General features: G+C 54.5%; 1 protein-coding gene across 1 annotated transcript; it reads left to right on the top strand.

The window, feature by feature from the left end:
* Positions 1-28303: 28303 nt before the first annotated feature.
* On the top strand, positions 28304-121358 carry ANOS1 (anosmin 1; the record flags this gene model as incomplete). The annotated part of the gene is made up of 14 exons (XM_084258341.1): positions 28304-28489; positions 53518-53565; positions 83937-83999; positions 91750-91972; positions 98959-99143; positions 102750-102879; positions 106631-106836; positions 110020-110164; positions 116027-116173; positions 117620-117714; positions 118583-118754; positions 119648-119868; positions 120083-120224; positions 121300-121358. The coding sequence occupies 14 exons, from the start codon at positions 28304-28306 to the stop codon at positions 121356-121358; spliced, it is 2022 nt and encodes a 673-aa protein (XP_084114467.1).
* Positions 121359-141864: the final 20506 nt, after the last annotated feature.

The following is a 141864-nucleotide window of genomic DNA, read 5'->3' as shown; positions in this document are numbered from 1 at the left end:
GGAGTATGAAATTTAATCCTTCTGCCACCATTTTTCGAAGCATCTAAGAAAAACCAGTGGTTTCTCTGGGAAGACTTTTCTTGCTACGGCGCATTCACTTCTTGGCTCACTTTGACCTACGCTTTTGGCAAGCGTGGGTAGCGTACACCGAGTCCAGCTGCGTTCAGATGCGTATTCCTTAGAAAAGCAACTAAAGTAAAGTGTCACCAGCTCAGGTAGCAGCTGACCTTCCACGGCCTGCTGTACAGGCTTGACTGAGGAAGACGTGGTCGATGGCCACTCTGGCTGGACACGGCAGGTGCACGCACCACAGACTGTGTCTTCTGAGATGCGTCGTGCAGTGAAGAAGACCCGTCTTACTCACCACCCTGTCGCTTGGAAAACCCCTTCTAGTCACCAGAGGACGGTTGCTCCCCATAAACCTGACATTCCTTAGCATGTGTCAACTCTGCCTTCAGCCACCAGTGTTGTCCCCGCGTGTCGGGAATTTACAACAGGCCGAGCTGAGCAGTAATAACCATTTAACAACGTGCACGGCGGGGAGGGAGCCAGCGTCCGTCTCTTTCTTATCGGAAACGAAGGATCCCGAATCTGTCGTGAAGCCAGAAACAGGAAGGTGCTTCTGAAAAGCAATCCACCCCGCAAACAACCGTTTAATTCTTCCATCCTCCAGCCCCATAACATCCGAGACGTCTGCTGAAAACGAGGCTGTCAAATCAATTAAGAGAAGTGCTCTCCCCTCTCCGGCGCTGGGTTCCATGAATAAAGGATGTTTTCCGTCGCAAGGAAAGCAGCCTACAGAATGGATCCAGGTCGCTGACGGTGACGTGTGCAGCGAGCAGGACCGGCTTGCCCAGGCTTGGCTGTGATCCCCACAGGGGGTTCATGGTCCCCCTGTCCCCCTTCATTTCCCCAGAAAGCCACAGACCGTCGCCTCTGTGGTGTTCAGTGAACGCAGAGGGAATCTGAGCCATCGACTTGGCAGATTCTTCCAAACTATCCTAAGCGATTACTCAGACATTCTCTTCGATCAGCTGACGCTTAAGCCCTTGAAGCTTGAAAATTCGTTGTCCAGAGTCATAGTCTTGTGCAACCCCCACGTACCTTGCTGGGTCGCACCGAGGAATCACGATGGAGTCTGTGGCCAAATGGGACGGCGGCTGGGGACCCTCAGGTGCACCGCCCCAGGCCGCTCACGCCAGATAATCCCCCTGGAGGCGCGTCTGTTTCTGCCACGTTCTCCACCGGTTCAGCTGCCTGTGTTCATCCAGGCCAAGAAAGCATCGCGTAGTGCAAAGGTCTTGGTGTGCAGAGGGAGGCAGGGCCAGAAAGTCCTCCCCCGCCGTCAGCAGAGACATTTGACGGGTAAGTGGCGTGCTGAGCCGCTGCGTGTGGAGCACCTCTCTTGCGTTAAAGGGCTGTGTGTGTGTGTGTGTTTCCCCAGCGGAGAGGCGCGGCGAAGGCGGTCCTGCTCTGAGGCGTGTGCGTGTTCCAGGTGCACGTGGTAGAATGAACCACCTTTGATTCAGGGATCGATGAGATTGGCTCATCGCATGAGTGGAAGAGTGATTTCTTCGTCTGGTCGTCACGTGGCCGAGCATTACGGCCAATGAGACGCCCTCCAAGTCCTTGACTCTAGAGCAGGCGTCCCGAGAGCTCATCATCCTCACCCTCCTCTGCCCAGCAGCCAGCCAGCCCTGACCCTGCTGGCTGCAGCACCTCCGTGCTGGCAGACCGCGTGAGGCAGCGGCGACGACATTGCTTGTTTCCATCCTCGCTTCTTGGACGTTGCGCTCCATCGCCAGTGTTTGAAGAAGGCGGGAAAGATGGCACCAGTGGACGCAGTCCGTGTCTCCTGCAGCAGGAGGAAGCGGAGCAATAAAACATCGCAGCGTTCTCAGCAGCACAAACAGCTCCCAAGGCACAAGGAAGCTGTAAGAAAATGAGAAACAGAACGTGCAGCTTGTTAGAGTTTGGAAAAGGATGGAGGGATGTTAAGATCATCAAGGGGCGGAGAGCGGGTGTGTGTCTTGAGGCGGGCACATCAGATTTCTCAAAAGGAGGTTCTTTAGCACAGGCACACACACACGTGTGCACATAGCTGTCGATGTGACTTGAGCATATGTAGGTTGAAACGTCTCGGTTTTTAGCGTTTTAAATGACATTAAACAAGAGCCACGACGCGTGTTCTCTTGTATTTCTTTTTCCTTGAACTGCTCGAGGAACCTGGCACAAGCTTGGGTAGTAACTGGCACCGCAGATAAACACAACATCTTATTACCTCGTAGCGGTAATAATCAGTCCGGAGCCCGCGGGCCCCGTGGTCGCGGAGAAGACAATGCCAGGGTCTGTTCCTGTGCGGGGCAGTATTTGTCCACGTGGCATTAAGACTTGAGAAATTGGGCCTCCCTGGTGGCGCCCGGGGTTAAGATGCAACCTATGAAGCTGTCTGCAGACCCCGCAGCACGAGTTCCATCCCCGGCCAGGGAGCTACCCACATGGCACAGCAGACCTCTCCTGGCTCACCCGCAGCTCTCCTTGGCAGTGCATTTCAGTAGATCTGCCAGTTCTGCTCCCCACTCTGCCTCTGGTGAATCCTCTCACCCCCCACACCTCTGGCCTGCACCCCAGCTCTTATCCGCATCAATAAATAAATCTTTTTTAAAAAAGACTTTAGAAGTTGTTAAATTCTGATATCTTGTGCAATTTGCACATGATCAACTGATGAAAAAAACATATGGAAAAAAATATGCCCAAACATTTTGAAGATATTAAATTACAAGTGAAGATTATAGTGGCAGACGGGTGCAGGAAACTATAGTTTTCATATAGGTTCTTAACAAACACCTTCAAAGAGATGTAGGACACTTGAGAGGCACCTTTTCCCAGAAGTCTGGAATTTCTGAAAGCTTGACTCTGTCGTCCACGTCGACGGGAAAATGGCGCCGTGGAAAGCCACATAAATTGACTTTACAGCACCACTTTATAAGGTGCAGATTAATTTTTAGAAAATCGAGAGTAGAGTGATTACCCCATAAAAACATGAGACAAAGTTCCCCTCGTCCTGACGAAGCTCTGTCTGCAAGGCTCTGCTCTTCCTCCCGGCTGGGGAAGGGTCTCCGCTTGCATTTGACCCCTTTAAATCATATGCAAATATTTGCGTGAGTGTTTGAGGGAAGAATTCCGCCTCCACGTTGTAAAAGACTCCATTCAGTATCTGTTTCCTCCCTGGCTCTGCCTCTTCCCCTCGCTGTGCTCCGACGATACTAGAATTCAATAATGCTCTTGTTGCATTAACGGATGGAATGCTAAGCTGGGAACTACAGAACTTATAGAAATAGAGCCCGAGTGTATAACTGCAGAGAGAGGATTCTGTCATCCATGGAAGGGGAGATCTAGCCACAGGGACTGGAAGATTCGCAGGAAACCAGAGTAAAACTCAGGCATCAGCGTGTCTTGGGGATGCACTTACTATGTTTGCCATTGGATGAGATTTTGCTGCTCTGAGCTTGCCGGGGGAACCCCTGCTCTCACAAGCTGCCATGTCCCCCCTCCGGAGGCTGCCCCAGGGTGGCTGACCACCTCCCTCCCCACAGGGCAGCACGGAGGGAACCCACATGGGACGTTCGTCCACTTTCCCTGCACACGGTCTTTGCCCCTGGAGCCTTCTTTCACGGGGGCGAAGTGTGTGCGATTCCTGCTTGCGTGTCCTTGGCCACCACGTCCTTGACTTTCGCTGCGTGTCATAGGTGCGTTGTTGGAGCCGTGGCGCCCTTTCTCATCCTTCCCGGGGCAGTCAGGCGTTCGGGTTATTCCCTGTGTTTCTCTCTCACAAATGGTGCCGCTGTCCACACGCCTTTTCAACTTTATTTCCTCTCTATTGAAACGAGATTCCCACCGCATGAAACTAGCCACGTGCAAGTGCAGGAGTCAGCGACTCTTGTACATGTGTCCCGGCGGCAGCCGACCCTCCCTTTAACTCTAAAACCACCTCCTCAGCCCCGAACGCTCTGACTGTCCGTGTGTCCTGCTGTGGGTGTTCATGCAAGTGTGACGTGCAGGCCATAGTTCTTGAGTCTATAAAAATAACTACTATTAAACTGCCACGTGTTAAGTTACTTTATAGGATAATTCTGTTGCGGTGTGAAAAATAATATTGTTTGCAACGTTCCTAATGAGTAAAATTCTTTTTTTTTTTTTTTTTTTTTCATGTTTTTTTTTTTTAATTTATTTATTTGTTTGTTTGTTCGTTCGTTTTGTTTATACATGCACTGGGTACAGTCAGAAGTGCGGGAGGGTGAGAGAATTCACCAGAGCCAGAGCGGGGAGCAGAGCAGGCAGAAGGACCAAAGTACACTGCTGAGGGGAGCAGCGGGCGGCAGGAGAGGTCTGCGCGCCATGTGGGACCCTCCTCCGGTGGCCGGGGAGCAGCCGGGGATCGAACCGGCGCCGCAGAGGTCGCCAGCAGCTTTGCAACCCAGCGCTCAACCGCTGCGCCACCGGGGAGGCCCATGAGTAAAATTCTTGTGCCGTGCTCACATGCGGAGGGACTGGCTCTGGTAAATTTAAACTCATTTTTTGTGTGATCACATTTCCCTTACTGTTTTGCAAGCATTTTGTTTTGATTCCATCGTGAATTTTGCTTTATAGCTATTCCTTCAGAAGCTATTTGGATGGTTGAGTAGTTATGCCATTACACATCCCTATCACGCTTTATTGTCCTATTTTTAGACGTCAAAATCTTTTCTTAGTTTTCAGTGTTTAAATATGAATGATGTGAATCAACGTTCGTTCTTGGGGCTTTGTCTCTTTCCTTAGAATTACCTCACGAATGTGGAATTGCTAGGACGAAGGGTACAAGCAGTTTTAAAGTTTAGGGGTGTCTTTCTGCATTGACCCCTAGAAGGGTCTGTTTGCATCTCAGATTAGCAGTGGTAGAGCCTCCGACCCACCCTTACTGCATCTCCTGACTCGTACTGATGCTCTAATCAAAAGTGCGTGACGATTTGGCTCGCATAGGTCATACTGGGAGTTCCCTGAAATATGGTTCATGTTACAGATCCACCTCCATAAAGGGAGCACCGTGTTCCCCGCCTCCTCTTACAGGCAGCCCTCTTGGACTACCATTCCCAGTGTGCCATGAGCCCGACTTTCCGAGCTGGGGACTGCTGGGAACTAGAGGCAGAGCCGAGCAGATGCTGTAACACGGGAGGGAGACCTGCCTGCTTTCTTGCTTTGCTGATTTCAACTCGCTCCCAGGGACTTGGCAAAGAGTCATGTAGGGACTCTTGGAAGAGACATGTGGGCGAGACACACATGGGGAGGACGCTTCCCGGCAGCCATCATCCTGCCTTCATGGGGGATTCTCTGGTTCATTCTGAATTCTGAATGTCTCCTTCAGTCCCAGCTCTCCGAGACCTGCTTAGCCTCTTCCTTGTTCCCCGCCAGAAGTTACCTTAGACCGGCAGAATTTCAGGCCTCAGTGGCCCTACTTTGGATGGGCATTTGCCCATGAGGAGTTGGGTCATTCCAGAAGTTTCCTTGGTAAACTAACGTCCTTTCTTCTCTTCTCTCTCTCTGCAAACTAATCTGTTAAGCGTCTTTCATGTTACGAGCCGATGTGTGGCCGATGGCTGTCCCCCTTGCACTTTTGGGGTCCCTGGATGCCCCTGGACCACACACACTAACAGTAGCAATTGGGATTCAAGCAAATTTTTTGCAGAAAGTCAAGAAAAAATGAACATGGCTGCTGTTAAACGATACTAGGCATAGTTGTTCATTCGTTGAGGGGATGCTGGTATTGTGGTTACCTTGTTAAAACTGCTGCTCATCAGAGATATTTAGTGAAGAAATCACAGGGGAAAAGTCAGGGCTTGACTCAGAGGCTGGCCATCCGTTTTGATTTTCTCAGTACTGGATTCCTGTATCAAGATTGGGAGGGTCAGGGCGGACAGGGACAGAGGTCAGTTTATGTTTGAAATTTGCTTTGAAATGCTGCACCAAAGGAAAAATAGATGCGACCTATTAAAAAAAGGTTTCGGTGAGTGGGCCTGGGCAATGCAGCCGCCTGGCAAAGGGAGCCTGAGGGCCTTGGAGCCTGCTCCCTGCCTCAGACGCCCAAGAGCAGCGTGGAAGATTAGCCAGTGCACAGGAATCTGCTGGAACCCTCGCTTTTCCCCTTTACTTCCTCTGGAGCCCACGTCATAAAGCTGTCAACTCCTCCGTTCTGCGTCCAGACATGAGCCAGTAAAATAAAATTTGCAGGTTCGCCTTTTAGACTAAGTGAGATTCAGCGAGCGTCAGCCTCGTTCAGTAGATATTTAATAATAATGTGCAGAATCTAGCCATGAGGGACCATCATGGGTAGGAAACCGTCAACTGAAAAAGCTGTCACTGGCCTGATGCTCTATTTTATGGAGCAGCAAAGCGTGGAAATTGGAGAGTCAGAAGCTAGAAACTCCCAGTTTTTTTTAAAGGGTCAGTCTCTTGTCGGAGGGCTTGTATTCTGCACCTTCATCGTGAACAGGGTCCTCATGAACAAGCAATACAAACCGTGTAACCGATGAGGAACATGGTTTTAATGAGCGACTGCCATGTAAGGGATTTTACCCTGGCTGAGTCTTCTATTCTTGAGACGCGGGCGGGTGAAGTCATACCTGTTTTGGGAGGAGAAGCAGTTGAATGAGGTCTTTTTTTTTTTTTTTTTAAATGTCCACAGCACTCACACAACTTGGGGGAGCAGGCTGTGAGGAGCAGGCTGTGAGTTGGGACAGGCTTCACAAATACCAACCTGTTCAGGCGGAATTTGACACAGTATTTTTTGCAGTGAGTTATGGAATCTGTGTAAACACAGCATTACGGTCCTTTCTTACATGCCTGTGTACATTTTCAAGAAACATAAATATTCATTTATATACCGGCCAGCTGTGTAAGCATATGAGGCACAGGTACAGTTACACGGTCTGTTATTTAAAGCCTCCAAACCTTGGCAGTGGGCCCTAATTTAATGCTTGAAAATATTTGATTGCTCTCATATTTTACTCACAGCTACGGTCCGAATAGATCCTCCTCAACATCCATGTGTTGACTTAGCTTTGAATTTTTAGTATTTTTTTTTTGTCCTTTTAACTTGGCGTATTAAACTGGAAACCTCAGCTAGAGAAAGGTGCTTTAATAAATTAAAAAAAAAAAACCACACACAACAATAACTGAACTTTCTTTCAGTGGGCTATTTGTGAAAAAGTGAATTTATCCAAAGAATTTCCTGACGGAAACATCAGTAATGAGGCCAGTGCTGATGTTGGTATTTTGGTTGCTGTAGAAAGCCGGCCTCGCTCTCCACGGAGTGCTGGTTGCGCGTAGCAGATGGAGACACTGCCATCTTGTGTGGCTTTTCTTCACTGTCATTCACCTGCCCTTGGAATGGAAATGCATCTTCAGACGTCAGCCCTGAGGTCACTAAGTAGGAAGATTCAGTCCCAGAGAAACCCCTTTTCTTCCCACAAGGAAGAGGATTATAAGTATATTTCAAATTCACCTAAGGACTCTTTCAAATAAAAATCCAACAGATCATCTGCAACATCCTTTCTCGTCCACGAAGAGTCCCTCTTTATGCCTCGTGGCATCCTCGTAGTAGAGGGCGACCCCATCCCTTGGGGATTCCTCGCCCAAAGCTCTCTGTGCCATGGTGACTGGTTTTGGGATTTGAAGAGTTGCTATTCCAAATGCTTTTGGTTACAAGACTAGAAAAGCTGCAGTGCCTTTGGAAGAGCAGGGATTGGCGTCTGCCTGTCTGTCTGCAGCCCTCTTCAACCAAAAGAATTGATAGGAAAGACGGGATTTCCTGCCTGGATTACATGTTAGCATCCAACACTGAACTGTCATGTCACCCTTTGAAACACACCCATTGTGATGTGCCACAGCAATTTGATGTCTGTTATGTTAATTATGACTAATTAAAATCAATTAATGAATTAAAAGCCCTAAAAAAGCTCTCCCGTCGTGGGGCAAATGCTGGAGCACTTGCTTTCCTCCTGGAAGCGTCCTTGTGAGAAACGAATTTCTGCTGTTGTCAGCTACCCAGCCTGGGGGACTTTGTTAAAGTTGTCCCACAAGTCTAAGATACTGATTTGAAACAGAACCAGACAGCCTCCTAAATGTTACTTTTTCAAACGTCCCCGGCAGTCTAAGACATTGAGACCTCACAGCGCTTCCGCTGGCTTGTTTCTGTGATGATGGTTATCACGCGGTGATCAAAACGATGTCAAGAGATCGGCCTGGGAAAGTGGCAGGCTTGCAAAATCAGGATGCAAAGAGTTTATTGCGCTTTTGCATACACACAGCACCCCAGGCCTCTTCCACTAGATGTCAGTAGCACCTCCCCAGTTGCGATAGCCTCCGTCTCTTCCAGACTTTGCCTGATCTCCCCGGGAGAGCACCTTTTACAAAACCCTCCTACCCCTCCCTATGCTCAAGAACCACTGCTGAATATCAATCAGGTCACCCCTTCATTCATGTGAAAACAAAACTCAGAACACTGACTTTCCATGGGATTTATTCCCCATCACTGTGGTCATGCATGGTCCCAAATTGTCATAGTTAAGCCCCAGATAGTTATAAAACAATTATAAATGTTCTATTTTCCCCTTAAAAGTGCTCTTTCCAATAAAGAGTTGAGAACAATCTAAATATGTTTGCCCTACAGTAAGCTTTTTCCAAGACTAGTGTTTAAAATAAAAGATGTGCCTTAGAGACATTTCTTTCCCAAACCTTAGGTGTGTGTATGAGGCTTCTGAGTGAGCGGTTTCCGCCGTGTAACCTCATGAGCAAATGACCCCCTTCAAAGGAACCAACCGCATCTGATGTCCTTTCTGTCCAAACAGTCAGATGAAATAATTCAAGGCAAATAAATGGAGTTACTGTGGGTTCCAAAGAACATCATGAGGCCTACTGAGGAATCAATTACACTAGACATCTGTAAGAGTGATTGCCCAAAGCAGAAAAGAGCTAATATAATGAAAATATTCCTTTTTATTACAGGGTCTATACGCAAGAACAAATCTATATCCTGTTACTCGTTATTTAATTTGCAGTAATGCAACGAGATGTGTTGTATAAGATCACCAGTTCCCAATAAGCAAGGGACGTGATGAATGACCTTCTTTCCGTAAATACGAGCGCTGGCATTAGGCCTGTGGGAATAATCAATTGAGAATCGTGTATAAAAACGCAGACATAATTCCATTAATTCTGCTCGACATCATGATTTTACTTTCCCTGTTCAGTGAAAAAGAAAGAACACAAGGCTAAAATTAATCACTCCAGCCGCCTGTATGTTTTATATGTTCCTAATAGGAAGTACAATCGCAAGCGTTTCATGAAACTCGGTGAAGTCGGGCTCGCTGGCGTTGAGGGAATGCAGTCTGACTTGTTTGGGGAAATTAGGTTTTCCCTGCTGCCGGACACCATAACAAATGCCAAAGAAATCACCTATATATTTTTCTCTGTGGGTTTTAACCCAAAGAAACATGGAGAGTTGGTAGATGTCTACACCGTCGGTTGTGTTAACAAAATAAGCATCAGTGCCCTGCTCTGGGGCCGCTGCTGGGAGATGATTTTTCTTTCCGGCTAACGGCACCAACGAGTTCTGTGTTAAGACTCTTAAAAGAATTGCTTGCATGGCGATACAGAGGGAAAAAATAACTCTTCTCGTTCAATGTATCTACGTAGCGTCCTTTGGTCTTGAAACCACACACCGCACAAGCCAAGTGGAGAATACGATGGGCTTGAGGTGGAGCGGGGAACCAATCCAGATGCTTGTCACACTGTGCGCCATCGCGAGCGTCCCAGGCACAGCCTGCATTTTTCCTCTGTGGCCTCGCTCCTGGGAAGGGAATTGAGCATGAAGCAGGGTGTGCAAATCTCACTGCCTTCCTACTCAGTGTGCATTGTGCACTCACGTCCCACCGCGCTGTCACAAGGCCTTCTTACATCGATTCAATGCCACTATCGTCAGCTTCGGGAAGGAGAGAGAGACCTGTGGTTCCTTCACCGTGGTGTAAGGAAACCTCCTCATCTTTCCAGTCTTCAAAATTTAGGCCCCATTTAACAAGCCAGTTGATTTCATGAAGACCTCCCTCTTTAACTGCACTTACAGGGGGAGAGTTTGAGTTTTTACACCACCACTCGCCAACCTGAGCTTCTTATGCTTCCTGAGTGCCCCATTGGGGCAGACTGACAGCAGTTAATAGTTCCTCCCACTGCGTCTTCTTTCTCTTGGTTAAAAGCTCACCAGGGCATATGGTGTAACCAGGCCCCTGTGAACTTGCGTTGGGTCCCTGGAGCACCTGTGTCTGTAAATAAAGTTTTATTGGCACACAGGCCCTCCCTTCCTTTCGGTACTGTCCGTGGCTGCTGTAGGGCTGGAGTCTGGTGCTTGCACTTGAGACAGGGTGAAACCAAAGCTGAAAATCTTCCCTGTCTGCCTCTTCCCAGAACCCGTTTGCTGGCCGCTGCCTGTGCCTTGTACATGGTGAGGATCATCCCACTCACTGCTGTTGGCTCAGCCTGCAGAGCTGGATTAACTATCTGTAGATTTCAGATGCCACGATGATCACTGTGGAGGATCTTTCTGGCTCTGATAGACGTGCCAGGTCTTATTCGAACCACACACATTTTCACATATGTCTGGCACATGGGACGTAGTCTTTCGTTTTGCAACTTGATCAAAGGTTTGCTTTGATCAAGGGGATTTTCCACCCGTGTCTTCCTTGAGTCACAACCGACAACATCATTGACTTGGGTCTGAGCTTTGTTTTGTTTTGTTGTTAGTAGCACTCATGAGCGGAAACAAATATTCCTTCTCTTCTTCTAATATTGGCTGTTTGGTCAACCTGTAAGATTTGCATTTCTGATTAGTCTAGCCAGCTTTAGCTAATAAAAATGCAGGATGCATCATAAAAGTTGAATTTCAAATAGACAAGAGGTCTTTTTTTTTTTTTTTTTTTAGTAGAAGAATGTCCCAAGAAAGCAGAATTCAAATATTGCAGGCTGTCCGGTGTCTTATCGGGTGGCCTTATTTATGATTGACATTTATACAATTCATGTTTTCTGACTAGCAGAGCTCTAGTATCACACTCCAGAGATGACGAGGAGACTTGAAGTAAAGCATTGATGATGCCCCTTTACAAAGGCATGCCGTTGAGGGGCTTCATGCCACCCGTTGAGGAGAAGGACTTAGGCAGACGGTAGCTAGTTCCCTGCTGGAAAGGAATTATGCTGTGGCCTCGTTGGTTAACCGTTACACACACTTAGACAAGATGAGGACACCGCTCTCAGGCAGGAAATTCGCCTATTCCTGCGTCGGGGGGGCGTGCCTTCCGTATTTGTTGAGTGAGTCTGCGTGGTTGATACTGAAGCTAAAACCTAGATTTTGTGCTGAAGTTGCCACAAAGGGGCGGGAACTGTTGGGGTGCACGCTTGCGCTGCTACAACTGGGGTTCACATCAACCGAGTTTTGTTTATTCCTGACCCCGGGTGCTGAGCATAGCGTGTACCATACCAGGTCACTCTCCAAGAGACACTAAGGGGAGAAACTCCCAGATACTACCATGAAAGTCTCTAAGCACGTGACTTTGTAGGGCAGGAGTGTAAATTAATTCCGTTGGGCTAATGAGGAACACGGAGTTACTATTACTAGTTACTTCAGTGTGTTGGAGGCGGGTAAGGTTTGGGTTCTGGGCCCCACGACCTGGACTCAGGCCCCAGCTCAGACCCAATGCAGAGAGAATGCAGCAGAGAAAGCGCAAGCGTTCGAGCTGGAAGAGAAATCCCAATCGAACCAGAACCTGGTTATAGAAGAAATACCGATTGGGGGAACCCAGGTGCTCCTTCTGTGTGAGGAGGGCCCTAAGTTTGCAGTCGGACAAAACTGGGGAACTTACCCACACGGAGGAGCAAAGGTTTGACGGAAATGTCCCACGGGGAGTGGCGTCTGCAGAAAGCTTCCCGCTAAAGGAACCCCGGGACAGATGTCGCGACAGTGCAGCACAAAGAATGACATTTCCCAGGTGACCCCACTTGGAAGAGCTTGACAGTTTGCAAAGGCGTGAAGAAGATGCTCACCCTATACACACGTTCCTCATGAAGAGTGACTCGCTGGCCTCTGTCCAGGCGGGCGCGTCATCTCCGGGAAGAGGGTCCTCGCGGAAATCTCTTCTCCCCGGCACGCAATCTGCCAAACACTGGGTTTCAATTTGATGTTAATAAAAGTTTCTTTGAAAGTGTATTTTATTTCTCATGCTTGAATGACCGCCTCGGCGGTGGCCCATTCCTGAGGATGACTTACTATCCGCCCTCTCTGGAGTACGTTGCGTGCATGGTGCTCTGCTGAGCAAGGCGAGGGCAGGATTCCACCTGCGGGTGTTCGCCGTGGTGAGCCTCTCGCTGCACTTGCAAGTGCGGAGCAAGCAAGACCGCCCTTGAGCCCCTGCTCTGAGATCGGCACCGATTTTTAAATAACACCGCTCACAAGCAGGCCTGGACTTGAGGTTGTCCCTGAAGGAGGAGGTAGCTGGCGAGACCGAGAAAGTGCAGGAAGGAAGAATTATTGAGGTGACGCAGAGCAGCAAACATTTCGTACCAGCTACCCTTTCCGGCTCTTTGTCCTCCTCGCGGCAAGCTGCTCCCCAGCAGGCAGGATCTCGCTACTTTCCTGAGCTGCATGAGGCACCTTCCTTTTCACACCGATTCGCTTAGGTTCACAAATGACAGGGTTTCCTTTTATTATGTTGTTCTTCGACTCAACATAAGTGATTGTGGATTTTTGCCATCACAGCTGGGCGGGGCCTCAGCGCCACACTCCAGGCCCGAGTTGGTTTTGTGGCACTTCTGCTTTATTTATTTACGTTGGCGTGATTTTACGCGCACAAGAGTCTATCAAGAAGGATGCTCCAGAGGGTGGTTCCGGGGAGCTCAGGCCAAGAGCCCTCCCGAGGGTTTCATACAGTTTTAATAATATTCCACTAAACACACAATCAGATGTTTCTCATATATTTTCAAAAGCCCCATATGGTCCGAAAGCCCTGCCAAACCTCTCTGTTTGGATAAACAGAATGACATTTATTTAAACAGCTCTGAAAACCATCTTCCGTCTCTCCTTTACGCTTAGTTCACCAACGCCCAGGTCCTGGCGGGGCAAAGCCTCACGGCCTGGGCCCACCCTGTGGCTCATTCCCGTTGTCTCCCTTGGGTGCCGTTCCAGGCAGCCCGCACGCACCAGCCTTCAAGAGTCAAGGGCACGGAACCCCGGGTCGGCCACAGGTGGCGTCTGACGGGGGTGAAGTGGTTGGCGCTGCTTTTTTTGAAAGTGACGTGTTGTTTGTTGTCGAGGGAACGAGGCTCGGCCTCGGAGCGCTCGCCTTTACCGGCGACGTTCCGTCTCTTAGAAACGCCATGTAACAGAAATCCAGACGGAACGGGGGAAGCAAATTGAGCAGAAAAATGACAAAACCCAGGTGTTGGGCCATCGCAAATCTGTTTCCACGCTGAATTTCAACGGCCCTGGGTGTCTCCCAGGTTTCCTAAGTGGGTTCTTTATTCTTTTTGGTTTTACTTTTGCACAGTTGGGTTCCTGCAGCTTGGTTCAGGATTCACGTCCATCTCCCCTTTGCCTGAATCTTTTCATTGAAGAATGAAGTTGAACCAAGGCTGCTGAGTCCTTACGAGGAACTTCATAATAATGATAATCCTCATGCATGGGGTCGGTTCAGACCAACACCAAGAGCCTGTGTTCGGTAAATACTAAGATGACGTCCGCCTCATCGAGGGGAGCCGTGTGTTCAGACGACAGAGCAAGTTTCCATCATGGACAGCCAAAAGGACTTTCAGATAACTATGAGGCAAGCTTGTCTGCTAAGAGAGATGGAAGTTTTCTAGTTTTAAACCGCAGAATAAAATGTCATTTTGATTTGAAAAGGCGCTTGAGGAGAGGAAGGGATGGCTGGTTTTGCACCAGGGAACTGCCTCGAAGTTTTTAACGGGAAGGTTTGGTCTGTGACCCAACCACAAAGGAATGAGGCACATCTGGTACCTGCTGGGGCAGCTTTTTGCCTGAGTCATTTGCCTTGGATTTCCCGCTGCTGAAGGACTGTAATGTTGGGGAGAAATGGTCATAAATAATTCGGCTTACACATGAGCTAAGAGAGATGATCATCAAGGTTTTGTAGAATTAAAAGATGTTGCCGTAGGAAATACCACATCTGTAGAAAAGGGAATTTTATGATGAAAACAACTCTCAGGAACAAGGGGAAGAGGAACAATGTGAAATTTCAGTTGGAGAAAGAGCGCTTTTTTTAAAAAAAAAGTAGTAAATCATCTGACAACTGTTGCGTATTCAAAATATCTGCATGTGTTTCGCGAAAATTGCTTTGAGAGCTTTAAGAAAATAAATAGCCAGATAGAATTTTCTGTTTACAATCATTCCAGACTTATCCTCATAATGAATTTGGGGGTTTTGTACCACGAATCACAGACATTGCTCATCTTGTTGAAGGTAATTGATTTTTAAAAACATCTTCCCAAGACCGATTGGCTTTTGATGCACTTGCACCGTTCACGCATGTGAACAACATTCACTAGTAACACTTCTAGAAGGCCCCAATAAATCTTTCTAAACCAACCAACCCCCTTCAGAGCAGGTTTGCATTTTACAAACACAAAGGACACATCAGTGAAAACACGTGGACATTGTATTTCTCTCCAAGTAGTAGTATTTGAAAGGACCGACACTGTGTCCAGGACCCTGAAGTGAATGTGAACCGGCCCCGCTCCCTTCCCATGAGCAAATCAGACTTTATGTCCACAAGAAGGAAGACCCGGGGTTCCCCTTAAGTGCACCTGCAGGGACCCTTGGACTTTTTTGGAAGAAGAAATAGCAGAGGTCGTGCTCAGTGCCCACCTCCTAGTCCTTGATACCTGGAGACAACTACAGGCCGTCCACTTGGGAGCAGGGAATGAAGCCGGGGTACACTGCGTGGGTGCGCTGGGCCATCGTCACGTGGCGCAACCAGTCCCTAGACCGCGACAGCTTTGTGTTGGGCACCATTTTGGTCAAGTAAGGACTCTCAAGATGAGTTTGACTTTCTGGGCTAAATTAAAATGAACGAGCATGTTCTATAAATTAATGGGCTCTTTTGCATGTGAACTTTTCTTGTCGCAGTCCCTCAAAGAGTAAGAACTTGAGAAGAATGATAATTCTGTCTCTCTGCAGCTAAAAGGATTTTAATGGCATTTGTTGACATTTCGTTGGCGTCTGAGTGGACCCCGTCACAGGATGCAGCGTGTTCAGGGACTTTTATTTGTGATTGCGTCTCTGACAAGTGAAATTCTCCTGTTAGACTCTAAATAAAAACAGCTGTGCAATCTCAGACACGTTACATAAACCCAAGATGGGTTGAATTTAAAAATGAAGCCGTTATTGAGGAGTCAGACTCCTCCAGCTTTGAAAGATCATTACCGACAACTTCACAATGCCTTTGAGATGAACTGTGGTTTTCCAAAAACAAACCAGAGGCTTCCAACTTTAATCTAGAAAATTGTTGTGCTTGTAGGTCCTAGCCTATTGTTCTGAAACCATAGCTACCCTATTACCTTGCTGCCATCACTCGAGGGGGCATTTGAGAATGGAGTCACCAGTCTGGAGCCCCCTTCTGGGAACAGAGGCTCCCGAGTCACCCAGACACTAAACCCGAATGCTGCCTCCCATCTTCACAGGACAGGGCGGCTTTCAGAGATTTCTAGTCCGTGGCGAGGATATTCTGACGTCCTTTTGTTCTTTATGACGGAATTAAAGGCCAGGAAAGCAGGCTTCCCGACCTGATGCTGTTCACCCGCTTACGGGTCTTTACCCACTTATGGGTCTTTACCCGCTTATGGGTCTTTACCCTCCGCTCAGACAAAATGACTTGGCATGGCTAAAAGCTATGCTTTCCCCGAGGGGCGCTTCCAAGGGTCGGGGCCTGGCCTGAGGGTATCCTGCTTCACAATGGTGTGCAGATTTCTGTGCAAAAAACATAAAGTGTCATGCCCACTTGGAGAGAAAAACAGAAGCGAAGCGAAGGTTTTCTCTTCATTTTTGCATAAAAGCTAAACTGTGGACGTGATCGGGCCGATGGCGCACTTTAGCCTTTCGGCGTTCGAAGCAGAGAAGCTGCTCAGACGAGAGTGAAGAAACGGGCTTCTCTGCCACCGTCTGCTCAGAGCGTTCTAGGAACGGGTGTCAGTTTGGTCTTTATTACTGTTGTGCCCAAGATCAGCAGACTCGGCGAGCATAGCCTCCAAGAATCCAAAGACAGCTGATGCAAATGCAAAAGGGAGTTTATTACGGGCTCGAGACCGGGCCCTCGACACGCACCGATGCAACGGCAGAGGTCGAGAGCCCCGAATAGAGGAAGCAGGGGTATCTTATAGGGTCGCGAGTGGCGCGAACTCTGAAAGAAGCTGGCAATTACTCATTGGCTACTACAAAGGCATTTTGGCGCGCGCGGTTACAGTTTCAAACTGACTGGACGGTTAGAGATGCTGTCCCATGTATGGACAGGACTGCCCTCATTGGCGGCTGGGGTGGTCTGCTTTTTCGCCACCAAGTGGAGTGAGGGTTGTGACTGCTGAAACTATCTCTGGAATGCGGCTGGACAAGGACTAACATATCAAGGTGGAGGATATACAAAATGGCGAAACCTTGGCTAAACTTGGTTCCACAATTACCAGGATTGATTGTAATCAAAGCCTTCAGGTAGGTCAAATGGATGTCGTTATTTCAACCCTGTTTTCCATTTTTGCTCGTGGCTGTGGCCGGTCCCGAGGACATGCAGAGATGAACGTCTTGCGTGTATTTAGTGAGGACCAGGGAGCCACCGGTGAGCTGCTGATGTCTCTTACCCCTGAAAGGTGACGGATTCCTCTCGGAGCATTGTCAGATCAGTCTGTGCTAGTAAATGAGACACACCATGGGTTTTTTTAAATTTTTAATTTTATTTTGTGGTTACATTTGTCATCTTCCATATGCTCATATTTCACTCACCCTCCAGGAAGCCACCTGTGCCAATAGCCCCTTCCTTCCTCCCCGCGCGCCCTTTGATAACTGTAAAATTCTTTTACTGAGTGCAGGATAGATCCCTGCTATGTTTTGTCTATTATTACTATTATTTTTAGTTATTTATATTCCACAGATAAGTGAAACCAGCTGTTATCTGCTTTTCACTTTCTGACTTTTTCACTTAACATAATCACCTCAAAGTCTATCCACTGGGTGCCCCCCCCAAAAAAAAAAATCACTATTTCATCTTTTTCACTGCTGTGTAGTATTCCACTTGAGTTGTATTCCATAATTTCTTTATCCATTTTTTCTGTCGAAGTGCATTAGGTGGATCCATCACTTGGCTGCTCTGAACAGAGGCGTACATGATTCTTTTCATAATAGAGTTTCATATGCAGGATAAAGAGGTATTGCTGGATCATACAGCATTTCCATTTCATTTTTAAAGAATTTTCCAAAGAGCTGGCATGAACTTGCATCCCTACCACTAGTGGATGAGAGTTTCTTTTTCAACATGCCAATGTTGTGGTTCCACCCTTTATGCTACCGGCCGTCCTCACAGGGGTGACGTGAGATCTCACTGTGGTTTTGATTTGTATATCCCTTATGAGAAGGGATGTTGAACAATTTTTCATATGTCTGCAGGTCATCTGACTGTCTCCTTTAGAAGTGTCTATGAAAGGTCCAGGCAGCAGGTCGGAATGCAAAAGCCTACCCGGAAGCCCACCTGGGGGGCAGGAATGCGGATACCTGCCTGGAGGATTCAGGCAAGGAGCCTCCCCCCTCCCCCTACGAGTCTCTTCTCAGACAAAGAACCTCTACCTGCCCTACAAACTTTTCCTGCCATATGAGCCCAACTACCCACCTGACCTCTCCTCACCCTATAAAACCCTGCTTCCCCCTAACTGAAAGGTCCATGCAGGAGGCCTGAATGCAGGAGCCAACCAGAAAGCCCACCTGGGGGGCAGGAATGCGGATACCTGCCTGGAGGACTCAGAAAATGAGCCTCCCCGCTCCCCCTAGGAGTCTCATCTCAGACAAAGAACCTCTACCTGCCCTACAAACTTTTCCCGCTGTATGAGCCCAACTACCCACCTGACCTCTCCTCGCCCTATAAAACCCTGCTTCCCCCTAACAACGTGCGCGACTCCACTGACCCCCCGCCTTGGGTCTGTGAGGTCCGCCCGGGGCGCAATAAAATTTCCCTCCCTTTGAGAAATATAGCCTGGCTCTCCTTTTCTTTACCGCGCCGAACCTTTCAGTCTACTTAGGTCTTTTGGGCATTTTTTGGATCCAGCTGACTCTATTGTTGATGGATTGTATAAGAACTTTGTATATTTTGGAAATCAGCCCCTGTAGACAAACATTTTTGTCACCAAACCCAAATCATGGGCTTAGGCCCGAGCAGGGAAAATTGGCAGCCATTGCTGTCACCCCAAAACTCCCTAGTCCCTGCCCTTCCGCACGCCTTCCAGCATTTGCGACCCACAGGAGGGTGCATTGTGCACCTGCCCTGCGGCCTGCGTTTCTTTTTCCCAAGCGGGTACAGCAAAAATCAGTGCCATGTGGACTGTTGTGCAATGCCCTGCCCAGTGGTGAGAAAGAGGAAAGCAGTTAAGCCATGTTTCTGGGCTGAATTCTCACATAAGGAAAGGGTCATCTAGTGCTCGTTTGCATTTAGGGTTTTTATTCCAAATTTCAGGTCAAAGTTGGTGTTTCGCCATTGAACACGGTCTCCTGGGTTCCCGCTTCCTGGGCGTGTCGGTGGGCTGCCCCTCTCCCTGTCCTACAACAGTTCTTGAAGGTTCTGGAGCATCAGCAGTTTTGGTTTTTATCAAGAATTATGAGGTCTCATCAAGAAATGAGTGAGTGCATTAAAAGAATGAGTCTAAAGATGTGTCCTTAAATATTTTAGAGGCTGCTTTGTCCTGCACTTTAAGGAAAGTGCCCTTTTTAAGTTTCTTTCTGCGGAAACCCACGCCCTACCTCCAGGCATGAGAAAGCATTTAAAGCTCATTCTAAAAGGGGAAAAAAAAAAAATCCAATCTGATGCGATTAAGGAAATTCGGGGTGGTGTGGTGTGGATTTGTCTTTGCTTATTTTTTTTAAATCATTGTTTTTCTTCCTGAAACGAGAGGGGTCTCCAGCCCTGCTGGGCGGCCAAGGCCGGTGATAATTAAGCAGCTCTGAGAGGCTTTTCTTCTTGCTACAAGTTGACATTTACACAAGTGTGGAAGGTCAATCTTCGCCCTGGGCCAGGAGACAGCACATTAATGTCCCGATTTAATTAAATCAACTCCAAAGGAACAAATCATCAGAATGATAGCCCAAACGATCACCAGCGGGAGGAGTGCAGTAAACAAGAGAACAGTATTTTTGAAGTAATAAGAAGGTGACGCTTCTGCACCCCTCCAAGTCATTACCCATCGAAACCCTACGAGTCCTGGCCTCTCCACCTCCAGCAAGCGGCGTCTGCTGAGTCCAGAGACTGCCTAGGAGGGCCCCTTCGTGGTCTTCATCTTGTGCTTTTACAACATCCTCTTTATGTCTGAAGGGAAATGCAGATTTCCCCAAGACCTCAGTGCTCTTTGGAAATTGTATTCTATTGGTTGAAGGACCAGATGATAGTTTTAGAACTTCTTTCCCATCATCAAATGAACTAGATATCCTTTCCTGGTTATGTAAGCCGCATTTGAGACAACGTGTGTGTGTGTGATTTATTTGTGACAGCACATCTGAAATGTTGTCCAACTGGACAACAAATGTTTTAATTGCACGCTGTGTAGCATGGACCAAAACTCCGGAGTTCCAGAAGGAATCCAGGTGGATGTGCATCATAAACCATAGTGTTTGCACAAACAGTGGAGGCAAGAGTGAGCTTTTCTTGTCAGGTCAGCCGTGTCCACACTTGTCCGCACCGCCACATGCCCTGTGACTGGCCCCCGTGTATTCTTCCGCCCCATCTCTGGAGACTTCTCCACCCCGGGGACGACTTCATTTTCTGAGCCTCGGGCCTTCTCTGTCATCCACTGCCATTTCCTCCTTGCGATGCGTGGGGGGTAGTTAGACCGGGGAGGCCTATCACAGCTGTGCCGTTGACATTTCTTTTTGAAAAGTGTCTTAAAATTTGTTTCATTTTCTTCGAATCATCCTCTTAACAGGATGAATTGAAATGTAGGTACCTAATACCCAGTTATTGCTGATAAAATATTAATTTTATAATTTTCTCTGATTCATGAAGGACATTTATACTCCCTGAATTGCTGCAACCTTTATTTCCCCCCTTATGATCTGAAATTCAAAAATTAGATCATTTTCATCCTTTGTAGAATAGTCATCATCACCCCTCAGGGCTCAATTTCCTTGCACAACAGACAAGTGTGGGTGATGATGGAAAGAATTTAGAGTCTTCAAACACCGCTGGTGAGAATGTCAAGTGATGTAGCCACTTTGGAAAACACTTTTCCTCAAAAAGTTCAACGTATAATTACCATGTGACCCCTCAGTACTGCTCACAGGGCCAGACCCAAGAGAGGTGAAACCATATGTTCACAAAGAAGCTTGAAAATGAATGTTTGTAGCAGCCAAAAGATCGAAACAACCCAAATGGCCCCCAGGTGATGATTAGAGACACAGAATGTGGTACACAACCATCGTGGCATATTATGCAGCCCTAAAAAAGGAGTGAAATACTGGATGATGCTACTACATGACTTAACCTAGAAAGTTTTATGCTAAGTGAAAGCAGCCAAACATAAGGCCTGAGAGTGTATTTCACTCTTGTGCCACTTGGTAAAATGCCACCAACTGTCACCAATAATGAGGGAGCAGGTGGAAGACCCTGGTTTTGAGGGGACAACTCTAGGATAAATTAAATGTCCAGGAATGATGACGCCTTTTAAGGGACCCTTTTATTTTTGGTTTCTGTCTTTATTAGCATATTATAAAATTTGGCTTGCTCTTACAGAGAGTGAGAATAATTTCTATTCACTGACTTAAGGAACATTGTTAAGTGTCAGCCAGCTGTTGGGCCCAGGGAATGGGAGATGAAGAAGCACCAAAGGGCGATACTTGTGTTGAGTGGACAGGTTTCTCCAAGCAGATCCCCAGGGTCCTCTGCTCACCTTCTTTCTACAACTCCAGACCCAACAGCCACACTCAAGCCCAAGAGTGGAGCCACGAGTGAGTGGCAGGAATTTCTGGGAATGGTAAAGACTCTAGTGATTATTTGGCCCATGTTTACTCATTATAATCCCACAGGATCACAAATCAGTGGCCGAGGATCAGAGGAAGATGGAAGGTTGGCTTTCCCTCCTCCACCACTGATGGCTCGGGAAGGCGCCAAAGCCAGACAGAGTGAAATGTTCAACAGGATGAGCATTTAATGGCCTCACGCTACTTGGTTAAGATCAGTTATTTCATTGGGCCCTTTGAACAGCAGGTGTGATGCGTATCTCTATTTGTGTCAACTAGAGAGATTACTACATATTTTGCCCAGGAATAGCTAGTGATGGGTCCAGTGGCTATAGGACGTATTCACCGACCATTGCTGGTTTATTCTCTGCTTTGCTCTCCTGGCAGACGCCTCCTGATTCATTTAAGGATTGGGTCAAAGACCTCTTTGACCAAATGAATGACCCATGGCCAGGACAGATGCTGAATCCACAGTGATTCTCATTCTCGGTGTTTATACAAACACCAGAACGAATTTTATCCAGTAGAGACATTGACATTTATTGGAACTTTCTGTTTCTGTTTATTGGAACTTTCTGTATAGTTCCTAATGAACTGTACACCTGATCCTGAAAGTGTAGTCTTGGAGCTTTGCATTTTCTGTGAATACACAGAAACACCTTTCTTTTCAGAGCCTCGCTCATGAGCAAGTTAAATCTCCTTGGCCCTCCATCCCTTAAAAATATCAAGGGAACAGAACCGGACAGTTCTGATAGTGAACCTCTCACCTCCCTATTGGAAGGGTGGAGGCTGGCGCAGCCCTCTGCCGGCCCAGCTCAGCAACCTCACGGCCCTGGCATGCACGCCTGTTCACGCCTGTTCACGCACGCTCCCTGCCCCTGTGTGCCGAAGTCTCCCGGCAACAGCCAACAACTGCTTGCTATTAATGGTGTCCTACCCAGGATAAGCTTAAAATGTGTACCAGAGAGAGAAAGACGTCTTATAGGTTCTTGGGGGGAGGGGGATGGGCTAGTTATACATAAACAAATAAATTTCCAGAGCAAATGGTCCTACCTTTTAGAAAGACAAGATTTGTTATCGGGCTGGAGATGGAAGAAAATTGATTCTTGTTGAACTGATAAATGTCCCTTCTGGGTCGTGTACGTTACCATTAAAGCATAAAGTTGCCATTTTTCTTTATCTGTCAGCTACTTATTTCCTGCATGAGCTGCTCAGGCTTTCTAAATCATCAGGGTTGGTCACTTGCCAACCGCTTGGCTTTGGGTGCATATGGGATAAATTATCCAATGAAAAACATCTCGATCCCAGGGCTTTGCCCAAGTGCACCTGTAAATCTTGAAACGCTATAACGAAATGTCTAGCACACGGGACAGGAGATACGAAAGTAACTAAAGTGCTGAATGTTAACTTACGAAATTTCCATCTTTAGGGGGAAAAGCCCCCAGAGCCAGGCTTGCGACTCGAATTGGCGGTAACCGCTATGCTCGTGCTTATGCTGCTCGTCATAGTCAGGGAACTGATGGCCTTTGTGTCCTTTGGAGGGCAGAAGGGACAACTCCCCAATAACAGAAGGGAAGAAAAGCCCAGGAAGACAATCAAACACTTTCTGAAATCCCCAGCTCCCCACCACGAGGAAGGCTCCAGGCGGGGACACCCAGCCTCTCAGACGCGTCCACGAGATGCTGACTGACTAGTGCATTTCACGGCCGCTTGGTGCCTCTGCACCTCTGTCTACACCATGGTCTTCTCCTCCTCGCCCCTCTGCCCGCACCTGCGGCGTCCTGCTCATTATCCGTGGGGAAGAATGTTTTCTTCCCTGAAGCAAGCTCTCTGAGCCTCCTTGCAGCCACCGCTGGGGAGAGTGCTCCACCTTTTCTTTGTTCTACAAGGTACGTGTTGCAAACTTTCCCTGAAGCCCTGTTCCACTGCCCTTTGTACTGCAGCACGAGTTTCTTCCGTGAAGAGTGTTTGCTTGCATTCCTGGGGTGCAGCCCATAGTTTTGTTCAATAAATATCAAAGGCGTGAGAGGGTAAATGAAGATAAGATGTCCTCGATTGCCTTTTCTCAGGGACGTAGGCCCTGGGGAATGCAAGCTTGCTCGGAAAGGGTTGCCAGATTTAGCAAAAGAAAACATCCTCTTACCTTGTGATCCAGTCCCCCACCTCCTTGGTATTTACCTAAATGAATGGAAACATTATATCCACCCCAAACATGTAGGCAAATGTTTGAGCAGCTTTATTGATCCATGATCAACACTTGGAAGTGGCAAAGATATCCTTTAATGGATAGGCAAACTGGGGTCCCCCACAGGTTGGACTATTACTCAGCCGGGGAAAAGCGGAATATTACTCAACCAGGAAAAGTGGAATATTACTCAACCAGGAAAAAGATGAGCTATAGTGGCTGAGGGACCATGGCACAACCGAACATGCACTGCGCACTAGTGGGTGAAAGAAGCTCATGTCAGAAGGTGACACACTGAGAAATTCCTATTGTAGGATGTGCTGGAAAAAGCAAAACCATGATAATAATAATCAGATGGTACTTATCAGCTTTTGCCAGAGATTTGTGAGGAGGAGAGGTGACGGGTGCACAGGTGGAGCCCAGAGATTAAGACAGTGAGAGTCTCGCATGATTCTCTGATGGGGGATGCATGTTCTTGTACATTCGTCCAGACCATCGGCTGCACAAGAGTCAGCCCTGTCATAAACCGTACACTTAGGAGAGGGGACGGCGCTGCCGTGGTCACTTCAATAGGGACATTCCGAAGGCCCGTCTCTCCAGCCAGTGTTCCCGGCAGAGCCCTCTCCACGGGCTGGGGGATCCCTTTCCACCCCAAGGACCTCTCTTTGACTGCATCCCCTCCCCTGCCCGCGTTGCGTTCTATTCCAGTGCCCCCGCAGTGTATGCACTCTTGAGCAGCGAGCAGCGTGAGCCCCCAGGACGGGTCTGAACAGAAGCTTCTTGAAATATAATCCCAAGCAGCCTGCCTTTGCCATTTCGTCTTGCACTGAAGCCTCAGAGTGTCCGAAAACCAGGCATTATCGGAAGACCACCCTGTTCTTTTCCCTAATCTCGCTCAGTGCCCCGCCTTCACCCCGGAGGCCTCCGATGCTGAGGCGCCCTGCACCCAGCCTCGCTGGCATGAGCTCAGGACTCCGCACAACGACCCGAGTCAGGTGTGTGCTGGGAGCTGGCAGTCTCCTCCTCAACGTGCGGCCCTCCCGGGTGCACAACCCTCCAACCTGAGGAGGACCAGTTAGCTTGTCCAGTTCTCTCCATGGCCGGCATGTGGCGCTGTTTCCTGCTAAAAGCCGCCTTTTGATTCTCAGAAGCGTTTCTCCAAATCCCTGCACTCAGGTAACTCAGGATCCATTTCCCCGGCTTGTCAGCACCAAGGCGGACAATCCACTTGAGTCTTTGAACAGAAGAGTGTCGCCGTTTCCCCAGTTCCTCTCGTGCTGGGGAATCCAAATCAGAATAAGAGTTGGAGGGTGTGAGTTTTGTCTAAAAGAAACTTGAAAAAGTCTCCCTTGACAGCCTGGGAGCTGTGACGTTTACAGAGAAACTCACGATGCATGTCCCTGGAGAAGTAGCCGCTCCCAAGTGCGAAATGCCGTGTTGAAAGTGGTGAGATTTAAGAGGCAGCCAAAATGGTGGAATTTGAATTTCTTTGCATTTGCCTCGGCTCCTCGAGCTGTGCGTCTGGGGCCCGGCCAGTCGTATTTCGGTCCTGCCACCGACTAGAAAGTCACAACTGACTTTTTATATTTTACAGCGTTTGCATTTGGCTTTGACGTAGCTTGTGTTTTGCTGCTGTTTGTTTCCTTTTCAATATTTGCAGGGCATCTATAGAATCAGGTGTGGGGAGCCTGATGGGTGCACGTGGTTTGCAAATATTTTCCCCCATTCCGTGGAGGCCGGCGGAGGCACCCTCCAGTGAACAGTCAGAGAAGGTGGCGCCGGGCCCGGAGGGAAGACGACAGAGACCAACTCTTGGGAAGTGCTCGCAGCCTCCGGTTGTGCTGATGGACAATCCTTTGTGTTGCCCAAAACAGGTAGAACATGCACCAAAACGGTCTTCAGCACAGCCATGCCAAGACACACACTTCCGGTACTGCTCAGTAACATGGAGCTTGATAAAAAATAGCATCTAAGCCTGCATGTCCCGTCGCTACGTGTAAACCCCCTCCTGAAGACGGGAGCGGGCTCTAGACAACGTCAGGTCTGCATCGCCCGTGGATAAAAGGAGGTCGAGGAGTGAAAATGCAGCATATTCGCTCCGGAAATCAAGAGGAGACGGCGATGCTGCTGCTGCAAAAGCTGAAGTTCTCTCTCGGGAAACAATTAAGCTGGCGCGGGGCGCTGGCTGGGGAGGGCGAGGAGCCCCCGGGGTCCCTACCAGGTAACAGCTCACCCTGTGCCATCCCGAGCAGAAGCGAATTAAGTCTGGAGGAGGCGGCGCCGGAGGAGGTGAAGAGGTGGTCCCAGCAGAGCGCGGCCCCCCAGCCCCCAGAGCGCAGATGGACACGCACAGGTGGGTGAGGGCCGAGGCCATCGGACCCAGCTGTGCCTTTCCCCAACCGTGAGAGCGACTTCTCCGCGCTGGTTCTGACAGAGGCCCATCCGAGCTGAGCCGCCTCTTTGGTGGTGTAAACCCTGTGGGACGGAGCTGGTGCCGGCCCTGAGCTTGCAGCCCCTGCCCCGGGCAGGCTCACCCGGACCCCTGGACCGGGGCCCCTGCCGTCTACTGTGCCAGGTGTCCGGGCAGACCATGCCCTCCGCCAGAAGGCGCTGACGGGGTGCGGGGGGGGGGGCAGGAAACTCTGGCCTCAGTGAGCCGGGTGGAAGAGCACGGCCGAGCCGTCGACACGGAAGGCCTCTCGCGCGTCTCTCCGCGGCGGCCTGACCCAGACGCGCCACGGACTGAGTCAGAGCCGGTAGAGACCCTTTTCTCCCTTGCCTTTGGGTCTGCGTCAAACTGGACTCCGAGAAGCAGTGAGCGCGAGGTTCAGGCGTGGGGCGAGCTGACCACCTTCTCAGCAGCCTCCCTCCCCCAGGACCCCGCCGTCCCTTTATCCCTCGTCCTTCACTCTCCGCGCCTGGCTGGGGCCGGGCACGCTGCGCTGCGGGCCTGCCCAGAGCTGACCGGTCACCAAAAGAGGGTGCGTGAGAACCCCAACATGTGTGTGAGAACCCCGCTGTGCGCCTGCGACCTCGGGCGTCCTGTGCCCCCAACTCCGCGCTCTCTGTTATGGTTTGTTACCAAACGCACTTCTTGGCGCAGAGCAAGCGGCCGGGGGAGCCACAGCTACGGCGCACACCTGCTTTCCAAGACAAGCAAACCAAACCCAGGATCCCTTTGACCACGTAAACGTTCCTTCCAGCACAATGCACTTTCTAGAACATCATGTCCCTGTCAGAGGCCTGCGGGGTCACCTTGGCCTCACCCTCACCCGGTGGGCTCTGGCACGCCGGCATTTTTCCTCACGCAAGGTCTGCCACCCCAGACGAGACTCTGTTCCCGCGCCACCCTCTGCGCCTGGCTGCTCGGGGTCGCCAGGGTGAGCCGTCCGCGTGAGGCGTGTTAGACGTTCAACACGGGGCACGCGCTTGCAGTCCTGAGCATCACGTGCAGCAGCGCTGGGCTGTGCGCAGTTTCCAGTTCCCAGCCCAAGCGTGCAGGGTCGAGCGAGCCTGCAGGGGGGCCGGGGGCATCTTTGGAAGCCTGTTCAGAATGAACGAGGAGGAGATGAAGACAGGAAGACGCCGGCCAGCGGGGAACCTTCCAGAACGGGCCCCAGAAGCCCGTTTTGCACTGGAACCAGAGCACCTTGAGGAAACAGCAGGGACGAACTCTTGCCGGAGAGGAGGCAGGTGCGAGCCCGATGGAGACCGCGGGTGTCTCCGGGTCCCTGCAGACGGCTGCCACCGCCCTGTGAGACGTCCAGGCTGCCCCGGGCAATATGCAGAGGCGGAGGAAGGGACTCCACGGAAGCGGCTCTGCAGAAGGCCGGGCCCGTGGCTCTCAGCGGAGGGAGGCACTGGAGTCGGGCAGGGCGGCGCAGGCCCCCAGGTGTGTGTGCTTCTGCCCCGGAGTCCTGAGCTGGCTGCAGCAGGTACCAGGCAGCTCCACACCCGTGGCAGGCGGGCCACCGTCTTCCCACTGGACAGTGCTGACCGCAGGCCCGAGGCCCCTCCAGGGTCACCGCCCAGCTCTGTGAAGGCTGCAGAGCGTTGTCCTGCCCTGCGGTGCCCGGTGCCCGGGGGACAATCGCGCGTTGACAGCTGCCTGGCCCTGCCTGGGGTGGGGTGCGGGTGACAGGGCCTGGGAGAAGCTCCCAGGCGCCCCCAAGCCTGCATTTTCACAGCTGCAGGAGCTGATGCGCGGACACGGGCGAGGGCTTTTGCTTGGAAGCCCCGGCCGCAGTGCAAACAGGTGCCAAGAGGGTAGTTGAGGGGTGCGCGGCTGTCTGACTCCTCAGCTCCTTGCTTAGGTGAGGATGGGGGGCAGGTGGAGGGGGAGCGGGTGGCAGGGGGGACGCGCAGGGGTGAGGGCTCCTGGCAGGACGGGGGCTGTGCCACGGGGCCTGCTCTGCTGTTAAAGGCACCAGGTGTGCGCCGCCTGCCTCCCAGCGCGCGGGGCAGGAGCCTCCGACGTGCCCAGGGAAGCTCGGGCGGGCGAGGGACCTGGCGAGGCGCGCGCGCGCGACTTGGGGCGCCCTGGATCGACGCCCCCGGGGGTGCCAGTGCCGCCGGCGCCCACCTGGCGCCCACCTGGCCGGGGCAGGCCGGGCAGCGGGGGGCGCGGCGTGGAGACGCCCCGGGGGGCCGCGCGCGGGGGGCGCGGGGGGCGCCGCCCGCGGCACCTCGGCCCGGCGCCGGCCTCCTGCCACTCACGGCGCGCGCAGCCAATGCGCGGCGCCCGTGTCCCCCTCTGCCCTCCCCTCGCGGGGCGGGCCGCGGCTGGACTTGGGGAACTTCGGGCGCGGCGCGGAGCGGTGGCCGGCAGCATGGAGCCCGCGGCGCCCGGCGCGGCGCTCGCCCTGTGCGTGTGGCTGGCGGCCTGCGGGGGCGGCCTGGGCGCGCGGCGGCCGGACGAGGCGCCGGCGGCCGTGGGGGTGCGGAGCGCGCGCTGCGCCTCGCGCTGCCTCCGCCTGCAGCTCACGCGCCTGCCCGCCTTCCTGCGGCGGCTCCAGGTACGGCGCCCGCGGGGGCGCGGGGCGCGGGGCGCGGGGCGCGCGGGGCTGCGGGGCGCGCGGGGCTGCGGGGCGCACCGGGGCGCGCGCCTCCCCGCGCCGCGGCGCAGACTTCCCGCCCGGCCCGGCGCGGAGCCGCCCTCGGGGCGCGATCCCCCTCTGCCGCGTCCCGGCCCGGGGGACAGGCTGGCCCGGAGGACAGCGCGGGCGGCGACCGCGGCCGGGGTCCGAGCTGCGCGCGGCCGGGCCGGCTCCGGGGCGCGGCCCCAGCGGGGCGGGAGGCGCGTCGGCCCCGCGCTGCGCCCCAAACGCAGGTGCCCGCGTCGGGCGCTTCGGTCTCCGCGGGGCGCTGACCCCCTCGCCGGCCGGGACCGCGCGCCCCGGGGCCCGCAGGCTGCGCGCGGGGGCCGGCGATGTGGGGGGTGTCGCGGCGCTGGGAGGTGCGGTGGCTGCGCGCCCCGACTCCGAGCCCCAAGCCTGCAGGCTCGCCGGGGACGGCGAAGAACTCGGGGACCCGCCTGTGGAGCCCCGGGACCTCCCCCGGCGGCCCTGGGAAGTTCTCAGCTCGGGGCGAGCAGGACCGCGCGCGGGGTGACGTGACGAGGGGTGCAGAAGCCCCGGGCGCCGGGTCGGGGTGCACCGCTCCCGGGGGCGCGCGCTCTCCGGCCTCCCCGAGGCGCTCCCCGCGCCGACTGGGCCCGCGGGCGCCCCAGCGCCCTGGAATCCCGGTCTCGCCCCCTCGCCTGTGTCCTCGCTGCTCCCCTGCGCTGGGACCCCCGCTGCTCGCCCCAGGGAAGGCGCCGGGGCCGGCGGGGCGGCTGGGGGGGGCGCGCCCTGGTGAAGGGTCCTGCCGGTGGGTGGCAGCGTCGGGGCGCTTCTGCGAGGCTCTGGGGGTGTTCATGCCGCCTGCAAAGGCGCCAGGGCAGACGGATGCCCCAGCTGGGGCCTCTGGACCTGCAGGCTCGGGGGTCCGCGTGCGCCTCAGCCTGTGCCTCTGGCTTCTCGTGGAAGCAACATCTAGGGGCTCACAGGCTTGGGGGTCCCGCCTTCAAGGGCTTCGCCAGGGCAGCGGTGAGAGGACCCCGCCGCCTGGAGGGGCCTCCTCTGGCCACCGGCCCCACCCGCAGGCCTGGCCCTGAGAGTCACTTCTGAGAAGAGGCCCCAGTTACAGCAGGACAGCGGGGCCTGGGGAGACGGTCTCCTGCCCTGCCTTCTCCTCCTGCCTCCCCGCGCCTCCCTCCGGCAGGACCTGTGATTTATCTCCTACAGTCTCGCGGCTAAAGAAGCCGTCTCCATCCCGCCAGCCCCTGGGAACGGCTTTTCTTGCGGGCTCCTGGCACGATTTCTCTCCCGGAGAAAACCCGCTGACAGAACACGCCCCGTCACCCGGTCCTGAGCACGTTTTAATTAGCTGGGGCGGGAAGAGGCTGCCAGCGGCTCCGGCTCCGGCTCCGCGCGCACGCAGTGGCCGCTGCCTTTGCAGTGAGCTCCAGCGGGCGCTGAGGGCGGGTCCCCTGCTCTCCTGGGCCTGCAGCTGACTCGGGGACACCCCTACAGACCTGCGGCTCCCGCCCCCACCAGCCCCAGCGCCCCGGGTCGGGGCCTCTCCGCCGCTCACCAGTGCCTGCCACCGCCCAGCGGAGAGGCTTCCAACTAGCCCCTTCCATGCAGGGCGCCCTGCACCCCACGCCCCCGGGCGCCCCACGCCCAGGGGCGAGCTGTCTCTGCAGCCACTCCCCGGCCCCGCCCCTGCCCAGTCCAGGAGGACAGAGGCCCTGCCTGTGGGTGAGCGCAGGACGGCCACGCGGGTTCTCTTGGGCGCTGTGGCCAGAGGCGCCCTGTCTCGGCCCTCGTGTAGACGGCCCGGGTCCGCCGGCAGCCGTGCAGCTGGGAGCCGCCGCGACGCAGGCGCCTCTTCCAGACATTCCTGCCTCTGCTTGTCCTGTGGGCCCTGGCAGGCCAGCGGCCACGCTGCTGTGCGGCCTGCGGTCCTGTTCCATGATTCCTCCCAGCAGCCGGGGTCTAGTTGGTCTCCGCCTGTAGCGGAGCAGGACGCAGAGGTGCTGAGAAGTGGGGAGACCCCCGGCGGGTGCCCATGAGGGCCGCCGCCCATTTGGTGTTTGGGATCACGTTGTGGGGTTTCTGGACCCGCCCCCGCTGTGGCCGCCAGCACGCAGGGGCCGGGAGAGAAGTTGGGGTCCGGGTGCAGGTGAGCAGCTGAGGATGGAGGTGCGACCCGGCCGAGGCAAGCAGCCAGGGAGGGCCCTGCCCTAACCCTACTGCTCCGGCTGTTCCTCAGCCTAACAGTGGGGTTATCAGGAGGGTGTCGCTGGAGGCGCCGTGGGGGTTCCTGGCTTCATGCCCGGGGGGCTGCGAGGTGGCTGCAGGGTCAGTCAAGGTCAGGAAGGTGGGAGGGACGCAGGGCAGACCCCTCCCAGCTGTGTGGGGTGTGCGGGATGGGGCCTCTTTCATGGACCCTCAACCCGGCCCCTCTCACAGGGGCTGGCTGGCTCAGCCCAGCACCCCCACCTGCCTGCTACCCCCACTTGGTTCCCGACGCCCCCCTTAGGAAGCTGAGCCAGGGCTCTCCCTCCTGCTGCTCAGCCCACAGCGGACGGCTTCCCAGTCCCTGCAGCCTCCTGGCAGGACGCACGTAGCACCTGCCTCCGGCCAGCTCGCCCTGCGCGACACTCAGCAAGTCCTTGAGAATTTCAGCGTGGCGGCTGCAGCGGGGAGACCCCGGAGGCCAGTCCCGCTCGGGGCTGCGAAGTCAGCAGACGCTGGTTCGTGCCGACGCCGCAGTTTCTGGGAGGGGCGCGGGGCACTGGCGGCCAGCTCTCCTTAGGGCTGCGCGGCACTGCCCGGCCGGCGGACGCGGGCCTGCCCGGGGGGTGACCTCTGCTCTGGCCAGGCCACAGCGCCGGAGGAGGCCGGGCCGGAAGGAGCCGTGACCTCTTAGCTGACTCACGCCAGGTCGACTCTCGGGCCACACAGCCGTCCTGCCCACCCGGCCCCGGTCCTGGCGGCGGCCACAGCGCGGGGCCAAAGCGGGGTCTGCGGAATCGGCCCCCAGAATCGGCCCGCACTTCAGCAGACCTGGACCCTGCCTGCGTCTCCTCAAAGGAGGCTTGAGGGAAGGGCCGTGGCGTCCGCCTGGAGGCAGGCGCGTCCTGCAAGCGGTGCTGGCAGGCCGGGCCCCAGGGTTCGAGTCTTTTGTCCCTGTTGGGTCAGCGTGGGCTCACTGGCCTGGGAGGTGGCGCTAGGGCTGGCCCGTCAGGTGGCGGAGACCAGAGGCCGTCCGGGCTGCGCCGGGAGCTGTTTGTGTTGGCAGAGACGGAACTAAGCTGGCGATTGTGTTGGCAGAGACAGAACGAAGCTGGCGATGAGCTCATCCTTGCTCTCCGCACAGAGGAAGCAAACAGGACCCTCCTCTGCCCCTCGCGGGGAGCCGGGGGAGGGTCTGCAGGTGAATCTGGGGCCGTGGGCCGGTCTGTGGTGAGATTTCGGGAGGCCTGGGTCCCCGGCTGGCCCTGGCACTGGGTGTGCCTCCGGGCATTCTGCAGCAGACCCAAACTAAACACGAGCTACTTATGGCAGATTTTTGTGTTCCTAGTACAGCGCTCTTCCTAGAATAGGATTTAAAAGCCTCTTACTGTGATGATTGTAGGACAACTAAAAAAAGCAGTTAGAAAATAGGGTTATTGGCTGGCTGCTTTCCTTGTGTGCCATCAGCGGATAAAGTTTTAAAAACATACCTGTTTATACATTTTAACATGTATTTTATGCAATAGGTTTATGCACCTGCATTTCATATTTATTTATTATGCAGTTTTATATTATATGAATTTCTAGACTTACTCATAAATACATTTCATATATACTTATATATAAATCTATTTATAAATAATATATACAGTTTTTAAAGATGTATTTATTGATGCATACAAGAACTGGGGTGCAGGCCAGAGGTGTCGGGGGTGAGAGGATTCCCCAGAGACAGAGTGGGGAGCAGAACAGGCGGATCTTCTGAAATACATCTCTGAGGGGAGCAGCGGGGAGACAGAGAGGTCTGCCGCGCCCTGTGGGTAGCTCCCTGCTCGGGGGATCAGACTCGTGAAGCAGAGGCTGTGGATAGCGTCACAGGGCTGTGCTTAACCCCTATAGCAACTATACACTTACATCTTTGTATTTACTATTTATATGTGTAAATATAAGTGTCCATCATGGAGATGTTCTGTAAAGCTTATGTAAGTGTCCACATAATGTATATGTGATAGATAAATAAATATGTGACATATATGTATAAAATAGATGTAAATTATCACTACACAGCTGATACAGGTTGCTCACTGTATCATATAAATAGAATATTTGTATGTCGTATATAAATACATCATGCATAATATTTGTGTATCCTAAATATGTAGTCCATGACATCTACATAGCATAGAAATGTGCACTGTATGCTATTTATAGATCATATGTAACTATGTATATGTCACATACGTGTGTGTGTGCACATGTCCATCATACCAGGGGGGTCCGTCTCTCTCTGACAGTCTCCCCAGGCCCCCCTGAACCCCCAGCCTGGCACGTTTCAGCGTGCGCGAGTCCACGTTAGGGTTAGGCCGAGGCTGCTGCTCCTGTGAACCAGAATCTGGGGAGTTCCAGCGCTGATGCACCCCGCGTTTTGAAAGCCCGGGGTCTCTCCCCGTGTGCCGTTTATTAAGCACGACCTAGTTTCTCTTTGCAGTCATCAAAGCCACCGAAACGCAGCTTCAGGTCAGCATGAGGTCGCCCCATTTCCAGAGAAAACTGATCAAGCGAACGCCCGTGACATCGTCGTGATCTCTGTGCTCTTGTCTTGGGCGAAAGGACACGCCTCGAGGAGTCTCTGAGCTGCTGGAAATAGGTCCTGGCCGCCCAGTGCTTCTCGGGGCCTTGGTTGCCGACCTCTGCCCCTGCTCCTTTGCCCCCAGCTCCCGTGTCCGCACTAATGGCTTCCAGCTGCTCTTCTTCCCCTTCGCCGCCCCTGGGCCAGGGGGGCAGCACCCTGCTGGGCCCAACACTGGGGTGCAGTTTGGGCTCCAGCGTGTTGCAGACACGGGGAGCTGCAAGTGTCCAGCTGAGATGCAGACCCACTGGGGCCTTCTGCTTCCTCAGCCCCTTCCCTGAGAATCCCCCCAGTTTAGCGTGTGCACGGGAGGCCAAGCCAATCTCAGAGACACCCGCTCTGATTCCCCAGCTCTGTTTCTTGGGTGAGACAACGTGATGTTTCTGTAGACGACGCCAGCACACGAGGGGCAGAAATGCCAGCAGCTCCCAGGTCGCCGTGGTCCGCGGAGGCATTTCCAAGCGCTTCCATTCAGCTCCGGCCACCACAAGTGGCCCTGGCAGCTGCTGGTAGGGGACACTCGGGTGCCAGGGAGCAGGACAGCGGCCTCTGTGGCTCATCCTCATGTCAATCGCAGAGCGCGGGTGCTGGAGCTGTTTCTGCCCTAAGGAAAGGAAAAGCAGTTGTGTCGCCCCGGTTCTTGACTTGGCTAGCAGGGCCCACGGCTGCCATTTCAGCAGGAGCCCAGGCGCTGCTCGGAGGGGTCTAGACGGTCGCGGGGGCTGAGACAAGCGGGCAGATGGCTTCAGCCCACAGCGGTCGGCTAGTTGGGTTATTCGTTGCGGGGGGCGGACGGGAGTGGGGGAGGCTGACCTCTGCAGGAAAATGTCCTCAGGGAGGTGACCCTTGAGCAGGACCTCAAAAGCCGGGTCCGTCCACCCTCACACAAACCCACCAGTGAATGCAGAGTCTTGGGACGGTCCCAGGAGGACCCCAGTTCTGCCGTCACGGGGTGGACCCAGTTCAGAACCCCGCGCCGCAGCGGGGGGAGGCATTTCACGCCTGCGTTGGGGAATATCTGCGTGTCGACGAAGTGTCTGTTGCTTCTACAGACGCCGCGGGGCGCGCGTGAGATACACAACACTTCCGAGCAGACTCCTGAGCGCTGACTGTCGCGCTCCCGGATATTTACACTAAACGACCCTGTTCTCGGGGTGTTAACACAGTGGAATCATGGGCTGTTAGCAGGATCGGGGGTCTCTCGTGGCTGGGGGAGCGGGCCGGCGTGTGTCCTTGGTTCCTGGGGTGCTCCGGCTTCAGGGAGCAGCCCCGTCGAGGGTGTGAGAGCTGCTGCTGTGCTAGAGGTCTCCAGGCTCTCGGCCCCACCCCGTGCGTGAACCCCGCTCTGCCTGCATTCACGGCCTCTCCCAGCTCGGTTAGCTTCTGGGGATCAGCCCCAGTGGGGTGTCATCCTGCCCCGGAGTACTTGTTTTCTGCTAGAGAGACAGATATTTAAGCCAATAGTTGCAAAGACTCGCTGGAGAAGAGGCCGTGGAGCCGTGACTCATCTGCTCTACAATCGCCCGACACGTCATCGTCGTTTCTTCCAGGAAACGTCTTTCTTTCCTCTCACTTGCCCGTGGCTCCGTCCCGACGTATTGTGTCTCCTTTCAAGTATGTGATTCTACCAGTTCTTTCCATGCGAAGGAATTCTCCTTATTTAAACAAGAAGAAGGGAGGGGGTGGGGAACACCAAAAAGTGGACTTGGTTTCGGTCCGCCAGAATTTCCACTTGTTTATCAAGCTGTCGGGGGTGAGTGAGACGCTGGCAGGAAGGCCCCGGGGACGGCCGCGCGCCGTGAGGTGTGGGGCCGAGCCGGGCTGTGCCGGGGGAAGGACAGGGGTCTGGTGTGGCCTGGACCTCAGCCTTGGCGGCTGTTGCTGTCGTCGTCGGGACGGAGGTGGGACCCACGTGGCGTGTCTAGTCCGACAGCAGCAAGGGGTGGGGGAGGCTTCTCTGTAAGAGAAAAACGCTGGGGGATGAGGGATTCTGAGAAAAGGTAAATTGAGAAAATTCTCCAAGTTGCACATGCAAAGAAGATGCTGAGAAACTGGTGGATTCTTTAATCCCCGAAGCACTAAAACCTGTCCTCAGGGGACTCTAAGAATCAGCAACCATTGAGAGGGGCAAAGTGTGAGCTACAGCTCTCAGTTCCCGTCTGCTCACCCCTGTAAGCCGTAGCGCTGGTCACTGCATCAGCGCTTTGCCCTTCAGACTGTTCCTTTCCTGCCAGCTCAGGAAGACAATACTCGTCAGGCTGACCCCAGACACGTGCAGGTTGTTTTCTCAAGGCATCCTGGATGTCTCTCCCTCTCCCCGGTGCAAATGGCTGCTTACCTAGAGGTAAACCAGGGGACTTAGGAGGATGCAAACACCGTCTCTGAAATAAAGTCTGAGACAGTTGAGAAAGTCGAAATGCAACAAAAACAAGGTGATCTCACCCTGGCACGGTGTCCCCGTTGGGTTAGTTGAACGGTTCATCTGCATTGTCCACGCTTGTTTGATCCTCCAGTAACACATAACTGAGGGGACAGCTCTTGTGGCCTTCAGTGTCTCACTCACTGTTCTTGGAAACTGACCTTAGGTGAACAAATGTGTAATGAAACGAGGCCCTCGAGGTTGTCATCTCATTCAATTCAATTAAAACCCTACTGAATGAGAAATGCCATTCAGGGGCCTTATGCACTTTGTGGATTGGAAAGAAAGTTGAGCAAGGCTTGCCAACCGAAAGGACCGAGAGAGATTTTGAAGAGGGTGAGCACCCTTGAAAGATGTCTCATCCCGTGTTGTGCACAGGTTCCCAAGGACGTCTCCCAGATGTGCCGGGGAGACTGGCCTGTCAAGGTCAATGGCTTCTTTCCGGCTGAGGAGGAGATGCCTGCAGGAGGAAGTTGTAAATGTTTTCCTATTTATATAATTATCATCCCGCAGCACCGTCGTCACCAACACCATCATCACCATCTTCACCTTTGGAAGTGTGAACCTTAGAAATCTCTGTGCAAACACCTCTGCTTGAATTATCATCTTCCATATCCTTCTTGATAATCTGTTGATTTTTGGCCCCCCTTACTCATGTCTTCTTCCTCACCTGATGGCCCTTCCCACCTCCTCCAGTGCACGGCTCTCTGCTCACTGTAGAGGAGCACCCTGATAGGATACAAGGAGCAGAGACCACCAAACCACATGGACCTCAGATGGCGTCCCCTTCAGATGGCATTCCCCTCAGATGGCGTCCCCTCAGATGGGGTTGACCCCTTCTTGCCCAAGGGCCCTAGGCAAGTCTTATCCAGAAAGGGCTGGTCAAGCAAAGGCTGATCAAAGACTGTGTGATGGATTATGAGGATAATAACATGGATGAGGATGATGGTGATGATGATGGTGGTGATGATGTTGGTGGTGATGATGATGATGAAGATGGTGGTGGTGATGATGGTGGTGCTGGTGATGATGATAGTGATGATGGTGATGATGGTGGTGATGATGGTGGTGGTGATGATGATGATGATGATGATGATAATGGTGGTGATAATGGTGCTAAAGATGGTGGTGATAATGGTGATGATGATGTGATGATGGTGGTGATGATGGTGGTGAAGATGATGATGATGATGAAGATGGTGGTGGTGATGATGGTGGTGCTGGTGATGATGATAGTGATGATGATGATAATGGTGGTGATGATGGTGGTGGTGATGGTGCTGAAGATGGTGGTGATAATGGTGATGATGGTGGTGAAGATGGTGATGATGATGAGGTGCTGATGATATTGACAACGGTGATGATGATGGTAGTGATGATGATGGTGATGGGGATGGTGATGATGGTGGTGATGGTGGTGAAGATGGTGGTGATGATGAGGTGCTGATGATATTGATGATGATGGTGATGATGATGGTAGTGATGATGATGGTGATAGTGATGGGGTGGTGATGATGGTGGTGATGGTGGTGATGATGGTGGTGAAGATGGTGGTGATGATGAGGTGCTGATGATATTGATGATGGTGATAATGATGGTAGTGATGTTGATGGTGATGGGGATGGTGATGATGGTGATGATGGTGATGATGATGAGGTGCTGATATTGATGATGGTGATGATGATGGGGATGGGGATGGTGAAGATGGTGGTGATGATGAGGTGCTAATGATATTGATGATGATGGTGATGATGGTAGTGGTGATGCTGGTGATGGGGATGGTGATGATGGTGATGATGGTGATGATGATGAGGTGCTGATGGTGATGATGATGGTGATGATGATGGTGATGGGGATGGTGAAGATGGTGATGATGATGGTGATGATGACGGGGATGGGGATGGTGAAGATGGTGGTGATGATGATGGTGGTGCTGCTGCTGCTGGTGGTGTTTACGTGGGGCTTGCCTCCTCAAATTGAAACAAGGACCAGTCACAAGGCCAACGTCTTGTCACAAGGACAATCCCAAATTTGTGCTCAAGCTCCTGATTGCTTTCAGAAAAGACCAGGGGATAGGAAATCGGAAGCTGTTGCTGCAAAAACGCTGGGGTCACTGACTCTTTTCCATTTCCTCAGTGGCGAGGAAGCAGAGAGAAATAACTAAGGTTCCACTGAAACTGCGGTTGTTCAAAGGCGGACACTTCCCGTTTCTGTTGCTTGCTTTGGGCGCTTGGAGCCCTTCAGGGGGAGCTTTAAAACCTAGACCATGTCCCTGCACTTCCTTTATGCCTTCTTCAGACGCCGTAGTCCCTCAGCAGAGTTTGCTTGTTATCCCCAAAGTAGCTTTGAACAGAAATGCTTTCTCTTCCCTTCCTGTCACCCTGTCCCTCTCTCACACCCTCCCCGCTTTGCCCTCTCATCTCCCTCCCCCCCCACCCCTACACCCCACTCGGCTGCCTCATTAGTGAAAGCAGCACAGCCCAGCCCGTTTGCTGACCTTTCCAGAAATGACCTACACCTGGAGAGTTGTTTTCCCATTGGGCCGCGATCTGAGAGGAAAAAAGGGAACATCTTCTGGTGGTGGTTGCTTCCAGTTTTTCTATCCAGCTTATGAGACAATATCCTCACAGCTGCAAGGAAATTAAAAAAAAAATCTGGACAGAAAGTGCTCGCTTGTGAAGGGTCACGCCGGCCCCAGGAAAGCACGTTCGAGGTGAGTGCTGGGAACACGCATGTGGAGGCTGCTCCCTCTTCCCACCGCGCCGCAGCCGTGAGCAAAACATCTGTGTAGTGTTGTTAACTTATTTTTACAGGGAAAGATGTGCATACTCTATTCCTGTTCATTGCTCCGCACTTTGGGGAAAAGAATGGCTTCCGGAGCGGCCGCGTGGGGTTCGCACTAATTCTCTGTGTCTCTGTTTTATGTCCATCTGTGTGTCTGCCCGTGTGTGACCCCCGGTGACATTCTGGCCACAAGGTTCTGTGCACCGGGGCCGGCCCAGACGCTGTGGGGTGCTCAGCACCCTCACTTTAGATGCTAGGAGCATCCCTGCCGCCCTGGATGGTGACCCCAGACACCTCCAGACGTTGCTGTCTGTGCCTTAGTCAGAGTCACCCGTTGGAATTCACTGCTCTGGTCCCAGCTCTCTGTCCTTTATGACTCGAAGTTGTGCGTCTGCATTTGGAGTCTGTGTTTACACTCGTGTACCTGAAGCTGCGTCCGCACCCGGTATCCCCCCCACAGATGCTTTTCTTATTTCCTGCTCAGGCTTCTCCCGGAAAGGGTAGCTCTGGCCTCCCGGGCCCATACATGGATGCATTAAGTATGTTCTCGTCATGCAGGGCTTTGGAGCGGGGTCTCTCCTGTCTCCGTGTGAGCATTTTGGAGAAGAGGTGCCGGCCATTCCTGGCTTCCTTTGGTGGCTGGTGCCGGGTGGGGTGTGGCCACAGCCCGCGAGAGTGTGCACGCACACCCCTCAGCCACGGCACTGCTGTCCACCAGCACGACCCGGAGCAAAATGATACAAGTGAGAAAATGAAATAGCACCGCGGCAAGCTGTTGCGCCAACGAAAATGACACAATGAAGGGGAAAATGCCAAGATCCGTGTGAGTCACCGAGCACTCTGTGGCACCTATTTGTCTTAAAGACAACGAAAATCAGACGCAGCGAGCTCGCTCCTGCAAGCATCTCCCGGGCAGAAACAGCTGCCTGTCACGTCTGCAGCAGCGCGGGGTCCGAGCTGTCTGTGGCTGTGATACCCAGAAAACGTGGCTGGCTAGTTGAGGGAATCTTAACACCCCGATTACAAGATGGGCCGAGAGGTCAGCAGACACCGCCTCCAAGAACAGGTGTCCGCCTCTGTGTGGTCGGCACAGTGCCCGCAGACGGCAGGAGACGGCAGCTCCAAGCACCCAGGTGCGGCCGCGGGCGCTGCCGTCAGTGCTGCTGGGGTGCGCGGGAGGGCACGCGGGTGGCTGGCGTGCATGGCTGAGGCCGCGTGGACAAGTGCTTCCCCACGCAAGCAAACGCTCTCGCCGTCCGTCTGGCGGCTGCAGGCCTTGCACGGTTCCCCCAGTGAGCCGGACACTTGTGTCCACGCAGACGCCTGCCACGGGGGTTCGCAGCGGCGCCAGTTGTCACCGTCAGAAGCCGCCCAGCGGATAAATCACCTGTGGTGCGTCAGCCCCTCAGCTTTACTCAGCGCCCGGAGAACGGAGCTCTCGAGCCGTGAAGGACACTCGTGAGCTACAGAGGACAGTCTGAGAAGGCCACGTCCTCTGTGATTTTAACTGTTTAACACTCCGGGAAAGGCAAGGGCTGGAGCCAGGGAAGCGATCGGTGGCTGCCGGGGCGGGGGCGGGAGGCGGGGTGCAGAGAGGTGGATGGGTCAGCACGGGATTTTCTGAGGGTGCTGAAACTGTTTTGTGGGTACATGGAAGTGCCTGCATTTCCTCTGCATGTGGCCGAGCAGCTGCACTGCTCTGAAGTTATTTTAAAAGATAATTTTCGAAACGCTGACTTTTTCATCGAAAAGCTTCCCCTTTGAAGATTCCCGACAAGTGCTTCGTTGTATACCTAGAGAGGGAAATTCAGGCCTCGGGGATATTTTTGTGCATCCTCATTTCTGTTTCCACCTGAGGATGCACAGGGATGGATGAAACAGAGTAAGCAGAACTTCTCATTGAAATGGGAAGGCCGGACAGACCCCGTGTCAGGAGAAAACGCCAGCGAGCCCAGGTCATCTCCTCCGCGGTGACATCATAGCTGACTTGCCAGATGCTTATAATTCTGCGGAAAACACATTTTTCTTGGACTTGATTTTTTTTTTGCAAAGCAAAGTCTTTTCAGGGGTTACTGCTGTTTCCCTGGCATCGCGTTTAATTCATCTTGTTTTCTCAAGTGGCCGCTCATTAAAACATGCTGTCTTTTGACGTTCACTTGAAGTCACCCGAATCCAGTGGTGAATGCGCTGGGGTACCACAGAATTCGGGGCATCCCTGGCGATGTGTTGCTCTCTTTCAGTGTGATTAATTACGCTGCCCTCTCTAATGAGTAACACATAAATTAGCACCATGAGAAGCAGCGTTCAGAGGCAGCAACCGTGCAGAAATCTCACACTTAGGAAAGTCCCTTCAAATGGGAAAAACCAGCATTTCTGCAGAGAGTTTCCCCACTGCCAGCAAGGGGCCTCTCTGTCCCGACTCCCCCAGCCCGCGTGTGTTCATTCAGGTGCTAGATTTACCGTTAGCATGAACATCGGCCCTCTGGGGAGTCATCGAGTATATTCCAAAGCATGTTCAGAAAAGCGTCCTGCAGGAGCGCAGCTGAAAATCATGGTTTTCAACGTAGGGCGTTGCAAGAACATTTCGATGTTCCGGCAATAATAGCGGCGGATCCCAGTTCCTGCTCTGTGGGAACAGAGTCTCCGCTCCTGCTCATGCTTGAGACTAATTAGCTTGATAACTTCACATTAATCTTTGACCCCTGCAGGCCGGCACGCCAGAGCCCAGACGTAACGCGCTGGTGGGAAGAGCTTATTATGGGCGAAAGATCGCACCTGTCAGGCGTCCCAGCTGTCAAGCATCCACTGTGAAAAATACTAGGAGGACTGGCAGGGCCTTCAAGGCCTGCTTTGCAATAATTAACATCTTCCTGCGTTTATGAAGCTGCCTCTAGACTGAGCTAGGAGTGAACCGGAGCGGAGGCTGCTCGGCTGGTGTCGACCACCTTGGGCCGCCTTCCGTTGATTTCATGGCGCTCGTGGTTGGAAACAAGGAGCAGAAAACAAAAACAGACCAGAAAATAAAAATAAAGCCCCTGCACCCATTTTCCACACCCCCAACCCCTTCGTCTCTCGTGACCTCAGTGGGGTGACCAGTGTCCACTGGTTTATTTTTATTTTGCTTTTCAGTCCATCTCTTTGATTCCTCGCATTCTCCGCACACGTAAAATCATCCAACCTCGGCCCTTTTCCTCTTGACTCACCTGGCCTGGCATAATCCCAGCACGGTCCTTGCACTGTGCCGCAGGGCGCGGAATCTGCATCCTGCTCCATGGCTGCGTCGTGCTCCGTGGCGTGGACACACCGCTGCTTTGCCCGGTCCTCTGCCAGCGGGCACTTAGGCTGCGTCCGTCTCTCGGCTGCTGTAAAAAATGCCGCAGTGAACATCGGGGTGCAGGGGACTTTTTGAGTTAATATTCAGAATTTGAGTTGATAGTCTTGCCATGGGCAGCCAGAAGTGGCATCACTGGACGCTGTGGTATTCCTACCTCAAGTCTTTAAAGGGGGTCCGCAACACTTCCCTCCGTACCCGTCCCTGCGGGTCCGGCAGGAGACCGTGAGTTTGTGCGTCGAATAGCTTTGGGGTGATGCCGCTGGCCCCAGCACCACGGTGAGAACCCCTTGACTTATTTCTCCTTTTGAGTGTCTCTTGAGTGCCCCCTCTGCTTGCCAAGACGTGCAGTGTATCCTTTGCCACATCCCAGCCTTTGTTCAAGGTTACCTAAAATTCCTTCAGCTTCAGCTTCTGGAATGGGATGCAGAGGTGGCTGCTTGAGCAGGAGCGCCGTGGAGGACACAGGCAGCTTCAGGGGACTCACCAGTCGAGGCCTTGCTGTTGGCCACCCTCTTGGAGGAACCTGGTCCAAGTTCCAATGTGTTGACTGAGGAAGGAGCCGTCACCGCCACCTCCAGAGGGGCCCATGCGGGCATCTGGGTCTCGGGTGAAGGGTCTTTAACAGACTGTGTGTGGGGGGAAGGGCGCTGGCAGTCCAGGCCTGGCCAGGAAATGACCTTGAAGACCACTGAGGGCCTTGAAGACCATTGAGGGGCTGCCAAGAACTCGCTGAGGTCCCGAGATGGGCACTTCTGCGCCTGGCCAAGGCAGCTCACTGTGTCTGTGGCTCTCCCTTGCTTTGTCAAGTGCGTCGTTTGTACCAAAAGCTGGACCCGTTGACGCTGCACAGCCTGCATTATGGCTAACAAATGTCTCTTTGTGATGCCGGCCTGTGCTTGGAGGCTCAGGTACTTTCACCGAAGACACACAGGGACCAAGGGGTTGGAATGAGACTCTGACATGCATCGGAGCTGGCCCTGGAGCCAAAGCACAGGAATGAACACAGACGGTGATTTTTGAGCAAATGGAAAAAAAATATTCAGGCGGAGACTCTCAGATGGGGTTCAGGTTGGGTGTGGTTAGAACAACATAGCATTTGTCTCTGTCTCCTGCTTTGATTCACGGCAGTCATTTTTATGGGCTGAATTTTTGTCTGGCTCTCCTCCCTCCTCCCTGACATGCTGCCGTCTTGACTCCCAGTCCCTCCAAAGATGATGTCTTTGGAAGTAGAGTTGTGGAGACACCATGGCTCAGATGAGGTCCTTCTGGAGTAGGGTTAGCTAATGCGCTGTGACCCTAAGGAGCTACTGGAAGGGAAGAGAAAGCATGAGGCAGGTCCTCCCCTGGAGGTTCCCTTGACGACACCCTGACGCCTACATCCCGGGCTGCTTCCACTTTCCAGAACTGTGCGCCATCTTGGATTTCTCTTGGTTTCAGCCGCCTAGTGTGTGTGGTGCCTTGTTAGCAACAAACGTTGGGTCACTGCCTTTGCTTTTGAATTTTAAAGCTATGAAGACTAGTGTTCAAGGTGACTGGATGTTTCCTGTTCCCCCAAAGGGCGTCATGGGCTGTGGACATCATTTATGCAGCCCTGCACTAAAAACCTAAGCTGCAGTAGAGACCTAGCCTTGGGTGTGGTGCTTTTGGGATGACTTGAAACAACCAAAGGCGCTAGGAATCCGCGAGCTTCGTCCTTTTCATAGTCGCAAACCACTCAAGTCTTGAGTATTATGTCAAACCTGCAGAAGGCTCTTGGCGCGCCGCGTGTAACCCCGGGAGGGTGCCGCCCTCGCCGGGATTTTGCTGAGTTACCATCAGTCTTGAGTGCAAAGGCTTGTGGTACCCGCGGCCTTGTCCTCTTGCCTGCGAGGCAGAAGCTCGACTTCACGCCGTCACGGTCTTCCTGAGCACCTCCAGGATGACCTCACCTACACGCCGCCCTCCTCATTCGAGAAAACCCGCTTCTCCGAGGGCTCCCGTCGATGATGGACGGCCACTGCCTCGTTCCTTCTGTCGACTCCTGGGTTTCCGGATTGTGACATCTTTGGGACCTTCCTCGACGCGCTTGCGTCTCTTCTGTGGTTTCCGACCCTCCCCTTCGGCTTTGCAGATGTCCTGGGGGGAGTTGTCAGGCGCTGGACTGGGAGACTAGCGCGTTCGTCTGTCACGTGTGCCTCTCCCCGCCTCTCGGTTCCTTCACGGACCCTGAGGTTTTGAGGACAGTTTCCAGATGGAAAAGTCACGAGGAGCGGAGCCTGTCCCCGGGACATCGTGCCCCGCTTCTCTCGGAAAGTTCCTCGTCTGGTCTCGAGCACAGAGCCATGTCATTAACGAGTTACATTTGTCTCGTTTTGGGCAAGACGGATGAAATGACCCCCCAGGTCTTTCATTTGTAATGACATGCTATTATCTGAGTCAGAAGTCTGTAAACATTGCGCGGGGCTACTCGGGGTCCTGCTTTCTGGTCCCAGCTGCATTTAGAGAACAGGGTTGGCCTTAGAGACCTTGTGCCCTCCCTGGGAGGGCTTCGCCCTGGTGCCTGTGGGTGCCCGCGCTTAAGTAAAAGCTGGTGATTTGGAAGCTTTCGGAGACGCTTGGATCCCCTCATGGCTCGCGGACCCAGCCGTGGCAGTCGGGACTCTGAGAGCCCGCACTCCCCGTTGCCGGAGAAATAAAGACGAGGCTTGGGAATCGCTTCTGATTCGAGCAGCTTATGTGAGCTCCTGTCCCAGGTAGGACAAGGCCGGGCGCCGAGGGGGCCGGAGGACTTGGGAAGCCGCTGTTGCAGCAACCGCCTGCCTTGGCCTTGGCTGACGTTTGTCGTGATGCACGTGCTGCTGTGTTCGTGTTGACCACGTCCCACAGTCAACACAAAGCAGCAACGGCAACAGATGAAAGGAAGAAAAGGCCAAGGAGACACATCCACACTGCGAGTGACTGGCTCACGCCACGAGTGGACGGTCACGAGCCGTGAGTTTGCGGCGCTGTCTCCCCCTCCCGAGGGCCGGCGTGCAGGGTGTCATTAGGGCTCGTGTCAAGTTACTTTTCAAAATCTCCCTCTGCGTGGGTCTGGCGTCTATTTCTATGCCTTGATAGTGTTTTAATCCTTCGCAGGAACTTTGGAATGCTGCTGACGTGGGTTTTTTTAAAAAAAGAAAGATTTCTCTTATTCCTTTCCCTGCGCTGGTGCACGGCCTCCCGCAAGAGCCTCTTTGAAAAGGGTTTTGAGCAATTTGCAGCGTCTCGGAAAGAAGAAGAATGCGGATAATTGACTGAAAATTGCCCGGGATTGAAAAACAAAGTAGAACACGACAGCGATGAAGAAATACAAGCGTAGATGAAAACCAGCCAGTGCGAGTGGAAACAACATGTGTTCCCTGGCGGACGGCACGAGAACACACTTCCCCTCGTGTCGGGGGGGGGGGGCTGCCGGCTGGGGTGGGCCCCCCGAGAGCTAGGGAGCGACTGGGAGGAGCGAGTTAGGGCCGGAGGACCAAGCTCCTGGGCCTCCTCAACTCCCCTTAGTGGACACTTGACCTTTCCCCAGCTGCTTCCACAGCTCTGCTCTCCCCGGAGTGTATCCCGAGGTCTTGAGGCCCCGGGGAGTGGGGAGAGGGTCTTCACTCAGCAGGGGCCAGAGGAGGAGCTGGACGTGCTGGGCACTGACAGGAGCAGATTTCTGAGCTCTCTGGAGCTGGGGCACCTTGAAGGTCACCCTGCATGGGTCAAGCAGGTTGGCCCTCTGGACCCCAGCACCCCCCAGGTTGGCCCTCTGGACTCCAGCTTCCTCCAGGTTGGCCCTCTGGACCCCAGCACCCCCCAGGTTGGCCCTCTGGACTCCAGCTTTCTCCAGGTTGGCCCTCTGGACCCCAGCACCCCCCAGGTTGGCCCTCTGGACTCCAGCTTCCACCAGGTTGGCCCTCTGGACCCCAGCACCCCCCAGCTGGGGTCTCCCTGACGCTGCCTTGGACTGGGAGACTCTCTTCCAACAAATGCAGCCTGGGTGGGGTCAGGCTGAGCGTAGCTGTGGACTGTCCGCCGCGTTGCTCTCACCAGCAGGGGCTGCTCCACAGTCGGGGGGCCAGGGGTGGTTGGGAGCTGTGTCCTTACAGACAGTTCTCCCTGAGGCCTTGCGTCCATCAGAGCGCACCTTCCTGACACGCTTTCGACCCCACTGGGAGGGTAAGGCCTGTCACTCTACCGCCTTATTTCCTGCCTACCCGTGCGACCGGCCGCCTCCCGCTCTTGTTCCCGCCACCCCTCAACTTCAGACACCCCGGCGTCCGTGCCTGCTGCACCCGCAGCATTTAAGAGACATTTGGGGCGCCCGTTAGCCTGCAGGCTCCAGGTCCCGTGGAGAGGCAGCGTCACCCGGGGGGCCTCTGCGTCTCACACGCTTATCCCGAGCGTCCTGCTGAGCCCACCCTCAGCTGCCCTCGTCCCTGGGGCATATCCTGGGTCTCCCTGGTCGCTTTCTTGCCCTGTGGCTCCGTCGCTCCCCAGCTGCCGACCGCTGATCCGGGCCCAGGGGCTCTCCGAGCTCTGCTCACTGCGGGCACCGAGAAGCTGGGCCGGAACGTCCATTTTTCGGGCACCCTAGTTGGTTCTGATACAGGTCATGGAAGTTCGACCCAGCACCTAGTGACGGTCTTTCCGAAGCCCCGTGCCCGCCGTCCATGGTGTCCGCGGGGCCTTTGCGCGGCTGCAGACCTCTGACGGCCTCTGCTACATCTGCATCTTTGCAAGGCCTGCGAGTCTTTCTTCAGGCTCACCCGCGCATCACCGCGCAGAGCTCGGCTTCCTCTGCTGCGGCCTCCTAGCCCGCGAGTGGGGGCCCCCTTCCCAGATGGGACAATGGGGGTGGTTGCCCCGCAGCCTGAGTCGAGGCCCCCCTGCACTCGGACACCCACCCAAGGGCCCCAGGGCTCCCCGGCCGCGGGCGGCGGTCCATTCCGGGGAGCCCTGTGTGCAGGGACTGGGCTGCCCTCCAGGCCGACGCGCCTTTGCCTCCTGAAGACAAGGGCAGATGGTGTCGTGTTAACACTCAGCGGCGTCTTAACCTGTGCTTGCAGCCGACGTGCCACTTAGCCCGGGCTTTCTGGGCCCTCCCTCCCCTCTGTGCCAGCCGGCCCGCCAGGCCTCCCCGGCTTGGAACTCCCCAGCGCTCCCCGGATGCAGGAGAAAGCACAGGTCAGGGGAATGGCCGGGGAGCACTGCAAGGCAGGGACTCCCTGGCCCGTCCCCCGACTCCCTGCACCTGGTCCTCCCCACGGGTAGCCATGGCGACGGCGCTGGCTCTGGGACCAGGGAGGACGCACAGCCCAGCACAGCCCAGCACAGCCCAGCCGGCTCGGGCGCTGCCTGAGCCTGCCTGCGTGAGGGCCTGCACGCACCTGCGTTCTCTCCTTGGCCCTGAGGAAGGAGCTGTGGGGAGAAGGCCAGGCAGGGAGACGTGTCTTTGCGCCCTGCCTCCTGGACAAGGCTTCCTTTGTTTGCTTTATGGCAGGTGCGGCTTCTCCTGCTCCCTCATCTCGGGACACAAGGCCTTGCCTCAGTTTCAGTGATTACATTTAATGCTTCCTCCGAAGCTGCTCGAGGGTGGATTTATTTCATCAGGAGGCATTTTTCCGTCTTGAATTCTTCCACGTTTTTGTGTGATTTTGCAGCAAGGGCACGATTTCCCAGAATTTCCTCTGGAAAAGATAAATCTTTAATAGCAAGAACGGTGCAGAGAATACAAATCTGAGGCGTTAGCTGTGGTGGGGAGGGATGAGTCAGCGTGGCCCCAGGGAGGCTGAAGCTGCCAGTGCTTCTGACTCGACGGCTGGCCTGGCCTTCTAATAAGGGCAGTGAAAAAGCAGCCCTTTTTCAGTGCTCTCCCCACACAGAATGCATTAGAATATTCCTTCTCAGCGTTCATGGTGAAAGGTTAATACAATGCAGTGTTCCCCCATAAGACACAACCTGTCGTTGGGTATTTTATACGTTCCCTTTAGGTGACCTGAATGCCTTCATCTGTATGCAAGAGAAGTGGCACAATTTGTTTTCAAAATCATTTGTGTTCAATTCTGAATGCAAATGTGTCCAGTTTTTGATATTGTCATGCAGAACCCCTTGGACGTTTATTTTTTAGGAATTAAATAACTTCCTGAAAGCTCCACCCGGGGAAGATGAAAAATTTGTTCAGCTCAAACTACTTTCTTTCTTTTTTTTTTTTAGCTCCTCCAGACCTAAGATTAAATTCCTTTGTGTGACTCTGTAGTTTTACCATTTCCAGAAATTCATATCGCTGGAGTCATGCAATATGTAACTTTTTAAGATTAGCTTCTTAGTAGATGCATTTGAGATTCCTGAGAAATGAAGTATGCAGTCGAGATAATCACTAGCAAAGGTTTGTTTAAAAAAAAAAAAATGCTAGCCATGGAAACACCTAGTCTTAATTTCAGCCACTGGAACTCTTGCCCTGCTGTTGAATATCTGAAAAACTCGAGTATGTTGACAATATCAAGAATATCTTTGTGATCCTATATGATTTCCAGTATTGCACGATTTCTAAATAATAGAACAATTCTCTAGGTTAAAATAAATTCCTTGCAAATCGGCCGATAGAAAGACATAGGGAGATACTGAGAATGCAAATACATAGGCTCTACCTATGTCAATTCCATGTATTTATCGGAAGAACATGGAAACAGTTATCTGAACAGATGTGTGCACCCTATTTCCATAGTGGCATCATGCACAGTAGCCAAGACATGGAAACAGCCTGAATGTCCATGGCAGAGGAGAGGATAAAGAACTTCCGGCATATCTACTCAATGGAATACTATACAGCTGTTAAAAAGACAAAACCTCCCTTTTTGCACTGGATGCATGCAGGTTAAGGTGATTCTGCCAAGCAAAATAAGTCAGAGAATGAAAGACAGTTACCGGATGGCTCTACTCATGTGTGGAATGTAAATCACCAAAGAAAACAAACTAACGAAACCCGTAGCTCTTAGACTGTGAAGGTACGGTGGTGACCAGCTGGGGCAGGCACCGTAGAGGGGCTGCTGGGGGAGTGGGGTGTGGAGCTGTGCTGCTGACATGATGTCAGTGGACGCGGAACCAGTGAAATTTGTTCTCTAAAGAAAGAGCTTTATGGAGAGGCTTCGTGCATTGGGATGAGACCAATTCCTCAATTTTTTCACCGTGCCTTTACGTTAAAATCTTCCATTTCATGTGAAAACAAAATGGCTGCTTGAGAGTCCCACTAGTTATTTGGCGTTTCCTCGGGGTGGCGGGTACTGTCCATCTTTGTCACGGGCTTCTGCTCTGACATTAATTGGGGCCTGTATTTCCGACACGGCCTGTCGGCTCGTCCTCCCTCACGCCCACAACCCGGCGATGTTAACAAAAAACAAGCGGACGACCTCCTCCAAGTCTCCCTTCAAATGGTTGTGTCTGAAAAACTAGTTTTTCATCTGTCTGTCTCCTCCCCTGCTGGGTTGTCTTTGAATGAATGAAGTGTTTTTCTTGACTTGAGGCTTTTGAAGAATTATTTTTCTTCAAGGAGAAAAATCAAAAGCCTAGAAATGAAGAGACTTTGAAAATGTTATTGAAATAACGTCTGCGTGGAGTTGATTGAACTTACATAAACTCTTTGAAACCTGGATTGACGAGCATTCGTGTTTGATCTAGTTAAAGCAATAAAATACAGGATGTAATCTTTATATAATTACCAAAGTCCCGCTGTCTGCGCCCACCTGCAGATTTTCATAACGATTCTGCAGGCGAACGTCTTTCTTGTCTAATGCCCTCCGGCCCTTTATCTCTGCTGGCTGGAAGCCAGAAGAAGACTCTATTACAAATACTGTATTTTATTTTTGTTGTCAAGTGGCTTCGCGGCTGACGGCTATTGTCCTTGAAGACCCGTCCCCGGGCGGGCGGTTGCGATGTGCTGGTTCTTGTATTTTTCCGCCGCTCTGCTGCTCGGAAGCCACCCCGGTAGCAGCACGTGGGTGCTGCGGCGAGCGTGCACACCTGGAATGAAATCAGACGCTCCCCACCCCTCAGTAGGCCCGCCATCCTCGCCGCCTTGGCCACGCTCCACCCGCCGCTGCCACCCAACGCGAAAACCTAGCAGGCTCCTGTTCTCAGCCTCGCTAATAGGAGGGAAGCCGTCGCTGTCGGACGAGCTTATACAACAACTGGGAGATGTTAGTTCTGCATAATCCCCGCTCCCAAGAACAATCATAATGACAAATACACAAGACAATGCACTAGAATGGACGTTCCACCCCTGACATCTTGCTCCGTGCCAAACATTTTGCTAAATACTTTACACGGATTATCTTTTTAATCTTCCCAAGCATCTGATGACATGCTGTCTTCAGTCATAAAAAGAAGTCATTACAATCATAAAAATCTTTCATGCTTGCTTGCTGTTACTCCAAGTATTTTTTTTTTTTTAATAAGGACAGCTTCTCATTTTATGATGAGTGGAAAACTTTGCCTAAAATGAAAACACTTGGGTGGAGGAAACCCACGACAGTCACTCCCAGCAGGATGTAATCAGCGTAACAAAGAGGCTCTGTGGCTGCTGGTTCCTTTCTCCTTTGCATGGGGTCTGAGCCAAGGATGGGGGCCTCCTGGGGCCACGAAGTAGACTTTGCATTTGGGGGGCAGCAGACGGCAGTCTTCAGTGGACTCTGCATTTTGGGGGTTCAGGAGGTGAGTGTTGGGTGAGGCCTGCATGTAACTCCTCTCCCCTGTTCTCTGGCCCCCAATAACAATGTCACCCCTGGCGCCAAGCCAGACCCACGTGCCTTCTGCTGACCCATCTTCCTCGCCACTGCCTCTCCCCACCGTGCAGCTGACCTGCTGCTCCTTGAGTGAATCCGGGACCGCCCCTGCCAGTCTCACCTTTCCCTCCGGATTGTAACCCCGCACGTCCTTGCACAGCTGGTCACTCCCTGCCTTTAATCCGAGCTGTGCTCACTGGGCTGTTCCCCGTTGAGCTTAACCCCTGCTTCCTCGACTGGGGGTTGGACTTGGCTTTTTTACACTCGCGCTTTCTCAAGTGGGAGTGAAGCTGGTGTGCGGGGATCGCGGTGAGCAGGCGGAATCCCAGGACGCTGCCTGCCACGTGGACGTGGCCCCGGTGTAACACTGAGTCCATTCATCGACGCTAATAATAACGAGCCCAAGGTGTATCGCGCTGTTAGTAATATTTTGGCATTCCCCTATTTGGGGCAGGCATGGGTTGCCATGCCAACGTTGGCAGGCCCAACGCCCTGTGTGGCTTTGATGGATGCAGCTCCGTGAGAACCAGGCGCCTGTCCAGTTGTTGGTGTGAGACGCTAGGCAGAGAGAAAGCAGGACGTCCCGTGTCCTGGGCTGCACCCCAGTGCTGGAGCAACAGGAAGACATGTCTCTCTGCGGGACAGGGCGTGAGACGTCTCTCGAGACCAGTGAGCAGGGCTCAAAGCAGTGAGCAGTGTCCACTGTTTGTCAGCTGGGCAAGAGCCCCCTGATCTCCTGCGGACGCCGTGTCCATCTGTTCAGTAAAAGAAGGACCTGGGGAGGCAGGGAAGGAAGAAGAAGCTGCAGGTCATCAGCGCATGATCCTGGTGGCAAAGATCTTCAGGAATTGACCTTGATTCCACCTCCGAGGTCCGAGTCTTTCCACTGCAACCCTCAGCATCTTTAGCGGACATCTGGCTGCCGTCCACCCCGGGCACCTGCTCCTAGCCTGGCTGTCCCTGGTGCAGGTGGAGTTTGGCACCAAGCCAAAGGCTCCTTCTAGGAAATACCAATCTGCACCTCTTTCTTGTGCCCGTCTCTCTACCACTTTGTTTCCAGCAAAGAAGCCCTGTCCACTATTTGTCCAGCTGCGGTCTGCCCCTGGTCCGGTGATTTCTCTGACGTAATTCTTGATGCCAAAAATCAGACCTCACCGCATCCCAGGCTGTTCATAGACTTGGGTGATGGGGTTGTGGATATTGACATGTAGCGAGAGGTGGAGGCTGTGTGGCAGAGGGATGGTGAGTCAGTGTCCATCACAGAGGTGTGTAGCCATTTGGGGGAGGTGGGGCTGCAAAGGACAGTCACAGCCGTAAGAGAGAGAAATTCATAGCGAAAGCCTTACCATGGAACTGAGACCCGTTAGCCTGATGATCTTTGCAGGGAAGGGTAAACCTTCTACTCCTACAGAGCTGAGAGTTATTCAGTGGTTTTTGGAATCCTGTATTGTCCGGATGGATTATTGGGAATGGGATGTATTTAGACACATTGCGGGGAGTGGACGGGCAGCATGTGGTATGTCCATTCAGTGAGATTGGACGAAAAAAGAATGAAGTACTGAGGAAGCAAAAATACTGCACCGTTTAGCAAAACATAAAGCATGATGCTAAATGAAAGAAGCCGCATGTATGAGTCTATTGGAGGAAGATGTTTAGAACTGGTAAATCTGTAGCGGAAGACAGCAGGTGAATGGTTGCCAGGGACACGGCAGGGAGGGCTGGGCGGAGAGTGGGGAGTTGCTGCCTCTGAGAGACACAGGTTTATTGCTGCTGATGAAAATGCTCAAAATGTAGGTCGTGGTGGTGGCTGGAAAGCCGATAGCTGGGCACATCTGCTCAAAACCATTCGCTGTACGCTTTCAAGGAGTGATTTTTACTGATGCAAATTACGTCTCAATGAACTTGTCATAAATTATTCCTTAAAAAGATAGATTATTGGCTCAGATTTCTTTTACCCGCAAGCGTATATAGTGCCGCTCTAGCCTTAGTGACGTTTCCACAATGAAAAGCTAGGGGTTCACACACAGGAGATGAATTTCTTTCTGTCATGCCCAACCTCCTCTGCTGAGAACTGGCACCACAGCGTCGTAGTGATTGGGTAATGGTTTCTACCCCTCCCGAGCCTCACACAAGCTGACAGAAAATTATCACAAAGGAAAAACCATGACCAAAATTTTAGTCCTGTGGATTGAGACGTGTCCAAGCAGAAATGTACTATTAGGGATAAGAAATCATAATGCTTATATTTGTTACGTGGTTGTTACTGTCAAATTATGCTAAGTGGTGTGTGTTATTACTTCCTTTCGCGATTCCGATGACCGCATCTGCGAGATCTGGTCATAATGCTCTACAGATGGGTAAATGGAGGTGCAGGTCTGGGCACCCCATAGCCACACCGCAACGAAAGGGAAATAGAAGGCCTTGCCCAAGCTTGTTCTGTGAGTTGGTGGAGACCAAAGCCCTCCAGGATGCCCCGCTTGTCAGTGTACCAAAGCTGCCCTCTGTGAGGGCTGTGCCTGGTGTTTGTTCCCAGCTGGTCTTCGTTCTGTGGCTCTGCACAGCCAGAGAGCGCGCCCAGATGCCTCTCTTTCTTAGACAGGTGGAAATCTTTGTTGGTTTGTATGTCTTTGTGGGTCCGGGGGAGTCAAGGACAGAGCGGGGCTGTGTGAGGAACACATTTTCTATTTTAGGAAGCGAAAAACAGCAGGATGGAAATTGCTCCCTTGCTTTCGAAAACTGTGCTCGGAAACATGTGCGTGGAGTTTGCGGTTACGAAACTCTTTAATGAGTCCCTGTTTCTTTTTCTTTTTCCAGAACAATGGTTCCCTGGGTTGGTGCCAGAATCACAAGCAGTGTTCTAAGGTATGTTTCCTTCTGCTCGTGCAATATCTTAGAAACACTGAGTTTGGGGCTAATTATACACTCACAGAAAGTGGCAGCGACGGCAGGGAGAATCCCAGCCCGCTTCCCCCAGGTTCCACCAGTGCTTTGTGTATTCGTAGAATAATATTGGTCCTTTGACCCTGGTCCGTCGTAGCGTGTAGTTGGATGATGGTTTGTCACCTGTGTGGATCCCGTTAGTGTAGCCGCCTGCAGTGTGGCAACACTTCTTTCTCTTTATTCTGTAATTTGGTTTAATCTAGAAACTTTTAAAAGGATGGAACGTCTTCCAGTTAGACCAGATTTACTGCACACTACTTGCACCTAAGGTCCTCTGCGTGGAATGGCTGGTTCGGTAACTCAGTTCTTAAAATACGCCGTGTCTTTCCCATTTTTGAGTCTTCCTTGCCTCAGGCACAGTGCGCTAAGGTTGTCTCCTGCCCACTCATACGTGTAAGAGCATGCACTTCTTACCTCACGACCCAAACATCAAAGTCATAAATACATATACACACATGCATGCATATTTACATACATAATACATATGTATAGACACACACACACGATGTGACTTTAGCTCTAGTCTGGGATTAAGCTTTCTATTCAGATCATGTACATGATTAAAGATTATAAAACTTGCTACAAATACTGGAGCAAGTATAGAATCTTAATGTTTGTTGAGATTTATTTCACGGGCATCACTATTAGGCCTAAATTAAAGCAATCCTTTGTTTTATAACCAACGTTTGTCTGAGCCCTACATAGGAACACAGAATTGGCTGGTTTATCAGGAACGTTCTTACTTGGAAAGGTCTTTGAAATGCATCATCTCAGAGGGAATAGTGTAGGTAAGATTCCTAAGAGAAAACGGCATTGTAGTGATATGTACATGCGCGCGCGTGTCATCTCTTTCAACACACATGGATGCTATTAAAAATAGATCAGAATTCTTGGGTGGGTCTGAAATACTTTGGCGAAATTAAGTTTGCTTAGCTCTGACTCTTGAAATCCTGGGCAGAAACGAGATGCCTGGCTCTGAACCATTTGCTCTTTGTGTGTAATTCAAGCATTTGTGCTCATACGGTGTCTTCTGACATTCATTACATGAACTGTTCTTCGCTGGACTTGCTGGGGAGTTACTTATGTCTTTGCTGCCGGCATATTAAATCAGAAGCGGTTGGTTCTTCCCACTGTGTGCCCCACACGTTTGACGTATACTGGAACAATTAAACATGAACACTATAGAAGATCTCTTGTTCCATTTAGCGGTTGATTCTTCGGATGCCCCTGGTCTTTCCCTGGGTCACTCATGAGGCATCTGTGACTTTTAAGACTTGCCAGCAAACCTGTGGCCCAACTCTAGCCAAAGAATCACGTCTTACCTGTCTCGGTTTTAGATCCCGTCATCAGTGGGAAGTGACGAAGCCGCAGTCAGAAATGGGCACCTGGGCAGGGTCAGCTTCTCTGGGGGACATGCCTTCGGTGCTGAGAAGTGGCTGCCTTAGAAATTCCTGCGTTAGGGTGATTTTCACTTTGCGAGAGCACTGAAGTCAGACGGATTTGCCTGAGTGGCCAAAATGAACTTTACAAAATTGGTATCTGCGCTGAGAGTCAGTTTAGGATGATAAGGGCAGACTTTGTACATGTGCTAAGTAAAAAGGTCACCTCTTTCTAACTAAGAAAGTAAACCGACACCTTTGATATAAAAGAGAAAGTGTATCTTAGCCTATGGAAATCATCTTTCTGATCAATTTTTAATTTTCTGATCAAAGTCATCTTTTGGATGGTCTAGGATGACTTCCTTTGGAATGAAAACATACTGTGGGGCTGTTATCCTCGCGAATAAAATGTGCTAGGTTTCCAGCGCCACTCTAAAGTTCATTTTTAACAATGTGCATTATGTTAAGAACAGGTTTTAATTACTCTTTCTCGTAAATAACAAATTGCTCTCTGTGTTGGTGGGCAAACGGCCTGTGATTTCATCTCAGTGAGGAAGTCAAGAATACTTTAATGACCCATCCTGCATTTGTAGATGGGTCCAGCCCCTGTGGAAAACAGTATGGGGGTTTCTCGAAATATTAAAAATGGGCCTAACCAGAGACCCAGCAATTCCACTCCTAGGTATCTGCCCAAAGAATGCAATTTGAAGGAAGACCTGCATGCTTCCCAAAGTGTGCTCATTGCAACACTATTTACAGTAGCTAAGATACCTAAGCACCCAAGGACAGAAGATTGAGTCAAGGAGATGTCGTGTATATGCCGAGTGGAATACTACACAGCTATGAAAAATGATAACTCTCCATTCACAACAATGTGATGGAACTAGAGGGGGTGATGTTATGCAAAATAAGTCAGAAGACAAATAAATACCAGATGGTGTCGCTTATATGTGGAATATAGAGAAATCACACATAGGGTCGGACAAAGCCCCACCAGTAAGAAATGCTAGAAATCTGGCAGAGGCCACCAGAGAGAGGAAGGGAGGGGAGAGGAAAATGTGGAGGGAGCAGAGCTGATTGGCAGAGGACCATGGGTGGCTTGGTGCTCGTGGGTTTTGATGTGGTGGCAGCATCTAAAGGCAGTGACCCCAGACCTCTGAACCATACACAGTGTTGTAAGCCAATGTCGCTTCAATAAAACAAAAACATCGTAAAAGGATAAAACAAAGATCCTTTTTTAGTGACTTCTTCTTCAGTGTGACTTTCATTAAACCCGTGTCAAAGGCCAGCGAACAGATAAGTTCATCTTTGCGGCCCTGTAAAGTCTCTGCCGTGACTACTCAGTGACGTGTCCTCTGTCGCAGACCTTGATGATTCAGTGACACAGAAGCAAACCTGGGTCTTTGCTCCGACTCTGTGGTTTGCTGAGCAAAACTGCCCTTGTGCGGAGCCGGCTACAGACCGTTGCAAACCAAGCACTTTTCCCGTGTTACAGTAAAACTCCACCACGCACCCACATTTGAATTTCCTGTACTTGTCACTCGTGGCAAACTTTCTCCCCATCTGTTTATTTGTTTATGTTCATTCCCAACTATTGAAACACCACAGAAAACTACTCTTAGCTCTGAGCACAGACAGATCCCAGGCTGGATTTTACCACTCGTCGAGCTTTGTGACCCTGATCTAGGCCTTTGCAAGCAAAGCAGGGCCGTGAAGCTGCATGCTTCTCCACACAAAGACCTGTCGCATCCGTGGCCGCCTGGCGAGCGTTTGTCCAGGAAGCGCTGGGGAGGGCTCCGTGGGGAATCTCCAGTCGATCACAGCGAATTTTCCAAAAATTCCGACGGAAAATGCCATCATCAGAGGCAGTGGAACTGCGAGAGGCTTCAAGATGGGCAACACAGAAGCGACTGGGTGCCCTGTCTTTGCCCTCCAGAGGCCTCCGTTGTTGGGGTCTTGAGTTTTTTCCCTGGTCTGCAAAGGAGAGACGCCGGTGACAAAGCAGGCGCTGCTTCTCCATGCAAATGCAAAGGAGCCGTGCCCAGTGGCTGGGCGGCTGGAGCCGTGAATAGCCCACAGGCTGGTGCTGGGGACTCCACCCCAGTGTCAGGCTGGGGGGTGAACCCTCTGCCGGGTCTGGGGTTTCTGTTTTGAACCAGCCATACCGTGTAGGTGGCTCACGCAGCATTTCACGAGCCCCATCGTGTTTATTTTGCACGTTTACTTGACAGACTTAGCTTCAAGCTGTGTTCCTGCCCTCTTAGACCTTGAACCCCAGGCGACAACCCCCACCTGTGGGAGTGGGGTGCTCACTCTCCCTTTGGGCGTCACCACTGACCCACTTGACCTGTGGGTCCCATTGGGTTTTGGGGACACGTGTGGAAAGCGGGCGTTGGGGCCCCACTTGGGGCTTTGCGAGCTCTTTGATCTCCACGGGAGCGCTGTTCCCCGAAGGACTCCTCCCAACCCATCCTCAGATGTTTCCAAACCAAATGGAGTGGCGAGGGGGGTCGGACTCACTGGCAGGCACGTCTGAGGCCTCACTTGACATGTGTGGGATGGGCTGGAGACGGGCAGTGCTCTTCAGCCCCGCCGAAGCTCTGCGAGTCGTGTCAGACGCTCTCTGCGATGTAAGGGGTGACGCTTTTGAAGCCCCGGGAAGCGTGTCTTAAGGAGGAAAAGGGAAACTCTCTACATAAAAATGACAGTGCCCAAGTACTCACAAGCTTCCGTGGGCCATCCTTGGCTTCTTGGCTGTCCCGCCAGCAGCAGGCACACTCCCAGATGCTTTATATCCCCCCGACTCAAGGACCAAGCTGGCGTGCATTAACCCCCACCAGCTCCCCTGGATTTCTTTGGGGAGTTCACGTCTCTCTGACTCTCCTTTCCTGGTGGGCGATGCCAGTTGCTGAGCAAACTCCTTTCTCCCGAGCTTTGCGGCCTCCCGCAGGCCCGAGCCGTCGCTGTCCCGGGCTGAGCAAGCTGCCCAGGGCGCGCTGCGGGCATTGGAGCATGTCACCGCTGGCGTGAGGCCAGAAACGGACACCAATACAGACAAGGAGGGGAGAGCTGGGCTCTTCCCCTGGCCTGGACTGAGCCCCCCGGCCTCGCGGTCGGTGACCGCATAATGCCCGGCGAAGCAGAAGGGCAGGTTCTTGCCCACGGAGAACCCACCATGACGCGGCGCTAGCCAGCAGGCTTCTTACTCGTCACGTCCGTTTTTATGGCCACGGACGACTCTTCCACCTGCTGTAAACTTCAAAGCCGAGTTGTGGGGGGGGAGCAGGTTGTGACAGTCCAGGGTTTGTTCGTTTACTTGGTTTCTTTATATTCCACAAGTGAGTGGGGTCAGATGGTGTTTTTCTTTCTCCTTCCGACTTACTTCACTTTGTATCTTCCCTTCAGTTCCACTTGCTGTCACGAGTGGCAAGGCCTCGCCTTTTTCAGGGCCGAGTAGTATTCCATTCTGTATATGCCCTGTGTTCTTTATCACCCATCCTCTGCCAGGCTCTTGGGTGGTTTCCCTGTCTGGGCTTTGTGAATAGCCGTGCTGCGGCCTATGTTGAGAATTCTGACTCCGTCCTGTAGGTAATCCTTGCCACGTGGGGCCAGTCCGGTTGTTTCTGTGTAACCACACACAGGCATTCCTCTTAGGCACATACTCTGCCTCCCAAACATTATTCTGTATATTTTTAAGAGAGCAGCTTATTAGTTATTAGGAAACTAAATCTAAGTTTTAATTTTAACCGTCTTTACTAGCTGGGTGAACAAGGACACACTCTTCATGTATTTTCCTAAAAGAAGCAATAGAGAATAATCACTGCATCGTAAATTAACCTTCTCAAAGTTCCTACCTTGTCCTCTTTGATGGGGAAGACCCTCACTCACCCCGTAAACAACACACTCAAGGACGTTGGCATACTCATTTGGAAACTAGGGCCAGAGAGAGGCCTTCCTTGTAAAATTCCCCGCTCAAAGCATGATATGTTTGGGAATTTAAAATGTGTGTGTGTGTTTAATTCAAGAGCTGGACACTTGCTTTAGCCTCCTTCGTGGCCTAAATGACTGCAGCCACACTGTGTGGGGTTGACCACTGAGTTTGCACTTTGCTGTTTTCTCCTGGTTTGATAAGGACAATGACTTTTCCTAAGGAGGGTCGTGGCCGAGCACTGCCTTTACCTTCCTGCATGTGTCCGGTGCAGGGGCGGTTTCCTCTGTCCCCCTGGGCCCTTCCAAGGGTGGATGAATCAGTCAACACAGGGCAGATAGTAGGAGAAAAGACCCAGTTTAATAACACATAATACATCTACGGAGAATTCCCATGGTGTAAATCCTGGAGCCGGTGGGACAGACGGGGGCTTCTGTCCTGAGCTGAGGTGTGGGGTGTGGCCCTGGGGACCCAGGAGAGAGGAGCGGTCTCACCTGATGAGGAGGGGTATTCACAGGACTCTGCCTGTAGGTGTTGGCCCTGCGTCCAGATCAGTTCCTCTGGTCACCAGCTTATTTCCGCAGGTGGCCCTGAATCTGGGTCATCTGCCTTCCTTGAGGTAAGGTGACAGCTTGTCCCACGGTCCGCTGGGTCTCCATGACCTTCATTCCCACGCCAAGGGCAGCCAGCTTACAAAAGCTCCTCTTGCGAAAAGCCTGTCTGACCTCCTTTGGGGAGGCCCATCCCACAGACAACGCCGTCTTCAGCACCTTCATCCTCACCACGCAGTGATGCTGCTTCCGTGCAGCACCCGCCCCCTGACACTGTTCCAGGCTGGGAGAGCGACTCACTGTGCCCCGCGGTGCAAGAGCACCCCAGCAGCGTATCTAGCCGTGCCCGGGCCTCCCAGCCTCCCGATCCGCTACGGCCTGCACCTGCGTGGCTGTGAGGCGGAGCCCGGCCCCTTCGCCCCGACAGCATCCTCTCACCTGCCTGCGGTGCGTAGAGCGTGTCCCTGCAGACACGCTCTCACCAGCTGGGGCTGGGCCACGGTGTGGCACCTGCTGGGCCACCGTCTGTGATCTCTGCCACCTTCAGGGGCGGGCGTGGGAAAACCTTCCTTCTGCATCTTGTCGGTGCTGATTCCACGTCCCCCAGAAGGTGCTCGGGCCTTGTAGAGTCCGTGGACACCGGCACCAGCCGTGCTTTCCTCTTTGCATCTAACAGAGAAACGAAATAGCCGCCGACGGCCAGGGCCTGGGCTGGCCGGTGTTTGGGAACGCGCTTGAGCTCTACCGCACGGCTTGTCCACGGCCCCTTCAGGTGGCTTTTCCCACACCCTGAGGATTTTTTTGTGCCCGTGTCCTGCGGGCCTTTGGTCGTTGTCTGCCGTGCTTTCTAGAGTGAGCAGGACCAAGATAAACACCGACATCCACGAGGCTGAAATGCAGGTGGGGGAGGGAGCCCGGGCCGCGGCGGCCTGGCGGGCCGGGCGGCGCCTCCGGGCCGGGCAGAGGAAATCAGGACTCGCGCTGGAAGGACGCGAACAGGGCCCGCTCCAGACGCGTCCTGACGGGCAGGGAGGTAAGAGGGGCAAGCGTGAACGCTTTTGTCTGCGCCGCCATTTGGAGCCAAAGGGGTCTGGCCCTGTCTCCACAGATCTTAAGTCATAAATAGCAGAGGTCAAAGAATAGTCTCTAAAACGACACAATAAAGAAAGGGCTTCTCTCAACTGGGCCTTTTCAGGCCGCAGCTACCAGGGTGGAGGAGTTCATTTTCCGTTGGTGCGGGGAGACGGGGAGCCGGCGAGCTCCGTGTGACGCTGTCCTTCCGAGCCGCCAGCGAGTGAGCCGGTCCATGCTGGGACTCGGGGGTCCCGGCTGCAGCTTCCAAGCACGGAGAAACCGTCGGTGTCGACGCGCTGGCCTCAGCCTAGTTAACTGCCCCCGAGCTGGAGGCCGCAGGGTGGGTCCTTCCCGCAGACCCAGACACCCCGCGCCAGCACCGTCTTGCTGCGTGAAGACGGGTCAGGGAGGAAGCCCAGGACAGGAGAAATTCGCAGCTGCCTGGAAAAATGGGACGGTTTGCAGTGCCTGTCAGACGTGCATTTTAATTCGTGACCCGCGGGGGATTCGGCGTCGGGTTCCACGCCAGGGACACGGCCCAGGGGACGGCGCAGGGGACGGTGGAGGCCAGGCTGGGTCTGCAGCCGCAGAAGGTGGGGCCGGGGGCGGCGGGCGCCCGGTTCCCACAGCGGAGAGGTCGAGCGTGGGCGGCTGCGGCGGGTGAAGGCGGCTCCTTTCCCAGGAGAAACGTGCACAAAGGCCTGGGGACGATTAAGCTGGGAAGTCCCTTCTGGGCCGGAGCGTGTGCCCAGGGGCTGCTCCCGGGGGGAGCCGGGGCCTGCGAGTTGGGGTTTTCCGTGCGACTGTCTGCACATTCTCCCTTTTCATATCGGGAAATAAAGCCTGGGCCAGCGCAGCCCTCCCTCCTCCTAAATCCTTGCACAAAAAGATCCTCAGAGAGGCCGCATTCTCAGCTCTAAATGCTCCTTTAACTTGCTTTATCTGCTTCAGCAAGCACAGTGTCCGGGGGGAGAACTCCCAGCGCGGCCGAGCGCGGCCTCTGTCTGTTGTCCGGGCCTCTGTGGGCGCGAATAATCCCGCCTCGACTCTTTTGAGAAAGCCCCGAGCTGTGCAGGCGATGGGCGGTAAATCCCGGCCCCAGGCCGTGCGGGAGAGTGTCCGGTCCAGGCTGGGCCAAGCACTGCCCTGGGAACCCCCAGCCCGGTCCAGGCCCCGCGTGCGACGCCCGGCTTCCTTTCCCGCCTTCACACAGAAGACAATGCAGCGCTCACAGCTCCTGTTGGCCGGCGGGTGAAGACACAGTGTGGAAGGCGTGAGCTCCCCGGCTCAGGCGGGGCAGGGCGGGCCAGGGCGGAGAATCGGGGTCGGTCAGGGCCTGGCGGTCAAAGCCCAGCGTTAGGCGGAGGCTTTCTGGACCGGAATGTGTCTCTCTCCATGAGCGTCCCTCGGGCCTGGGGAGCCACGTGGCCGCCGCGGCTGTGGGCCAAGCGCTCTTCAGATGCTGACTGTGGCCGACCGAGAACGACCCTGTTGGTCAGCAACGGCTTCGCAGACTTTCTGCTCGTGGCGTCCGCCCCGGTGCCTTTGCCGCGCGCTCACAGATGCAATTCCTGGCTTTCTCAGGGTGGCGGGTCAGCCCGACGCACTGGAAGGTGAGGCTCAGAGCCCAGCTGTGGGGAGCGGCCTCTGTGGGGCGAGTGGGAGGGGTGGGGACTGCGGCAAAGCAGTGTGGTTCTCTCCGGCTCGCATTCTAGAACAATCTCAGTAAGTTTGAAGGCAACGCTGTCTGCCCACGTGGATGCTGACATTTAAATTAATTTGGAGACAGTGAACCATTCAGCTCCCTCGTCACAAACAGCCCAGGGGGTTGGTTCCAAGCAGCAATTGTCTTGCTCTGCTGGGGGGAGGGTTGGGGTGCTCCTGGCATTGTGTGGGGTGCTGCTCAGCACCTCAGCTGCACAGGACACCCCAGCACCGGGAAGCATTTGGCCCAGAACGTGCACGTTGCTGAGGCTGAGTGGCCCAGCGGCTGCCTGGCCTGCGGGTCACGGCCACCTGCCCGGCCCCGGTGTCAGATGCTGCCCTTCACGGCGCAGGGGAGAGCCAGGGCAGGACCCGCTGGTTCCAATGTGGCTCTCCAGAGTGCAGAGTCCTTTCCCACAACCTCTGTTCTTCATTCTGGAGCGCGTGGTACCGATGGAAGTGATGTCCGTTGGAGACAGGCCAGCTCTGCAACCCCCAAGTAGCTCCATCGTCCACCCCACAGCCGCTCTCGCAGCAGCGGCGACGTGAGCTCTGCCCCGCGGGACCCGCTCTTGGACGAATTTACAGCCCAGGTTCCGTGAACATGTTCTCCTGCAACGTTGCATTTAAGAAGAGGGGGGCTCCCTCCCGCCTCCTCGCCCCACCTCCGGAGAACCTGCGGGCCGAGGCGGCGCCGGGAGACCCCGCCGAGGGACACGTTTCCTGTTACAGCCCAACACGTGACATCTCTGCTCTCAGGCCCGTTTGCGTTGTGCCGAGACCCACGGTGCTGGCGGCCCCGCTGGCCGGTGAGGCCTCTGCTGGCTTTGATTTCTGGGGCTTCATCCGCCTCTGGCTGGACGGTCTCCGGGCAGCACCGGGGAGAAGCCACCGCCCCTGCCTTTGAGGAGACCCGGGGGACGCCCCTCCTCGGCGGGAGGGCGCCACGTTTGTCTTTAGCACAGGCCTTGGGCTGCGAAGGGTGCTGCTGGAGGTGGGGCGAGCCTCCGGCCACCGAGCCTTGGGAACCTCTCTCTCCTCCTGCACTGTGAGGGGGGAGCTGTGGGCGCGCTGGCCGCCAAGTCCATGCCTCTTGGATGTGGAGATGGAGTTTGGAGCCTCTTCTGGGACGGAGGCCAGACTTGGGAGACTCGGTTTCTCAACTTGCTTTTTTTTGTTTAAAGATTTATTGATGCCTGGAAGAGCTGGGGTGCAGGCCAGAGGTGCGGGGGTGAGAGGAGTCCCCAGAGACAGAGCGGGGAGCGGAACAGGCAGATCCACTGAAACCCACTGCTGAGGGGCGCAGCGGGGAGACAGGAGAGGTCTGCTGCGCCCTGTGGGTCAGCCCCCTGGCCGGCTGGGAATCGAACTCGTGCTGTCACGGTAACAGCCCGAGACTAGCCCCTCGGCCACCAAGGAGGCCCCTCAGCTTGCTTCTGTGCCCACCCATGCAGGCCTCATCCCATTTAGGCGTGAACGACCCCACTGTCAGAAAGGCCAGGAAAGCGAGGGGCCGATTCCGACATGGAGCTGACCGTGGGCCCAGGAGCCAGCGGACGGCCCGGCAGGGCCAGGCAGGGAGGGGACTCGGCGGCTGCTACAGCGGAAGAAAAGCAACACGGAATTGCTGCAGCTCCGGAGCTGCCGTGTTTCAGGGGTGCACCGTGGGGTTCGGGGTGTCATGTTCTAAGTGTCTCCAGCCTGGAGTTTGCCCCTCAGCGTTTGAGCCCCTTGACGGCTTTAAAGACCAGGTAAAGCCACCAAGTGGCAACGCCGTAGGGACTGATTCGCTTTTACTCCTGACACCTGTGGTTTTCCGAGCGTGGCTCCCCTGGATCCTGCAGGTGCGGGTGTCAACAGCTAACCCCAGTGGCGTTCCCGTCCTTCTCAAAGCGACCAAGAGCGGCATCCTCCGGAAACAGCAACAAACCGAGACGCCAAGGAAGAGCTTCGTGCCGAGCGGCAAACTCTGCCCCGCCCTTGCCCGTCAAAGCGAGGGCCTCCCGGGGGCTTCCGGCCACGCTGAAAGAAATGCCGACCTCTGAGCTTCTTGTCAACTGAAGACAGAAGCCAAATGGCCCCACATTTGGTGTCTGGGGCCTTCTGCGGGCGCCTTGACGGTGACCTGGGGCTTGGGCCGAGACAGCAGGGCCATTTGGGGGCAGGTGGGCTGGCCCTGGGGGTGTCAGACTCATGTCACCTCCTCCGGGGTCTCCCAGCCTCCGCCGCCTTATTCACCGCCCCGGGGAAAATGAAGGAAGCATCGTCCCTGCAGCCATTGGGGGGACGGTTTGGAATGCAAACCGGGGGTGGGGGGACAGTCTGTCCCCTGGCTGCCTCGCCAAGGTGACCTTGAGTCTGCAGGGTCTGCAGGACCCCAGAGCCCCCGGGACAAGCCCCCGGGACGCGGCCAGTGACGCGGCTGGCGTTTCTCTCCCCCGGAGCACAGAAGGAAATGCCCTTCCAGCTTTTATTTTATGCTTCCAGAGAGAGCAAACCTCCCCGTTCTGCTCTGCTGCCCTGCGGCCCAGGATCCTCTCTCTGAGGGACCAGTTCTGCCCTCCCGGCAGCAGACCCTGCTGTTCGGCTTCAAGACCCCGTGATGCATTCACAGATTTGCCGCGGGTGGGGGGGCCTTCTCCTGGTGGGGGGCCAGGAGATGAGCCTTGTGCCCAGCGCGGGAGCTGGTGAGCCGTGACGGAGTCAGCCGCGCTGGGGGCCCAGCCCCACCGGCTCCGCAGAGATTACAGCCGTGACCCGCGGCCGTTGACAAGGCCGGGCTCGACGTCCCGCTGCTGCCAGCCCGGCCCCCGCAGAGCGAGCGGCTGACAGGTTGGGGATTTGCACGCACACGTGCGGTGTGGGCGCGGAGGGTCCCGGCACACGGAAACGCTTGTTGTTGTGCATGAAAGTGGTTGGTAAATGTGTGTGTGACACAGAGAGAGAGGGCGGGGGGTGGAGAAAGACTTTCCTGGGGAGGTGATCTCTTAATGCCATTTAAGAAAATTCCTTTCTGTGCTTGGGTCGCCCTCGCGGGTGTCCAGACACGGAGCAGGTGGCATCAGGGTGTAACCCAGATGGCATCTGGGTGTAACAAGGGGCCGCTGGGGGAAGCGCGCGGGTGCTAGTGTTTCCTCAGCCCTGGGATCCGTGGCGTTTGCCCGGGGTCGCCTTCCTGGCCAGCCGCAGGCCTGGAAGACACGCTCCTGTTTTGGTTTGAAATCAGCAGGAAATGGCTGCACGCCACGTTCACTGAGCCGCGTCCCTCCGCAGCCAGCAGACGGGGAATGTAATTGGCACCTTTCGGTGGAGATCCCGGGGCTGCTTTGATGTGCCTTGACCCGGTTTTCTGGGAAAAACGCATCTGAGTGTTCAGTGTTGAAGTGGAGCCGTTGCCCTCCTGGGGGTGCGGCCGTGCACCCTGGCGCAGTGCCGTGACCTTTCATCAGTGCCTCGAGAGGTGCCGCGGGGAGTGTCGGGAGAGGCAGTGCTTGACCTTTCCTTCCTCTGCTTTCGTCATGTATAATAAAGAATCATTTCGCAAGCGAGTGGATGTCCCAGCCACGCTTTGGAAAACTAAATAAAGGTACTGCCATGAGAAAGACGGGGCCTGTGACTTCTTGGAAAGACCCCGAGCTTGACCTCACATTTGCAAGCAGAGGCCTGGGGACTCCGCTCCCCGGGAAGGGCGCGTGCCAAGGGGCTGTGGCCGGAGAGGGACTCGGTGCCGTAGGAAAACTTTAGGAAGTTGTCACATGGCAACGGCAGACTGGACGTGGACCCCGGGGCCCGCCCTCTGCGTCCCCTCAGATGACCGTGTCCTGTCGTCTGCGTAAAGTGCAACAGCAGAAGCCGTGAGGAGCATCAGTGGGGGTATGTGTGTGTGAGATCCCACACCAAAGCAGCTTTGCAGTCTGCATGTGAAGCAAGTGGGGAAACACCTTAAAACCCAGGGGGGAGGCTGGTATTTGTACCCGTCGACACCGCTGGGCATTGCCTCTGTCTGCGGCCGTTGCTCAAGCCCGGTCACCTCCAGGTGGGCGACCGCGGCGTAGGGAAGTCAGCAAGATGGCGGGCGGCGGCCTGGCGCAGCCGCTGGCTGGGGAGAGCAGGCGCTGGGGCGCCGGTCAGTGTGGGAGCAGACCTCACGCCTCTCGCCTGCTGGGCGGCCGCTCCCTGCATCTCCTGCTCCTTTCTCCCCCCAAACGAGAAGACGGAGACGGCGCTTTGCCTCGCAGACGCAGGAACTGGCAGCGCCTGAGGGTCAGGGTCTGTGTCAAAGTTCTGGCAGTTGGGGGCTGAGGGAGCTTTGTAAACGCCCGGCTCCCCACTGGGGTGATGAGCCCCAATGCAGGTGACCCCGAGAGTGTTGCCAAACTTCTTTCATCCCACAGATAACTTCATTCTACAATGTACAAAAATAGGACGGGCGTCTATAGCTCCGGTGGCTATTCTAGGGGACCCCACAATTCGATAAAAGTGCGGGATTTTTTTCAGCTCTTTCTTCACTGTCTGTTTAACACGCTCCCTCATGTCCCGTGCACGCTGACGCGGACGCCTGCTGTCCCGTGCACGCTCATGTGGACGCCTGCTGTCCCGTGCACGCTGACGTGGACGCCTGCTGTCCCGTGCACGCTGACGCGGACGCCTGCTGTCCCGTGCACGCTGACATGGACGCCTGCTGTCCCGTGCACGCTGACATGGACGCCTGCTGTCCCGTGCACGCTGATGTGGATGCCTGCTAATGTATGCACGCGACACTTGGCCCCATGCAGATGTTGGTAAAAGAATGCAAATGATAGTTCCTAGAAGCTGTGTGGTTTCTAGAAATTTCTGCATAGACTTGTGAATTTTTCCTAACACTCAGTTTTTCTGAACACTTCCTGTGTGTTCCTCCTCACCTGCCACGTCCGCTCAACCCACTGATAGATTTCTTCCTGGAGGGATCCCCTAGTTTCTTCCTGGAGGGATCCCCTAGATTTCTTCATGGAGGGATCCCCTAGATTTTTTCCTGAAGGGATACCCTAGTTTCTTCGTGGAGGGATACCCTAGATTTCTTCGTGGAGGAATCCCCTAGATTTCTTCGTGGAGGGAGCCCCTAGATTTCTTCCTAGAGGGATCCCCTAGTTTCTTCCTGGAGGGATCCCCTAGATTTCTTCTTGGAGGGATCCCCTAGTTTCTTCCTGGAGGGATCCCCTAGATTTCTTCCTGGAGGGATCCCCTAGTTTCTTCCTGGAGGGATCCCCTTTAATCCAATCTCACCTGTTTGCTGTAAGTCTGAGACTACAAACACATCTTGAGTGTTGGCCACACATTTTGTGTTTTCTTGAGCAGTTTCGGGTTTACTGAAAAGTGGAGCAGCAAACACAGCAAGTTTCTGTCTGTGCTCTTTCCCCTGCACGGGCTGGTCCACACCTTGCTTCACGTGCTGCAGCACGATGAGCCAGTATTGATCCACTGTCATTCATTGAACCCCACGGTCTCCCTCACGCTCCCTCTTACCTGCTACCTTCTGCGGGGCTGCACACATGTGTGATGACACGTGTTGGCTCTGCAGGGCACCACGGCACAGTTTCCCTCCCCGAGCGCCCCTGTCTTCCCCGGGGGAGCCGCCCACCCCTCCCCCTGCCCTCCAGCCCCTGACGCCGCCGAGCCGGCTTCTGTCTGCAGAAGAGCCCCTGCCTTCCCCTGCCCTGGCTCCTCGGCTCGGCGTCTGCAGGGAAAGGTCCCGCTGTCTGCCTTGGAGGGGCCGCGCGAGGCCCCTTCTCAGCTTCCCACACTCAGCGCAGACGTCTCCGGTTACCGAGGCGGCTCGGCCTCCGCGGGCCTCCGGGTGCGCGTCTGTCGGGAGACAGGCTGCAGATAAGCGGGGAGGACCGTGGAAGAGAAAGCAAGTCGGGGCTCTTATCAGGGGCGTAGGAGGGTCCGGAGGCCCCTTGGGTCTGCGTATGTAACTGGAGTCACCGCAGAGTGTCCCCAGGACGGATGTGTCTTCAGCGGGTCCCAACCGCCCCCACCCTGCCCAGCCTCACCCCTGACGTGATGTTTTCTGATGTCAGGTCCCTCCTGCCTCGGCAGGGCTGCTGTGGCCTGACCATGGGGCTGTGCCACGGCAGGGAGACATCCTGGCCCCAGGCAGTTGGCTCAGCTTCCCTGCTTGGCGCTGGCCTGCTTGGCGCTGGCCTCCTGCTTGGCACTGACCTCCCGCTAGGCGCTGGCCTCCTGCTCTGGCTTAGATGCCCCTCCTGAGTGCGGGCAGGAGAGGGTGTGGACGCAGCCCCCTCCTCACGCATGCGCTGAGCCCCCTCTGCACTGCTCTGTCGATGCAGCCAGCCCTGGGCATATGGGGGCACCTTCTAGAAAGAGACTCCTTCTTTCTGCCTTTCTGGGCTTGGGCAGCTCAATCCCTTCCCTTCCCCAGAAACCCAGCCCATCCCCGGTGTCGGCCCGGCCCGTATCAAACTGAGCTCAGTGCCGTGAAATTCCCAGGGCGGCCCGTGTCCCCTCAACCCTGTCTCCTGTCTGAGAGTTGGAGAAGAATTGCGTCGGTCGGGAGCGGGAGGCTTGCCTCTCCCGCAGCGAAGGCGCGCTCCCTGTGTCCTCGCTCCGAACTGCATTTGCTTCAGTGCCGCGGGGAGATTGCAGCAACTCGGCGCGCCCCGTGGGGTCCACTGGGTGCAGCACGTGGACAGAGTTGGCTTTTTCTTAAAGATTTATTTATTGATGCATGCAGAGCTGGGGTACAGGCCAGAGGTACAGGGCTAAGAGGATTCACCAGAGGCAGAGTGGGGAGCAGAACAGGTGGGCCCACTAAAATCCACTGTTGAGGGGAGCAGCGGGGAGACAGGAGGGGTCTGCTGTGCCATGGGGGTCATTCCCTGGCCAGGGAGCAAACTCGAGCCATGGCTGGCGATAGCTTGACCGCGTAGTCTTTAACCCCATGCGCCCCCAGGGAGGCCCATGGACAGGGTTTTAAATTTCCCAAGTGTCCGGAATTCTGCAGGGCTCAGCCAAGGCCAGGGGAACCCGCGGCGCCACAGCAGATGCATTTACCCCCCCGGGCTGTTTCTGCTGTTGACCCTTGGGGGTGAGGGGGAGATGCTGTCGGCCGCCAGGCGTCCCTGGACTGCACCCAGGCCGCGTAAGGTGAACCGAGCCGTGGCCTGAGAGTCGAATTTTCCAGTTATCAAGGAGTCTGGAGACTGGGAGGAAGCAGCGAGCTGAAAGGCGCTTATCACGAGGACGCCGGCTCCCGGCTCCCGGCTGGACAGTCGCCATGTCTTCCCTTCGCCAGGACAAGCTTGTCCATGGCTGCTCTCTGGCCACGGGGGAACGCGGGGCATCCCCCTCGGGGATCCCACTGAGTGAGACGGTCTGTCTCACGGCCCCACCGTGGGCATTGCTGGCTTTCGGAGGCGCCCACGACGTCAGTGCCTCCCCATGCCATTCTGCACACTGGGGCTTGGCTTGAGGACTTGCATCAGAGCTGGGGGGCAGAAGTCCACTCACGGCAGGCGTGTGGGGCTCGGCCACACTCATCATCTGGTTAAGCAGCAAGCAATTTGCCCAATTTCTTATGCATCGTCTCCTGCTCTGAAGCATTTTATGCTGTGACCTCGTGGGCGCTGGGGGGAAAGACGTGTGGAAACTGATTCTTGACGTAATGTCATTCAAAGTGACCTTGGGGGCCTCTTGCGTTAGTCCCAAATCAGAGGCCACCCCTCAGTGGACCCCAGTTTAAAACCGCATCAAGATGATGAGTCCGACGACCGCTGGCTGCCTCTTGGATGACAGCCTGGAGAAAAGGCCTGTCTTTAAGGCCACCTCCCCGTAACGTTCTCCCCGTTGAGGAGGTGACGGTGCTGCTCCCGCGCCAGCCCCTGCTGGCCCATCTCACGGGGGGTCCTCCCCGGCCCTCCAGCAGCCGAGCGTGGGCTCCCCTCCCTTGGGCGGAGCGCAGCGAGTCCTGGGCGCCCGGCCCTGGCTGCGAGGAGGCGGCGCGGGGAGGCCCTCTGCTCGGGATCGGGGGGCTGCTGGCGGCGTGGGAGGTGAAGGCCCGGCGGAGCCGTCCCCGCGTTGCCCCGCGGCCCCGAGGTTCCCAGGCAGTGAGCCCAGGGCCTGGGCCCGGGCCGGCCCTTCCCGTGGCTGCGGCGAGACACTGTGCGCATTATTTCAGGTGTCAGTGGGGATGAAAGCCACCCAGGGCACATTTGCATGAGAATCCACAGAATGATTAATTAGCAACGGGCATTAGTCATTTTTCTTTTAAGGCTCTGCCGTGTCTGTCTGTGATAAAGCAGCCCTGGGAAGCCTGGACTCCTATTCAACTGTTTCCACCAGAACTCCCTCTGTGACTACAAATTGGGTTTTCTTCCCGGTCCACACTCTCCTGCTCCGATTCCCCGTGCGGCCAGCAGGACGCCCTTCAGGCGGTGACGCGCCTCGTCTTTCTCAGCCTGCATTTTATCACCACGGCCCCTCACCCCGCTCTCTTTCCGGATCCGTTTGCCCGGCTTCTCGCGCTCGTCCGGTCTCACAGTTCTGTCCTCGTTGGCAAGTGGAGTATCCTGCACTTGCTGAGTCTCCCCTCCCCTCCCTGGTGATCCCTGAAGAACACCTTTGGGGTGTTCTTATAGAGGCCCACGGTGCAGCACAGCAGCTTGGGCAGCACCTTTTGAGGCATCCGTTTGGCCAAGCGCGGGGATGATACGGGGTCTGCAGGTGCCTGGAGGGACCCGGGAGCCGGAGGCCAGGCAAGAAGTTGCAGCCTCCAGAAGGGGGTCAGAGGCAGGCGTCCCGGGCACCTGCCATGGGCAGCAGGTCAGAGGAACTCTGGCCACCCCTTTGCCAGCTACGAGACCCTTCTCCATCGTGGGATGGGTGCAAAGAACAGAAGCTTACGTAGCAAAGGAGAAGGACTGCAAGGCAGCTAACTTTGCAGCTTTGCACAGGGACACATTGGAAGGGCACCTTGCAAATTCAAGGTTGTGGTTACAAGGTCTCCGAGGACTGAGCTTGGGCTCAGAGGGTTCAGCCACCTGCCTCCCCAGGAAGTGCCTGGTACCTGGGGGAGCATCATTCGGGGCAGGTGAGATGTTCGTGAGGCATTTCAAATCGCAGGACTCGGCCCTGGCGGGGGGTGAGTTCGATGCGGGCTCACTTCTGACTTTACAGGGACGAAAGGGCGGAGGCAAAAATAAAGCACGGAGGAGACAGGTCCGTTCCCTCTGGAGCAAGGAGAGGCCGTGACTGGCCCATGCAGCATGGTGGATGGGCTGGCGATGCGGGCAGGATGTGCGTCTTCACGCCCTGGTTTTGTCAGGGTGAGGATGTGGTGGCTTCAGTGGGGCCATAATGTCCCCGACGGAATCCTCTGGATGCTGCTGGATTCGTCTCATGGCGTGTGAACACCTGGGTCTTGCTTTTTCCTCCCTGACCTGGGGTCCCGACCATTCCATCCCTATGGCCTCTCAGAGAGATGTTGCGTGCGACGTGATTTTGCATTTCAGTGACTGCTCTGAGTGCTGATACTGAGTCGTAGGAACCCAGGTGTGCTTCCTGGAGGAGGCGGAGTCTCGCTGGTAGCTCAAATGAGAAGTTCTAACGACGTTAGGAGGCGCAGGCTTAACATTTCTCTGTGACTTAACGTCTCTAATTTTTTTCAAAGTGACAATATGTGGCCAGAATATAAAGAATTTAAAAATAACACAAAAGAATTTAAGGTAGGGCCAAATTATTAAAAAATGCCCAATTTTGGGTTAACGAGTTTATTTTAGACTCCAGATTTGTGGCGAATAGGTACTCGGTTTGGATGTTTATGGAATACTTTCTTTTAGCATTTACCTGTCGGATTTAATTAGTTCCTTTTGCGATAAAACATCTTTATGTAATTATTCTATTTTAATCCATCATGTCGCTCCACTTGAGGAGGAGGTCAATGATTTTACACTCTGAAAAGTAACCTCAGAAGCTTTCTTTTAATTGACTCATCTACAAGCTTCTGGCTTCATTACCATTTAATGAACTTCGTGGGATATCAAATGAGAAGTTCTAACGCTATAGGAGGAGCAGGCGCCGAGCATGTCGGAGCGTTGAAATGATGTATGACGAGAGGGAGTAGTTGAAGGTGCTTGTCTGGCTGAAGAGAGCATAATGAGGGAACTTGGAGAACGTAATAACTCACAGTTTCTCTCGTCCTCTGTAGTGGAAGTCTTGGGTCTTTCCTCAAGGAGGCTGGATGCGCCTGTTGGAAAGTGTCTCCCAAACAGCCTCTGGCCTCCGCTCACCAAAATGCTCACGCGGTTACCTCCTTGTCCATAAATATTTCAAAAGTCACCCAGAAATAGCAGCCAAAGCAGTGTTGGTTTGTGAAGATACTCTGATTTCGAAGCATTCTGCAAGGCTTTTGTTTTGGGGGGGGCGGGTCTTATTCCTTCCTTCCTTTCTTTGCATTGTGAAGGGGGGTCCAGGAGGGTCAAAAGCCTTACTCTGTCTGGACTGTCGTAGGGAGTGGTGGCTGTTCTGACCTTCGGGGATCCCCCCACCCCGCCCTGTTCCCTCACATCATAACCTCAGATCCCTGACATTGAAACAACCAACCGCAGCCTGAGCACTTTCTGGAACACTGACCGTGAACCTGAAATCCGGTTTTGGGGGGGGGGATTATTGCAAGTCCTTTCGAAAGGTCGCCTGCACCCCGCCTGCACCCCACCTGCACCCCCACGCAGTCTCCAGGCATCTTAGAATTCCGTCTCCTTCCCGTGCTGACGCGGTGGGGCCTGTATGGAGTCCGGGGGGTGACGCCTCTGTGGGGCAGGGTTTCCAGTAGGACAGCACGTGTGTGCCTGCGTGTCCGTGCCTTGGGGTCTTGCCTCCGATCAGGCGGAGCCCAGGTTAGCCGTGGGCAAAGGGCCTGACTTTCCGAGGGCTGTTCTCTCCCTTTCAAAACGCTTCATGGGACAGTGGCACCCACCTCCCCTGAGAGCACCCCGGGAACCAGAGCACAGGGAGAAGATGCTGCCGGAGGCGCTGGTCTGAGTTCCTGGAACGCTTCTCCCTCGGGCTCCCCGTCTGGCCTCCGCCTTTCCCGAGGTGTTCCCTGGGCAGTGCGTGTCCTGCTGCTCCGTGTGCTGTCCTCACGTCTGACTCACCTGCTTGTCTCTAGCTGTTCTGTCCCCGTGTTGGCGAGCGCGTCCTCCTGCCTGGGCTGACGGCGGACGGACGTGTCTGCGCTGCTTGGAGCAGCGTTCTTTGCAAAGCCCCACGACTTCACCGCAAGAAGAGACAAAAGGCCAGGAGATGTGTCTTGTCTTCCCGACACTCCTCTGAGCAGCCTCTTTAGTTGCTCCACGTCTGAGCAAAAGCCTGTGCGTGGCTCTCTGGGGAGGAACAGGGGCGCTCGGCCTGCAGGAGACAGCAGCCACCCCTCTCGGGGGCCGCCTCGGCGGCGGGCATGGGCCGGCTCCCATTTCTGCAGGGGGACCTGGCGGCCCCCGCCCCTCCGAGTGAGGACAAACAGCTGCAGCTGTGCCCTGCAGGACTTAACCTGACCCTGGGCCGCACAAAGGAGGCTTTCAGGTCCCCAGCCGGGCGCCCCGAGTGGTATCGCACCGTGAAATTCGCAGTGAAAAGCCCCAGCTCGGAGGCCTCGCCAGGCGGCTCCATTGCTGGGGTGCGGAGGAGAGCGAGGGCGGCAGGAAGCCAGGGCGGGACTGCGGACCCTCCCCCTGGACTGTCAGGTGGTCTGTCCAGCCCGCATGGGGCCCGGGGGACAGTGTCGTCCCTGCTGCTTGGGCCTCCTGGGTGGGAGGTGTGCAGGAAGGCGACTGGGGCTCGTGGGCGTCCGAGGGGCCCTGGTCTTGTTTATGGACAAATAGCAGCAGTAGCTGCATCTCCCAGCAGCACAATGAGAGACAGACAGACAGACAGACAGACGCCCTTCCTTCACTGGCAGCATTGGTCTTACCGGACAGGCCTTGCACCCCACAATACTGGCCAGACGCCCCTTCCCAGGGACGATGCTTGGGGGCGCCTGCCTGGCCTGCAGCGGCCTGCTCTTTGCAGGGGCAGCCTCTGTGTCGGCCGAGCCCGTTCCTTTTTGAAGTTCACGAGCAAAGCGAGTGTGAGAATCCTCTTCTTCTGTGCTCCTTGGGCGCTTACGCTTTGCAAGGGACTCGTCTAAGTCGCTCCCGCCGCCTCTGCAGACCCCGGGGCTGGAACCCGTCACTCAAGTTTCCAGCGGGATTTCAGGCGAACGAGACTTTCTTGAGCAAGTCCCCGGGGGAAGGAAGGAGCCGTCCCCGGCAGCACGATCACCGGAGCTTGTGCTCCATGAGGATGTGGGTCTGTGCTAACAGGGAGGGTGCGGGGGGAGGCAGAGTCGTGGGTTATGCCTGAGCACCGCCACCCCGTTCCCTGCAGACGCCAGAGTCTGCTCTCTGCATCTTGGGAGGCGCAGAGGCTAAGCCTGAAGCATGTCCTGTCCCTCGACGGCGGCAGCAGGCGGTGTCCCTGCGGAACACAAGGTGTTTAGGAACCTAGGCTGGGAGGAGGTCAACACAGGGGTTAGGCGCTTCGAGAAGGATCGAAAGCAGAATGAGCAAGTCCTGCACGGAACAGACCCTTCCCCGCTGGCCCGGACGCCCTCTGCAATCCTGGGCTCACAGGCAACCATCCCGCCCCATGGGCCGGGAGGAAGCAGGCAGGGAAGACTCGAGGACTCACAGGAAACCTCGTGGTTCCACGGAGGTGCCCGGTGGCAGAAGTCGTGAACAGGGCATGGTCCAGGAAATGCCTGCTGCCTCCAGTGCCGCATGGACAGTCACCGGCGTTGCCGGAGCTCAGCTCCGGGTAGCGACGTTCTGGGAAGTGTTGTTTCTTTCTCTCAACGAGGAGGGTGGGTGAAGGGTGGTGAGGACCTTGCTCCACCGGCTGCTCCAAGATGGCGCCACTAACCACACGTGACTCCACCGGCGGGCTTACTTTTGGACTCCGCCGTCGTGAATTCAGTGAAAGGATGTCCAGCCTCGCCAGCTCATTTCCAGCAGCCTCGGCCGCCCCGGGGCGCGGGGGGCTACCACCCTGGACAGACCCTCCCACCGTGGCGTGCTGACAATGCCTCCGCTCCGGCGACGACAGCTGTCTTCTTTCTCTGCGTTTCATTGGTTCAGCCAAGGCACTGCGAGAGAGCGGGCCAAGAAGTCGGAAGAATAATCTTGGCGTTCTCGGTCGGTCCTGCAGAATGAGCTCAGCTGTGACGTGCCGGGCCACGACAGGAGCCTGCTTCGCTTGGGTCCTTGACTGTGCAGGTCAAGGCAGCTACGAGGACAAGGCGGCAGGAGAAGCCCAGCTCTGCCCTGTGCACCGCGTCAGGAGGGCTCTTCTGGATCTTGTGCAGAATCTCCAGATCGACCGGGATCTTTAAATACACCTGCATTCGGATCCAAACCTAGTAAGGTCGTGTTTGCTGCCCATCTGGGCTCACAGTAGCTCTTGTTGCTTTGTTGTCCTGCATTTACCGGACCCACGGACCTCCGGAGAGCTGTTCTGGGGTCGAACAAAATGCAGCGTCCCTCTGGGACTCTGCAGGTTCTGAGTTTGGTTGGAAGCCAGGCGGGTTCTGGTCCTGGCTCCCCTTGAGCTTAACCAGCCAGAGAGACGCCGAGCTGTCCACCTTCCAAGCTGCCTCTAGCTGCAAAGAAGTAGTGTTGGCTGACAAGACTCTGTTCCTTTTTCTGTTCCAGCTTCAATCGCTCCAATCGCTCAGACAAACACCCTTCCTCTTGGAGCTCATAAGCCGACAGCATGTAGCCGCCCTGCGGTTCTTATGTGTTGGTGACATGAACCATCTAACCCGCATGCACTGGCTGGAACAGCCCCACACACAACACGGGGGCAGAAAAGCAAGTTCCTCTGGGACATATGCCACGTTTCACAAGGCCAGCGGCACGGGGGACGGACCCCAGGCCACCCAGCCGGGCAACACACGATTGACACGCCTCTGCAGCCCTAGCCATGGGGGGCATGATTTCGTAGGAACTGTGTGTTGTTAAGAAAACCTGTGGAAAAAAAAATATAGGGCGAGAAGCATCAGTGCTGGGCTTGCATAGGCTTTTAAACGTGGCATGAAGCAGCGAAATCCTAATCTCCATTCAACTTGGACGTGTCAAGCAGGGGTTCCTGAGCCTGGGGCACGGGTGTCAGGGGCATGCTGTGCAGATCCAAGGCCCGCCTTTCACCGCGACGGCCGGCGTGTGGGCTGCGCAGTGTTGGCGCTGGGGCCCGCAGCTCTGGAGTGAAGCCTCGAGGCTGTGGCCCTCCCTCCTGCAGCCTCTGCACACTGAGCACTGGCTGTGACAGGTCCGAGGGTTGCAGAAAGCTGAGCGTTGGCTGAGGACAGAGATGCCTGCCCTTGAGCTCTAATTACAGGTGTCCAGTTCCAGAATAAGTCAGGGGTGCGGAGGAGAGAGCAGTGGGCTCTGCAGACAATAATTGTCCCCAAGAGAACTGACTCCCGGCCCCCCGGGACAAAGGTTGTGGGTCTCGTTGAGCTCTCCCTGGGGACATGAGCCGCTGGCATCCCATCCAGGGGAAGGGGGAAGTCCCCTTCTCACTGGGGACGCTGGTCACTGCTGTGTTCTTCAGTCAACTTCGCCCACAATCTCTGTCCTTCATACTTAAAATATATATTAGTATACATTTTCACTGGCTTAAAATTAAGTCACAGACAGCCTGGCTCTTACCCTTCAATATTTCAGGCTAGCACATCCTGCATGACCGCCTTGGAATGGCCAAATTCGGGAACTGGGATGTGGAGGGGGTACTGTTATCTCCTACCTGGGCTGCACCGCACTGACTGCCGCGCATGCCCTCATCAACACCGTCTTGTCTGCCCATTGTCTTGCTCTCCCCTCCGGTGACACAGCCGTGCCCCAGCCTTGCCTGGATGCCACAGCCTGGCTCCCTCTCACCATCCGCCCCTCTGGTGGCCTCACTTCTACAGTCAGCTGTTAAGAGTGTATTATTGGTTTGGTTTCCAGACTCCTGTTGTTTCTTGATATTGGACATGGAAGTGAGACCACCCAACATTTGTCTTTCTCCTTCCATCTTATTTCACGTAGCATCCTCCTCCCCGGTTTCATCTGTGTTGCCACAAATCCGTGTTCATCCTTTTTCATAGCTGCATAGTATTCCACCACGAATCTCTACGCCACATTTTTCTGGTCTACTCCTGTCCTTGGGCACTTAAATTGTTCCCATAAGCTAGTTTTTTGTAATCGGGCTGCCGTGAACAAGGGAGTGCAGGTATGCCTTCAGATTAGTGCTTTTGTGTTCTTTGGGTAGATCCCTCGGAATGGAATGTCTGGGTCATATAGTAGATCCATTTCAAACTAAAAACAGGCTTGGTATCAAAACTCTGTCTAGGCTGGAGATAGCTGTGATAAGATCAGGCTCAGCCTCCTGGGGGGAGAGTAATTATCCTTGGACTGTTTCGGGGAGGGTTGATTTGCAGTGTCGAGGTCCCCAGGCGTGGCAGGACCGTGCCCGGCTGGCATGCTAATCCTCTGTGGCTGAGATGCTGATGACTGTTCAGCTGCACTTCTGTGGGCCGCCTGCCAAAGGGTTTCATTATTTTGGCATGACACCGAGCACTTTTCGACACACGGGATTGTAACAATTTCTATACCAATTTAGAGCTGGAGGGAGGCCATGAATACTTCTGAAGGCAACGCAGTGCACATATTTTAGGAAATACATACATCTACAACACGGAGCCACAGTTTCCCAGGGACGCTCGCTGCTATTCATGCAGAACGTAGAAAAGGAGTTTGGAAACTCGTCTCGACGGTATTAATCCATGCTGTGAGTAGACATACCTGTGTGAAATGAAAAGTTGGATGTTTGGGGGGTGGAACCCAAAGCTTGTTCTTTAAATCCAGGCAGCAATCCAAACAAAAATTAAGTCGAAGCCATTATTTGATTTTTCATTACTCAACAGAAAATATTTCCGTGGAGACAGCACGGATGTCCTTCAAGACACACACACGGTGCACAAGGGACTTTCTTCTCCTTCCGCGTTTGGCCACACAAGAATATTGCCACCTATCCAACCATAGCTGCGGGGACTTTGGGCTAAGGATTTGGCACTTTTAAAACAATTACTGGAACGTGCCTGAGAGTCTGGAATTAAAATCTTGCTTTCTCCGGAGGGAAGGGGAGAAGTCGGCCTTGAGTAAACACGCAAGAACTGAAATAAATTCTCCCTCTCGGTGCTTGGCAAGCGAGGGGGGCCAGGCTCACCGAGCACCGACTCTGCAGGTATTTTAAAACATTGCCGTGAGAAAATTAATTTCAAGAGAGTCCTCTCGGGCAAATACTCCATTTGTTTGCGATTCAGAAGGCTTGGTGTGGGGACGTGCAAATAAAACCAGCGTGGGGGAGACGCTTAGCAGGCGGTGGAGGAGGGAAGCTCACAGCCGCAGGCTCCGCGTCCTGTTGGCCTAGACCTGGGTCGCCTTCTCCGCTTCTGTGACCCTCCCCAGGGTCCACGCCGAGCCCCAGGGCGGCCCTGGAAGGGCGTGTGCATCTGGTCACTTTCCCAGCCCGCCGGGAAGCTCCAAGCGGCCGCCTGCGTTCCTCTTGGCCACTGTCTGAGGTTCTGCGTCCAGAGTCTCAGATCCTGTAAGCTGGACGGGGAAACCGGCCCGTGTCGAATCACAGACAGAGCCGTGGACGCGCAGGGAGGGGTTCTGTGGCGTGTCCAGCCCTGGAAGATGCAGGGCTGGGCACCGTGCCATCACGGACGCCTTCCCCCCGCCTCAGGTTCCGTGTCTCCCCGCTGCAGCGTTCTCTGCGTCCCAGTTATTTCCACTTTCCCCGCGTCTGTCACCAGACACCCCCTCCACTTGAGCCCTGGCCCACGCGGAGGACACTGAAGATACGTTGGCTCCGGTTTCGTCAGGATCCACCTCCTCGCCCGACACTCGTGCTGTCTCCACGCAACGGGGCGAGCGATCTTAAGAGGTGCCTGCGGCTCCTCTTGGTTCTGAGGGTTGTCACTGCTTCTCCCCCAAATTCCAGGGGCCGTTCTGCCAGCTTTGTGTCTGCTCCCCATTTAGCAACTGCACAACACACGCCGCTTGCCCCCGATATTGTGGAGCCCCCAAATCAACCGAGAGCTGCCCAAGCCCTTCTCATCCCCCCCAGCTGACCGCTGAGTTCCCGGTGGCCTGACGTGCCCCCTCCCCCTTCTCCCACGTGGAAACGCTGTCACTTGTTCAGCTTCCCAGGGCACCTCTTCTCTCGCCTGTTTCATGCTTCATTGGTCTCAGACTAATTTAACTGCTCGCCTTTCTCCCTCGATATCATCTCCAGACAGAAAGAACCTCTGCCACATTCTCCCCCGTCTTGGGAACTGTCTGAGAACTTGGCACGGGCGGGGGAGACTCGCATCCGTGGTTGTTGGTTCCGCAGATGATAATCGGAGCGAGTTGACACATATGGGGTGCGGTTGCCTTGCTCTGTGGGGCTTCTGTTTATCAGCTGGGTATAATTGTGGGGTCTGCTTCCTTCGTTACTGCGCGTGTGTGAACGTTTGAATTTCACGGGCCCCCTTCTTGCTGTGGAGTTGAACGTGTTGCTATTGGGGGCTCGCCTTTCCTTGGCCGTTTGTTTCGGGCGTGTCTGGCGACATGGAAGGTGTGGGGCCCCGGGCGGGCGCTAGTCCACCCAAGCGATATCAATAATCCCCGTCAGCGCTTGGCTCTAAGGCTCGGATCCCTCTGCGGTTGTGATGACTCCAAGGCCTTGGAATCTGCCCCACCTGAGCATTCTGCGCTGGGCTGTTCGGGGGGATCATCATAATTTAGTGACCTCGCAGACTTGCAAAGTGCTTTTTAGTTTCCACATCCCTCCCCTGCATCATCTCGCTAAGCCCGTGTGGGTGGGGCAGAGCTGAGCTAGGGCAGTGCTTTGTAAAGGAGCTGAGCGGCTCCAAATTCCAGCCCTGCCGCCTCTCCTGGGCCACTTGCTCTGTTTCTCAACCTCTCCACGCTGCACTTCACTCAGGCCAAGTCCCATGCAACGTGCAGACTCCTCAAACGACGAGAGAGATGTGGGAACCCTGGAGGCAAATGCCTGATAATACCTGGTGGCAGAGACGGGGGCCGTGGTCAGAGGAGACGGCGGACTCCGCGCTTGTTCTGCGGGGAGGACAGAACAGACTCTCTTTCAGGAAGAAACGTGGTCGTCCGGTGCGGCTAGGGGGACCTTGTGTTTGGGGACGCAGCCCTGAGTCCGCTGCTTCGTTGGAAACAACTCCTGCGAGCCTGAAAAAGTTGGTTGGGCGGGATTGGCTGGTTGACCAGATGTTTGGAATGTGAAACCATAGACTTTGGGCTTAATTTGATAATTATTGACTCATTCTCTGCCAGCACAGCCATGTTTTAGAAGGATGATGGGGCCAAAATGCAGGGGAATGTTCACGGATGCGGGTCCCAGTTCTGAGCGGCCTTTGCTGGTGTCCAAGGGGGACGGATTCTTGCTATTTGGTTTAGAAATCCTCATCCTCAGCAGGAGCACCACTTGCAGCCTGAGGGTCTTGTTTTGTCTTGTGCATGGTAGGGTGTGTGAGTTGCATCCCTGGCCTCTACCTCCTGGAAACCAGCACCTCTCCCCAGGTGATCGCCAACTCTGTGCAGAGATTGCCACACGGCCCTGCAGGACTAAGTCAGTCCTATTTTAAAACCTCTCACCTCGTCACTTAATCTATCTAGTTCCCGGCGACCTCAGTAAATTGCAATCAACAAGGATCTGTGCGGTGTCGTGTATGCAGAGCTGGGAGGGTCTGTGTTAACTCCACATCACCCCCTTTAGTCCTGGCAGGTCGCCCTACAACGAGGAGGGGTGAACGGCCGGTGTTTCCTGGACCTTGGGTGAACTCACTGCTGGTCCCTCGTCCATCACTCCCAGCTGTTGCTAATTTATTGCCTCTCTTATCATCTCTGCCTCGTCCCGGGAAGGACTGGAGCGTGTCCAGCCTTACTTGTTAGAAAACATTCCCATTTATCACCGTGTGTGTGCAGCATGTGTTAATGGATGACCTCCGAGCAAGTGATCTTGTGAATGCATCTTTCTAGTTTCAAAAATAATTGGTATTTATGTCCTGAGAGGATGCTCTATGGTTAACTCTCTCAGCTTATTTCTCCCCTCTCTGAAATATGAATTTTTTCTTCATTGGGTTCCAAGCGCTAATAGAGGAGGAAGGATTTCAAGCAGCTCATGGTCCTAAAACTCCAGCACCTGAAACGCTTGCTGACCTCCTACCTTCAGCGGCTGTTTGTGTTATTCTGATGGACGTGACGGTGCTGAGCTGCGAGATGGAGTAACTTGCGAGGCGCTCGTGGCTGGAAGCCGTTTCTCTCATGGCCCCGCCTCTCGTGGAAGAGAGACTTGGGGCTGGCTTTTCTAGGCAAACTAAACTTTATTTCTTTATTGTATCCTTTATTCCTTTCTTGAATCCATCTGTAAACCTGGAGAAGTGTTTTCTTCTTTTCTGCGAGAGAAGGAGCCGCCATTTTAGTTTCCGCTTGACTCTGGCTGAAATCACTTTTCCTGGCCACGAGGATGATGACAAATACTGAGCTTTGGTCAAATTATCCTGCCAAGGCTTCCCCAGAGGTCTATCCCCTTCATGCCAGGTAGCTGTCTCAGAGGACGATTCACCTAAATCTCGCTGTGAAGAGCAGGTGGAGGTGCACTCGCGACGCCGCAGGCCGGTGCTTATTGGAAATGGTTATGAGGCCTGTTAGCTGCGTGCCCCTGGGCCGTTTTTATTTGCAGTTAATGCTCGGTGTTTCCCGAGACTTGACTCGGAAGCGGCTGAGCCCCGTGTCCGGGGTGCACCCCGGTTCTTGTGGGGTGCTCTTGCTGTGTCAGAGGGCCCTTCTCCACCTGGGTAGGCCCCCGAGGTGTTTCCCAGAGTCCCGGTTGCTCCCATCCAGCAGACTCGAGAGCAGTCAGGCCCAGGGCTTGTGCCTCACCTCGAAGCGTTCGGGGCTCAGGACCAGGTCTTTGAAACACGAGAGGCGAGCTCCGAGGAGCAGGTGCTGCCACACCTTTTGGTTGTGCTCGCTCCCCTCGCCTCCCGGCCCCTGTGCCCCTCTGGCCCCTGCTCGCCTCTCTCGCCCTGTAACCCCAGAGACCCCAGCGTCCGCAGCGTCGGGAGGAAGCTGCCATGTTGACTCCTCCCCTACATAGACGTTGGCTATTTATCCTTGTCGTCCTGACTTGCTTTCTGCTCGGACCCCCTCGAGCTCCTTCCATCTCGCTCTGAGTGGCAGCATCCTGCCCGGCCCTACGGCTGAGCGGGTCCCCTACTGGGGATCGGCCGTGTCTCGATTGAGGCCTTTATACTGGGGGCTCGTGCTGTCCCTGCCGCCGGGGCCAGAGCTGCCGTCAGCATGTGACACAGACTTCTGAGTCGACAGCTCGTGCTCTGGCCGGACGCCCAAGCGTGGGGCTGCTGGGTCGCGGGGAATTCCGATTTCAGTTTATTATTCCCGGGCCGCTGTCCAGGCTGGCTGTGCCAGTTCCCACCAGCAGTGCCCAGGGCTCCCCTCCAGCACCTGTGCTTGGGGGTCTTTTTAATAGGGCCCTTGCAAATGGGCGTGAGGTGGTATGTCATCGTGGTTCTTTTTTTAATTTTTATTATTATTTTTTGTATATTTTTTACATTATTGTTCATTTTTAAACAATGTTTGCTTCTCCCACCCCCTCAGGTGTCGTCCCCAGAGAATTTCCTTCCTCAATGCACCCGTGCACCATCACCTCAGTCCCCGGTGCTCCTCCCTCCCTCTCTCTGATCCCTCTCCCGCCTCCTCCCCTGCAGGATGTCTCTGGTTTATAATTGTCTGTTTGTTTTTGTTGTGTTTTGTATTGTGATTATTTTTCCCCCGAGTCTTATTTGGTTCCGCTATATTCTTGCTATAAGTGAAACCATCCGATATTTTTCTTTTTCCTTCTGGCTTACTTCACTGAGCATCATTCCTTCTAGCTCCATCCACGTTGCTGCGAACGGCATGCGCTTATCTTTTTAATGGCTGTGTAGTATTCCATTGTGTATAGAGACCACATCTGCTTGATCCAGTCCTCTATTTTGGGGCATGTGGATTATTTCCAGGTTTTACCTAGAAACTATTTTACTGTAAATAGTGCTGCAGTAAACACAGGGGTAATGAAACAAGCACAGTTTGTTCAATAAATGGTGCTGGGAAAACTGGACCTCCACATGCAAAAGAATGAAACTCGAGCACTACCTCTCACCACGCACAAAAATCAACTCAAAATGGATAAAAGACCTGGACGTAAGACCTGAAACCATAAAATATATAGAACAAAATGCAGGTCAAAGACTAAAGACATACCTCTCAGTAACACCTTTAAAGACTCATCACCCAAAGCCAAGAAAGCCAAGGAAAAGATAAACATCTGGGAGTGCATCAAACTGAAAAGCTTCTGCACAGCAGAAGAGTCATTGTGGTTCTGACCTGCCTCTCCCTTGTGAGAATGCTGGCGAGCCTCTCCCATTGTGCTTATCACCTTCCGGACAGCTGTGGGGTGGATTGAGGTTTAATGATTTCTGATGTTTCTTTCTCCCAGTGTCTGGAGCCGTGCAAGGAATCCTGGGACCTCCGGAAGCCACAGTGTCAGAGCTTCTGCGAGGTGAGTCCACGTGTGCTCGACGCTGTGCTGGGGGGTGGCTTGCATAAAGGCACCTGTATTCCTGTGCAGCATGGAGAGCTCGGTCTCGTTCTGTGTGTGTGTGTGAGAGCGGGAAAGAGAGAGACTCTCTGCCTAAAAAAAGCAACTGTGTGTCCTTGAACCCGGCCGTCCAGCGCTTCCGTTGTTAGCTAATCACACAGAAGGGAATGAACTGTTACCACCTACGCTTAGAAGAGTAGGTGCTGGGAAGGGGGCCTACTGTCGCCACCCCAACATTCCCCCATGTCTGATACAGGGCACCATAAGTCAGGCCTTCACAGCCCTCACCCAAGGGAGCTGGCACGTTATCCACTGGTTTTTCAAAATATTCGTCTTCTTTGGGGACCCAGTCCCAACCGTCCGTGGTATTAAACCTGATGTCCTTTACACATCAGTGGCTGCAGACCAGTAGTCACCTGATTAGCTCCTGCATAGCTCATAGGTAAAGGTGACCTGTGGCTGCCTGGCGGTCACCCCACACTGGATGGCCAAGGGAGCACACCTTAGTGAGCTCACAGTGGCTCAGGCCTCGGCAAAGTGCCTTCTCTGCCTCGAGGCCTCGCAAGGCTGAAGTCGCAGGTCACCCGGGCTGTGTCCTCATCTGGGGGACCGACTGGGGAGAGTCTGCTGCTGAGCTCAGGCCGATTTCAAAAACTCTGCTTCCTGGCGGTGGTTGCTAGACTCAGGTTGTCTTGCTGGCCATGAACTGGAGTCCACTCTTGGTCCCTAGGAGTTGCTTGCAGTCCTGGGCCAGTTCTGGGCCTTCTCAGGGAGGTCCCACATAGGACAATAGGAGACGCCCGGCCTTTAGTGCACACAGACAGTCCTACAAAACAGCATCTGCTCACCTGCACCTGTTCTATTGGCGAGAAGGGAGTCACATGTGCTCCACCCCATGGCCAGGCACACACAAGAGGAGGCGATTACTCCAGGGCCTCAGTCCACAGGGCTGCCCTAGGCTGCGTTTGATGTGGAAAGCAGATACCAGGAGAGAACTTGGACTTTGAGCAGTGGTGTCTGTGCCATCCACACACAGGTCTATGCTTCAGGATGCACAGGTGAAACTCAGGCACTATCGTGATGCAGTGCAAATGCAATAGAAAAATAAGGTAAAACCAACAGCGTGTGAATGGATGATGGCGAGGAAGGCTATAGATGTATAAACTATTAGACTGCAGTGCTGAGGAGACACCTCTGCTCTCTTTGTCCATCGGAAACAGCCACAAGATGGAAACATACAAATTCTTGATGTTGATGTCCATGCGCTCTGAATATAGAATAATGTTAATATTTAATAGAAATGTTAAAATTTTAAAAGAAGGGATCTCAGCCCTTTGACACGTAGAAAAGAGCAGAGGCTCAGAAACAGCCAGCCAAGCGGACGACTCGAGGCACTTTTTCGCGTGGATTCGGTTCTAAACGCACAGCAGACCGTGTGGCCTGTGGCTCAGCTGCCTCGGAGTCTCGGGCCGCTCGGCGCTTGCTCTTGTAATCACGTCATCTCTCCCCCTCCGTGACTCCGGGCTCATCTCTCTCACGCCTCATGCCCGAGAAGGCAGAGGACATCTTCCTTCTCCTGGACAGGAAACCTTTCTCCCGGAAAGTTCAAACGTGCCAGACGCCTCTGTCACGGCCGCTCTCTCTGCAATAACTCCCAGGTCTGCTGGACCACATCGGGTTTATCCAAGTGGGACTCGTGTGGATAGATTGTGAGCAGCGTGGGCAGGAAAGGTTAATTGAAACCTCAGCGGCGGAAGAGCAGATGCAGGCAATGGGATGGACCTTGTGGGGGGCCCTCGCCCCTGGTCGAACACCCCAAGCCTCCCTGTTTGATTTTAGCTGCTTTGATTGTTCTGATAAGTGTATTTTTTGGGGTCTGGTGTCTTCCTTTGCAATAAATGTCTGCTATTGGGTTGAAGTAGACTGGACCCTCAAAATAACTAATCCCTGCTTCGGCTTTTTTTTCTCTCATTTGAGGGAACGTTGGTTAATAACACGGGATAGGTTTTTGGGGGGCAGATGCCTGTGACCTTCTTGTCCCAGTCGTCAGGACTGAAAGCTCTCTAGACTTTGCCCAGTGTTTCCTGGGAGACAAGCTCCCCTACACCCACCCTCTCTCCTGACTTGGGGTGTTGGTAACTCCCCTTGCACGCTCATGATCAGGACATAACATTCCCTTGACACAGATTTTTCTTTCACTTTGCAATGCCCCAGTTTGTCTAAAAGTGGGTGATCGCCTCAAAGTTGTCCATCAGCAAAGAAAGAAGGGCCGGAAGACTTCGGGGTGGAGAGATGTATTTATAGTACGAAGCAGACATTTGCTCTTGGCTCCTGGCTCCTAAAGCCTTGCAATTTCTAAAGTGAGGAGCCCGAGAAAGGGTCTTTTTTCATGTGACTGCAGAGACTGTCCATGGAGCCTGAGATTAAAGGGGATGACTTTTTATTCCTCCCCCAGCCCACGCTCCTGTCCTCTGCCCAGGGGAGAGGCGTGGACAGTGACTTCCATCTCACATGGCCAGTGGGTTCACCCTCCTATGGGAAGGGAGCCTCCTTAAAACCCACAGTGGGGAGCAAGTGGGGCTTGGGGGGACTATGTCTGGAGAGGGCAGGGAAGCTTGAGTTCCATGGGCTGCCCTGGACTGGCCTCTGAGGTGGGAGGAGCAGTCTTAGGAGGCTAAGCCCGAGGACGGCGGGGCCTGATCTCTGCAGGAGCTCGGAGCCAGAACTGGGTCCAAGAGCGTCAGCACTGTGTAGAGTTCCAGGGCGTCCAGCTGGTGTCAGACGACTGGGTGGAGAGCCCAGTGGGAATCGGGTGCAGACACATAATATCTGTGAAGCTGAAAGGCTCTGTGTTTTCTAGACTGCGATGCTCATCACTGGGATGGGCATGATGATTTTGCAGGGCTGGGCCGTGTTTGCAAATCCTCCAAGCTGCAAACCTATTGGAAACGTCAACTTAGAAGTCAAAGCGTAGATAACCACATTTGACAAGTTCAGAATGTGTTCGTTTTTAAAATAGATGATGTTAGACCGTCGATAATTGGATTTTGTTTCACTTTTTTTTTTTTTTTTTAGGATTTCTAGAACTATGTTTAAAAGTTTTGATACTGATATTATTGGCCAGCATCAACTTCAGCTTTGCTGTAAGCCAGGATCTGTGCTAAACGTTTTATGTACTTGATTTGATTTCATGCTTAGGGTAATATTATACAACGGTCACAATTACTAAGCCTCTTGATAGAGCTGAAGAAACAGACTTGCGCAATTCACGTTGTCCTGAAATCATACAGCTGCTGAATGAGCTTCCCGGCTGCTTGCAGTCCTTTCTAGAATATTCCTCTGTCCTTAACCACTGAACTCATCCTCAGTGTTGATGGCTTGTCTTCAAAGTCTTCTTTCTCCTTATATGACTTTTTTTTTTTTTTACCGGATGGGACATCCATGTCTTCCTGCGCCTGCCTTTAAGATGGTGACATGCTAGGCATGTCCGGGGCCCCATGGAGCCCAGGGCAAGAACTGAATAGGTGGTTAAACCAATGAAAACCCTGACTCTTCAGCAGTTTTTAGATTCTGGAATTAGTTACACACCCGAGGATTAATCATATACTCAAAATGAGCAGAAAAACAGGACAAAGAAAAGGAAGTCAAGAGGATACAAGATGACCGTAATTGAATAAACGGGGCATGGAATCGTAGGAAAACCACCTTCCTACTCCTCATGTTTCCGGTTTTCTCCTAATTCTTTATTATTCATGATGAAGGTCAGCATTTGCCTGGGAACCAAATTAATTGCAATCACATCTAATTAATTCGTAGGTATAATGGCATTTCCAAACAGATGATAATTGCATTTCCAGGCATAAATTAGAAACATGTCAACCGAGAATGCATTCTTTTCTATTTCATCCATTTAGGGGCCTTCTTTGAGAGATGAAACTGACCATTTATTTTCAATGGCGTCTTTATTTTTTTTTTTATAAAAACTGTACCTTTAAAGATGAATGTAACAAACTACATAGGTGAGTAAAATCAAATTGTGATGACAGGTCCTACGATCCACATATCCACAGTTCTCTGCAGGGGAGAGTTAACATAGCTAACCTACAGCTGCTTAGGAATTCCTAATGAGACATTTAGTCTACAGAGTTATGGACCCACATCAGTAAACATCATCATTTTTTAAATTGTAATGGTGGTGGTGGTGATCATGGCAATAGTGGGGACAGTAGTGATGGTGGTGATGGTGATTGTGAGGATGATGGTGATGATAGTGGTGTTGGTGGTGATGATGGTCATGGTGGTGATAACGGTGATGATGCTGGTGATGATGGTGGTGATGATGGTAGTGGTGTTGATGATGCTGGTGTTTTGGTGGTGATGGTGGTGATGATTATGACGATGGTGATGATAATGGTGTTGGTGGTGATGATGGTCATGGTGGTGATAATGGTGATGATGCTGGTCATGGTGGTGATAATGGTGATGATGCTGGTGTTGATGGTGATAATCATGATGGTAGTGGTGGTGTTAATGATGGTGGTGGTTGTTCATGATGGTGATGATGATTGTGATGACGGTATTGATGGTGATGATGGTGATGACGATGACGATGATGATGGTGATGGTGGTGATGATTATGATGATGGTGATGATAATGGTGTTGGTGGTGATGATGGTCATGGTGGTGATAATGGTGATGATGCTGGTCATGGTGGTGATAATGGTGATGATACTGGTGTTGATGGTGATAATCATGATGGTAGTGGTGGTGTTGATGATGGTGGTGGTTGTTGATGATGGTGATGATGATGATTGTGATGACGGTATTGATGGTGATGATGGTGATGACGATGATGATGGTGATGGTGGTGATGATTATGATGATGGTGATGATAATGGTGTTGGTGGTGATGATGGTCATGGTGGTGATAATGGTGATGATGCTGGTCATGGTGGTGATAATGGTGATGATGCTGGTGTTGATGGTGATAACCATGATGGTAGTGGTGGTGTTGATGATGGTGGTGGTTGTTGATGATGGTGATGATGATGATTGTGATGACGGCATTGATGGTGATGATGGTGATGACGACGATGATGGTGGTGGTGGTGTTCGTGGTGATGATGGTGATGGGAGTGGCCTTGTTGATGAAGGTTGTGGTGGTTATGATGGTGGTGATAGTAATGATGGTGGTGCTGGTAATGGTGCTGAGGAAGAACACGCTTCAGATGATTCTGTATTCAAAGTCACATTTCTCTCTATTGCCAGGAGCAGGAAGAGCTCACACATTTTCTCAAGATGGTTACCGCCATCCCCACATTATTTTCCCTGACCTGTACACATTGTTGTCCTCATTCCACTCACCTGGTAAATTATGATGAAGCTGCGATGCTGAACATGGAGAAGGACCTTGAGCACAAATACCATAAACCCTTCGGTGAAGAGTCAGACCAGTATTACTTTTCAACCCAAACCAGAATAATTGTCCTAGAGAAATGAGGGACAGCATTGAGATTTGCCTTCATTGCATAGAAACCATAGAACTGGGAAACACAACTCCCGGAATATTGTTGGACCAAATCCACATTTTTCCTCCGTCTAAGTTTTTGAACTGCTGTGAAGAGCCTCTTAGAAAAGCATGGGTTTGGTATAACCCAGCAGAGCCAGATTTCATTCCTTGAGTCTTCGAGAATTTTGTCACAATAGCAGAAGGATTTTGAAGTGGTGAGGCTTAAGCTGGAAGAGGTAGGGGAAGGAAAAAGGCTCCACTTTCTCCCGTTTCTCCTATTATACCTTGTTCTCCTACGGGAAGGAGTCTTAGCTCAGATACCTGGTGCAGGTGAAGCCACGGATTCCCAAGCAGCAGACAACACTAGCCAGACTCCATGCAGTGACTCCTACCTGGGCAGGGCTCATGATTTCAGTCATGAATATTTTCTTTCAACTCACAGAACGCACACATTTCCTCGTTACACATCGCCACCATCCCTCTTTGATGACTGACTTAGGTCTGGGCCTAAGTTTGCAACTTCAAAAGCCAACCGAGGGAAACACCTCTCACGTAAAATGAGCTGTGAAATTGAATCCAAGAGAAGGGCTTGAGAGTTGATGATGCTTCAAATGTTTAGAAAGGTGCTTGTTTTTTAGATGAACAAGCAGCAAGTGTGTGGTAATTCTACACTGAAATGAGGTCCTTTCTCTAAACTTCACCTGCAAAGTTCTTAAATGGAGACGCTTGTCATGGAGCCAATTCGTAGGACTTCCAAATTTTATGTCTAATTAAGTCATCTTTGTCTGGCATCCACAATTCTAATCCGAACCTGGAAACTGCCTTTTCCAGTCGTGTTTCCCAGCTTTCCCCTTTTCTCGATTCGTCTCAGAGGGGGAGACCCTTCCTTCGATTTCACTGTCAAGGGGATCGGGGCCGGCTGGGCAGCAAATCAATAAGCTGGCGACGCAGCCTGGTCTGCTGGAGAACAACCTTCACTGAGGTCGCGTGAATCCACACGGGATAGGAACAATTTCTAGTTCTCGCAGGGACATTTTAAAAATTGTGGTAAAAATACACTTAGTATTTGCCTTCTTCGCTCACGTGGGTTTTTAATTCAACAGTGTTGGGGGAAAGACCAGGAGGAGCTCAAGAGAGCTGTTTCTTTCTCTTCTTGTACGTATATTTTACATCCTTCTTCCTTTTTGCAGAGTCTGCTTGCTCCTCGCAGGTGCCGTCCCCGCGAAATTCCCCGCCAAGTCCCCCGTGACGACCACCGCTGTCCCCTGGGCTCGCCCCGCCCCTGTTTTGACCCTCCCCGTCCCGGGCAGAATGCCTCTGATGTATAGTTGCCTGTTGATTTTGATTTTTAATTTATTATAATTACTTTTTTCCCCCCGATCCTGTATTTGGTTCCTCCACATTCCTCCTTGAGAGAGCAGTTTCTGCGGGGGAGGGACCTGAGACTCTGGGGAACTGGCACAGATATTGGTGCTTCCTCTCTGCTCCCCCCTCTCTCCCTGTCCTTAGCACACCTTGACCCTTGTTTAAATACGCTCAGGTGAGCAGCCTCGACCTCCAGTAACCCTGCCCTGGCCAGGCTCCCTGGTGTCTCCTGCCTGCGTGCGGGGTCAGACCCCGTCGACAGTGAGCAGCAGAGAGATGTGGCTGGCAGGTGTCACCAGCTGCTAGAGGCCACGGTCCTGACTGAGCAGCCACGGGGGCAGGCCTTACCTGCGCTTGTCCAGGTGTGACCAGGTGTTGCTAGGTGTTACAGGTAGCCGTCGGTGTCACCAGAGAGCACCATCTGACTGAGCACAACAGGCAGCACATGGGCAGGTCTCCCAGGTGTGGTCCAGGTGTTGCAGGTAGTGCAGGTGTCACCAGGTGCCACCAGGTGTGGAGCGCCATCTCCAGGCCTCTGCGAGGAGCACCCTGAGGCCCCAGATGGAGGTTACCAATTACCTGGCGGCACCCTGCACGGGGGTGGCAGCCTCTGCAGGGCGTGACTGTCCACCTGCCTTGCAGGCCACGCAGAGTCAGAACTCGTGGGTTCTGCTCCGGTAGGGACTGGGCACAAACCGCCCCTCTTTGGGGGAACAACAGCAAGTCTGTTTATTTGTATCCGCCGGGGTGGGGGACCTGCGGGGCTGTTGTGACCTGCGCCCCAGCCCGGGCAGCAGGCCAGGACGCTCACACAGCTCATGCCCGCTCTCCCCCAGCCTCTGTTCCCCAAGAAGAACTACGAGTGCGTGACCAGCTGCGAGTTCCTCAAGTACATCCTGTCGGTGAAGCAGGGCGAGTGCCCGGGCCCCGAGAAGGCCAGCGGCTTCGCGGCCGCCTGCGTGGAGAGCTGCGAGGTGGACAGCGAGTGCGCGGGCGTGAAGAAGTGCTGCTCCAACGGCTGCGGCCACACCTGCCAGCTGCCCAAGACGCTGTACAAAGGTAAGGCGCCCCGGGCCAGGGCCTCCCCGCGGGCCAGCACAGGGGCCGCCTCGGCCAGCACCTGGACTGGGCGTCTGCATGGAAAGCAGCCCCAGGAGACCATCAGGTCCATTGTTTTACCCTTAGCGGGTTGGATGGTTTTTCTCCAGGGAGGCTCAGTGAGATGCCAGGGAGATTTACGTCCTTGAAAAGTAGGCTGGGGGCGGGGACACTTGAAATCACGGGGGTTTCTGTGGCCTCGGGGAGCGCTAACTTATTTGCCAAACCAGGACAGGGAAGCCCTGTTAGGGCCCTGGTGGCCTTGAGATATTTTGATGACCATCATGAGACCTAGATAGAGGCTGTGCCTCTCCCAGCAGACGGGCCTCAGTTTACCCAGCGGGGCACTGACCGGTCTCCGCATCCACGTGTGTCCTGTAAATGAGACGGAGCTTCTTGATGCCAAGCTGTTGTGTGTGGACCTCCGGAGGTGGAGCCCAGCTGTGTTCTCTCTCTCTGACTCCCTCTCTCTCCTTCTTGCACACGTCAAATAGATGTTATTCCTAAATAGTCGTTTTTAAAAACTCTGCCTGAAATAATAATCACCAGCAATGCTGATTTTGAATTCTCTGATCTCCATCACTGCGTTCTCACCCTCCTGCATGTCCCGTCTCCTGGCAGTTCATCATCCCTGGGGATTATTCTCCTCAGTTTACCTTTTTTGCCTAGAATCCTTGGAAAACTGGCATAAATATTACTATTGAAATAACTGCTGTTTGCCTCTTCCTACCAAGTGACTTTTGTTCTCTAAATGGATCAAAGGTTTCATTGTTCTCATTCGCTTTGGTATCAACTACATAAAGCCACTCGTAAAATCCTGAAACTGCTGAATTTTTAAAAGCCGATTAGTAGGAAACTTTTTCTGAGATGGTGGATCGTTTGCTGTGGAGGTCAACAGCATCGACCCACCAAAAAGAGGGTGCTTTCACCATCATGCCTGGAAAGCCACTTGCAAAACCTTCAGTGTGGGAAAAGCTGGACATGTAAACAGGGACTATAAATGAAAATATTATTTGTATAGAAAAGCAGTGAAGAATCTGAGTTTCAGGTGTGCCTGCTGGACCGGGAATGCCGGGCGTGGGGTCGGAAGGCCGGTGTCGGGGAGCACTAACCAAATGACTCCTGCAGTGGAAATCCTTGCTGGACTGCTGTGCGGACGGATCTCCTTGGGAAGTGTCGGACTCTCTCTTTTCCTCAAGTAGCTGTTTGCTTCGATTTGGGGCCGGGAGAGCGGTTCAGAGAAAGCAAACCCCACACGGAACATGACGTCTGCATGTCGTTGTTTTGACAGAAGCATACACACGTCTCTGCGTCCACATGTATGTGTATAAATACTACACGGTGTGTGTGTGTCATCGTCCGCTTGCTTTCTTTCTTTTTTTTTTTAAATAATAAATTTTATTTTTATATTCCCCATACAATTGCAGCCCCCCCCATTCTGACCCCAATCCCTCCCCTCCTGCCCCCGCCCCCCTAAAAGTGTCTCTGGTTCATAGTTTTTTGTTGATTTTGATTTTCACTTTCTTATAGTTATTCATTTTCCTGGTCCCTTATTTAAGTTTTCTAGATTCCTGCTATGAGTGAGACCATCGGTATTTTTCTTTTTCTTTTTGGCTTATTTCGCTGAGCATGATCCCTTCCAGCGCCATCCATGTTGCTGCAAATTGCATGTGTTTATCTTTTTTGAATGCTGAGTAATATTCCATGGTGTATATGGACCACATCTTCTTGATCCACTCATCTGTTTTTGGGCATTTGGGCTGTTTCCAAAGCTTAGCTATTGTAAACAGTGCTGCTATAAACATAGGGGTGCAGGTGTTCTTTGGAATGGATGTTTCTGTGTCCTTTGGGTAAATACCTAGGAGTGGGATTGCTGGATCCTGTGGAAGCTCTATGTTTAGTAGGTCCAGAAATCTCCACACAGCTCTCCATAGTGGTTGGACCAGTTTGCACTCCCACCAGCAGTGCAGGAGAGTTCCTTTTTCTCCACAACCTCGCCAACATTTGTTGTTGCTAGTTTTTTTAATATGTGCCATTCCCATCTATGACAAGCCAACAGCCAGTATCATTCTCAATGGTGAAAAGCTGAAAGCAATTCCATTAAGATCTGGAACAAGACAAGGATGTCCACTCTCACCACTGCTTTTCAATATAATACTGGAAGTCCTAGCCAGAGCAATAAGACAAGAGAAAGACATCCAAGGAATCCAAATAGGAAAAGAAGAAGTCAAACTACCACTATTTGCAGACGATATGATATTATACATAGAGAACCCCAAAAACTCCACAGAAAAGCTAATTCAACTCATCAATCAGTTCAGTAAAGTGGCAGGATACAAAATCAACACGCAGAAGTCAGTAGCCTTCCTATACACAAACAATAAATCTGAAGAAGAAGAAATCAAAAAAACCATCCCTTTTGTTATTGCAACAAAAAAAATCAAATATTTGGGAATAAATCTAACAAAAGAGGTAAAGGACCTATACAAAGAAAACTATAAGACTCTGTTAAAAGAAATAGAAGAAGACACAAAGAAATGGAAAGACATTCCGCTTGCTTTCTTCAAGCCCCTCAAGGAAGGCTGGCTTCCCTGTCCTGGTTTGGCAAATAAGGTAGCGTGTGGAACCAGGAGGGGCTAGTTTTGGACCTGTCGAGTCTCTGGATGCGGCCGTGGCTCATCTTTGTGCTACCAGGTTTCCTTCTCAACATCAAATCTCCGGATCAAGGCCCCAGACAAATGATGTGAAATAATTGCTGCCCTCTCTACCTCTCGGGTCTTTGCTAATGTTTTTAATCTGCTACTGCTGACTTAGCGATTGTTTCTATTGTAGATCAATTAAATCATGTATTTCTGGCTTACCGAGATCACTGACTTCTCAATTGCTTGGCCTTATGGAACAACATGCAATTTTTCCCATTGAACTTAATGGCCAGCTCGTGTATAAAGTTGACGTGTTTGAATTAGATGTAGAAAGGATATTAGGAAGAGCCCCATTCTATGGCACCAGGACGGACACCCTAAATTCCTCCTCTGGCCCTCACTCATTGATTATCTCCCAGGTAGTCACTCTAGAGAAATGCTGGCAAGCACTTTCTCAGTTTTCCTCCTATTTTAATGTAAAAGACATTTGTAGGGTCAGGACTGGCCACAGTGCAGGTTTTCTAAGATCCAGCAGACCAGGTAAAGGAGGAGTCAGAGTCCTCAGTGGTTTTTTGCAGGTCTTTTATTGGGGTTCACCAGGCATATAGCAGGCAGGGGAGCTGGGGGGCCGGGAGGCTGGCAGGCCTCCCCAGCCCCCAGCAGTTCTTCACTCTATCTGGGCTCTCCGGCCTTCTTTCTCTCTCTCTTGGCTTCTGCTGGCGTCCCCATGATGCCCTCTTAAAAGCCCAACCTCAGCCCAGGTGAATCCCATCTACCTAGGCCCACACCCTACTCCAAGTGCCGCCATCAGGCATGCACTCAGGACCGCAGGGTTCCGTCATCTCTCCTGATGGCGGGAGGGCAGAAAAGCCTGATACCTTTTACCTCACCCTACAAGTCCCAGTACATTTCTGTTCAACTGGCATTTAAGGAACGTTTCAGAGGGGTATTGAGAGCCTGGCGTCAGTTATGGTCCATCCTGGGCACAGGCTTCGAGTAAGTATGACGCTGATCTATCTGGGCATCAAACACACTCCCAGATGAAGGGGCAGCTGGCTTTCTTGACGTTTGCATTTAAATTGCATGTCCCATCCCCTGTCCTATCTTTCTTTGTGTTGCTTATTGGGGTCATTAAAGTAAAAGCTGTACATGTAGAAACACAAAAGATCTGACACAATTCACTGCCTCCATGAATATCTTAACATCTGAAATATTAAATTTCAGGACTGTAAAGGTGGACTCAGGACGCCTTCCACAATCAGTTCTTAGCATTTCCAGCGCAGGGCCAGCACCTGCTGTGATGTAAGCAAATTCCTTCCTGCCCATGAGCTTTGGGGAGCCCTGGCTGGTTGTTGAGCTCTCGGAGACCCCGTCTTCAAGTTGTCACGACGTTTGGGCTTGTAGCTATTGTCACACGAATGACCCAAACTGACTCTGACCCCGGCAGCCAGCCCTGAACACGCAGAGTGTATTTTCCATGTTTCTTAAAGCCCAGGTTTCTGTTCCTTTGGTTTTGCCAAAACACCCATTGCATTTTAAAGAGAGAGGCACCGACGTTGTCACGTGCCGGGAGATGTCACGGCAAGGCGTCTTTTGGATTTCTGCATAAAAGAAGTTTCGATTTCACATGACTCATTTGCTCAAGACAATTAGAAGGGAACGGGCACCATCGGCATCACAGAGCTGTCTGCGGCAGCGCTGCGAGCACATCTGGCTGTGTGAGTGGGATGTGCGGGTCAAGCGGAGCAGACTCGGCCGGGAGGGGGTGCAGGTCAGGGGTGGGGTGCTCAGCCCACCTGCACACAATTACTGCGAGTGCCGAGTTCCTTCCAATCAAGGGCGCCGGCAGGGCCTGATGTACAGCAGATGCCGCGTTTCCCCGCATGCAAATCAGAAGAAGATCGTGCATCAAATGCCAGAGATTTCTAAAGGGAGAAATTTGAACTGACATCGCCCTGGTACTCCTCCTGTCGGATTAAAACTTTGAGTAGTTGAATGACGTTGGAGATTAAAAATACCTCCTAGGGTGGGGGCTGGGGGCCGGGGTTGCCTTCTGAGCAGCTCAGGTTACTTCAGCAGCTGGAGATTGATGTGGGGATTATACCTGGGGGAGCGGAGGGGAAGGTGGGCTGGGGGGCTCCGAGAATGAGCCTCGTGAGTAGAAAGAACCGACTGTCATCTCCCCTCCTGCGCGCACAAAGCAAGCGGGCGATTTGCTCTCTTGATGGATCAAAGGCTCCCCTCTCTTCCCCAATCGGCAGAAGTATTTGTCCACCGCTGCCCGCCCATCTTGAATCTAGAGGGACAGGAAATGCTCCCTTTGTCCTGCTCGGGTATCAGCACTCTCAGCGAATTTGGTGCCTTCTTGGATTCACCTGAAGTGAAGAAAGAGCTGCTTATGGATTAAAGCTGATCCCTGAGGAACTCTGCAGCTTCCGCCAGCTGAGGAATGGGCAGAAGTGTCCGTTCTCCATGCCGTAAAAGATTTCAGCTCCTCACATTTTTTTTTAATACTATTTTTCTTAACATTTTTAAAATATTATTTTTCTTTTTAGAAAGTGAGGGTAGGGCCTCCCTGGTGGCCTTGGGGTTGAGTCTCAGCTTTGTCGCCACAGCGGCCTGAGTTCGATCCCCGGCCGGCCAGGAAGAAACCCACGGGGCGCAGCAGACCTCTCCTGGCTCCCGGCTGCTCCCCCCAGCAGTGGATTTCAGTGGCTCCACCTGTTGTGCTCCCCGCTCTGCCTCTGGGGAATCCTCACCCCACACACACACCTCTGGCCTGCACCCCAGCTCTTCTACACACCAAAAAAAATTAAAAAAAAAGAGAGAGTGAGAGTAAATGTTCGACTAGCGTTGATGGGGAGGAACACGCGTGTGCCCTTGGAGGCGCATGTGGTGGAGATACCTGCGCTCGGCCTCCTCTCTCCCCTACGGGGTTCAAGCGGAGGGGGTTGCCATGGTCACGGCGGTGGGCAGAATGCCCCGGGAGCCCCCGTCTGCTCAGAGGCTGTCTTGAGGGAACAAGACTGGAGTAGGCCCTTCCTGCGGGAACCATTCATTGAGCGTTCGGCGGGCACTGGAGAAGGGACACAGGTAGCCGCTGCAGCGACACCTGCTCCATCAGAGGCACCTGCTCCATCCGTCGGGAGCATGTTTGAGACCTGAGTGTGCCGGTCCCGACGGTGCCCGGACACGGTCACCATAGAGACGGGGATGCAGGACCTGCCGGAATCGCCCCGCGTGGCGGAACACAATCTCAGGAGGTCCGGGAGCACGTCAGAAAGATCCCAAGACCCCTCAGCTCTGCCAACGGGGTTGTCAGGTTGTCGGGGGAGACGCATTTGATCTGGAGAAGCTCGTCCTGAGCTCGCGTCCCAGCTCCAGAGCAAACGGCTTCATCTCCCTCCGACTCCCCGGTGCTCCAGGTGCCCGTGGTTACGTCCACCTGCGTCGTGAAGTCACAGGAGGGGGGGTAGGTGACACAGCTGCGTGGTCCAGGGCCCCAGAACCAGGTCTCCCCCATCCGCACCACATCCACCCAGGCGGCTTCTAAATGAGCCCCGGCCGGCCGGCTCCGAAGCAAGACTTGGCGTGAGTTGGGGTCAGCATGAATGAGTTGAAACCCTGCCCCGTCGCCTGCCGGCTCTTCCTTTGCGTCCACACGTTTTCCAGGATCCGCTGCGTCAGCCCAAGGAGAGGACAGAGAAGCGGAAGGCTCCGAGCTAAGGTTTGGGAACAAACTGTCAAAGCTTTAGGCCAAAGCGCGTTCTCGGCACAGAACGAGGCTCGTGGCTTTGAGGCGCTGAACGCCGCGTTCCGTTCTCAGCCACCAGCGGGTTCACTTACTTTCCCGTCTCCGGTCACTCTTACAGATTTGTTTGAAGATTCCCTTTCCGTGACGGCTGAGAGCCTGAACTGCGGTTCCTAAATCTCGCTCGGCAGCCACGCGGAGCTGCCGGGGGAGCCAAACCGGAGTGATGAGCCACTTGAGGATGCGCACCTGGGAGGGGCTCTGGGCGCCAGGCACTCGCTCAGGCCAGACCCGAGCGTTATAAACTCATCCTTTTCCGATTTCAAACCTAAGTCTACGCGGGAGGGGCCCCGGCAATCAGCGGGGGCCTCCCTAAGACTCAGGCTTTGGAAATCAGCCTTGTGGCCCTCCACCGGACGGGAGACTCCGCTTTATGATGTTTCCCTCCAGAGAGAGAGTCCCTGAGCCCAGAGGACGTCTTCTGGAGCCTTCCTCCCGCTTCTGCTCCTTTCCAGCCCCCGCGCCAGGTTCTAATCGACGCGTTTGTCCGGCAGGTGTCCCCCTCAAGCCCAGGAAAGACCTTCGCTTTACAGAACTGCAGCCCGGACAGCTGGAGATCAGGTGGTCCTCGAAATTCAATATTTCCATCGAGCCGGTGATCTACGTGGTGCAGAGACGGTGGAACTACGGCATCCACCCCAGCGAAGACGACGCCACGCCCTGGCAGACGGTGGCCCAGGTGAGTCCTTGGGCGCTGCGGGGACCGGCTGTGCAGGTAGGTAGGCGTCCTCGGCTGCGGTCGCGTCCCCGTGCAAAGGGGAATAGTCAAAACAATAAAGGTTTCCTTGTAAGCTGCTGTGAGGAGGACAAATAATACACATATTGGCACAAATATTTAAGAAAACCCTTATTATATTTTTCCTTTGCATCCATTTGTTTTTTGTTTTCACAACAATGGGTCAAGAAGGAAATAATTATCCACATTTTACCAAAAAGCAAAGGAGGTCCACATTGAGAGCTCAGCCAGAGGTCCTGAGGAACATAAACATGAGTGGAAAGTATTTGTATTGTGCATCGAAACCTGGTAGGAAATACTTTGCTCTACTATAGCCCCAGGACTCCTGCTCACCTAGTGTGTGCTCTGCGTGTTGCACATGGACAGGGCATCAGACAGGCGACAGACATGGCGGCGACAGGTCCGCAGCTCTGTGATGGGACATCTCGGGGCATCGCGTTTGTCCTGCCTCCCATCATCTGCCTGACCGCAGACAATTTACATAATATTTCTGAACCTCAGTTTCCCCCGGGACAAAAAAAAGATAAACCTCATTCACCTGGTTTATTGAACGAATGCACGCAATTACCAGTATCCCGTGAGCGAGCGTGTGGCCGTGGACTCTGAGTGAATGATGCTTGTGAGCCGTCAGATGACAGTTGTGGGAAGCATCTCTCTCCTACCATTTTTATAATCAGCTTGCGTTTAACATTTTATTTATTTATTTATTTTTGTATTTTTATTTATTTATTTATTTGAACATGTACTGGGTACAGTCAGAAGTGCGGGAGGGTGAGAGAATCCACCAGAGCCAGAGCAGGGAACAGAGCAGGCAGAAGGACCGAAGGACACTGCTGAGGGGAGCAGCGGGCGGCAGGAGAGGTCTGCGCGCCATGTGGGACCCTCCTCCGGTGGCCGGGGAGCAGCCGGGGATCGAACCGGCGCCGCAGAGGCCGCGGGCAGCTTCGCAACCCAGCGCTCAACCGCTGCGCCACCGGGGAGGCCCCGTTTAACATTTTATACCTCTATTTGGGTTCAAAGCTATGAGAGTTCCAGTGCCAGGGGTTCCCTGCATTTGCTAAACAAATGAAAATGCAAGAATGGCGATGCACACAGTGGGGGCGCTGCCGGCTGAAGAAGGAAACTTTTACAGAAGACGTGTCACGTGCCCACTTGTGCCAAGGGTTGTGAAAGCCATGAGAATAAAGTGTGTCTGCGGGGCCTGGGGCTGCCCTTGGCTGACCCTGCTGAGAGCACATGTGCACGGAAGATCATTTTCTAACCTGAGGGTTCCAGTGTCTTCCTCCAAGAGTTAGAGGAAAATTCTACAGCAAGGCCAGCGAGGCAGACCAGACGCAGCCCCTCCGCTGGAGAGTCCGGTCACCGCACACCGAGCCTCTCTCTTTCTCCTGTGTGGACACCCCCGCTCCACACCAGGGCCTTCGGCGCTGGACGCAGACTCGAACCTCAAAGCTCCCGAGTGGGAAGTCGCCACCAGCTCGTAAATCTCGGCCAAGATTTGCCGGCTTCAGGACTGACCCGCCAGCTGCCTGGCGGGGGCTCCGGAGTTTATCTTGCAGAGGGGCTTCCTCTTCTGTCCTGTTGATGAGAAAAGCAAACTATTTTCTTTCTTTTTAAGAGCTGCTAAATGCACTACCAGCTGTGAGAAAAGACACGGGCTTAGGAAAAATAAATTCTCCACGTGAAGTTGCCTCATGCGCTTCCAGAATCAAAATGCCTTCCGCACATGTGTGTCCAGAGGGAAAAGATCTCACCTCAAGTTGCTCAGATCACTTGGCTGCGAGGGTAGGAGTCCCACATTTATTTAGAATGAGTTTCAGTGTTGGGGTGTTTGGAAGAGCAATTCGGTTCTTTGTTGTGCTCACTCGTAGGATCTCAAAGTCGAGCAACATTCAACTCATTGACATGCCCCCCAAGTGAAGGAGAAGTTTGATGGAAAGACACATCTTACACTAGAAAAATTAAGGCTGGTCGAACAAATTTCTGTATCTTGTAAAAAAAAAAAAAATTGGGGGAGGGAGCAGAAGGAAGGAAATTTCTTCAATAAATTCTAAGTTGTTCAGAGTCCAGCATTAAGTTCTGTTGGATTCTCTTGGGGTCCTCCCTGAACGGTGGGAATTTTCCAAATTATTATTTTTTTTAAAGATTTATTTATTTATTTATACAAGCACTGGGTACAGTCAGAAGCGCGGGAGGGTGAGAGGATTCACCAGAGCCAGAGCAGGGAGCAGAGCAGGCAGACTGACGAAACACACTGCTGAGGGGAGCAGCGGGCGCAGCAGGAGAGGTCTGCTGCGCCATGTGGGACCCTCGCCAGCGGCCGGGGATCGAACCAGCGCTGCAGAGGCTGTGGGCAGCTTCCCAGCCCAGCGCTCAACCGCTGCGCCACCAGGGGAGGCCCAATTTTCCAAATTATTTATGGAAACAACGGCTTATCAGAGCGTATCTTTTATCCCTTCTCTCCGAGAGAGGAAAGCTCTTGTATCCTGCCTGTCACGACTTTGGCTAATTACGACCGCGTGGGAGTCTGCCCTTGTGTGCGTGCACTGCTTTCTGTGAGCCGGCGCCAATGTTCACAGCTAAATCCCCAGCGCTGGTCCCAGCCCTGCCAGCCAGGTAGCCGGTAGACGCCTTGGGGGGCGTCCTGTCTTCCTTTGGCTCTGGGATGACGTAGCTCCTTTGCAGAGTCCCGTGACCTTACAGTCCTCTTCAGCAGCCCTTGCAGGGTGGGGGTGCCGAATTCCACACCCTCCTTTCTGCTCACGAGTGCCAGGCTGAGCTGGGCAGTCAGCAGACAGGGTATGGGGCACCGTGTTCAGTCGCAGAAACTCAAGACAAAGTTGGGGTGTCTGCCACAGCACTGTGGAGAGCACCCCTGGCTCCATGAAGAAGACATTGGACGCCGCTGATGTTGTTTGATGTCCCGGAGCTGTGGAAGGAAATGGGACCAAAGTCTGTGGGTCCCCCCCAGCATCCAGATCTTTCCTCGGACAGTTCGTGGACAAAGGTTTATCAACACGCCTCCCCCTTCAGGGACGGGACCCAGCCTTGCAGGTGTTCCATGATTTACTAAAAACACCCCAAATCCCCCAGAGTCTTGGTTTGTAATATTCTTCCCTTTAAGAGTGTTGGTTCTCCTACCTGCTTCCACAATCATCTTTGACACTTACTTTCCGCGACCTGCAGACACTTCATTCTCTTGTCTGCGCTGTGCTGATGCGCCACGTGTGTTTGTGCTCAGACGTGTAATTGGTTAAGTCCCTCTGCTGTGAGTCCTCCAGGTTGAAAACCACCCCAAGCATCTGTCATCAGCTTTTGACTTCACGGCTCTTTAACTCTTTGCAGCGAACCGTCTAGGATTGGATTAAGCCATCAGAGCTTTCCTAGAGGTCCCTTGGCGGGGGCGGCACCCCTGGGGCTGCACCTGCTGAAGGACACATGTCCAGAAGGGTGGGGCGAGGCCCAGGGCTGAGCTAGCGTCTGCTGACACAGACCCACTGCAGTGTCCCAACGAGGGCGTTGTCTGTGCCCTGCACCGTCTCTCCTCAGACCACAGACGAGCGTGTTCAGCTGACTGACCTGCGGCCCAGCAGGTGGTACCAGTTCCGCGTGGCCGCCGTCAATGTCCACGGGACCCGGGGCTTCACCGCGCCCAGCAAGCACTTCTGCTCCTCCAAAGGTCAGTGCCCTTCCTGCCCTGCTGCTCCCATGGGGGCGGGGCTGGGGGACGTTCCCGCTTGCGTCTGGCCAACGGGGGTCTTAGGGATGGGCCGATGGGATGGGGGTGCCGGGCCGCGGTGCAGGACACCCCTGGCACTCACTGTCCGGACATCCCCACCTCGCCGTCAGCCTCTCCTGCGGCTTTGTCCCGAGATAGTGGCCTCAGGACCAGCCAGTGGTGTCTGGACACAGGTTTAGTTGCAGCCACTTTGGGTTCTTCAGGTTTCCTTGAAGCGGCTGACGGGGTGGCCGTTCACCTCTCTGCCTCACGACTTCCAGGAGGTAAATCCCTCCCGAGTCATTGCACTGAGGCTGGGATGTTGTCTGCGGCCAGTTCTCGGCCGTTTTAAAGCGTGGGCAGAGTCCGCGGCGAGGGTGCCGGGTCCGTCTGGGGAGGCCGGAGGCATTGAGTAGGCATCACACGTCAGCCCCTCCGTGTGGGCCGCTCGGGGTGCTTGGGGGGCTGGGGCCCCCGATGAACGATGCGGCTGCTCGATAAGCGTTAAGATCTGGCTCCGCAGAGAGACGCGGGTCGGGAAGTTCACTGACTCGTCAGGAATTCTCCTCTTCCACGGAAGCGGATTCAAGTTTCCTCTTTCAACAACGTGCATCGTGATGCTAGTGAAGACTGAGCGAGTCGACCCGACCTCTCTCGTGACGGGAAGGTTCGTTCGACCTGCTGTAAGATGAGCTTTCTGTCCCACGAGGCGAACGTCTGTGTTTCAGCTCTAGACCCGCTGCCCGCTGCCCGGCATGGCCACGGCGTCCTCTGCGTCATCACGGGGCTCGAGTGCAAAACTTGCGAGCAGAACCATTGCGTGTGTGGATTCCATGCCACGTGTGTCATGAATTTGTCACTGTTCCCTGTAAAAACCCGTTTCAGGAGAAGACAGGCGCCTCTCCCTGCCGCCACCCCCGTGGCGGCGAACGCACCAGCGAGCCTTGTGCTGAAACCACAAATGCAGGCGCCCAGCCTCGCCCGCGGACCGTGTCTCCAGCGGCCCTGCTGGCTGAGACGCAGCGAGATGAATGGTCCTCAGCGGGTGTGGAGCTGAGGGCCAGCGGCAGGGTCGAGACCCGTGGGGCGGCGACAGCTCCCCATGGTGGCTGCCGAGTCCTAAGAGGATGCATCCTTTCTGGGGAGCCAGCAGGGCCGCTGCCCCACCTTCTGTCTCAGCCCCTTCCGCCTCTGGAGATGAAACCCACCCTCAAACTGGAAAGGGCTTCTGTGCAATGAAAATGCACCGTTTTGTTTGTTTATTTTTTTGAAGCATGGCAGGCGCCAATGAAAGGTGGTTCTGGTCCCCGCTTCGACAAAGATGAGGGAATAAGTGGCCATTCTCGCGGGAAGAGAGGCAGCCTCTTGTGAGCCGACGGGCCCGCGCTCAGACGGGAGGGCGGCCGGGTTCTCAGTGAGCACCGATACCCAGTCTGGGTGCGCTTGCCGTGAAATCCAAACGCTCTGGCGTCTCAATTGTCTTTTGGAGGGATTATTTACACATTTTCTCCCCGGAAGGCCCTGTTCTGCATTGGGTGAGATGGGGTCAGGTAGAGTGTGGCGCCATCTTGGAAATGGCCTTGCATCCTTCCCCACACCCCGGAGGAAGTGTCTTCCGGCGCTTAGTAGGTCTCTCATGCTCTGATCATTCTGTGATGCATCTTCCCTGGACCACGCTAGCACCGACCGCGAATGCCGCGTGGGGATTTTTCTTTGCAAAAGTGCAAGAACCGAAGATTCGCAACGTCCCCTGCCAGACGTATGGGGACAGGCAGGAACAGAGCCGCAGCTTCACGGTGACCATGATGTGCCCCCACAGGGTGTGTTTTCATTTAATAAAAGCCCGTTTATTCCTGGTGAGCTCCAGGGCTGACACTGTTCCAGTTTCAAGGGCTCCAGGGGCCTAAGGATGCCTCAAGGAAGACGCCTGGCTCCCAAGGGAACCGTGTGCAGGGAGGACGCGTTCTCCCGCGTGTCCGAATGGAGCAGCTCGCGGTCTCGCCGGCAGAGGCCGGGTGAGGGGAGGCTTGACCGTGAACCCCACTCCAAAGAAAAGTAAAATTCCCGGGGGCGAGAAATGGGTGTCCTTCAGTTTCAGCCCAGCGCCTGGTCCTCGCGGCCCGTGGCCTTCATCTTCACGGAAAAGCTAACACCCTCGTCAGTCCCTCGTTCCGGGTGATGCTTTCCACAGCACCGGCCTGCGCTTTGCCAGAGCAGATTAACCACAAAGGCCATTTCCTTTTAGCTCATTTATTTCCTCATAGAATCCCGTCCCCTTAGAACACCTATTTTTTTTTAGCAGAAAATCCTGAGTTGTTCTTAGAGGAGTCGGTAGCTTCGTTTCATGCTTTTCCTCTTCCCAGGGAAGACAGTTCGGGCGTGTTTTTCTTGCACACACACACCCCTGAGTGCAAAGTGCATGGCTAGCTTAGCCAAGACCTCAAATCACTCATTTCTGATGGCATCGGAAAGACCAAAATAGAGGCGACTGGGGTCATTTCTGATTTAACTTCTGTACGCTCTCCTGAATATTTGAGAAGGGAAATTGGCTGCATGTTACAAATTAAAATGACAAACAGCTTCATGGCCTCATCGCAGCCGCCACTTGCTCTTTTGTGGCCTTGACGCAGAAAGTGGAAGCGGAAAGCGGCTGCTCCCTGGCCACCCTCCCCGCCTCGGGGACGCAGCGGGTGCGGAACGGGCGCTGAGCCGGCTTCCCCGCGGCTCCTGCCCGCAGCGCCCGTGCGTTCTGCACGACGGTCTCCAGTCAACAGGCTGCGGGGCGCGCGCGGGCCTTGCTCCCATGTGGGTCGCCTGCGAACGGCTCGATCGACAGCAGGGCCGATGGCCTGTGCCCAGCCTCTGGGCTAAAGAAGCAACGAAGAGCTGCTCTCACGCTCAAAACTCACCGCCGACGCTCCCCCGGCCGCACGTCCTTGGAGAGGACCTTGTTAAATGCAGCTCGTCTCCGTCATTCCGACCCTCAGCCAATCCCGAGTGTAAAACGTGGACTCCGCGCCCAGTCTCGGCCTGGCTGTCGGCCTGGCTGTGCCCGTCCCGCCCTCGCGCAGGTGGCACCGTACGTCACGTGGCGGCGCCGCCTCCCGGGAAGGCGTCTTCAGACCCTCGTGGCCCGTGTGTGTGGCTGAGCCGCCTCTCTGCCTGCCGAGGTGGTGGCGGGGCTGAGGAAGGCCCTCGAGCTCCGCCTGTGCTTCGTCACCCGTGTACGTGCCTTAGACCGAGGTTGCAGACTAGTAATTTCAGAACCCGATCTGTCCTGACGGCCTGGGCGGCGTTGGGTCCGGTGCCAGGGCAGAGACGGTGAAATTGAGACACGGTGCGCGTGTGAATCATCTCACTGGGCGTGTGGACCCAGGGCGGGGCGGCCTCGCTGCGGCTCTCCGCTGGTGCCAGGGGCCAAGCCACGGGGCCGGTGAGAGGCGGACAAGCCCGGTGTGAGGGGGATTTCGATCTCCCCAGAGTGCTCGGGGCAGCCCTTGTTGACCTGTGTCATGTCAGCCCCCTTACATTGCCTTCCCCTCCGAGTTACGGGGTGTCAGCTCCTCGTGGCCAGTTGGCTGGGCTGCAGCGCCAGCGTGGGTCCTGGACACGACAGGGGCCCGGACACGCCTCTCTTCTCTCGGTGTAGCCTGTGTTTGAGTGGGCGACCTCCGGGGGGACCTCACTCTGTGCTTATTTCCCGCAACTCCAGATCCCTCCTCCTCCCCGGCCCCCACCAACCTCCGCCTGGCCAACTCCAGCGCCAACGAGGACGGGACGGTGACCGTGACGGTGGCGTGGGACCCGCCGGAGGAGCCGGACGTGCCTGTGCACCACTACAAGGTGTTCTGGAACTGGGAGGTCAGCGGCAAGTCCCTGGTCCCAACCAAGAAGAAACGCAGGAAGACCGTGGATGGGGTGAGTGCCCCGGAGGCTGTGGGGACTCGGAGGGGCCTCCCCGCCCGGGAGCCAGGACGCCCACGCACGGCAGCTGTGCCCACAGTCCCCGAGGCAGTCAGCGTTAGCCCCCAGCTGCCGAGCGTCCCAACGCGAGCCCGACGCCAGACAGCAAAGGAAGTGGGTGGCCAGAGAAAGACCCCCAGTGTCCCTCCACGCAGGTTCCTTCCAGCGAGTTCTTGTAGAGACCCTTTCAATTCAAGAGCCGTCACTGAGCTGCCGCAAGCCCGTCCCACCTGCGGCGTAGTCCGTGGAAGAGCAAGCAGCTCAGGGAAGGCGGGCGGGGGGTAGATGTTTCTCGTGGATTTAGAGAGCTTGGAATAGTTTCCTCTGCAGATACCAAGGGAGTGTCCTGCAACGTGGCGTGTGTGATAAAGCACATTCTGCTCGTGTAAATGTTGGGTGCACCGAAGAGCGACGCCACGTTCTGCAGGAGACATTCCCCGACCTGTGTTATACAAATAAACACCTTCCCCCTCGCTGATGAAGCTGCATTCCAGAGAAGTGTCTAAAAAGGCTTCAGAAAGGGTGACAAGACTTTTATTTATTTTTTTGGCACACTCGATCCCAATATCTGTGCCATGGGCCACGTCCAACCTGGCTCCGAAAGCCCATTAAATAGCTATTTGATACCATTTTGGCTTCCTTGTTAGGGAAAATTCTGACACTTCCAACTTTTATTCTCAGACCTTTGCAACAAGGGATAGTGGCAGCTTATCGCGCAGAAACAGCTGAGAGGGGAAGCTCTGTCACCCCAGGAATCAAAGCAAAACGCGACCTGATGAGATGTTGATCCCCCCCCAGCCGCACCCACACCCCCCAGCAGTAACCCAGCAGCACGAGGGCTGGGGAGGCAGTTCACTTGCAGTGTGTGTCACTTTGAAAACACCCGAACTGTGAATTTGCAGCAATAATGCCTGGTCTGGAGTAGCTGGACTCCCAGACCGCGCGTGACGAAGGGCTTCTGCTCCGGGAGGCAGGCCCTGGTTCCTGCGAACCCCGAGTCTCCGTGTGAAACGCAGACGCGTTAGAAGTAAGACGGGAAGTCAGGAAAACACAGGCGAGCGTGAGAAATCACAGCATCCTCTCCCCGGGGGCTGTGGCTCCGTCTGCTGAGACCATGTCCTTGGTCCGTTCCCTGGGGGCTCAGACTCTGCGGGTTTTCAAAGAAATGGTCTTTTAACAGGGAATTTTGTTGCACTTCTTTGAAGATGGTTGTTAAGGAGATTGATCGGCCGGCGCTGGCTCTCGGGGACACAGCTGGTGGCTGCTGGGGCTGCCGGGCCACCCGCGGGGGCGTCCACCGCAGTCCAGCTCCAGCCTCCCCCTTGGTCCTCGGGAAAGGCGGTGCCGCCAGCCCTCGGGAGCCAGCCAGGGCGTCTCATCCCCAGAAGCGCGCGCCATTACCCAGCGTGGTGCCAGTAGCTCAGGACCCTTGGGTGCCTTCAGAGCCACACTCTGTCCTGAGTGGACATCTGACAGCACCCGAGCTTAGGGTCAGGAAGGTCGGAGGGGACTGTGGGACTCAGCGAGGGCGCGCGTGTGCCTGTTAGGCGCGTGTAGACGTTGCTTTTCACACTGCCCGTGGCACACGCCCTCCGCACACAGCTCCTCCTGACGGTGCCCGCCGGCCGGCCGGCCGCTGCGAGGCACGTCTTTCCCGGACAAGACCTCTTTGTGGACATCGCTGAGGTCACGGGCTCTATTTTAAGAGCTGTCTTGCGATCTCAGTCGGAAACTCCTCGTAGCGATGAGCTCCGTGCCCGGGTGCTGGGAACCCTCCGAGCCACGGCAAAAGCGCCGCGTCCAGACTCCCAGGGCGGTGTCCACCTCGGTCCCGCCACCGGATCCTGGGCTCTCGCGGTAGATTCCCCCCGCGGCCTAGAGTTGCAGGTGCGGGGCGTCAGCCGTTAGCAAAGAGACATCCCCAGCGGATGGTCCCCCGACTTGGGGCGCCCATTTCCTCAGGGGGGGCTCAGAAGAAATATCAAAGCAATACTCTTCCTGCCAATTTGTAACTTTCCCAAGGACACGGCAGCACCAGCCTCTGTTGACTGATCACAAACAATCCTGCTCTGTGAAGGGCCGTCTGGGGGCGGGCGGGGGTGGGAGGTGCAGGATGACTCACGTCCCCTCCGCGCTGAGGAGACTCCGGTAGTCATTGGATTAGGGGCCTAATTTCGGAACAACGTTTGGCCTTTCCTTTTTCATGCTTTTTAAGGTCCTTGCATTTTCCCACCACCCTCCCCTACACCCCTCAATTCCTTCCCCTTCCCGCCCTCTGAACCTCAGCAGCCGCCCTCCAGAAACCGCCCGTCATCCATCAACCCACGAGCTGTCGTCACTGTCTCGCTCTGTCCGTCATCTGTCACGTCGACGGCCAGGACTTGTCGTTGTCGCTCTGCTGCATGTCGGTCCCTCTGACGCTTTCCGCCTTGCTGTCAGCGGCACCCTTTCCGCTCTCTTTGGGAGTGAGCAGCGTTCCTCGGCGTGGACGGGCCTCTTCTCGGGCCCGTCCGAGCTCGTGCTGTCCCCGCTGTGGGCATCACGGCCGCAGGAAACCCTCGTGCACACCACACGCGAGCGGACGCTTCGTGCTCTCCACGCAGACGCCGGCAGGGCGAGGCTGCGTCACGTGTCGCCTCTGCTTCTTAGCTCTTTCTTTTTTTAAATTTACTTACGTGCACAAGATGTGGGGTGCAGGCCAGAGGTGCGGGGGTGAGAGGATTCACCAGAGCCAGAGCGGGGAGCAGAACAGGCAGACTGAGAAATACACTGCTGAGAGGAGCAGCGGGCACAGCAGGAGAGGTCTGCGCGCCATGTGGGACCCTTGCCTAGCGGCCGGGGATCGAACTGGCGCTGCAGAGGCCGCGGGCAGCTTCACAACCCAGCGCTCAACCGCTGCGCCACCGGGGAGGCCCCATTCAGAGTGTTTTAATTCAAGATCATTCCAGTTGTGTATTTTGATGATTTGGCCTTTGCGTGAAATGTTCCTGGCGTGAAGGTGACTCCAGATCCTCGCGCGGCAGAGCGTGACCCTGGGACGCTGATGACCTGCCCGGCGGGGGCGCTGGGGCGACTCCCTGGCGGGCTACCGAGGGGGGCCGGGTGGGCTGACACCCCTGCTCTTGCCTCCTCCTGCAGTCCCAGAGCTCGGTGGTCCTGGAGCAGCTCCTGGCTGGCTGCGACTATGACGTGGAGCTGCAGGCCGTGGCCTTCTGGGGCCAGACGCGGCTGAAGAGTGCCAAGGCCTCGCTGCACTTCACGTCCTCACCGCCCGCCGCCAACAGTAAGTGCCTGGCCCTGTGCCCTCCGAGAACGCGGCACCCCCTCTCGCTGGGCTCGCCCGTGGGCGCCATCACCGCTTGAAGGCAGCTGCCTTCCAGTGCAGCGACTGAATCGTCAAGTCCCTAATTTCTGTTTTTCCTGACGCGCGTCCGCCGTGTTGAGGGACGTGGGCCCGGGCCAGGGAGCAGGGCCCAGGCGGCTCTGGGCACCGCGGAGCTCCTCACAGCTGCCTGGCGGGGGCTCTGGGAAGCCGGCCGGCTCACGAGAGCGGGGCCTGGCCTTGGTCCCCGCGGCGGCCTGGTCCTTGGGGAGGGAGCCCTGCGCAAAGCCTGTTCGCATGTCGGAGAGGCAGGGCTGACGCCCCCGGCACGGTGAGGCTCGGATCGCCTCTACCCCCGGGAAACACAGGATGCGAGTGAGCAGGTTTGCTGGCAGGGAGGCGTTCAAAGAATTCGAGAAACAGAGAAATTGTCTGTTTGGGGGTGTCGTGGATTTGAAAGAGGCTGATCTGGCTGATGTTCTGTATGGGAGGCCGGGCGCAGTGCAGCCTTTCCCTGAAAATTCTGGGGAAACGTTTCTGTCTGGGGTGTTGCTTCCCCGGTTCTTCCAAATTCAGTCATTTATTCACAAGGGCACGTCTGGGAGGCACGGCCTGAGTGTGTCTACGCAGGCGGGCCTTACCCCACTTGAGTGAGCCCCCGCGCGCCGGACGGCTCAGCTCAGTCTGAGCTCGGGCTTTCTCTCTCTCCTGCCGCCAACGGCGTCACCTGCTCTACCTTTCGGGCGGGAGGCCGGTCTTCATGCTCCTGCTGTCTTTCTCCCTGCGCATCCAGCTCTTCAGAAAGTGCTCTTGTCTCCAGCTTCAGGTGGGATCTGCCAATTCTTCCCTTGGCCGGGTGGCAGCCGCCTCTAATTGAAAGTCTCCTAATTAGCGTTGCCGCTTTTCCACACTCTGAAACCCCCGCTCTCCAGAGAGCAAGCCCAGGCGTCTGCGGTCCTGCTCATCACGTACCAGATTTCTCCTTCGTTGCAGAGACACCGAACATTGCTTCTCTGAACCCTTCCCAAAATGTCCCCGCTTCCATCCCGAATGCCTTTTCAGACCCAAATCCCATAAACTTCTGCCTCCCCTGCTCCTCCCTCGCTGCTGCTGCCGGTGGTGGGGATTTCATCCATTGTGAGAAGAAGCCCGCCTTTCAGTCTCCTCCTGGCTTTTCCAATAAACAACATTCCTTCCCCATTAGAAACCGGTTTGGGGTTGCAAACTCCCACACTTTAATGTATGTTTATTCCCATAACCAAAAGCAACGGGAGAGGAACCCAGCCCATTGTCACTGCGGAGGTGATGTCACCGAGGCCTCGCGCCGAGCCTGCACACGGAACTTGGACGGGACTCGGGGCTCCCCAGCACGCCCGGCGGCCTCTTCCCAGGCTCCTCACGCAACCGTGAGCTCGTGGGAGCCTCTGGCATCAGCCTCTTCTCCCATCTACCCCCCTGCCGCTGCCCCGTCCCTCACCCTGAGTCACAGAGTGGCCGGTCGGCCTCAGAGTCTCGCAGGAATGTAAACCCGTGTGCCCTTCAGCATGTTTCTCCCCCCCAACCCCCATCCGAAATCAGAGTGTGCTTCCTCCTGCATGTGCTGGGTCTAGACCCAACTCTTCCCAGCTTGGAAAACCACAGCCCCCGAGACACGTCCAGGCCGGACGCTGTGGCAGGTCTCCCTGGGGGCTCCTGGCCGCTGCCCAGCCCCGGGAATAAGCCACGGGCCATAAATATTTATGAAAGCAAATCGGTCTCGTCCCCTGCCTTCCCGCAGCCTCCACCCTCTCCTCCCGTGGAGAGGTTGCGTCTGAGTGTTGAGGTGACTTGTAAAACGAGAGCCCGTGTTTCCTGGCCAAGAGGAGAGGTGAGGGTTGGCCCTGAATGTCCACTTTGTTGTCAGGAGCCCCTGATTCCGCTCATGTGCAATCAAGAAAGCAGTAAAAAAAAAAAAAAAAAAGTAAAAAGAGAAGTAGTTGTGCAAAGCACTGTCTTGACACACGCTGTCTGGGTCTCGGCGGCCGGCCGCGCTGCTGGCCGGGGCTGCTGTAAGATTCGCCGGGGTGTGGATGCCGGCGCGGGTGCAGAGTCCCGTCAACCCCGGTGCGTGACTGTCCTGGGGACACCGCCCCTGTTTCAGCACGAACCAGCTGCAGGTGAAGGATAATTACAACTTCAGCGCAGAAGCAGGGGAAATTATATTTTATAGGCAAGCGAGCAGTAAATGTCAGCATATACATGACTTTGTGAGTTATCCTCCTCTGGGGCTGCGCGCTCCGGGGCGTCTGCACCACAATCACCGCGGGGCAGGCGCGAGCCGGTGTGCGCGCCTCTGGGCCGGGCGTCCCGTGAAGGTCGGAGGACACAGCTCCGTGCAGAGGGGACGTGAGCTGACGGTCTTGGAGGTACGAGGGCTGAGCCCAGGTCCACGGGTGGCAGGTGTTTCACACTTGCCTCATCGCCCGGAGAACCCGCCCGGCTCTCCACGGTCAGGACGGGGCGCGAGAAGACCCCCGTCTCTCGGCCTGTGAAATGACGCCGATGTCGTCGTCTGGAAAAGCAGCGCCGCGCCTCAGTTCTCGTAGCTGTGAGGACTCCTGAGCCGCCTCAGCCAGCCCTCGCCGCTTCTCAGAGGGATGATCTTATGCCCCTCTTTTTTTTTTAACGAGGTGCCACTGAGGCACGTCCTTGCTAATTTTCTGACAAGGCCGGGTCCCCCCGCCTCAGGGGCGCTCCCCAGTTTCTCTCTATTCTGCGCATATCCTCAGTCCTCCTAGCGTTTATTGAACAGTTGACGCTAAAATATTCCAAATATGAACCCAGCTGGTCCCTCCGTTCCCTCGCGCTCAAGGCGCGGCTGGATGGGTCGGCCTGGAGAGGCAGAGTCCACCGAGCAATTCTTTGTCACAGGCTGAGTCTCCCTTGTCTGCCCGCGCCTCGCCCCGCAGGGGGGGACCTTCTTCTGTCCACCACCTGCATCTTCCCTCCTCCCTGCCGCCTTCCCAAGAACAAGACACTCTGAGCTCCACCAGAAGAGTCTGGAAAACCCATTTCTTCTCAGCGTGTGGTCAAAGCGAGCTTCGCCTGCTCTCTCCAGCAGGCCAGCTGGAAGGCGGGAAGCTGGAACACCCCGCATGGAAGGGCAGAATTTCAACGTGGGCAACTTCTAAAGCCTGTGAGTGGCTGAAGCCGATATTTAGGGTCTGGGGTGCTTCACGGCACCCTTTTTACTAAACCCTACAAATTGCTTCATGGACAGGGCAGGAGGGGGGGCGTAAACTTGACAGGAGGTGGTCTTGTCTGGTTTGTTCTCTCCCGCTACCTTGCACTCCTGCTGTCTTCTCCTGCAGCATGCACAGGTGCAAGCAAAACCCTCTTTCTAGGGGGTGGGCCTCTGCAGAAGACACCCACAGATCACTTCCCGGCCCCCACCTGTCAATAAAACTTTATCGACATGCAGTCACACACAGGCTAGGTTTGCACCGTATTGAAAATCAGCGCTTGAGAGAACCCCCAAGTTGTTCCCACCCACACCCGTTATGGAAAAGCTGACGATGCGTGACGATGTAATTTGGGGAGTACAGCTTCACCCCTTCTGCTGCCTGTCACGGGGGCTGCAGGGTGACAGACACAATGTGTGGAGCTCACTAAGCCAGGCCAGGAGCACCAGGAAAGAAGACAAAGAAGGTTTGATTCTTTTGCTACAACGCAGGGGAATGCACCCCAGGAAAGCCCGCGCAAGGTGACCTCGTCCCTCCCGCCCAGGACCCACTGATGACCATGCCGGGCGGGTGTCCTGGGCAGGCGGGTGTCCCTCAGGGCCAGGAGGGCGAGGCGCTCTCACCAGGCAGAGTTCAGGTTGAGCAGGACGACCAGGTGAAGGGAAATGGGGTCATTTAAAACCCAGAAAGCGGAGGTGCAAGAAGCTGGGTCCGTTTCGGGAAATCCTCACTGATGGGGATGCCCGAGGCCTGCCCTCTGCAGAGGGCTGTGAATTCGCGGGGGGCCGGGGGGATCAAGAAGCGTGTTACAAGGGAGCCCTGCAGGCTGTGGGAGGCAGGGATGGCGCGTGTCCCGCCGACAGCAGGCACGAAGCAGGAAAATGAAAAACCTCCCGACGAGAACCAGACCCGAAGCCCAAGTGAGCACCCGGGATTGCGGGCTTGAGTGGCCGGGTGGAAAGACACACTGGGTGGGGTTTTCTTTTCCTGCGCACTGCCCCTGTCTGCCGCTGGCGCTCAGCACATCGTTCTTACGGTGTCTGTGCTTTGCAGCGAGGAGCTGGGGTGTCCGTTTTTAAACACGCAATGGGGAGAAATCATGCTAAAAATGTGTGTCCAGATGGTCCCGGTGTCTTCACCAAATGCCGTCCCGTATCTATGCAAGCGCCTTCTTTTTATTTTGTCCAGTTGTACGGATTTGCCAGTCGATTGCATGACGTTGTGATATGGGGGTACAACTTCACCCCTTCTTCAGTGCACAGGCTTCCCCCACCCCCCCCAGCAAGGCTCCAGTGGACATACCCTGCCCCTTGTCACCCCCTTGGGTAAACAGTATATTTTTCATAAAGTCTATGAATTATTCTTGTTTTGATTTGCCATTTTCTTGGCTTAATATTCCACAAAGGTGTGAAACCCTCCAGTAACACCCCACTCGCCGGCTTACTTCACGTGGCATCATCACCCCAAGGTTCAATCATTTTGGTCTTCAAAGGCACCATTTCATCCTTTTTAACGACTGCGTAGTACTCCATGGAGTATATCTTCCATAGTCCCTTTATCCAGTCACTGTCCGTGGGCATACAGGTGGGTTCTGCGACTTGGCGGCTGTGAGTAACGGTGCTGTGAGGACAGCCGGGCGGAACGCTCTTTGTAGCTGTGTTTCCACATTCTTTGGGTCACGTGTATGATGTGTTCTAAGGACTCACATTCCCAGAAATTCTACGGCTACTGTTGCACAGAACAGGTGCGAGGCCTTCCTCAGACTCAGGCAGGGTCTCCCTCCTCCTGTGCCTCCCTAGCTGTGCAGAGCTCAGCAGAGTAACTAGGGGAACTTCGCCCCAGCTCCCAGCTCAGTGCCTGCAAAGTGACCCCCAAATATTTGCAGAAAGAGCGACTGAAGGAAGGGACTCTGTGCCCCGCTCCCCAGCACATGAATTGCTGCCTTTGCCTTTCACCCGGTGGCCGAACGCATTCATGTTTCCCAGTGACAGCGATCGGAATTTGGGGTGCCTCTCTGTGATGTCAGCAGTTCTCAGATGGGCTGCCCGCAGCCGTGACTGAGGTGGGTCAGCCGGGCGGTGTGACGTGTGTCCCGTACACCCGCTGGACAGGCTCAGACTCTTTCCATTTCGGGGTTCCCAGCAGGCATCGCTGTGCTGCCGTGAGAAGCTACCTCTGTTGCTGTCATGAGATGCTGTTTCATATTCGTTTGCAGGCGTCCTTTGTGCCACACAAAACAGCTACAAGAGAAATCATATTTATGCCTCCTACGCACGTGGGGTGAGCTCTCAAACGCGATGCCTAGGGTGATGGCCGCTCTCACGTGGAGGATGACCTGCCGCCTCCTTTTAGGGGATCCCGCACCTCCAGAACGCGGGGAGATGGTCTCGACTTAGGGGTGAACGGCCCGGCAGCCAGCTCTCATTTGACTTGGACAAACAGGCAGCGGAGCCCAATGTCAAACAGAAGGGCTGGTGGGGCCGCCGGAGGGGGTGCTTTCTGAGGGTGCTGGAGACGCAGCGGCAGAGGAGCGTTTGGCAGAGCTAACCCCACCCCCAACCCCGGCGCGTGGGGTCATTTTGAACGTTGTTCTTGGTTGCAGAAGAGCAGCTTGGGAAGAGCAGAAAAGCCGGGGTCGCAGCACCGCCGCCCTTCCCGCGGAGGAGACCCGCCAGCCCCCTGGAAATCGGGGCGCCCTTCCACGAGGACGGGCAGCTGCAGGTGAAGGTGTACTGGAAGAAGACGGAAGGTGAGCGGGGCCGTCGGGCTTTGGAAATAAGCAGCAGGAATTGCTTCCAAGTCCCCGTTAGGGGCGCGGGCTTATTTCACGGCTTCCTGCACAGGGATCTGTGGCCAAAACATGTATTATTTTGCCTGGTGGGTTTTGTTCTAAATGAGCTTTTGGCTGGTGGTGCAGGGGGTAAGTCTCAGCACTGTGAAGCTCTCCGCAGCCACTGCAGCCTGAGTTCCATCCCCGGCCGGCCAGGGAGCTACCCACAGGGCGCAGCAGACCTCTCCTGACTCCCCGCTGCTCCCCTCAGCAGCGGATTTCAGTCGATCCACCTGTTCTGCTCCCCGCTCTGTCTCTGGGGACTCCTCTCACCCCCACACCTCCGACCTGCACCCCAGTTCTTGTATGCATAAGTAAAGAAATCTTTAAAAAATAAGGAAAAAGACTGAGCATGCATAATCTGGAAGACAGAAGTCGCTTATCGACCTACTATTAACTGTGATGTTATATTAATCTATAAATCCAGCACCCGGTGCTAAAGCACGTGGTGGCAGGTGGCAGAAACCTTTGGGGGGTCCAGACTTTGGGGAGGTGGGGCGAGCCTGTGTCCGAGCCTCTTCCAGAAGCCATTCTGTGGCCACAGAACCCCAAACCGGAGTCTCCTAGACACGGACGCTCTCCGGCAACGCAGGGAAAGAGGCATCGTGAAGTCAACAAAAGACCCCACGTCCTGTTGAGAAATGTTGCCTGCCGGGCCCTCGGCGGAGCCGCGTTTCTGTCCCGGGAGGGACAGCCTGGCTGGATTTCTGGCCTTTGCGGTTGTGTGCACCCCACATGGCTTTACACGCCAGCGGCTGCGGACTCTCGAGTCGTCACCGAGTCCCGCCCGTGGATGCGCCGCACCGGCCAGCCTGAAAGGCCTGGCTGCCGGGACAGGCAGGAGGGAACCGTGCTCACGGGTCAAGGCCACGTCCTGAGTCGGAGCTGGGTCGTCATGTCGCAGGGGTCACTTCTGCTGCGTGGGTGAGAACCCACCTTGACGGTGGCTTTAGACTTCGGGCTGGGGCCTCATCCATGTGGGCCTTTAGCTCAGACACACACACGCTACTTGGAGTAAAAGCAGCTCCTGCCTGGCGGGCGTGGGTTTGGAATCACTTCACAAAGTCCCACTTGCCAAGAACGTGCTGGGAAGGGAGGGTTTCTGCGCGAGGACGGGAGGCCTTTTTCCACGGGAGGCCTTCAGCCAACGTGCGCGCGGGAGCCCATGCACCGTGCCGGGGGCCGCGCACCCTGCAAGAAGCTGAGGTTCCCGCCCTCGGCCGCGCGCATCCTTTTGTGTCGCGGGACCGAGGGCTTGTGTTCGAGACACGCAAAGGGTCCCCTCTTTTTGCCCCTTGAGAACAGCGACCTGGGCGGGACGTGACTTCCAGACTGTCCTTTTGGTCTGTGCGTTTGACCTTTCAGACCCCGGCGTCGCTCGCTACCACGTGCAGTGGATTCCGGAGTCTTGTGAGCACAACGCGACCCTCTGGCCAGCCGTGTCCTCTGGCACCACCCAGGTGAGCTCGCCTCCCGCCTGCGGACCCGCCCGGCCCGTGTGGGACAGTGGACACGGAGCCCCCGGAGAGGCCGCCTCCCGGACGAGCTGCTGCGCCCACGGCAGCATGGAAGACGCGATTATTCAGCCCATCTTTCCTGCTCCGTGGGGGCCGGGGCTGTTACCCAGCTGCCGTCCGTCGGGGCAGACATGAAACACCGGTTCCGAGGCCTCGCGGACCAGAGGGACGGGCATCCGAGCCTGTGCGTTTCATCTGAATCAGACAGAAGCTTTGAATTATTTTCCGGGCGGTGTGTTGGCGCGTCTGGGAGGGGGAGACTTTGCCGCGTCCCCAGCCACCACCGGGTCCCGGGATGACAGCGACTCTGGCCGCTGCTGGTGGCCCTTTTGTCGTCACGAGAACATTCACACCCTTTGGGGAAGCTGGCCGGGCGGACCGCGTGGCCCTGCAGTGTTGGGGGGCCCGTGTGGGGGCGCAGGGGGAGCCCGCAACGCCCGAGGCAATGCTGCGGACGCATCCGGTTACACGCGGTGCTGCCGGCGGCGCCTCGGGTGCAGCGTGTCCGAGCTGGGACGGCCTCTGCCTGCGCTGCCGCGTCCTACTTGACGGGCACGCTTTGCTCGTGAACGTTCTCCAAAGCGGACGGGAACGCGGTTCTGAGCAGCAGCACGCAGCCCGTCGCTTGGGATGCCAAGAGAAGGGACTTGCTGGGGCGGCCGGAACACACAGACGTTTCCTGGATGTGCCTCGGCCCAGCCTGCCCTCGGCCCGGCCGACGCGCGCTTCAACGGCGAGAAGCAGCCCCTCGGAATAAGCCCCGTGTCCGCCCCAGGGAGGCGTCTAACCCCCCCTCCCTCCCTCGTTCTAGGAAAACTACGTGATTCTTCGGGACCTGGCATTTTCCTGCAAATACAAGGTGACCGTGGAGCCCGTACTGCCCAAGGGCCGCTTGAAGCCAGAGACGGTTTTCTTCACGACGCCTCCCTGCTCGGCTCTCAAGGGGAGAGGCCAGAAGCACCTGCAGTGCCCTGGAGACTCGGGTGAGTGGCCCTGAGGGTCAGGTACCGCGCTGAAGGTTTTGTTTTTGTGCAGAACTGGGGCGCAGGCCAGAGGTGGGGGCGGAGAGAGGACTCCCCAGAGACAGAGCGGGAGCAGAACAGGTGATACCCACTGCTGAGGGGAGCAATGGGAGACAGGACAGGTCTGCTGCGCCCTGTGGGTGCTCCCTGGCCGGGGATGGACCTCAGGCTGCAGCGGTGACAGCCCGAGACTGAGCCCTAGGCCACCAGGGAGGCCCCTGGTATTGCTTTGAAAACACGTCTGAAGCCCCAGGACCCGAAAACCTGCAAGTATCCTTCTTTATAAACGATAAGCTGGTGGTCCTCTGATTATAAGCTGCTTTGGAGGTGACATTTGATGCATCCAGGCGTTATTTTTACCTCTCCAGCAGCGTCAGAGAGACACCCCTCGCTGGCCCTCTTACCCCGCAGGAAGAAGCCCATGGAACTGTTTCTACACAGGCCGGTCTGGGCCTGTTCTCTAGACACGCTCCGAGTTTATCCCGTCCTGTGCCCGTGACTTACCTTTACACGTTTTTCAAGCCCCTGCTGTTTGCCCTCACGCCTGTCTCCAGGCCAAAGCCCGCAGTGGAGGCGGCCGTCCGGGCTCCGGAAACTCTCCTCTCCTAGTGACCTCTGTTGACCCTCTGACCGCACCAGTAGCCCCTCGGCAGAGCCCCTTTGTTCTCCAAGAAAGGGTCAGGTCTGGCCTGCAAAGCCCTCTCTCCTCCTCCCTGCCCCAAAGAAGGGTTCTCAGAACAACCCCAAAGGACCCCAGGGGGGCCCCGAGTGAAGAGATCACAGCCTGCCCCAGCCCCGTCCCCCACGTGGCTGCCGGCGCTGGTCTCAGCCGTGTCCACGTCCCCCGGCTGCAGGTGCCACGCTCGCCAAGGCGCTGGCCAAGCCCGAGAACCTGTCGGCCTCCTTCGTGGTGCGGGACGCCAACATCACCGGCCACTTCTCCTGGAAGACCTCCAGGGCCAACTTCTACCAGCCGGTGACCGGCGTGCAGGTGACCTGGGCCGAGGTCACCACGGAGAGCCGGCAGAACAGCCTGCCCAACAGCGTCATCTCGCAGTCGCAGATCCTGCCGCCCGTAGGTGCCCCCGCCCGCGCCCCGGTGGTGCCGCTGCCGCCCCCTGCCCCGGGCTGCCGTGTCCCCCCGCGTGCAGGGCCATCCCCCGCCCTGGCACCGCGTCCTGCCCGCGGGCGGCCCCGGGCTGGGTCTGCCGCTGGCCGGGGTGAGGCGCGGAGCCAGCGGGTGCTGGGGCGGGAGCGGGCGGGCGCCCACCGGCTGCGTGTGTCTGCAGGACCATCACCTCCTCGTGGTGCCGAGCCTGCGGCCGTCCACCCTGTACCGCCTGGAGGTGCGCGTGCTGAGCGCGGGAGGAGAGGGCCCGGCCACCGTCAAGACCTTCCGCACGCCCGACCTGCCGCCCTCGGCCGCCCACAGTGAGTGCCCAGCCCCCAGGGTGGACCCGGCTCCTGCCAGGCCTCTCCACCCCGCACCCCTCGCCGTGGCCTCCCGTCTGGCTGGTCGCAGCCAAGGCCTTGGGGCTGCGTGTCTGCTCCCTGCCCCGCTCGGCCTCCTCCCGGCTCCCTCCTCTCTGCTTTATGTCCTGCCTGCTGCTGTGGCCAGCGAGCGGGAGGGACTTGTAGCTCCAGCCTGCACTTGAGGGGCTTCAAGTGTACCCTGAGGGCTCAGCTCACACCCAGGCTCTAAGCCATCAGCAGAGACGAGGGAATCTCGGAGCTCGTGTTCATCTGGAGCTTTCCGTGGAGATCTTCCAAGATGCTCATGCAACAGACCATGTGGCTCAGCAGGGCACTGATTTTCCTGTAATGCGTGTCACCTGCTTTGCACATGCATGTGACACAGCTTGACGTTTTACATGCACTGTCATGACAGGTACATGACCACAGTTCCCACGAGTTTTCCTCTTCACGATTGGACCCAAACCAGTCTGCAGCCTTTACTGCGACATCAAGTGAAAAACCAATTATTTGTCACCTGCTGTTTCAGCATGAGGAGCTGCTTTGTTGTTTTTTTTTTTTTTAACCATCATTTATTTATGCATAGAAGAGCAGGCCAGGGGGGCGGGGTGAGAGACGCCCCAGAGACAGAGTGGGGAGCAGAACAGGTGCATCTACTGAAACCCACTTCAGATTCTGGGAGACCGGGGTGGGGGGACCTATTTGCCCCAGTGCATGTTTTCTGCTTAGCATGAGAAGCCAGACGTGACCCCCCGGGGGGCTTGATGTTGGCCGGGGCTGCGAACGGTCCCCAGTCACTGTCTGCTGCACACACGGATTTAAGTTTTAGCCTTTTTTGCGGGGCTCGAAGGGCTCTGACTGGCTTATGAGGTCGTCAGCTTGCAGACGGGCCCCCCGGTTCCTGCAGCTTGGGGTCTTACGGGGGACACACGGGACAGCAGAATGGGATTGAGGCCCGTGGCTGTGTCCTCTCATCCGAGCTGGGGCGTGGGGGGCTGTGGGAACCCCTCGGCTGACACCCGTCTCTCCCTAGGACCCCACTTCAAGCACCACCCCCCGCATCACTACAAGCCTGCTCCGGAGAGGTACTGACGGGCCCTTGGCCTCTGGCCAGCGGGGTGTCCGTCTCCAAGGACCACGCACGCTCTTGCGGCCACTGGAGGGCCCTCCCGGAGGTGACCACGTCCCCCGCGGGGAACCCAGCCCTGGGCTGAGCCTGGCAGAGGCGCCCCGTCCCTCCAAGCTGCCCACTCAGCCCCAGGCCCCCCTCCGGCTCTGCTGGGCCCCGTGGCCTGCGGCGTGGGGGCCACCTGGGCCCGCAGAAGCAGGAGCTCCGAGCCGGCGGGTCTGGCAAAGGCGCCGCCGAGCCACACAGAGGCCGGGCTCATGGGGCAAAGGTGTTTGGTCCCTTGCTTGCCGTTGCGCGCCAGGACCGCCCGGAGCATCCTGCAGCTTCAGGCGCTGCGTGTTCAGAGCGTTCGAAACACGGTCATCACCTTGGTTTCTAGTGGACGCTTCATCCCCCAGACACATCCATTCATCGCAGCCCTGTGCACCCCCTGTGCACCCTCAGACACAGCGGAGCCGGGTCCATGACCGGCTTTTCCCCAGCGGACGCCTTGGAGGACAGACAGCTCCGTCCCGGGGGCCTGCAGCGCTCTCGGCCCCAGCGCGGCGCCGCTCCCGACTCGCTGTCTGTGGACGTGTTTTCTGAGCGTGGCCCACAGCCGCGGGCACCCTCGGGCCCCTTTTGAGTCTAGAAATTCATGAACCATTTGCTGAAAATGAAAACACCCCAACTATCGAGGATTTTCAGGCTGTTGGTGGGACTTGCTTGTTAAAAATCAGCTCGGGCGTTGGTAACGTGACAGTGTGGCTTGAGAGCCGATTCCTCAGCCTGGATTATGCATTTTGGGGGCGAGGGCAGGACAGCGCCTTCCTTGGGAGCACCCCCGAGTCTCAGCAAATACCCTGAGCGCTTCCCTCACGCGCTGCCGTCCTGCCCTCCTGCCCAGCGTCGCGTGTCCAGGCCCGAGCGTCTCGGAAATGAAGACGCGCCATCGCCGGCACGTTTATGTTTCACCTTAATTGTCACGTTTGTGCCGACACACTGTTATGCACCGGTGGGGAGTTGAACGTGCGGGGTGTGTGCACAGAGGAAGACACTATTAAATTATTGTATGTGCTTCATTTTATAAAATCCGTTTCTTTTGTCCGGGGAACAGACCTGAAGTGAGGATTTGTAGTTGGGAGAAACGTTCTGCAACTGATCCCTCCCCCCAAAAAACCCCAAGACGCGCTTAGCGTCTAATTTGGCAAAAAATACAATCATTTTAATTTCACTCGTGCGTTAGGAAGGCCGTCCGCTGGGCCATAAAGAAACCCGAGCTGCTTCTAGGAACTTCCGTAACCAACAGTCGTGAGACGAGCACACGTACAATTGCGATGCTTTGAATTTTCACGTGGGCGTGCCCCAGAGGGTGGGGGACCTGTTCTTCCCCCCAAATTATAGTCTTGGTGGCTAATTTTTGGATACGTTTATTGACAGGAGGTGTGTGGCTCTGACATCAGAAAATAGGGTCGGTGTCAGTCTTTAGTCTTTCCAAGGCGGAGCTCGCAGAGTCGGGCAGGCGTGCAGCGCAGGCGGCGCTCACGCTTGGCCCAGCCTGGCCTGTCCGCCGCCCGAGTCCTCCGGCCGCGTCCCTTTCTACCCGGAGCCCGGCCGTGACTTTATAAGGAATAAGCCCCCCGGCCCCCGGCCCCCGCAGCCCCTGTTCAGACGCCTCTTTGGACGCCTCTGCCCGCATCCCGCGAGCACAGACGTTGGTCCCGGCCGTGGCTCGATGCCCCGCGTGCGGGGGCCTCGGGATGGCAAAACTCACTCCCCGCCCCGTGGCCGTGGCCAGTCTCTCCAGACCCCCGTGTGCCAACTTGGGCGTCGCCGGCAGGGCGCGGCGGCCAAGCAGCCCTTGCATGTGCTTTGAAGTTCACTGCAGGCCAAGTCGCTCTGCGCGGCGGCCCCCGTCTGTCTGTTGCATGAGGAGCCCGGGCTGGCCGCGGTGAGCGCTGGCCGTGCTCACCCCGCAGAGGGACTCGCGCGTCTCCGTGTCCCTCTGTCCTCACTCCCGAGGCAGGACGCGGCCGGCGGCGAGCAGGGGGCCGACGTCTCCCCCACAGCCCGTAGCATCGCGTCCCGGAGGGTGGCCCTTTCTAGTCGATATTTATTTATCTGTGTAATAAAAAAAAGCTCGGTGTGTGTCTGTCGTGTTGTTTAGAGAGAAGGCATCTTGTAAAAAAACACAAAAACCTGTTTTGTAAAAAAAAAAAACGATTGTAAATAGGCTGACACTCCGCGACGCGTCACCCTCGGGTTGGACTTTGTACAGACGGTTCCGTAATAAAACACCCTTGGCGCTGCCTGCGGCGTGGACGCGTCGTGCACCTGCTGAATGAGGGGAAAACACGGCTTTTTTTTCCTCGGAAGAAGGGAAACGAACACGCGAAGCCCCGGCTGTCCTGGTCCGTCTGGGCGGACTCCGGGGCCTGGGAATTCAGCCCGACCACGCGGCCTGTGGGGTCCTGCGGCCTGGGGGGCTCCCGTGTCCACCCCGCCCCAGCCGTGGCCCGAGGACGAGGGCAGGACGCGGTGTCCGCAAGCCGCCCGGGGACCCCCATCCACGGCTTCTCTGGGAGGGGGCGCTCCTGGTAATGGGCTTGTGGCCCGTGTGCGCTCTGGGGGGGCCCCTGGCGGGTTTTATTCTGGGAAACGGGAAGTGATGATTGACGCGGAGTCCGGACGAGGACACGGACAGCCGCGTGTGTCCCGGAGCCAGGCCCGGGGGGCGGGTGGGGTGCCGGCACCCCAGGGCACACACCTGTGTGCGGGGCAGGGTCCCCCCCGCCCGGCTCCACCCCAGCCCCCCGACTCTGCCAGGTGGGAGCAGGCGGGACGGAGAGCCAAGGTCGCCCCAGAAACGGCTTCGGCCTGGAGCCACCCACAGGCCACGACCCTGCCCCGCCCGGTGACTGGCGGCCAGGAGAAGGTCAAGGGTGGCCATGAGAAGGTCAAGGGCGGCCATGAGAAGGTCAAGGGCAGCCATGAGAAGGTCAAGGGCAGCCATGAGAAGGTCAAGGGCGGCCATTAGAAGGTCAAGGGTGGCGTCTGTGGCTGGACAGCTTGGGGGTGGTCCTGAGTATCTTGGGGGGCTGTCCTGAGCATCTTGGGGGGGTCTGTTCTGAGCATCCGAGGGTCCTATTCTGAACATCTTGGGGGGCCCATTCTAAGCATCTTGGGGAGCCCATTCTCAACATCTTGGGGGGCCTGTTCTCATCTTGGGAGCCCATCTGAGCATCTTGGGGTGTCTGCTCTGGACATCTTGGGGTGCCTGCCATGAGCATCTTGGGGAGCCTGTTGTGAATATCTGGGGGGCTCTGGGACATGTGGGGGCCCCGAGGATCATCTCCCAAGACCACAGCACGGTGCCACGGCAGGCCCCCGGCTAAGCCACACCAACAGAGTGGCGGAGACACCCACACACCTGCGGGCACTCAGCGCGTCTCCCAGTTCAACGTGCCCGTCATGTGAGCCTTAGTAGTGGGGTCCTCCCAGCACCCCGTTAGCAGAGGCGGGCACGCAGAGTGCACCCCGCTGTTTCCATGAGCAGGGATGCCCAGCGTTGGCGCCCCTCTGCCCCTATTGCACCCCTTCACACACACGCCAGCTTGCAGAAGGGGGGCTGCACCCCGTATCTCCTGTGAGGCATAGGAGACTGTAAAGGCCATGAGACGGTCAAGGGCGGCCCTGAGAAGGTCAAGGGCGGCCATGAGAAGGTCAAGGGCCTCTGGCGGGTTTTATTCTGGAAAACGGGAAGTAAAAATGGGAAATAATGGGACACTTCAGTGAGGGGATGTCAGACGTGTGGCGTGCAGATCAGCCTCTCCTGGGATGCTCCCACACGGAGCGTTTATGTTTTCATGAGCGGGGACACCGCACGCCGCTGCTCACGGACATGATTTCAAAGCTCTTCCTTAGAAATGTAACAAAAATGAGTATTTGGACAAATAGTCATCGGAAATTTATAGGTAGCAAACAGATTAAATTGTCAATTTTATTTATTTTGAAGGAAAGTGACAGCCAATGAATTTTTTGAGTCCAAAGACCTTTATTTTATGTTTCAGCTTAAGTGAGTTTAGCAGTCTGGGCCGTGTAATTGTTAAAAAAAATAAATAAATTGATTGTCGTTAATATTTTATTAAAGACGGCTATTTTATTTTTGAAGATATATTTATGCACACAAGAAGTGGGGTGCAGGCCAGAGGTGTGGGGAGGGGGAGAGAGGACTCCCCAGAGACAGAGTGGGGAGCAGAACAGGTGGATCCACTCAAACCCACTGCTGAGGGGAGCAGCGGGCGAGGCGGGAGGGGTCTGCTGCGCCCTGTGGGTAGCGCCCTGGCTGGCGGGGATGAACTCAGGCCCCAGCAGCTGGCGCCAGCTTGAACCCCTGCGCCCCCAGGGAGGCCCATAAGGAGGGCTACCTTAATAAAAAAAAAAGAGAGCAGGAGGGTGGAGATACGCTGGAGACACATCGGAAGCTGTCTGTCCTCCCCAAAGCCGCTGAGCAGAAACAGGCGGCAGCGGGAACCACTGTGTGCAGGTTCGGGGGCTCCCTGGCAGCCGGGCTCCGCCCTCCATGCCCCAGACTCCGCAGGGGGGGGTGGGAGATGGTGCCCCGAAGGCCCACCCCGGCTCCACCCCCACGAAGGGTCAGCGTCCGGCCTGGGAGCCGCCCACACTGACCCGCTATCACCTGCCCCGCCCGGAAGTCTGGGCTGAACCCCAGGAGCACGGGAGAAGCAGAATCCCAAAGAACCGAGGAATAAAGAAATGACGGGCACAAAACAAGGTTTAGGAGAAGCGGGAGCTGGGACGCAAGGCCTCTCGGTCCAAGCGCCAGCACCCCGAGCACCCCGAGCGCCTCACTTTTATGGATACAGAGCAACCCCCCTCCTGGTGAGCCACGGGATCCCTCTTGGCCTGTGGCCTGGTCCTGGCGCACGTTCACCGCCGAGGTTCTGGTGATCGGGGAGCCTCCACTCCCCTCTCGGGCTGAGCTTTGCTGACACAGGACAGGACATCGTGGTCTGGACACGGCCACTCGGCCGGGCCGTGCTGCCCAGTCTTCCCCTCCCGCCCCCCGACATTCCCCCAGGCCCAGCCCCGCAAGCCTTAGGGGTCCCCAGCACCTGGGAGGAGAGAACTGCAACCCGGGGTGCACAGCAGTAGCGGGAAAGCTGGAAGGGCCTCGGGGGCTTGGGGGTGGGCAACACCAGGCTCCTTACTGGGAGAAGTGGATTCCGGGTTAACAAGCTCGAACTGCCCCGTCCCTGGTGCTCTGCAAAGGGACCTGATGATTCTGTCCTCACCGGCCGGAAGCCCAAAACCCCAGCTCTCAAACAATTGCCCACAGTGTCTTAAAACAATGGCCTGTGGCCCGGTCCAGAGGTCTGTGACCCTGCTCAAAGGTCGGTGACCCTGTTCAAGGGGTGAGGTATCCCGAGTTCTCTGCAGGGTCCCCCTGTCCTGTTCCCCCCCAGTTCCCCCCAGCAGGCATTCGAGGCCCAGCCCCGAGCACAAAACCAACTTTGTCCACCTCCGCTCTGCACCCACCAGCCTCCTGCAGGAGGGCCCGAGGCCAAAGCCGGCAATTATCCAGCTGCTGACAGCCCGGCACCTGTAAGGAGGCAGGACTCGCTGGGGCAGCAGCATCCAGCCTGGCAGCGGCCTGGAGGCCAGCGGCACCCCGCCGCGGAACATGAGCTCAGCTTAAATCAACAGGCAGCCCCCTGAAAGCGCAGCCGAGAACTTGGGGTGTGCTCTCCATGGAGACCAAGGCCTGCCCGCCGTCTCCGGGACGTCGCGGGAGGAATCCTTTGCATGGGCTTTTCTTGACGGCCATAGGAAATCGTTTGTGCGGCTGCCTTTTGGCTGGGAAGTGGTCCTGCCGCCCCCTCCCGCCCACAGAGCACTCGGGACCTGGCTCCGCCGAGTTGTCTTGATGTCTGTCCAAACCCCAGAGACGCGGAAGCTCCAGTTTCAGAAACAAAGCCGGGCTTGGGGGCTCCGAGGGGGCTTCCGCGTTATTCTCACTCAGTGTCTACTGTGTCCTCAGGCTACACTCCCCGACCCGGGGGCAGCCCCCTGGAGCCCCTCACGGGGAGGGAGTGGGGGATGCAAATGAGGCCTCTGATGGCAAATGCACAGGAATTCAAGCCTGCGGGGCCGGGCCTCCCGGAAGGCAGGCGATTGTCCGCATGTAAATGGCACAGCAGCTTCCACGGGGCCACCCAGGCTAGGCTGAAGCCAGAGCTGGGAGCTGCCTCCAGCGATCATTCCCCAGCCTGGGAGAAAGTCCGTCTGTGCCTGTCGGTGGCTGCTTTCAGCGTCCCAGGCACCGTGATGCACTCCCTTTAACACGCCTCGAAATCAGTATTCGCAACGCATGGTCTTGCAGGTTTTTCTTGACAACAGACGGCATTCGAGAAGAATATCTGAGTGGCTTCTCTTTCCCCCACCTTCATGGTCCTGGAAATTCTGATACTGGAGAAGAATCAACCTCTAGGTAATACTGTCGACTTGAAACTCCCCCCACCCCCCAACATCTCATATCCCTTGTCCCCCGCCCCCCTCCCTCTTAACCTCAGAGCCTTCCTGGCAGGAAAGTGTTTCATTTCTATCCAATCGTCTGTGTAAACATCCAGCATGTGTTTTTAGCCCCCTGACCTACTTTGCTACACACAATTCCCTCCATCTTCAAAGTGGCTGCAGCTCATCCTTTTGAAGGCTGCGTAATACTCCCCCCATGTGCATACACCACATCTTCTTTCATGTCCTCCCCGTTGTAGATAACGACCCTGTGAATATTGCGGGGCATGCAGGAACTGTTTCTTAATGGGACTTGATAAAGAATTAAGAATGAGAGAGACCAGTGCCCTTTCTATGTGGAAATCGTACCACAGGACTGTGATTCTGACTCTAATCAAGGAAGCCAGAGATAGTGAGAAAGACGGCAAAATCACTTCGAGGTCCAGTTAGAGGTGAAGGGACGCTGCAGGGGAACCACAAGGGTTGATGACCCTTTACCTGTCCTTGTACTGTTTGTGAATTAGTCTCTCTCTCTCCCCCCCCCCACACACACACACTAAATTTGCAGTGGCTTGAGCAACACCACATTAAAAGCAAGAGGAACAGAAGAGCAGTTCTGGCATGGACAGTTTGTTCAATAAATGGTGCTGGGAAAACTGGACCTCCACATGCAAAAGAATGAAACTAGGCCACTACCTCTCAACATGCACGAAAATCAACTCAAAATGGGTGAAAGAACTGGACATAAGACCTGAAACCATAAAATATATAGAAGAAAATACAGGTAAAACACTACAAGACAGACATCGCAGTAACATCTTTAAAGACTCATCACCCCAAGCAGTGAGAGTGAAGGCAAAGGTAAACACCTGGGATTACATCAAGCTGAAAAGCTTCTGTACAGCCAAAGAGACATTAACCAAAACAGAGAGACACCCCACTGATTGGGAGAAAAATCTTTGCACTCCAGTCAACGGATAAGGGGCTGATCACAAAGATATACAAAGAACTCATAGGGCTCAACAAAAACAAAATAAACAATCCAGTGGAGAAATGGGCAGAAGATCTCAAAAGACATTTCTCCGAAGAGGAAATGCAAACGACCAACAGGCATATGAAAAAATGCTCAACATCCCTTATCATCAGGGAAATGCAAATCAAAACCACACCGAGACACCACCTTACACCAGTGAGAATGGCACATAGCAAAAAAAAAAAAAAAAAAACCACAAAAAACAAGCAACAACAAGCGTTGGCGAGGATGTGGAGAGAAAGGAACTCTCCTGCACTGCTGGTGGGAGGGCAAACTGGCCCAACCACTATGGAGAGCTGTGTGGAGGCTCCTCAGTCTACTAAAAATGGAGCTACCATATGACCTGGCAATTCCACTCCTAGGGATCTACCCAAAGGACACAAAATCAGTGATTCAAAAGAGCACCTGCACCCCTATGTTTATGGCAGCCCTATTTACAATAGGCAACACCTGGAAACAGATGGATCAAGATGTGGTACAGACACACCATGGAATATTACTCAGCAATGAAAAAAGATAAACTCATGCCATTCGCAGCAACATGGATGGAGCTGGAAGGAATGATGCTCAGTGAAATAAGCCAGAAGGAAAAAGAAAAAAAGATCGCATGGTTTCACTTATAGCGGGAATATAGGGGAACCCAATAAGACATCAGTGTAAAAAAAATAATAAAAGTACAAACCACAACCAAGCAAAATCAGACAATTGTAAATCAGTGACATCCTGCAGGGGAGGAGGAGGCAGAGGGGTTGGAGGGAGGGCGGGAGGAGCACAGGGGGCTGTGGTGATGGTGCACGGGTGCCTTGGGGAAGGAAATTCTATGGGGACTCCACCTGAGAGAGTGGGGGAAGCAAATATTGTCTAAAAAATGTGAAAATATTGATAAATGTTAAAATTTTTAAAAAATTTAAAAAAAGAAAACAAAAAAACAAAATACTGGTTCTGGGAAAGATACATTCTGTCCCCGCCAGTGACGTGTATTCAGGTGTTACCTGCATGTCCCGGGAACTACCTTTGCATTCACTGCTTAACACAAAATGAGAACAAAACCATCTCCATACCTGTGTGAGGGAAGGATGTGACGTTTGTCACTCATCATCATCAATCCAAGGGGGGTTTATCTCTGTATTTGCACAGCCATGTCTCCAGTAGAAATCAATCCTAGTTCGCTCTTCCCCAGCAAGTGCCTTGTTGAAATAAAGTCACTTGATACTGGAAACAATGATGGGAACAGACACGCCCGCCCCACCCAGCACGGGGCTGGGCAGGCGTGCAAGGTGCATGCACAGTCCACTAGCTCTGATGAACGGGAACACTAGGCCCTGACTCGTTTCTCCCCCAGAGGTGAGCATATCAAGGCAGCGTCACTGCACGCTATTACTCAGAACCCCCATATTCGCGTCACCCCCTCCCCCACAGGGTCCAAGGGCTGCTGGATTTGTGCCTCCACCAGGGAGCAGCACGGGTGCCAGCCCTGGCAGGGAAGTGCCAGCAGCTCCAGTGGGCACACGTGTCCGGGGGTGTCACCTGAGACGGTTTAGGGGGGGAGAGTGGGGTTATTCCAGTGGTTGTGCTGTAGGCAATCTTTCTCAATCAAACTGGTGTTATTTAATCTTCATCAAGGGCAATACCTTTGCATCCAAATAGCCATCCAGCTCCGTGGATGTGATAGAGGGCACCAAGGAAGGGGCACTAAAACTGGACAAGGACATGCCCAAATAGTTTACTGGCCACTGTCTGAGTCCTCCACCCACACACACAATCGTAAGACTGCTCAGGCTCAGAAAACAACAGTGGATTTATTTAACAAACCAGGGAAGCAAAGAGTCACTGAGGCCTCGAACAGTCGTTTATCCTCACCTGAGGCCGTGTCCAGTGGCGTCCTCAAACCACCGAGGGCTGCAGCGTGTGGGCCAGACAACAGGCCGGGATCCAACTCACGAGCACAGCAGGAGACACAACAGGAGATGCTCGTGGAGCCACTGAGATGCCCCAGCACAGCACCCGGCATGCCACATTCAAAACAGCAGGTGCAGGACCTTCCTGGTGGCGCCGGGGTTGAGTCTCAGCACTATGAAGCTGTCCACAGCCACTGTGACCTGAGTTGGATCCCCTGCCAGGGAGCTGACCCACACGGTGCAGCAGACCTCTCCTGTCTCCCCGCTGCTCCCCTCAGCTGTGGATTTCAGTGGCTCCGCCTGTTCTGCTCCCTCTGTCTCTGGTGAATCCTCTCACCCCCTGCACCTCTGGCCTGCACCCCAGAACTTGTATGCATAAGTAAATACAATAAATATTTTTAAAAAACCCCAGCAGCTTCAGCGGCATAACAAACGACCCGACAAACGGCCACACTCACAGCCCAGTGAAGCGCCGGCTCCGGTCCCGGGTCTCTGCCTTCCCTCCAGCTGTAACATCAGCAAAACGGCAACAGTTTTAGTTGCTCAGCTCCATGCAAAGCTTCCAAACTGCTCCTCTCTGAGGTTGGCGGCCGGAGGCCTCGCCCCGTCCTTCAGAGGCCGCAACAGCCTTTCGTAAGGTCTGCGTGGTGGACGCCGGAAGGGCTGACCCCAGACGCTGCCTCTGCAGTCCTGTATGTTTCTCATCAGTCTCCTCCCCACCTGCACCCTGTCCGCATTCCTCCTGGGGCTCTCCAGCCTCACCAGCACCGCCTTCCAGGGGGCGCCACCTCTAACAGCCCTGGGCTTCAGCTACTGCTGCCGGTGGAGGCCCCTTGGAGCCGAGGACTTGCCTGGGATGACTTGTCAGTAGACTTCATCTTGCCTCGACCTCCTTGGTCACCTACCCTACGTCTCTGCATCATCTCAGCGAAACTTGTGGTCAAAGCAAACTCGGGACAGGTTCTAGCAGGAGGAAGGTGTGCCCCCTGGGTCCTCCAAGGCCCGGTTTTCGGTAGCAGCTGTGCTTAGGGCTGCAGTGTCTGTGAACAGACTTGTTTCTCCATTTCATAAGACACATGAATGCACCTCAGCTCTGAGGCAACGCAGCCTCCGGCAGCTACCTGATGGCAGTGAGCAAGCAGGAACGGTGCCCTGGGGGTCAGCCACACTGGCTGGGCATGGGAGGCAGCCTCAGACTCTAAGAGCACGTCTGTCGCAAGGCCGTATGGCTTCCATCCAGATCCAACCTCAGGCCATCATTAATCAAACAAAGACCGCCTGCCTCGTCTTCCATGTGCAGAGCCTCAGCACGCATTGTCAACGCTGCATTCTGTAAGAGACAGAACCATAAATGCCCTTCTGTGTGCAAGAAGTAGTGTTTATCTGAAATCATTTGCACATCTAGGTCTTTTTTTCTGACAAGCGAAGGCATTTTTAAATATTGCATTATCGGAGAGTCCCTGTTTACATTTTGTTCTTTTTCATCTCAAGCGGTGGCACTAGGACTGCATGTCAAAGCCAAACAATAAAAGTTACCAAATGCACGTGGAATCTCGTGGGGTGAATTTTGGAGAGGAAAACACATACAGATTCACAGAGGGAGGGCCACATATCTCAAATAGCTTTTGGAGAAACAGACCTGCGGGGAATGATGACAGAACCTGTCAGTGGCCCTAACTAACCTACACTCAGCAAGGGACATTAATTGAAGATTAATAAAGCTTTGATTTATATTTCACTAGCTGTCGCTTGAAATCCGCCAGGGAGCTGGTGCTGGGGTAGGAGTTGTAGCAGCCATTTTTAGCTTCATCCGCATTCCTTGAAGAGACCGTATTAAAAGTATTCTTTCAGCAAGTGCTTCATGCTCTTTTTCATTACCACAGACCTAATAATCTTTGTGTGAAGCCAGCCTGCAAGGCTCACCAGAGCCACAGAAAGAACAGCATGCCCAGAGGGGCTTCCAAACCTCATGTCTTGCCGGGGAGTATTTCAGGAAGAAGGAATTATTTTTTGGACAAAAATAGGGGTTTAAAAAATATCCGTATATACGAATTTCATATTAGTTCAAGCTAAAGGAATCCATAGTTGGTCGGAACTTTAGTAGTTGTGTGTTTTTTATGTATGTACAAAAATGGTCTGTAAATATATGACCTTGTTGATTTACAAAATCCAGAATAATTTAAGGAAAAAAAAAAAACCCTTTTGTTCATGGGGGAAAAAAACGGTCATGAATCAAGGATTCAGTCTAAAGTTATTTCCAGCAAAAAGCAAACAATATTCATGACCTTGAGGTGTCACAATGCAAAAGAATCACGTGAGCAGTTGAGAAGGGAGAGGAGCGTGTGCAACCCCAGAAGGAAAGATTTATCATCAAGACTCTACAGACACAGCCCGTCTACCGTCCAAGGCCAAAGGCATCTTTTCTTAAAAGACAATCCCGCGGACTAAAAGGACCGTCTACACCACGCGAAGCACCATTTTAAAGCAACACTAGCCAAGGAACAAAGACACCAACTCCAAATTGGTGCTACCCTCCAACGGGACTGGGCGAAGACGAGGAAAAGAGGGCCAAGGTCTTCCCACCGCCAAACAATGGGTGGATGAAGGGCCTGGAGTCTGCAGGGCAGGCTTCCCCCAACCAAATGCAAAGGAAATATGTTTATGGCAGAGAATGAAAGCAGCAGCCAGGAGGGCGTGGACGCGCGCTCAGCCCTGCTACAAGATGGCCGCCCTGACGTCACCAATGGGAGGCGCCATCTTGTTTTCGCATGGCGGCTCAGGCTCGGTTCCCGGAAGTATTTCCACGGGAGGGTTTACAGGCCGGTAGGCGACCCAGTTTGGGGGCGAGCAGGGCGCTGGGTGTGCTCTGTTCTCTGCCTCTCCCGTCACCCCATCTTCTTCGGTCACCCCATCCATCTTCATGTCCACCTGGCCCTGGGTGTGGCGGGAGGGGCCAAGGAAGGGCGCTGGTGGCCACAAAGCGAGCGTTTTGCGCGTCCTGTCTGCGTTTCTGGGCTGGGAGTTGAGCGCGTTTTCTCGGCTGCTCACTTCTTGTCTTTCCCTCCTCTGGTCAGGACACAAGCTACTTGGAATTGTACCAGGTTCCTCGACTGATTTTGAAGAGCTCTTTTTTTCATTCTCTCGACCAGGAATAGCTGCTGAGCACCAGGCTTTTTCCTTCTATGCAAGCATGGGGCTCCTGAATGTATATTTAATATGCATGTTGATAAACATATATGCTCTATAGGACTATGATTACACATGAACGTACCAGAAAAATAGATACTATTGTGTAGACATACATGCAGATACGATTGAGAAGAGAAAAACCGGATGTTTGCATATAATACAGATTATGACGTGCTTGCACATGGTTTAGGCTGTACTTGTGAATGAAACGTGTTCTTTCTAATCCTGTAAAATTCCCATTCCATAACATTTTGTTACAGATGACACTTTTTGTCTCCCTGGTTTGTCTCAAACTTTTCATACCTTGGCTTTTCTCAGTTGTTTAGGAAGCATCTGCAAGCTAAACATGTCTGTGACCTGAAAGTCTATAAGGTAGTTACTTAACCCTTTTGGCTTTTGCCTTTGAGGCGGAACTTGCACAGCAATGTTGAAGACGGCGGGGAGGCCGAGTGAGCCTGGCCCTGCTGACTTTGGGAGAAACAGCAGGAGGCTTCCTCCTCCCTGTATGATGCTCTTGCTTGGGAAGAGCGTCCTTGGGTGTGGTTTTCCCCTAGTTCTAGCTTCCGCGGACTCTCCTCAGAAGAACCCACTTCATTTATCAAAGGCCCCGCATCCCCTGCCACCTACACATACAAACAGCCGCCTTTCTCCTTGAACATGTCCTTACAATAAAAGATCTTTCCGTATCCTGGCGTGCCGGATGAAAACAATCGCTCGTCCTCATGAGAGCTTTGGATTCTGTTGGCTGATCAGCTCCAACTTTTGCATCAAGTCATGCACACAAATCATGTACACAATTCTATATTTTTTCAATCATTTTATACCTTAACGCATGTCAGTGTTAAAAGGATGCTAATGTCAGGAAACTGGGTGGTTTCCCAGCTTTTTCTGTAACCGAGGAAAGTTTACATTTCACAAAAATGACTTCTATTTAGAGCGCAAATTGACTTCAGCTGTACAACCATCTGGACCTGGTGTGTATTATTTTTTCACCTCGCGTCTCCTTAAATCACCTTTTCAATACCTTTGCTGATGATGTCAGTGTTCCGCCTCTCTGGGAAGCAAGTCTGGATACCTTTCCAGAAGATCAACCATCCTCTCTTCAATGCTCCAATGAACGGTCACACAGGTGCACAAAACATGCTCTTAAAATTCATTTCGTCTCTGTTTTTATTCATTCCGTTTTTGCTTCATGCTTGTTTTCCCTAATCTAACTTTGGGATAGGGAATAAACAAGTATTCAACGTAGTCTCAGTTTCAAGAAATAATGTTAGGCTCTATTTACAATTGCTAATATTTATACTGTTTCTGTAATTCCTACTTTTATCTCTACTTTTTGTTCCCATCACACCCCAAGCAAACCGCCCATATTCAAGTCTTTCTCTCCACCTGCTCCCCAGGTAGACACACACCCTCCCCCGATGACCTCCCCATGCCACGTAATTGAAAATAAAATTTTCTTTTCTGCTATCTTAATGTCTAGAGGCAGGTAATTCCCTTACTTAATTTGCCAGTGTAGGCAGATCTGGAATGTTCTTGTAACACATTTTTTGGTGAATTTAACATCTGCTTTATAATTCAGATCGCAGGTCCTAGTCTTGAACCAAGAGACATGCTGTGAGCAAAAAGACGTCTCCCAATCTGTTCTGGATGCATCTGCAAAGGTGGCCACCTCTTGCTTTAGCCTGAGAAAGCTTTTCAAAGCAAAAGCTTCTCCCCAGGGCCCCCAAAGACAATAAGCCCTGGAGTCCAGGCTTATTTAGAACCTGACATTCTCTGCTCAGTAGCGCGATCTCTGTTTTCAGAGAAACCGCACATGGACAATTTGACACACCCTGTGCACGCCAGACACCGTGGCCTGCTTCTGGGAGGAAGACAGCAGGTGGACACAGGAAGACAGCAGGTGGACAGCAGGTCAGAGACAACAGGTGGACACACGTGCTGCCGCGGCCAGCCCAGCTACCTGGCAGTGGACTTGGACGCAGCCTCCATGCGTCACACTGCTGTCGTCCATTCCCGAACGTAATCCCTTCTGGAGCTGCTCAACAGCGGGTTAGGGCTGCTGCTGTCCCGGAGCTTACCGGAGGCCGGGGAAGGAGCCCGCCGTCTCCTGCACTGGACCCTCCTGCAGCTCGGAGCCCGGGATGCATGAGCTGCCCTCAGAGATGAACTGCTCAGGAAGGAAGCGGGTCCAAATTGAGATGAAACCCACCTACCCATCTGGTCTTTCTCAAGCACTCGGGAGGGTGGAGGGCCTCTCCACTTAACCACGCACGCCTCTCAGGGTATCTGCTCGGGGTGACGATGAGGCTTCCGAGATTCTTCACCCACAGTGCTTTTGTCGACAGGCTCACCTCGGTGTCAAAACGTGCACTCGACACGGTCGCTCATGGATTCCCTGAAAAAACACTCCCTGTGGTCAGCCTCGCTCTTTGGGGCCACATACACACACGTCACTCCAAGCATTTTGCTCATTCAGCCAACAGTTTCCCCCTGGGCTGTGCTTATGCAGACAGAGCGAACCCCCTCCTTCCAGAAGCGCCAGTGGTGCGACCTCCGGCGCCACGTGTCTGAACGCGCTCCAGGTAGGTGTGAATAAAGCCATTGTTTTAATTTCTTTTATTTGGTTAAAAAAAAGTATATAAAGTCAGAGAACAAAGTTCTGCATTTTCTCTAAAGCAGTGTAGTCTAACGCAAGGCTGGTGGTTTTTTAATATGGGGGAGAAGAACTATGATTTTTAAGCAAAACCTGTTTGGGGGCGGCACCTTTTTGCTCCCCGACAAAGCAGCATTACCCAACTCACCTACAGATCTTGTTCGCTGCTGCCGATGACTGATCTGGGGGTGACATCATTTTCTTTATTTGCTCAGCATTATCGTAGCCATCTCTCCACAACCGATGATGGAAGCAGAGGTTGGCTGCGTGACCACAACTTGCCTGAGGCGGTTTGGCAAAGTCTGGCTGTGCAAAAAAATGAACGGCATGGGGTGTGCGGGCTGCATATGCACTCCCCCCCTTCCCCCATCACCCCCCTGAGCAAACCCACTTGCATGCAAATTCCTGCCCCGTATTTTGGAAATCTTGGGCAGCAGGGGAGGCCACGTGCTGGAGCCCAGGGCTAAGGTGGCAGAGTGCACGGAAGCAAAGGGAAACCAGCACTTCTGAGGCCAAGGGGGCACAGAGAAAGGCTGGCCAGGGCTCCCTGCACCCCTGCTCTGGGCCTCTGGCCACACTGGGCACCGGGTCCTTCTCGGTCCAGCGAGGCCGTGAGCCGTCTCTGCTGACCCCGGCCTCACACGTGCCTGGTGATGGAGATGCTGTCGGGCCCTGATTTCCTTAACTATGTCTTTTTGGGAAAAGGCTGATCCAGGGGCCGAGTTCGGGGGCGCAGTCCTGCATATTTTAAGCGTGCATATTCCATAACCCCCGGCGCCCTCCAGTGAGTCACACGTTAATTTTGCACGCTCTCACTTTTGGAAAAGCCCAGGGCAGTAGATGATCTTCTCCAAGCACCGCGGAAATGAAAGTCAGGAGGACTGAAACCGAATCTGCGTCGTCTTCCCTCTGGAAAGTAGAAGGACAACATTAGCCTGAATTGCATTGAAATGATCGAGTTAAAATATTAACATTTTCCACTTAAAATGAAATCGAATAACGGATAGGAAAGTAATGCATCCATCGGCGGCTGCGGAGCGTAAACGGTGAAATATAGTGAGCCTTTGTCTCTGTGACGGGGCTCAAAAGTCAGGATCGTCTCCAGATAGAAAGATTTCAGACATGTAAATATTTGATGAATCTCGAGTCTGTCATCGTGACTGTGCGGTTTCTGGGCCAATCTTGTTGAAAACCTCCGGGACCGGATTTTAGACCTTTTTGGTCTAATGCTCCTTGTCGTGCCCGGACAGGAACTTCCTCGCGCAGACGACGATACGGCGCGGACGGTGCAGTGTTAGAAATAAAACGAGGTGGTTTTTCATATTATGTTCTCTACACACGCCCGTGTTTTTTCTCACTTATGTTGACTTAAACCTCTCGCAGCTGACGGCCACAACCTACTGCTAAGCGTTCACATTTTCCACACCCCAACAGGCAGGAGGTAAAAGCACCGGGGTTGCTGAATTTGCATAGAGCCCCAGGCTCTGAGGAGGCTAGAAAAACAATGAAGCAAAGAATATGCTTCCTGTATTATTTAAAGGCGTTGACATGATTCTGTCCAGAAGACGCTGTCCACGTTGGCAATGGGCTGCTAACTGGAATAATAGCTCTGAAATTCTCTCCACTCTTGCATATGGGAGTTGCAACCTCCCTGTTCCAGACAGAACTCCCTTCCTTCATGGAGACTGAAGGAGCGTCTCCCCAACATGTCTAGGTAGGTCTCCCCAAAACTGTCCCTTAGACGTGTGTTATTTCCGGCTGAGTTCAACGGAAGCCCTGGAGCCTCTGGAGGCGCGCCGACCGCTTCCTACGCTACCCAGAAGACTGAAAATTTGGGAGATGACCCAGAACCAGGGTTTTCAGCAGAAATAACCTTTCTGTGGGAGAAACTGTCCTGTCGGGCAGGCAAACAACTAATCGCAGAGCATCTGGGTGGCCAGGGAGGGAGCTCCCCTCTGTGTGTGATGCCGACGCCTGTTAGGGGATTCCCTGCTTGGGATATAAACCCCCATCTGCCCCACTGCTTCTGGGACGCCCCCCGGGTAGGTGACCCTTACATGTAACTAATTAATGTGTTTCTTCTCCTAACCTGTGTTAATTTGGTTGCTGGACAGGCCGAGAGGGACGGGAGGGGCGTGGAACTCTCCCCCAAACGTACCTTCAGGCCTTGTGCAGGGCTGTCCCGCTGGGTGTGGCTGGATGCAGGCTGAGGTTCCCAGGAAGGCGACTCGCAAGTGCTGGGCTCACGTTCTGGGATCAAGCCCCAAGGAGCTGCCTCTCCTCTGCTTCTTCTTACTTGTCTGCCTTAATTAAGTGACTCTGTGCGTTCCCTACGGGGAGCCAGCGGCAGGACTCCCCGAGAGTGACCAGTATCCTCAGCTTTCAACAGCGACGTGCTGTCGGTGCCGAGAGCAGTTTGCCAGCAGGGGCTCGGCGGTCAGCGAGTGGACACCAAAGGCCAGCTGGCCCTGGGACACTCCTGGGTTTGCATGAAAACTTTTGTTCCCATGTTGTATTGAAAACCGTCAGATGAGGCCGAGGACATCTGTCCTGCGGGCACTGCCTTGAGCAGAGACCCGTAGTCCGCTTAGACCCTTGCTCCGGATCCTTGTGAGTGTTTCCCGTGGAGGGGCTGCCGCGCACACGTGCCAGCGTGAAAGGGTCCCTTAAAGAAAAAAAAAAAGAAATATTTGTGTCATCGGTTGGGATGCAAAGAAAACCACCCCCTCTGGCTTCTTCCAGGCTGCAATAACCAGGCATCACGACGCACTGGTACCGGAAAAAAAGGATCGGGTGGTTACTCATGACAGTGCTACGTCCTGCAGACACAGGCCAGGCCGCAGGACCAAGCCCGCCACCCACAGACGCTCACACCATCTTCGCCAGCTCGGCCGAGACGGAAGGGCTTCGGGGTGCGGGTGGGAGCCCTAAGTTGTCCTGAATTTGCACAAATGTTTACAATTTTGCATGGTACTTAGACGCTTTCCATGTGGGTGAAACTATATCAAAATTTTAAATTCCCAAGATAACAAAAGCAAGGGTGAAAATGGGGAAACCGGCACAAGTAACCGGCCGCCTCTGGGTGGCCAGTACGTTGCTTTCGAGCTCATTCTGGCTAAATGTGGGGAGCCCGCTAGGCCCGTGGCTGCAGCTTTCTGTGAGATGGGGCGTCCCCTCCACTGCAGACGCAGGCCGGCAGCCTGCAGGGCTGCAGAGATGAGCGGCAGGGCCTGATGGTCAGCATCTCACGAGAACATGCCGGAGGCGAGCAGCTCCCCTTCGGCAGACGCGAGCCTGCTGGCATTTAGTTTTCCCGAGCTTTGGGGCTTACCCCCTGCGCCACATGGCCTCTGGGCTGCCGGCCCCAGTCTCGCTCCGCCCAGTGCCACACTTAAGAGCTGGAGACCGTCACGTCCCCCCAGCGAGCAGCCTTGGCCTCACTCCGGGCCCCCCCAAATCTGACATCAGAGCAGCGTCACCAGGTGGCACACGGCCGACGTGAAGTCTGTGTGTGGGCAGGTGCGCCCCCAAATCCCCGGCTCTGTTGTCTTTCTCCGCACAGGAAGACGCGTCCTCTGTCCGAGGGGCCGGCAGGAGGTAGAAGCTAAAAATGGGCTTGAATCAGGGCAGCGATCCTTGAGCTGATTTGTATTTTTGAAAGGCTTTCATGACTGTTTCCAGCGGTTCTCTCCGCTCCATGCAACTGAGAGATGCCGAAACACTGACCGATGAAGAACTCGTATCTGGAGCGTGGTCTTGAGTGGCTGCTGAGGCCGGACTCCGTGGTTTAGGTGCTAAGTGAGCCGGGAGGGTCAGCTCAGGGGCATTCAAGCAAGCAAGTGACCTCATGTTCGCCATCCACAAGCCACTCTGAGCCCCCTCAAGGCTCAATCTCATGAAAGCCTCTTCCGGGACGGCGGCCTCCAGGGTCCGCTGGGGAGGGCCCATGCCCGTGCATCCAGCCTGGCTCCCCAGGAAGGAACACGGGTGCTTCCTCCACCGGCCGAGTCCCCGGGGACCTCTCCAACCCACGGGAGCCGCTGTGGCTGGTTGTTCTGGGGAGGGGCCCAGGGACAGAGCGGGTTCACCAAAGTGGAGCAGACCCCACGCCAGACCCTGGCTCCGAGGGTGGCCCACGGCCAGCCCGTCCCCCTCAGCTGGGAGCTGGCGAGAAATGCAGAGTCTCAGGCCCGAGCCAGTCCTGCCGAGTGGTCAGCTGCGTGTTAGCAAGAGCGCCAGGGGCTTAAGTGATCGGGGAACATTGGGGCACCCTGGCCCAGCCCAGTCACCCTCTCAGAGCTCTAGCTGCGGCATTACACAACATGGAGGAGTAATTCTCAACAGTCTTACACCGAAGCTGAGGTCTAATGCGACGGAACAGCACAGATGAGTGACAGAGTAACAGGCAGCAACCTGGAGCAACGATTTCCGCAGCCGAGGAATGTACAAACAAGGCTGGTAACCGCGGTGTCGCTCTCGCAGGTGAAAGTGAGGCTTCTAGTCCATAAAACTGCCTCCTCTTTCAACACGAGGAAGGAACTCAGGGGGGAACGAGGGGCGCTGAGCGTGAAACAGCTGTGCTCTCTCCTGAGGAGCTGCTCCCAGACCTTCTTTGTCATTGAGGCATGTCCAGTAATTCAGTGGTGGCGATTAATAAGCATCTATGAAATTGTAATTTTCCATGTGCACACACCCTTTCCCTGCATTTCTCTCACAGTTCGACTCCAAGTAAAAAGTCCAAACCGATCAACGGTCCAATTCTTCAGGCTCCCGTGCAGGCTCCAGGTAGTGCTGGCTGCGCGGTGGGTGGCAGCCACTTGGCATCTTTGTGAAAGATGCACTGAAGATGCACCTGAAGATGCACCTGAGCTCAGGCCTTTGGGCCCTGATTTTCCCACAAGGCTCTCCCAGCCCCGCCCTGCCCATTGTGCTGTCACCACCAGGTGGGGGGTGTCCTGGTGTCCACAGCAACCACCAATCCGGCCGGTCCTGCTCCCTCTCCCTCTGTGAGTGACTGGGGTGCCCCAGACCTAGGAAACCACCCCCTGGATTCCGAGACCGCGGCATCACCAGGCCCATCCCGCAGCTGGGAAGCCCTGGTACCAACGGTGAGCGGTGAGGCCGCAAGGGGCAGCCAGGGAGGCGAGAGTGAGGGACAGAAAGATCAGAAAGGTCAGAAA

Source organism: Talpa europaea (assembly GCF_964194135.1).
Source record: "Talpa europaea genome assembly, chromosome: X".
Classification (NCBI taxonomy): Eukaryota; Metazoa; Chordata; class Mammalia; order Eulipotyphla; family Talpidae; genus Talpa; species Talpa europaea.
Note: the sequence above shows the minus strand (reverse complement) of the source record. Positions and strands in the feature narration are given on the sequence as shown.